At 39.8% G+C, this 144,179-nt stretch overlaps 1 protein-coding gene across 4 annotated transcripts; it reads right to left on the reverse strand.

Annotated features, from left to right (window-relative positions):
* Positions 1-7,752: 7,752 nt before the first annotated feature.
* RNF38 (ring finger protein 38) lies at positions 7,753-120,900 on the reverse strand (the record flags this gene model as incomplete). 4 transcript variants are annotated; one of them, XM_083883596.1, is made up of 12 exons in its annotated part: positions 7,753-11,190; positions 16,313-16,412; positions 16,732-16,853; positions 18,332-18,416; positions 19,960-20,066; positions 22,907-23,068; positions 29,294-29,464; positions 33,442-33,609; positions 36,422-36,635; positions 41,540-41,733; positions 63,866-63,936; positions 120,378-120,900. In XM_083883596.1, the coding sequence occupies 12 exons, from the start codon at positions 120,898-120,900 to the stop codon at positions 11,128-11,130; spliced, it is 1,980 nt and encodes a 659-aa protein (XP_083739722.1). In that variant the 3' UTR covers positions 7,753-11,127. The 4 variants fall into 4 exon arrangements, with proteins under 4 accessions (XP_083739722.1, XP_083739723.1, XP_083739724.1 ...); XM_083883597.1 differs by lacking the exon at positions 120,378-120,900 and adding an exon at positions 106,065-106,130; XM_083883598.1 differs by lacking the exons at positions 63,866-63,936; positions 120,378-120,900 and adding an exon at positions 58,513-58,563.
* Positions 120,901-144,179: the final 23,279 nt, after the last annotated feature.

Here is a 144,179-nt window from a genome sequence, read left to right on the forward strand (position 1 = left end):
TGTTTGCTACAGAGAATGCTCTAACTGGTAGTAAGGCAAAGATCTATTTTTCCCTGTATTATCTTTTCCCATCTACCTCTATTTATGACAACATTCTGATTTCATTTTCTATTTTTCTACTTTGCTTGTCCACCAGGTTTTTGATGAACTGTAACATCAAAAACATTCTCCTAGGACAGCCCAACAAAGATAGCACGGAAATCCATCTGCATTCATTGGGAACTGAAATATTCTTAAAATAGGTGCTCTCTGTGTCCTCTGCACTTTGTTTTACCCATATTACCCTGGTTATCTTTGTAATACTTGCTCAACACTGGTAATTGCAGAGCAGGTGGTTCTTGCCTGAGTAACAGATGGTTGTCTTTCAGGGGCCAAAGTACAGCAGCTGAAGTTCCCACCAAAAGGCACATAACACATCTCCCCAGGAAACTCCCAGGGAAATGGAAACTGCCCCATCTAGCTGTGGCAGATAATCAACCTGCAGATTTTTGGAACAAGAGTCCCAGAATATCAGCAGCTATGTGGCTTGTACCGTTTATGTACCATCTGATGTGTAAGAGGTGAATTACTATGAAATTACTATTACTATGTAATAATTATGTATAATAGCAATGTAATTATTACTGTGCAATAATGGTAGCCACAGCTGCATAAACATGCCTAAGTCAGCCCTGCCTTAAATTATGCCATTCATGAACAACTCACATGGAAACCACCCTTTCAAAATTAAATATTCTCCTACACACTACTTTCCTTTTCATGGAGTGTGGCTTTCATAGAAAATGTTGGTACCTACAGGGCAGAAAGGATGCCAAGCAGAGCACTCCCTGTTTGAGGACTCTGCCTTGCAGTCTGCTTGCTGACATCTTGCAGCCCATTTTTGCCACAGTGACCCTATCCCTCTGCATAGCCACTGAGGAGAAAAGCACTCTCAGTCTCATTCACCTAATAGCAATGCCAGCAATATCTCTGAGGTGGAAAGGTATTACCTAATGTCATGGCACTGCCACAGAGCTTCAGCAGGACTGTGACAGATTCAACACTTTCTGCAACATTCACAGCACCCTTGATAAGAAAGATCTTGGAGACCTGTTTCCCTCAGCAGCAGCATGTGGCAGGAAGGCTGAGCTGTCTGAAAAGCTCACAAGGAGCTTTGTCACGTTGGCAGCAATATTGTCCTTAGCTGTGTCTGTTCTGTGCTGTCTTTGTCACAATGGGCAGGAAATCAGTTCTGCTTGGTGATAAACCATGATCCCTCCCACTACTGAAGGGGAAACACACCGTGTGGGCATGTGGGGGAAGACAAAAGGGAGGAGAAGGACTGGGAGTATGTAGAACTCACACTGTGTTTGAATGCTTTGTGTTCTGAAACTGCAGCTCTGAGACATAGCCAGATGCACAGGCTATGTCACAGGAGGCCATTTTCCGTGCAGAAAGAATTAGTTGTGGAATTGCTGCCATCTGCAGTTCTTACGGAGACTGGAAGCCTTCTGCTGGTTAATGCATTCTGCCTCATGCAACGAGCAGAGTGCAGAAGGGGCTTGTTGTGCCTGGGCACAAGCTGTCTGAACTCTCTTTGGCTAATTTTTTTCCTCCAGGTCCCAAAACAAGAACGAAATGGAAGTGTGTCTTTCCATTTCCACCATCCTACAGAGCCACCTGCCTAACAGTCCATGAAAAGAGGGCAGAAATTCTAAGCATCAGACTCAGCAGTGTTTCTGAAGCTCAGGGATGCTGTGATCTGTAAGACACTTGATGCTGAGATTCCCCTAGCGTCAGATCTTGCAAAATCCATCATAAGCAAAATTATGGGCTCCCTAAGACAATCCCCAGAAAGACCAGAGCCTGGGGGTAGTTGATATAAGTGGATCCCCAAGGATTAGTCTTCTTAATCAGCAAATACTCTCCTTAATTCAGCAAACCCTGTCTGTTCTCTGAATTTCTCATACCCTGAGAAAGATTTACCAAAGCAGATAATAGTTTCTTTTCTTAATGGATTCAGACAGATTGTACCTTTCACTTCATGTATGGAGTTCTTTCAAAATAGCACTCCTACCTGCTACCTCAGGATGAATTTAGCAGCTAACCATTCCACACAATTTTTAGTTAACTTGAAGGTTTGTGCTTCTGGCTCTCATCCCTAGCTCATCCCCTGTGGTAGACTGAAGTCACACAGCAGTTCTTTATCTGCTTCACTCTTCTTCTATTTAGTAAATGAATGGAACTTGACTTGTTGATGACATAACACAAAAATGAGGGTACAGAGAATTGCATGACTATACAAGTTCTTTACTGTGATTGTGTTCCCTGTGAGTTCCTCAGCCTCTGGTATTGATCAGTCATCAGTAAATGTCAGACTCTACAGAAGTTGTATGGTTTCCTGTCTGTTCATGTACATTTAATGACTGTGCATTGTAGAAGCACATTCATTTTTTGAATGATACACCCCTATTATAACAGACAGATGGTCTTGGTAATAGAATTCATTTTAGTATATGAGTGAGCAATCATCTAAGACCAAAACTGACATCCTTATTTTTTGATGCTGTGTCATTTGTAATATTCAACTGCATTTACTCCTTTTGTGGCTAACTAATCATTCTTCATGCTGAAGTCTTAAAGATAAAGTGCAATCACTTATTTTCATGTTCTGCAATCTCCTTTCCCTGCTCTATTTCCTTAAATCTGTTCATGCTGGCCCAAGGTGCAATGGTATACAGAGGCAGTTAGCAGTAACTATTTTTTTTTTTTTAATTTGGCCTTGCTCTTCAGAAAGAAAAGTCATAGCAAAATGCCGGAAGGCCAAGCAAAATGAAATCATAGAGACCCAAAGTGCTCCTGGCTCTGCATGTTGGACTCAATTTCAGTGGAAAGGAAGTGTATGTTGCAAGAGAGTAGTAATAATCTCTGTATACAGAAGTAATATGGTCTATGATTAACAGCAGGTCAGTAAATTGCAGAGCAAGAGTAACCTGTAAGAGAACCAATATTTCAGATATTGCAAAAACATGTGTTTTAGCAGCATGAGTATGCATAATTACTTCTTTCAATTACTATGATTGTTTTATGATTTTTTTACAGAAATACTTTCTAATTACTGTGCAAAACTATCATAGCTACTTGCTAAGGATATTTTTTGAAGATGGTAGACCATATAAACATTATGGTCTATGTACCTAATTTCATTCCTAGTCTGTTGCATATGAAAAAAAAATATTTCCATTCCTTGTTAATCCTTGTTTTGAGTACAGTTCCTTCTCATTTCTCTTGTTGAACTCACAGATTTATCTTCAGTTTTTAAATAAGTCAGTAAGTCTATATGAATGGCCCAAGCTCCTAGTACTCAAATGAGGTGCTAATTGCTTCTCTCTCCATATTCTTCCCTTAACTGCCTCTCAAAAAAACCCGCAAACAAACCAACCAACCAACCAACCAACAAACAAACAAACAAACACTCTCCCCCCAAAAAACACCTTCCCCCACAAAAAAACCCCACCTTCCCCCACCAAAAAAAAAACTCAAAACAAACCACACAAAACCCACAAAAAAACCCCCCACAAAAACAAAACAAACCCTAACAAACATGGTTTGGTGAAAATTATTCTCTCACACACATGAATCTATGGGAAGAAACACTAAGACAGAGGAACTTGGTGGGGTGTCTCCCAGGACATTTATCAATCATGGAGGACTGTGCTGGCTTGGGCATCTGCATGACTGTTAACTTTAGACTCTTCTGGTGGTGCCAGGATGAGCCTCTCCAAGATATCCATTTGAAAATTAAGATTTGCTAAATTTTGTTCCAGGTACTAGAAGGCTGATGGTACCTGAGTTCTTTCACAACTGGAAACTGCACTTTGAGACACAGTGATGTGTTAAGTGGCACAGTGCAATCCACTGCAAAAGCCAGCATGTGAGACTGTGTTGGGTACAATACATATTTCAGAACTGATGGGTTATGTTCTATTTGCATGTTTAAAAAAGCACAGAGCTTTGTGAATGCAGTAATTCATAGACTCATAGAATATGCTGAGTTGGAAGGGACCCATCGGGATCATTGTGTCTAACTCCTGGTCCTGCACAGCAACATCCCCAAGAACCACAACATGTGCCCAGGACTATCAGGCTTCGTGCTGTGACCACTTCCCTGGGGAGCCTGTTCCAGTGCCCAAACACCTTCAGGGTGAAGAACCTTTTTTGATAAACCTCCACTACTCAGTTTCAAGTCCTGTCACTGCTCACAAGAGTCTCTCACAAGAGATCAGTGCCTGCCCCTTCACTTGTGAGGATGCTGAAAACTGAAATGAGGTCTCTCCTCAGTCTCCTGCAGGCTGAACAGAACAAGTGACATCCAGCTGCTCCTCATATGGCTTCACCTACAGATCCTTCACCAGTTTCATTGCCATCCTTTGAGCATTCTGCAAAAGCCTAATGTCTTTCTTACATTGTGACACCAAAAACTGCCCCCAGCACTTGAGGTGAGGCTGCCCCAGAGCAGAGCAGAGCAGGACAGTCCCCTCCCTTACCCGGCTGTGATGCTGTGCCTGATGCACCCCAGGACACAGGTGGCCCTCCCGGCTGCCAGGACACTGCTGACTTATGTTCAACTTGCCACAGATCAGGACCCCCAGGTCCCATTCCATGGAGCTGCTCTCCAGCCTCTCATTCCTGCCTATACACATACCCAGGGTTGCCATGGCCCAGGCACAGGATCTGGCACTTTCTCTCATTGAACTTAATACAACTGATGCCTGTCCAGCCCTTTCATTTGTCCAAGTTTCTCTGCAAGGCCTCTGAGGAAGTAGACAGCTTTTCCCAATTTAATGTTGTTGGCAAACTTAGTATCCCTTCCAGTCCTGTGTCCATGTCATTTATTAAAATGTTGAAGAGCACAGGGCTAAGGATGGAGCCCTGTGGAACTCCACCAGTGACAGATTTCCAGTCAGATGTCACCTCATTCACTGTAACCCTTTGTGCCCAACCCCTAAGACAGGTGCTCACCCATCACATGATGTGTTTAGCCAGGTGTGTGCTGGATTGTTTTATCCAGAAAGATACTAACAGAGACAGAATGGAAAGCTTTACTGAAACCCAAAACAATGACATCACCTGGCTTTCCTTGGTCAGCTAGGTGGGTTGTGTTGCTGTAGAAATCAGGTTGGACAAGCAGGACTTTCCCCTCACGAACCCAGGCTGGCTGTGACTGATACTGGGTTGTCGTCCAGGCATTTTTCAGTACTACCAGAATGTTTTCCACAATTTTACTGGGCAGTGAAGTGAGACTTCACTGTAATTTTCAGCATTTTCCTTCTTTTCCTTCCTGAAAATTGAGGTAACCATCACCAGCTTCTGGTCAGCTGGAACCTCCCCAGATGCCCAAGACTGCTCAAAAACCATGGAGAGAGGCTGTATGATGACATCAGCCAGCTCTTTAGGGATTCCTGGATGAATCCCATCAGGCCCTATGGATTTGCAGGGATCCAGCAGGAACAGAAGATCCTGCACAGGTCTATTAGGGTCAACAGGAAATTGTTCTTTCTCACAGTCATGGTTCTCCAGCTCAGGGCATTGAGACCCCCTTCACTCATTATTCATGCTCAAGACAGAGGCGAAGAATGCAATAAACATCTCTGCTTTGTCCCTGTTTGTGAGGTGACCATCCTCATCTTGTAATGGGCTGATATTATTTATACACTGCCTTTCACCATTAATATATTTGAAAGACTTGGGCTTTTGTTCCTGTTTCTGGCCAACTTCAATTGAGCCTTGGCTGCATATATTTTCTCACTGCAGTGGGAGCACCATCTCTGCATTCTGCCCATGTCACCTGACTGGGCACACACCTTACTTTTTGACTTATTTCAAAGAGAAGATTCCTGCTTAGCCAACCTGACCTCCTGCCTCAACTGCCTGACTTCCAACCTTTAGGAACAGCTTCTTACTGTGCTCCTAGGAGGTGATGTTTAAAAAGTGACTGGCACTGATGGAACCCAACATCTAGCCAAACATTTTCACAGAGGATTTTGCTAGTTCGCTGAGCAGTCTGCTCTCCTCATGTCCAGAGCTGAGGTTTTGCTGGGATTTTCCCTCCCATCAACACAGACTTTTAACTCAACCACTTTGTGGTCATTGTGGCAAAGATGGACACCAATCTCCACTTAACCAGATCCTCTCTGTTGACAGGCAGTAAGTCAAGGGGGGAATCTTTCCCAGCTGGCTCCTTTCACTTTTGTAAAGCTGTCACCAGGGTTTCCAAGAATGTTACGACCTGAGGTGTACCAGCTGCGTGATGGCTCCCAGTTGATTTCTGCAAGTTGAAGTCCCCTAAAAGGACAAGGGCAGTTGATTTGGAAGTGTCCTCTAGTTCCTCAAAGAGGGAAGATCCTCATGCTGTAAAATAAAGCCACCTACACCAAGGTTAGCAAAGGCCAGGACTGGACAAAAGCTACAGCAATGCCACTGCTCCTTGAAAAGTCTATCTATCTATCTATATGTAAGACCAAATAAGAAATGAGGAACTCCATCTGCTATAAGCATGCTATCATTCTTGAATCAGTTGATAAGCACTGTAGACAAATCATGAATCAGTTCCAAGGAAATACCACATCTGAAAATCAGATGGTCATGTGCACCACAGTGTGAGCTGTGGGAGAAGGAGGGTTACAGGAGACAAACAAGATAGACAAACAAGAATTCCAGGCAGTAGTTGAAAGCAAAACAGGAAAAGAGAATCACAAAAAAGTACACAGGACGCAGTATTTGGTGGCAGTGATATAATTTACTGGAAGTTAGAAACAGAAATTGTCAGCTAATTACTGAGAATGCCAGGAAATTCATTACCAGTGGTAACACAGGCTTGTGAGCAAAGACAGACACTGCACAGGCTGAGGAAGAGATGATGTGACACAAAAGCAGGGAGCAGAGAGGAGATCAGAAAAGAGGAGGAGGGAAATTCTGCCCTTCAGGCTAGGACTGGTCATAGCCAAACTACTGATGATGCTGGAAGCTGTTCTGCAATATACTCGTGTACAGAAAAATGTGGTTTTGCAAGTATCCAACCTCACAGATGGATACCGTTTCTCTTTTCCAACATCTCCCGAATCCAAAAGGTATGTGTGGGAACCTTCATAAGGATCCTCAAAAGCACGAATGAATCTTCAAAAATGTCTGAGTACCAAGAACACCTGCTATTGATGCAGCTATTAAATGTTCTACATAAATGAAAACCTCTTAAGTAACTACATCTGTCAACTTAGTTTACATTATCTTAAAACCAGAATCGCCCAACTCCTTTTTTTCTTTCTTTTTTGTTTTGCTTCACTACCAGTTTCTTGTGCAACCCTGGCTAATGAAATCATTATAATTCAGGATGCATCACTTACTACTGTTAGGGCACTTCAAAAGTGTAACACATCTTCAGCTGATACACAGTGCAAACAGTATGCTTAACAAGCACCTTCATCCCTGCAAATTTTCTTCTGGCTAGGTAAATAAGACCTTTAGAACACTGACCTTTTAGGCAAGGCTTTGAGTAGGTTGAATTATCACACTCTCAAAAATATGGTCCAGCATTTTATACCAGTTTCTTAGGCTCTCTCAGAATAAGAATAAAGAAAAAATTCTGTGCTGTGGTTAAGGTGGCAAAACGCTCCCCTACAACACCTGGTGTCAATAATATTTCAAATTGCATCATCATGCACCAACAATACACTCCTCAGAGAAAGAACAGGACAAAATTGTTTAAGTGTACATCATACATTTATTACTGAACAACTCTCTCAACTCCAAAATTGGGCACAGGGATTAAAAATAAAAATTCATTGCACTACCTAGTAAAGCATTACTAGTAACTCTCATAAAAAATGTACAAATTTTGTTAAAAATTTATCAAGCCTTCAAATGATTTGGTTACAGATATTTATAATACATTTAAAACTACATGTTAAATGATACAATAGTATATGATTTAAAGAAAACACTTGACAAAATATGATTCCAATGAAAACCATAAGCTTTCATAATAATTAGCAAGTCTGAAACACAAGTAGCAAAATGAGGTAACAATGTACCAATGGAAAAAACCACAGCTTTTACAAAGGCCCAAAGATAACTCAAGTTGAAACAGTTTTCTACGATTAAAGTTAAAACAATTCCTAAGTCTCATCCCAAGTATTATGCATTGTACTAACAGCTGTGAAGTCACATTCAAGAGCCTGTACAAAATGATGTACAACACACAGCATTACTTCTTTTGCTCAAGAAAGACAGAAAATGAGACACTGGAATTATCTGTAGGCCTTGATATCCACCAAAATGTCAAATAAAATTGACAGTTTATGCAAAAAAACCACAGCAGTGCCAATATGATAAAGCAAACATATTGGAGGTTGGATATTTTTTGTTTGTCTTTTTGGAGAAAAAAAAGTCACTGGATGGCAGAAAGGCGATGAACATAAAAGAAGTGTTGCTGAATTCAGGTGCTGTCAGGCATCACGGCAGCTGTGCATAATACATGGCAGTTAAGAGCTGAACATAAATCCCCTGCCCTTGACAGCCACCACAGAAGATGTGGTTGTAGTCTGTCTGAGCTGATTCAAAACATAAGCATATGTGTGCTCTTTGTACACACTAACCACGGGAAGCAAGTCCACATTCATCCATGCAAACCAAAGAACCATTCCAGAAGAGATGAGCCATAAGAGTGCAACAATTCACTGCAGGACTTCACTAACTTAGACCCTCCATCTCCTAGATCTCCCATTGTCTCACTGAATTTTAGTGGGGGAAAAACAGAACTACTTTCCCTTGGCGTTAGAAATATATGTCTTGTTCACTTGTATCAAGTTTAGAAAAAGTACCCTCTTTCTATGCTTTGAACTGAATACTAAACACAGAAATGTTAGTCCTGTTTAAATCTGTACATGAATTTTTTTTTCTTTTGCAGTTATATAAAAGAGGCTAAGTTTTGTAAGACATACGTGGTATATGCTTTTTAAACATGATTTTATTTGTTAAAAAAATAATTTTTATTACATGTAATTTAACCTGCTACGTGCAATTGTGAAAAGTCTATTCTTTAACTCCACTAGAAGAGAGGAAAAAGAAATTCTAATACTTTGAAGTGGAAGTAACAGCATTTTTTATTTATTTAGTGTTCTAAGTAAGGACAGGTATGGAAAGCTTCACTGTTTTTGAGAACTACCTGCAATAACTAAACAGAGGGAAAAACAGGTGAAACAGGGCAAAATTGTGCTTTTATTTAGCTGCACCAAGAGCTGTGACTGGTTTGTAAAATCTTCTTCAAAGAGGAAAACCAGCATGGAGAACATCTAACACTGTTTGACATTTTAACTGATAATAGCGCATAGCAGCATACAAAAGCATCAGAAATGATTAAGAATAAACTTAAAGCTGAGACTGGCAGCAAGTTGTAGCAATACTGGTAATTGTGCCACTTGAGCTGCTGCAACCAAAGTAATGACACTGAATTTATGAGAAGAGTTTAATTGCAAAAAGTGCATCCTTTTAATAACTGTGGTATATACAAACGTAAAGATTTTGCTAGCACACAGCAGAGATGTTAACAGTGTGAATGTTACAAAGAAAGCTCATTTTTTTCAATGGCCCAAATAAAATATTATTCAGAGTACTTGAATAGACATTATCCCCTCCAATTTCACAGCACTGTTCTGAAAAGTATTCCAGATTTCTCCTCTAGTGGAGCACTCTGGAAACTTGATTGCAAAAACTTAGGGAATTCCTTCTTCCTATTACACTCATCATGAAACAAGGAAGGGAAAGAAGCAGCATCAGGGCAACTGAATTTGGCAGGTAATGACCAAAACCTACCTCCTCTTGTGATAGGATGAAAGAAATACAAAATTCTACTTCTCTGAGAAAATGCTAAAAAATGTATTTTATTACTGAAGTTGCAGGAATAAAATTGTAACCTTTTACAAGTTATTTTAGTTACATACTAACTTCCTTGCAGATGACAAAGAATTTATGTGATTGAAGCCAATGTTTATAAGCTCAAAGATGATGTCCTTAGCAAAGACCATGGGCAAAACTTAAGAGCTGCTCCACAAGACCAGGACACCCTCAATGTACTTTCTGCTTTCTTTCATGGAAGAAACACGTAACTGGTAAACCCAGCTACAAAAATTTAGAAGGAAAACAGAAAAACATTGAAATTTGTATTAGCAATTAAAAACATTAATATTGCTAAATGTGATATTGCAACTCTACATTGATAAAATAACTTGTAAATCAACCATTAAAAAATCCAGACTTTGTAACATATGACAAAACCCCCAAGGTTACTTAGGTATGAACAATCAATGCATTCTTTAGTGGTACACACTTAAAGCCTCCAGTGAAGGGGAAGCCTAACAGCTGTTTCAATAGTAGTAGGAAGAAAGGTCTTTACACCTGTAAGTACGCTGGGGACAGAATACTAAACGTCTGTAATTGCTGCACCCATTGCATTCAGTGTGCAACTGCAAACACAAGGAAAGGAACCAGTGTACAGTACTAGTACTGTTTAAATAACACACAAGATTATACATTGCAGCATAATTATTACTACACACATACGTCCTCAGTACATGCTGGTATATAGGTTCTCAAAGACGCACACACACACCCAGACACAAGCACACTTCACTCACCCTCTCACAGGCAAACACACACTCACACCATTCATCCCCACTCACAGTATCTGAAGGCTCTATATAAGGTAGATTGCTATATTGTTTGGAGCTACCACTTTTTTCTTCTTTTTCTTTTATATAAAAGCACATGCTAAAAGATCACATCCACAGTAATCTCGTAGCAATACTCGGAATGATCACACAAAACCCAGGGAATGTTAGTGCACACACAAAAATTAAGCTAAAAAAAAAAATCTTTGGAGTTCCAATCACACCTGTTAGTATAACAATCCCGTAACTGTGAAGACTAGTTATAAGCTTTATAATTGATTAAGTCACACAGTGCAAAGTAAGGTCCATTGACCCTTTTGTGTAAAGGGTAGGCTGGAAGCCACATGGGTAGGTAAGTTCAATAGAGAGTTCATATATACATATGACCAGAAACATCCAAACCAGATTTGTGCTCTTAGATTGGTCATTCTGAATCACGATGCACTTCTGATGCATCAGCTCTACAAATTGGGCAGGTACGATTTGCCTGTAAAACCAGAAAAATAAGAAAGGGTTAACCAGACTGACAAATACATTGTTAAAGTAATGTGTAGGTGACACTGATATCTGTGACCACTGAAGAGCAATTCAAGAGAAGACAGAATGTGCTTATGCCTTTTCTTAATTTGTTTTCTTATGCTTGAATGGTGTGGCAAGTTTGCCAATTCAAAATTACATTTACAAAAACATAATTTTGCCTTTTATCTTTAAAGACAAAATGAGACAACAAATAAAGGCTCTAGCTAAGTGATGGTGGTTTCATTAATGCAGATTCACAATTATAGTACATTGCAGTCAGATGGATGCAACTAACAACCTGTACTGTATGCTGTAGAGAAACCCACCAAAACAAATTGAGACACCTTGGGCTGCAAATAGAGATTTTGTGTGAGGACATTGTACTGTCACAAACTGTACTGATCAGAAATGACATCATACTTTCTTTATTCAGTTATTGTCATAGAAGAATATCATACAGACTTGGTCAAAGCTGAAAGCAAACTGGGGAAAAAGGGAGGGACTTCTAGTAAAGGGGAAGGGGAATTAAAAAAAAAAAAAAAGAAAGAAAAGATGACCCACACAAACATGTATTCAAGTAACATACACCAGCAGACCTAGATTATTAGCTCTTTAGTAAAGCATACACTGAAAATATGTCCTGTGATTCATGTACTTTTCTAGCTTCCTTAAAAAGTAAAACAGATAAGAAGTAATGTTCATTAAGCTACTGGGAAAGTATTTCTGCCTTCTTTTTCTCATTTTCAAATGATGGCTGATTTAATTTTAGCAAATGATGAAAAAAGCCCCAGAAAAATATGTAACATCTATGAGTCAATACTTCCTTTGCAAAAGGAAGAGTGAAAAGAGCTCCTCCCTGTCCCAAATTCTCTATTTCATAGTTACCAAAACTGCAGGACCAACCACCGTACTCCAAGTCTTCTAAGGCAACCAGATTTTTCAATGAAAATACAAGTGAAGAGCATCAAGAAATATGACTCTGCAGGCCAGAATTCAGAATTCTTTGTCAAATATTTTAAATCCAAACAATAACTAATCCAATGAACTTAACACATTATTTATTACAGAAAAACATTATTCAGTAATGGAAGTTAAGGCGACAGTATATTTTTCCTGACAATTTTCCTGCTGTCAACTGTTAGCACTGTCCATAATTTTTATTGCTTTTAATTTTTGTAAATCATGAATTGGAGAATAACTTAAAATTTTATTTCTTTTTCACTAGTGGTTTCAAAATAAACTTCAAAATGTCCTTACCCAGTCATTTCACTTCATGTGCCTGATTCTAAATATAACCTGGCTAATATAATGTTTCAAATAAAAAGGCATGTTCTTAAACATTTGGTGGATTAACAAATCAAGTGCTATTAGCTTAGACTGGTATTGAAGTAACAATCACTTGTACCACAGAACAGCATTCCGTAGGAGTAATTTCCTGACAGGAATTGCAGAAATAGATCTACTGTGCCAGGATAAAATGAATACTCATGGACACCACACTACTGCTTTTAAAATAACTTTTCAAGATCCTACATGAACATCTGCTTTAAATTTAGTTGCATTCTTGTTTCTTTCATGAAATGAATTTCCCCCTCCTGGCATTTAATATGATTTTTTGATGCCAAAAGAGGAATGAGGGGGACAATTACAATAATATTGTAATACTGACCTTCTAACTTGCCACTCTTCCCAGCAGACCTAATTTTGTGCTGTAACTACAGAGTGCTGCACAATGAATTGATTTTTTAAAATATTTTATACAAATTTGTGGTTAAAGTGAACTGCATTTAGAACAATGAAACTACCAGGCTACTAGAATCCTCTAAAAACCATTGCACTACTTTGGTGTTAGTCCATCAGAAATAAGTTGAAGTATAGTTACAGTTTGTCATTTCTTATAATACAGCATTTCCTAGTACATTAAATATAAAGGCAGGTTGTCCTTTTAAGGTAGTTCTAAGCTCTCAGGGTGAAGAAAGGTTATGGTGTCCAAAGCTCTCCTTTAGAATGACGACATTTAGTTTATAGAAGAGCACATTTCTCATGTGTTCATGCTTGACTAGAGGATATAGGGCAAGAAGGAGCCAAATACTGTGAAACATGAGAATTGGGAATACTACAAAAAGTAAAAGGATAACCTCTCTCTTTTTAATTCTGTTGTTGCCTCCAACTGCATCACATCTTCTCTTATTAAGTCTAAGTCTGCTTAAATAGGGAAGTATTTTAGCTGAAGAGGGCAACCTAATGCGCTGTTACAGAACACTTCCTCTTACTTCCTCACTACCTAAAAAGACAGTACTGTCAAATATTCCATGCATATGAGCTTCAAAACGTTTTTAGGTAGTTCTTGTCTCCTCCATCATCACCAACAGGCAATAAAAGAAGAGTATTTTTTAAGTGCTCAGACTGAATCACTAACCTTTTACTTTTATCTTTCACTAAAGTGACATGATAGAACTTAAAAAAGAATTAATTTGACTCTATAGTTCTAGAAATAGTCCTAGATAACAAATACACTCTTCAAATAAATGAGATTAGATGAGTAAAAAATAGCGATGAACCAATAATTATTTTTCTTTGTGTACCATGTGGAATAACATTACAAGTACTGAAAACTACAATTTTAAATTTCCCTTGCAGAATTTATGAACGTGATGTTTGCTGGATGATGCAAATCAGGTGGATGTGGACATAATTATACAGTCAAGCTACATTAAAAAAGCTCTCAAATTAATAACGGAATGGACAGAAGCAAAACTAAAGCACAAAATATTTTCCAGTTATCATCACTTCCAGATGTTAGCTTCTTAACTGTAACCAAATTTAGACACAGGCTGTACCTAAAATAGATTGGTGTTACAGGTAATTTGTTACAGCTTCCAAAGCAAAACAGTCTTTATTTTTATATAGCATCTTTGTACCACCGTAACTGAACCTACATGGTATAAAGGTACTGTCTTAGTAATCCTACACCAGGATGGTTTAACCTTGTCCATCTTATTTTGCACTCAGCTCTGGAATAACAACGTCAATGCAAGTTTTACTAAGTTTAACTGCACCCCTCTAAATTTGGATTGCGTATCTTGCACCTCATTCTAACGACAACCTTTAGAAAATAGTATAGGAAGATCTGCTAAAAAATGCATTTTCTAAGATAAGACAGGAACATCAGCAAATCTATTTCACCACTAGAACAGCACACTACAATTACAAAAACAGACAAAAATAAATCTACTTTTTTCACTTCACAGTTCCAAATTCTATGGCCAGTTCATTAACAATTGGAAGGACTAACTCTTAACTTTAAAAGTAACACACTGAGTCCCAAAAAAGATTAACTCAACATGCTTGTCTGACTTCTGAGAGCCAGGTCAGGTAAGAAAAGAGCATTAAGAAAAAGACAAGCATGCACGACATGTTCCTCTAACTTCCAGAAATCTGCAGATCAGGGGTTCTATGAATCAAAGGTATATGGTTTGGTTTGGTTTTTTTTTTTTTTTTTTTTTTTTGCATTAATAGCCTGGAAAGAGCTACCTTTAAAAAAGCTCACATAATAAACCTAGAGCATCCACTATCTCAGAGGCTATGTCAAATGACTTTTTTATTTTTATTTTTTTTCCCATAAAGTGGAGAGGATACTATCTCTGGATACTATCAGTGTCCACACCACAACTGACTTAGAAGAGTTTCATTCTATGAAAGACTGACACGTGCACAGTGGATGCTGCACCAGAAGAGGAGGGAGACACTGAAGAACACTACTCTGATACATACAGATTCTACTCTCAATTTGTAGGAAGTGAATAAAATTGCATACATCTAGCAGAAAAAAACTGACAATATTATGTGGAGTGTGTGCATATGGCTTTTTAGTATACCAGTAAAACAACCAGGTGTTTAGATTCCTCTTTCTGATTCTTGAGCATGTATGTGAATTCAGACACTTCTGGACCATTTCTAGCAAAAATTATGAGCATTACAAATAGTTACACTGTTCCTAGATTTTGTAGAAGCTTTAGTCTTAGGCTACCATGAGTACTGTAGTGAAAGGGCAATTTCACATCCCATTTTTTCAAATCCTTCTCATTATTTTTGTTAACTTATTAGCAAAAAAAACCTGTCAATATCAATTTGATTTTCTTCTCTGTGCTGCATATTTTAGCACTTGCCTAAGTTATGATGCCATATTTATGGTGCCATAAAAGCCAGGAGGGCTTTATTTCTTTTTCCAAAACAAGGAACACCCTCTAGGTGTAATTTTCTAGGGACCATATCAACATAGGATCACTGCAGTTTCCAATGCTCCACACAGCAGACTAAATGGATTAAATCTTGATGGAATAAAATAGTAAAAAAACTGAGGCAAGATGGGAATCAATACCTTGCTGGCAGTAGATCTGGCTCAATGCAGCCTGTAGAGAGAGACGTCTGCCATAATCTACTTGTTTTGTTTGTTCTTCTCACCTTCTGCACAGCTATGTAATCAGTGCTGTTACTGGGAGGTCCTGATTCTTGAGCCTTTCTTTTCTTGGATGGGTAAATAATTTTGTAAAACTACCATTTCTATTTCTGTATATTACATTTCTGTGTATATGCATACACATAAACACACACATGTAACACACTTTATTTGCCCCAAAAACCAACATTAACAGCAAAGTGGGGAAGGAAATGTGTTGGCACTCATTCTTGCTAGGCAAGCTATGTAAAACAGTTGAAGCTACCATCATCATCAAACTGTGTATCATACCTCCAATATTATTTACTTTTTTTTGAGTCTTCTTTAATGTAGTGTATTACTCAAATGCACAGTTATTGTTTTAAGCAAATGGAAAACACAGTAAGAGCTGTCAATGAAAACAACTGTTTCATATCCATTTTCCCTTGTGCCAAATACTACGAAGAAACAATCTTAATCAATTATTAGAATAATATAATAAAATATCTAGGCAGTGCTTCCATTCTGTTGGCATTTCTAAGAATCAGAAACAAGAAACAAGATGAAATGAAGTGGAACAGCAAAATATCCCCACCCTCTCCTACAAAAATACATAATCAATTCCATCTAAGATAGGATTACTTTTTCTTACCTTCAGCCATTTGTCAACACACTTTGCGTGGAACTCATGGTTACAGGGTAAGACTCTAAGTAGCTGCCTTGACTCAAAATCACACATGCACACCACACATCTAAAAAAGACAATGAAGTTCAAATGTATCTGCTATGTAAGAACAACAAATACGCAACTCCATACAAAATCTTACAGGTACAACTGCAACGCAGCAGCTATTTTACTCCCTCAGTAGCTATAGCGATCTACATCTGACAATGGAAAATGAGGATTGACTCTGTGGGGTTTTATGGGTGTTTTGCTGGTTTTTTTATTTACTGTACTTTCACATCACAAAGCAAGTATTTTTTTTCTTCTCCTAGCTGTGACTGCCAGTTAAAGAAATGAAAATCAAGCCACCTAAATTATGGATCTTTGAAAGAGACCAGTATACTTACAATGTCTGCTCTGACTGGTGATTGTTTGGATTGAACCTGTAGGATGGAAGCTGCTCAATGTCTGCTTTTGTTAATCCCCGTGGTTTGGCTTCTCCCAGACGTTCTGCCAAATTCAGCAGTGCCTGCAAAACATGGAAACTAGACATTTAAAATTTCACTGATCAAACAGATTCTGGTTCCATTAGTGTTGGGGACTACCATCACATCTCACTACCCCAGCTGCTAGCATGAAACACCCCTTCTATTAAGAAATGTTTAGAACTTTGGTTCTCCTATACAATACAAGCTCCTTGGAAAGTCTTTCACAACTTAACCGTCTTTGTAATTATGTAAGGTATTATCTCTGGGATTTCAAAACCCACTTCCCAAGGACCCAATTTCCAATTAGTCCTGTGACTGCATGCACAGCTCAGTAAGTAGCTTCTGATGGACGGCCTCACTCTGCTATGAAATTAACAGTGCTGGTAACCAGAAAAAAAAGTCAACTAATTTCTTGTGTAAAAATATGTGAATTTGGTCTTGTGAGAGAAATCATAAATTTAATTGGACAGTTTATGATTCCCACTCCATGTCTTGGGCTGATTGAATTAGAATATGGAGATTTTATCCTCAATCTGGAAAACAAATAGATACCATCAAACTTTAGGCACTTTTTTGGCTGCTAATTTTTATGTTAATTTTCTGTTAGCCAGTAATTGCAACTAAAACCCTTTCATGTATATAATTTGCAATCTATCATGTATTTAACTCACATTCCTTCACAAGGGGCCTAGGAAAAAGCATCAGTGTGACAGAGAATCAGTGCACAGAAGAGATCCTATGAAAGCTGCAAATGGTATTGATTTCTTACTCATGAACCTAGGGTCCAAATTCTAAGAAGACATTGCTTCTTCTGAACCACCACAGAAGTTATTGCAGAAGTGCTTATTGTTAAACGGAAGACATGCAACTACACAGAGATCTTAACGGGAGCACAGGAATAGAGATGCAAAAGTCAGGGTTAATGATGACTAACTCAAGAGAAATCAAATGGAATCCATTAGCTTCAGAACCAGCAAAAGAACAACAGTTGGAAGAGCCCCATAATTATCTAGTATATTTAAGAGGGTTCTGCATCTTTAGATGTGAATTACCATCCCCTCCAGAGGACAGGAAGAAATGGCAGTAAGGCAATTTTATAAACATTACATTTAGATTAATTAATCCTATGGTATTAAAACTACTCTGAAAGTTACACTCATAAAACCAGTAACTTACCCTTCTCTTTCGAAAGTGCTTCATTTCTGTTTGGTATTTAAAATCAATTAAATTTTGAAAGGAAAGGAGTAGCATGGAGAACATAGAAGTTGAACAATTTAATGATTACTAGCCTGAAAAGGTGAATTCTGGGGAAGAGCAAGGGACAAGAAAGAAATCTAAATGCTTCTAATACCCAGTATTACAAAAAAAATCTGAAAAGACCCACTTTTGGATTCTGTCTTCACAGTCACTACATTTATTTGAAAGGCAAAACTAGGATTAAAAGCAAAATATAATAAAATTTTATCTATTGCTTGAGCTAATATCTGTTCTTTAAAGGTAGTTGTAGTTATACACCAACCTCATAGTTTTCTACCTCTCCATCTTCCACATCCAACTCAAAGCTGAAAGCTGGTCCAACTGCCGGTGGCACTGGGAGCATTGATCTACCACAAGAGCAAACAGGGATAAGGTTCAGCATTTTGCTGAAGGAAAGCACAGAAACACCTGGCAGAGGTAAAGTAACCTTTCTGATGCCTCTCAAATCAACATGTTCTCAGAACTGGTAAAACGTTATGTTTGAAGTCAAGGACAGACATTTGAAGTGAAAAAGTCACATGAAAAAGCTTTTTCTGCTACCTTCTGATATTGGGAGCGCTAACTTTTTAACTGCATGTGCGTTTCACTTGGTACTTTTAACCAAGCTCAGCTTTATTACAAAAACTAATCTAATTATCACAGACTATGGAGACCTAAAGCTGACAAAAACTGACATTCTGGTTTTAAATTTGTTTTGTTTCTTTAAATGGATAGAAGACAATCAAAGAGGAATGCTAAGTTAATTTAGATTGCCAACATAAAAGTCTTGCAACTTCTGCAAGCCTAAAACACACAGTGAAAATTAATAGGATTGCTACCAGATAAACTTCCATCCTGAAGGCAAGCACAAATTCACTTTCTCATGTACTGTGATGTTGGTTAAAGCAGAATCCTTCAGACTGAGAGATCAGAGAGATGTTTTTCTGGTTGTATATTCAGTAAGCCTTTTCACCCCCCAAGGTAGTACAATGGGTCAAAACTCCATCCACAGACATGGAAATCACAAATTCAAAGCACTAACATAGTAGAACCAGGAATTACTGTGCCACATCATGTCCTCAGTGAACAGGCAAGAAGCTGTGACATTACTCTCAGACTGCAAGATGAGAAGTTGAACAACTTTGCTGAATCAGATTTCTGGTGTCATTTTCATGCCATGTCTGACATTGCGCAGAGAAAATCTACAGATCTGGTGTCAGTGCTTGATTATTTCCTTGTCAATGTCACCTTTGCCACCAGAAACTTAATCTTTGTTTTCCAAATATTTAATTCTTACTTCCAATACAGAACAGAGAAGACTAATACATCTCGTATCACAGACTCACACTCTCTTCCAGAGAGGCTACCGTAACACACTACAGATAATTCCTATATGTTAATTTTCCCACATCTTTTCCAGAAACAGCTAATCAGAGGCAGATGATAAATGTGACAGCTGTGACAGAGTAGCACTTCAGCCAATAAAGAGTAACACATCACAGAAGTTCCCACTCTTGTGTTTTATAATTAAGAACCAAACCAAATTAATTTATTCTGTAATGAAGACTCCTACAACTTAATCCTACAGTCTAACTATGCCTCTGTAAGAGTATCACAGAACTCTGTTTTAAAATCCACTGAAGATTTTACTAAGAGTTCAGAAACAAGAGGCTACTGTAACTCAAAAATACCTACAAAACTACACAGGACAAAAACTGTTCACTTGTATTTTTCCTTGCTCAGTGGTGTAGGTTATTCAAAATACGCTGAAAAGTTTACACAGAAATGGAAGTTTTCCTCTAAGACAGGTGAAATATGCCTGGTTTCTGGTAGAGTCCAACCATAAAAAGTGCCAAGATGCTTGGTGACTTCTTAATAACCTACATGGAAGCAAATGTACTTTTCACTTACAGCACATAAGGTAATAGGCTGGGATGGTAAGGGTGTGGTGGTATTGGCTGCTGTGATCGGTATCTGCTGCGCCCTGTGAGTCTTCGAGGCATAAAAGGTGGGTAAGGCTGCAAGAAAGAAGAAAATAAGCTTCAACTGAAACTTGTGGAACTGGAACTTGTGTCTGGTTCTGGGCTCCCCAGCACAAGACAGACATGGACATACTAGAGAGAGTCCAACAAATGGTTACTAAGATGGGACTGGAGCATCTCCTGTGTGCAAAACGGCTGAGACAGCTGAGCCTGCTCAGCCTGGAGAAGAGAAGGCTCAGAGGGGATCCTATCAATGTATAAAAATACCTGAAGGGAGGGTGCAAAGAAGATGGAGCCAGGCTCTTTTCAGCAGTGCCCAGTGGCAGGACCAGAGACAGTGGGCATAGACCAAAACACAGGAGGCTCCGTCTGAACATCAGAAAACACTTCTGTAATCTGAGGGTAACTGAGCACTAGCACAGGCTGCCTATGGAGATGGTGGAGTCTCCCTTCCTGGAGATACTCAAAAGGCTGGACATAGTCCTGGACATCCAGTTTTAGGTGGACCTGCTTCACCAAATGATCTCCCTTATCCAGTCTGTGAGCCCATGATTCAACATTTTTCTATTCTTAATCTCTACCCTCAATAATGAAATCCATTTTCAATAAAGCATTATTTAAAGATCCAGCTTCTGCTAAAATCCAAAAGAATCTCAGCCTCAATATGAAATTATTATTCCTATCTATAATATACAATCATACCAATTCACGTGGAAAAGTGGTAATATACAACAGAAATCCTTACAAGTTCATATGTGTTTAGTCTACAGTCAGAATAGTCTGGGAAACAGGATGTGAATTGCTGACCCTCTTGTAAATATAAAAGACTCAGATGCTATTATGCAGGCCTGTGCATAAACAGTTGAGTAAACAAGCCTTTAGAAAACTCTTTTAAAATGAGAATTTTTTAGAAATCTCTTAAAAAACCCTTTAAGCTGTAATATATATTTACATTTAGGCTTAAAGGTTTGAAGCCTTTCAGGTGTATGTGGAAGATTTAATTAGTACAATTTCTGCAGCTGGACCACACAGAGACACTCAAGCCCAAAGTTTCAATGCATTCATTCCATGGATAAATCAAGGTGCTTTTTGTCACCTTTTACTAAAACGTATTTTCTACAACTGAAATTCATCTAGCCCTATTAAATTTGTATTGGAGGGCCTTAAGATCTTTTTTGAAAATAAAGAACAACATAAGCCTTTACTAACACATTTTCTTCTTACATGTTTGAAATGTGAAAGCACAAGAGCCCAACACTCCCAATGAATAACCTAAAATCCCTTAATTTTACAATAGAAACGTTATAATTAATGTATGGCCCAGTCATACATAAAATTAACACATGAATATAAGAACAATGCAAAAGAACCAGGTTCCTTTTCGTTGAGGTCTCAAACTAGACATATGAAATATTAATTTTACTGCTTTGTGAATTCTGCAATCCAAAGCCATAATTAGAAACTGTTGTGTTCACTGAATGAAAAACAATCAGAAATGCAGCTATTCCATTCTAATTTTAATGCAAATAAAGCTTTATAAAGATTTTGTATTACTTTATAAAGGGCCACATGGTTACTTCTGATAATGTCTCTATTATACTCCTTAGGAATAGATGCTACAGGGCTGAAGCATCAGAGCAGACAAATGCTACAATCTGCAGAAAATGGTATAATGTTCCCTATCTACTACAACAACCAAACTTTAAAATGAAGGAAATCTGATTCCAAGAAAAACCTGTATGATTAGACTAATTCATCTAAGAAGCATACTTAATAAAATACAAGCAGTTTATGGAACATTTCAAGTGTTCTGGACTCCAGAGTGTCTCATAGTGCCTGAAAAATTCATTGAAAATCTGTACACCTTTAGATTAGGAGTAAGTTGATCACTTTTTGAAATGGTGGACATTTACTTGAACCTTTATAAAAACTGCAGCAGGTATTTGACTAGGCTCTATGATTTCAAGGAGAATAATTAAAGAAAAGATATCTGAATATTCTACAGCTGCAGGGCCTAAAATTTAATTCTTATTTAAAATTTAAATAACAATATACCCCTAAAACCACCAACAACTTGATGCATATGTCAAACAATAAAAAATTTCAGCACCTATATTTGGGATCTAGCTATTTCTCCCAGCATTACACAAGCAGGAGATTGAGTATTTCATTTATTTAAAAAGTGACCCACACAAAACAATCACAACAACAACAAAACCCTGACCAATTTCAAAACTAGTATAATTGCAGACTGAGGTACGACAAAGATCCTAGAAGTAGCACCACTGGACACACCACAGAAGCACATGATTCAAGAAAATTCAACACAGACTTTATCTTGCACCATTTTAAACTTTATTTTGTGCTGCTGCAGTTAAACTGCCTGAAAAAAAACCCCTGAAAGCTGACTTAAATCAAGCTTTATAACAAGAATATATTTATAATATATGGTGTGGTCTAAATTATGGAAGCACTCTACAACTGCTGAAAGAGAAAAACTGTTTTTAAAGCATTCTGGCTTTCCAGAGCTGTGGAAACTCAGCATACGATGACAAATTAACTAAAAGTAACAACAGTTTTTTTAAACTGTACTAAGCAATTCCTGCAATAGAAGTTCCAGCCTATGTGACAACATGGAAACTTTTTCAAGTAAATGCTGCTGCACTCTGCAGATAATGTTAGTGGAAATAATTTGCTGGCGTCATTTAATTACCTTTAACTTAATTAACATAAGCTTAAAGAAAATACCACGGTGTGCAGCTATTTCAATAATGGAATATGATTGCAAAAACTTTCCAACAAAATGTACTACAGAATAAAGGTCAAGAATTTTAATGCAGTATGAAAGAGAATGTAGCATAGAAAACAATACTTACTACCCCAAATGACACCTCCTGGTGTAATGGATCATGAGCTAAGAATTGAAGAGGAGCAGAGGGAGGCAACGTTGGTGGGTGGGCTGAGGGAGGGTATGTAAAACCTCCTACAGGAAGATGTTCTCCAAGCAATTCTACGTCATTTTCTATCCTTTGAAGTGGCTACAAAAAAACCAGAGATAGCCATTGTTGCAATAATAGAGATGAAATATTTTCCCCAATAAAGAACTGCAGTCCCAGCTGTATATTCTGTACTGCCATGATTGATTTTATAGTAACTCTGTGAACAATTCCTAGATCATTAGCACTACCCAAAAAAGCAAAAAAAACCCCTACACATTCGATATAAATTCACCTTTTCCAGCTAGCCATGCTTACAGACCAGGAATTTATGCAATCTAGCAAATATAGGAGTGGCTGTAATTTCCTGTATCTTGCATTTTTCAGGATGAGTATTTTCTCTTCTTCTTGACAGGTTGCTCTCACTGTATGATATGTGAGACAATGTCCTGGGTTGTAGTGTAGGATGTACACAAAGTATTTATTCTATCACCATCTTCATGAGCTGTTGGAACCAGGTGGGGCAGTGTTCTTCCCAGGCCCCCTGCCTTTGGGCTGTCTTCTGCTAATGGCCCATCAACGCCTTGCCCATGACTCACAGGTAACTCCCTCTAGGAGTTATCTCTGTTTAATGGGCCATCAAGGACCCATTGCATGATTCATCATCCCGTTGTGAGATGCTTCACCTAGGGGGAGGAGCCAAGCATTCTCACCTGGACATAATCTGGGATTTGGGACAGTACAAGCAGCCCTTACCTACTGGATTCCCAGAGGACCAGAGCTACCAGACCTTTCTACAGGATCACTGCTTCAGGAAGAGCACCTCACCTGGACTGCTTCCACCATCCTGCTCAGGTTGTATTCTGACTGTCAGTGGTCCTTTGTGTTATTGCATTTATTTTATTTTATTTTACCTTTTTACCTTTCTTCTTATTAAATTGTATTTCTGACTTTAAGTCTCTCACTGGTTTTGCTTTCAAGCCAGCACATATTTTTGGTGCCCAACATGGGGTAGAGGCACTGAGAGAAGTCAGAATTACAATTTTGTATTGAAGAAGACATCTGTTCATTATGATGCTCAACATGCTTACATGTGTCTTGTACCTATCTATATTTTTCTGCACATAGGGCACTACCTGCCGGTCTTAATGCTCCTGCGTAAACCAGGGTATGGCACTAAAATTGCCTTATTGGTCTATTATGTCCATTGCTTGATAAACTCCAAGGCAATGAACAGCATTCAGAATATATACCCAGTTTTGGATTCTGGTCTAGGATGCTACATCTGGGGCCTCAACAATCTCACCCAGCCCCTGTGGGAAAGGGGTAAAGAATGATTTTTTCCAGCTTTTCAGGCATAACACAGCAGTTTTTGAAAATATTGAGTACTCTCGGGATGCCAAGGATAGTATGATGTTGTTGTTTTGTCTGCTTTGTCTTCTCTGCATGGCCCTTTGTTTTTTCTGCACCATGCTTAGAGTCAAAACACTACATGGTGTGATGCAGCGTGTTCTTAAGGCAGAGGAAGAAGGAAAGAGAAGCAAAGCAACAGCATCAGCGTCTACACAGACTGTCACAGAGGAAAAGGGAACCAAAGACAAGGCAACAGTGTCCTCATCTACACAGACCATCACAGAGGAAAAAGAAGCCGAAAGTGAATCAACAGTGTCCATGTCTACACAGACTGTCACAGAGGAGAAGAGAACCAAAAGTGAGGCAACAGTGTCCACATCTACGCAGACTGTCACAGAGGAGAAAGGAACCAAAGGTGCCATCAGCATCTCCACACAAACCGTCACTGAACTGGAACCACCTAAACCAGTAGCAGTTGCCACCACTCAGAAAAAGAAGCCAAGGAGCAAATCAGTCCGCATAGTGACTGACGAGGATGCAGCAGGACCTTCGCAGCCAGCAGAGGAGACAGAGATAGAGATCATCACTTGCTCTCTATCCCTGGCTGAGCTGCGTGACCTGCAAAGGGAATTCACCCGCCAGACCAACGAGTCCATCCTGACCTGGCTGCTCCGCATCTGGGACGCTGCAGCCAATGACACCATTCTGGATGGAATTGAGGCCAGGCAACTGGGATCGCTGTCCTGGGATGTGGTCATTGACAAGGGGATTGGGAAAACCCAAGAACCTCTCAGCCTCTGGCAGCGACTGCTAACAAGTGTGAAAGACAGATACCTTTGTAAAGAGAAACACCTACCACAAGAAGCCCATCTAGAATCAATGTTGCCCCAGTCTCTCAGAACTCTAGATGGTACAGGAATGATGATATGACTGATCCTCTTGAAGGGACCTCAGAAACATATGTACAGGAAGAGAACAATGTATGCCATGACCAGGAATAGGGGTGCCCTGCCTCTAGCCAGGAAGAGGAAAGGGACAATCAGATCTACTGGACTGTGTGGATCCGATGGCCTGGCACACCTGACCCACAAGAATATACGGCGTTGGTTGACACTGGGGCCCAATGTACCATGATGCCATCAAGGTATGTAGGAACAGAATCCATTTCTATTTCTGGGGTGACAGGAGGGTCCCAGGAACTGACTGTATTAGAGGCTGAAGTGAGTTTAACTGGGAACGAGCGGCAAAAACACCCCATCGTGACTGGCCCAGAGGCCCCATGCATTCTCGGCATAGACTATCACAAAAATAGATATTTCAAAGACCCGAAAAGATATCGTTGGGATTTTGGGATAGCCGCAGTGGAGAAAGAAAACATCAGACAGTTGAATACTTTGCCTGGTCTCTCAGATGACCCCTCTGCTGTGGGACTGCTGAGAGTCGAAGAACAACAGGTACCAACTGCCACAACAACAGTACACCGCCGCCAATACCACACTGACAGAGACTCTGTGATTCCCATACATGAGATGATCCGTAAACTGGAGAGCCAAGGGATGGTCAGTAAGGCTCATTCACCTTTCAACAGCCCAATATGGCCTGTGCGTAAGTCCAGTGGAGAATGGAGACTGACGGTGGATTACCGTGCTCTGAATGAAGTCACGCCACCACTGAGCGCTGCTGTGCCAGACATGTTAGAGCTTCAATATGAGCTGGAGTCCAAGGCAGCAAAGTGGTATGCGACCACTGACATTGCCAATGCCTTCTTCTCCACTCCTTTGGCAGCACAGTGCAGGCCCCAGTTTGCTTTCACCTGGAGGGGCGTGCAGTACACCTGGAACCGACTGCCCCAGGGGTGGAAACACAGCCCCACCATCTGCCACGGGCTGATCTAGGCTGCACTGGAGAAAGGTGAGGCTCCGGAACATCTGCAGTACATCGACGACATCATCGTATGGGGAAACACCCCAGGGGAGGTCTTGGAGAAAGGAGAGAAGATTATCCAAATTCTGCTGAAAGCTGGTTTTGCCATTAAACGAAGTAAGGTTAAGGGACCGGCTCAAAAAATCCAGTTCCTGGGAGTCAAGTGGCAAGATGGATGTCGCCAAATCTCCACAGAGATAATCAACAAGATCACTGCCATGTCCCCACCTACCAACAAGAAGGAAACACAAGCTTTCCTAGGTGCCATAGGCTTCTGGAGGATGCACATTCCTGAGTACAGTCAGATCGTGAGCCCTCTCTATCTGGTGACCCACAAGAAGAACAATTTCCACTGGGGCCCTGAACAGCAACAAGCCTTTGTTCAGATCAAGCAAGAGATGGCTCACGCAGTAGCCCTTGGCCCAGTCAGGATGGGACCAGATGTGAGGAATGTGCTTTACTCTGCAGCTGGGAACAACAGTCTGTCCTGGAGCCTGTGGCAGAAGGTGCCTGGGGAGACTCAAGGCCGACCATTGGGATTCTGGAGCCGAAGCTACAGAGGCTCCGAAGCCAACTACACTCCCACAGAGAAGGAGATCTTGGCCGCCAGTGAAGGAGTTCAAGCTGCCTCAGAAGTGATTGGCACTGAAACACAGCTGCTTCTGGCACCCCAATTACCAGTGCTGGGGTGGATGTTTAAGGGAAAGGTTCCTTCCACACATCACGCCACTGACACCACATGGAGCAAATGGATTGCTCTCATCACACAGCGTGCCTGTATTGGAAACCCAAATCGCCCTGGCATTCTGGAAGTTATAACAAACTGGCCAGAAGGTGAGAATTTTGGATTATCGTCTGACGAAGAAGAAAAGCAAGTAACGCGTGCCGAGGAAGCCCCACCATACAATGAACTACCGGAGACTGAAAGACGATATGCTCTCTTCACTGATGGCTCCTGCTGAATTGTAGGCGCTAACCGGAAATGGAAAGCTGCAGTTTGGAGCCCCACACGACAAGTTGCACAGGCTGCCGAGAGACAAGGTGAGTCGAGTCAGGTTGCAGAGCTTAAAGCTGTCCAGCTGGCTTTGGATATTGCTGAACGAGAGAAATGGCCGAGGCTCTATCTCTACACTGACTCATGGATGGTAGCTAATGCTCTGTGGGGATGGCTGAATTGCTGGAAAAAGGCCAACTGGCAGCGCAGAGGAAAACCCATCTGGGCCGCTGACATTCGGCAGGACATCGCTGCCCGAGTAGAGAGACTGACCGTGAAGGTTCGACACGTGGACGCACACGTACCCAAGAGCCGGGCTAATGAGGAGCATCGCAACAATGAGCAGGTGGACAAAGCTGCCAAGGTGAAAGTATCACAGGTGGATCTAGACTGGCAGCACAAGGGAGAACTGTTCCTAGCTCGTTGGGCCCATGATGCCTCTGGTCACCAAGGAAGAGATGCGACATACCGATGGGCCCGTGACCGAGGGGTGGACCTTGCTATGGACAGCATCTCCCAGGTCATCCACAACTGTGAGACCTGCGCTGCAATCAAACAGGCCAAGTGAGTGAAGCCTCTGTGGTATGGTGGACGATGGCTGAAGTACAGGTATGGGGAAGCCTGGCAAATTGACTACATCACCCTTCCCCAAACCCACCAAGGAAAGCGCTACGTGCTGACCATGGTGGAAGCCACCACTGGATGGCTGGAAACCTACCCTGTGCCTCATGCCACTGCCCGGAACACCATCCTGGGCCTGGAAAAACAAGTCCTGTGGAGACACGGCACCCCCGAGAGAATTGAGTCGGACAATGGGACCCATTTCAAAAACAGCCTTATAAACACCTGGGCCAGAGAACATGGTATTGAATGGATACATCACATTCCTTATCACGCACCAGCTGCCGGGAAAGTTGAACGGTGCAATGGACTACTAAAGACTGCCCTGAAGGCACTTGGTGGGGGGACCTTCAAGAATTGGGAAATGAACTTAGCCAAAGCCACCTGGATGGTCAACACCCAAGGGTCCATCAGTCGAGGTGGTCTGCCCAGTTTGAACCCTTGCACACAGTGGATGGAGAAAAAGTCCCTGCAGTACATATGAAAGGCCTTTTAGGGAAGACTGTTTGGATTAATCCCGCCTCAGGAAAAGGCAGACCCATCCGTGGGATTGTCTTTGCTCAAGGATCTGGTTACACTTGGTGGGTAATGTAGAAAGAGGGGGAAACCCGTTGTGTACCACAGGGAAACTTAATTTTAAGTGAGAACAGTGTGTAACATTTTATTCTGTATGTATATGTGTATCTTTGTATGTATATGTGTATCTTTGCAAGAATGTATTGATTTGGATATGATGTAGATGGTAATAGAATAAGGGGTGGATTATGTCCTGGGTTGTAGCGTAGGATGTACACAAAGTATTTATTCTATCACCGTCTTCATGAACTGTTGGAACCAGGTGGGGCAGTGTTCTTCCCAGGCCCCCCTCCTTTGGGCTACCTTCTGAGGAAAGAGTGGTAGGCCAGAACTGTAAACCTGATTTCCCCTAAATCCAAAACAGGGTCACATTTTCCTGTGTTTATATAGTCCATTTCACTAAGCCAAATCTGCTTAAGTGACCACATCAGTAACTTTCATTCATGTAAAGAAAATGTCCTAGGAAAAGAACTGGTCATTCAAAAATTAATCAAGAAGTAATACAAAAGAAACATATGATTAAAACAACAGTGTGCTTTTTTCTCTGCTAAGCTTTTTTCTGAGATGCCTACTATGCTTACACAATCTCCTCTGGATTCTATTCTACTTCCTAGGAAAGAAATAGCCAATGGTGAAGCAAATACCCATCCTTCTGAGAGAAGTAAAAGCCTATGGAGAAACAGCACAGACAGTGACAAAATCTGAAGGGGAACACGGAACTTCAGAAGTATTTTTTTTCATCTTTATATCAAGTGGTTACAGTTTGGAAGAAAATCCTTGTTTCCTCAATCAGGTATCAGTACTATGTGTCACTCCAGCCCATCAGTTCTACTGAGAGTGGGGTAAGAAGCATTACTTACCGATCGTGACTGCTGTGCTTGGAAAGGAACAAATTGTCCTGGAGGAGGTAAGTGAGGAGGGTGGTGTGTAGAGATATGAGGAGGATGCAAAAGGAATGGGTCACTAGAAATAAGGGGTGGAAATGCTGCATATGGTACAGGTAGGTGCTGGACTGAACACGCCTGAAGCATCTGAAATAAAATGAAAACAATACATTTTTGTAGCACAAACATTCCCTATACAATGTTCCATATTCTATGTATTTATAATGTGAAGATGTAATTGTAACCAAACAGTTCTTTAGCACTGTTGAAAAAGCCTCCGAAATAGACATAAATAATAACAACTCATTCAAATACCCAAGGAACAGTGATTACTAGAGAACAGGCTCTAGGAAGTAGCATAGTGACATCTGCCAGGTGCTCATGAGGCCATCAGGAGTCTGGATTTTCAATACTCCAGGATGAGACAGGCTTTTAAGTGATGAGCAGACAGTTATCCTAGTTAATTTTATTTTTCTCACATATTATCATTAAAACAGCATGCCAAAGCAATGGTCTTGCAACCACTTTAAGCTTTAGATGCAGGTGAGGGACTCAGCTGTCAGACTGTGCCTAAAGACCTCTGCTGTCTCATATACTATGAATAATTCGTACAGTCTGCTCCATTTTGCACTTTTGGGTGAGTCCTATGCTCCAAAAGCAGCTCCCTAGTGACAGATACTACAAGAAATAGCTCTTTTTCTCTTCTTTAAATTCCTAACACAAAAGCAACTTTGGGCACTAATGTTTGATCAATAAAATTATGAAGGCATTGCAGGGTAACAGGAATGTGCTTTGTGGCATTCCACCTTTATATATGGAAGAGCAAGGAACCTGCTTTTTTTTTTTTTTTTTTTTTTTTTGGTTCTGCTTTTGCTTTGATCCATTATGAGAATGTCAGGCATTTCTTTTATACTTTTAACCATTACAAGAGCATTTAATTAAGATATTCATTATCAAATTTTGAAAAGAAAGATTACCCAGTTCTGATCTCTTTTTTTTTTTCTTATTAGTAATGGCACAAATTGTACATTTACTTATTGACAATAATAGCATAAAATGGTAAAAAGAAGTAATTTAAAATCAGATTTCAGTAGTGGAGGTGAAAATATGATCTCAATTTGCTGTGATCATGACCAAACATAAACCTCCAAATGCACCAAAACACTTGTAGATTAATTTGATCCAACTACTATTTTTAATTTAAATGCTGACTTGATGACTGTTTTTTTCCCTCAGTTACTACCTCATTTTTCTAAAGAACATATACCATAAACAAGTGTTTCTATGGTTATAATACATCTTTATCGTATTTTACTAAATTGAAAACTGTCCTCTGAAATAGCTGAAGATAAATTTGCAGGTAGAACATCTCACGATCTTCATAAAAACATTCCCAAAGATTCTTTGGGAAACACTGAAATAGGATTCTACGCTGTAAAGATTACCATAGCTCCTCTATATATTTGGAAATGTTTGGAGGCCGCACTAACTTCCAAGCAGAAATAAATGAAAATTACCTGTTTATTCATTCAAGCTTTTTTAAAAGCTCTTCAGTTTGGACATATCATAGCATGACCTGGGTTGGAAGGCACCCTTAAGATCATTTTGTTCCAAACCCCATGGGCAGGGACACCTTTCACTAGACCAGGTTGCTCAGAGCTTCAGCCAACCCAGCCTTTCAGGGATGTGGCATCCGTAAGTTTTCCAGGCAACCTGTTCCAGTGCCTCACCACCCTCAAAGTAAAGAATTTTTTTAATAATATCTAATTTAAACCTACTCTTTTTTCAGTTAAAGCCATTTCCCATCTTGTTCTGTCATTATGTGCCTTGTAAAAAGTCTCTGTCCACTGTTCTTGTAGGCTCCCTTCAAGTCCTGGAATTAGGGCACCTCAAAGCCTCCTCTTCCAGGCTGAACAAACCCAATTCTCTCAGCCTTTCATCACAGTAGTGCTCCATCCCTCTGATCACCTTAGTGTCTCTCCTGTGAACCTACTCCAGCAGTTCCATGTCTTTCTGGTGCTGGGACCCCAGAGCTGGATGCAGGGCTCCAGGTGGGGCCTCACCAGAGCAGAGCAGAGGGGCAGAATCCCCTCCCTCCCCTGCTGCCCACACTGCTCTGGATGCAGCCCAGGACAGGTTTGACTTTCTGGGCTGGGAGTGCCCTGGGTCATGTCCAGCCTCTCACCCACCAGCACCTCCAAGTCCTTCTCACTGGGCTGCTCTCCATCTGTGCAGCCCCAGCCTGTATTGGTATGACCCAGGTGCAGCACGTTGTGTTTGGTCTTGTTAAACCACATGAGATTTCATGTGGGTCCATTTCTCAAGCTTGTCCATGTCCCTCTGGATGGCATCTTGTCCTTCAAAGAACTTTTAAAACTGATGAAAGTACTTAATAAATGGCATTTGTTTACTTCATAGTTACACATGCAGAGAGAGAGACAAATATTGTGAAAATAACAAAAGGAAACTGGGAAGTTCACAGGTGAAGCTGGTGAGCATGGTGGAGGGCATGGGCTACCTTGAGATGTATTTTCATAGGCTGGAGAAATTGGCTGACAGGAACTATGTGAAGTTCAAAGGCAAATGTGAAGTCTGGCACTGGAAAAGAGTAACTCCATGGATTGGGACACTCTGAGACTAATTGGTTGCAGTTAAGACTTGCAGGAAAAAAAAGTGGTGTTGTGGTGGACATGTACACAATACCCATAGTCTACTCAGTCAAAAAGGCCTGTGGCATGCCAGGCTGCATGGCTAAGAAAGCAACTGGTGAAATCAGTGAAGTTATTCTGTCCCTCCATTCAGAAACTGACATTAATCTCAAGCCTTGGGCCCAGTTTTGGGCGTTCTAGTGCCAAACAGAAACAATGACAACACGATAACCAGGTCTTGATGAAAAGTCATGATGATCAGTGACTTGAAAAAAACTGCATAAAAGAGGTGGCATGACTGGATTTGCTCTTCTTTAAAAAGAGAAAATGATACAAAAACCTTACCCCTGTCTCTAACTACTTCCTGAGAGTGGACAAGAGTCCAAGTCCTTCTCAAGAAGCAAAGTGAAACAGCAACAGGACCAATGGGACCAAGATACAACAAAGAAAATTCAAGCAGACATATGGAGGAAATTCTTCATCACAAGGACAGTCAAACACTGGAGCAGAAGCCTAGTGGTGTTATGAAACCTCCATACTTGGAAGTTGGTACTGCAGCAGGAGACCACCAGACAACTTCCACTGTCCCCTCTTAACTTAAACTCTTAACTTAAAACTATTCCTCAATTTTATGCTGTAACAGAAGAAAACAAAGTCTGCCTGCTGATGCTACAGAAACTTAACTGTTTATATTCACTTGTACTGGATCTATTCTCTCAACACACTTGATTAACTGTTGTACATTCAAAATAAAAACCAGAGCTTTACTCCTATACGTATTGCAAGGCCAACTGCATTGCTGAATTACAAAACATGTTATGAATTGCACAGATAATATACCTATTCAAAGCACAGGGTAAGATTATTAGTATCCATTGTGTGGATTTCCGTAAGCCCCAATACAGTTTCAGATTTTTCTCTGCTGTTTCTTAGGACATGTTGCTTCTTCCTTGCTTAATTTACTATGTAGGTATTGTTCCAGTCTCTGGGTACTTATTCTGAGATTGCTTTGTTCCACTAACATCACCACTAAACAGAAGAAACAAGCTGTCTCTCATGCTGCTTCAGGGATACACACCAGCTTAAGTAACAGATTTTCACAATTTGACAGGTAAGAAGAACTGATTCTCACAAATGCTCCAGAATAGCCATACTGCAGCATGCTGCAGATCTTACTGCCTCTCATGGTCATAAATGGTACCCAGGCACGATAAATGCAAATTACCCTTACTCTTCAATGAGCAGCCTAAAGAAATCAATGGCTCATATCAAGGGTTTTGTTTCAGTGCCACACAGGCTTATTCATGTCACAGAATGCACCACAGGAAAAGCACAGTTACACACTGCTGGCAGAGACCAACATTACACCAACATCAGAAATGTTCACTGGATGCTGTATATAGTACTGTGTAGGACATTATACATTTATACTAGAAAAACTGATTGAAGCTGGTGTAGTTAGAGGGACCCACTTACTGGGGGAGGCACACTGCAAACTGGAAGGTGCTGTCCACTGAAAACCACTGAGCACCCTGGAACCTGCTGCGCGCTGCAGGCTGGAATGTGCTGACCTGTGCAAAGTGGTATCCCATGTGGAGCCACAGTTGTCACTGTGTATGAAACAGGAACTGTGCCCTGATGGATCTGCAGCAAAAGGAAAAGAAAATTTGTTTATTAACTTACAGGAAAGATTTAACACTGTTGTGTTGTACAGCACAGTAAGGTAACAAGCTTTTAATTACAGACCATAAAAATAATATATTCACCAAGAAAGTATAAAAGGAGGCACATGGTTGTAATTTCTCTTCATAAAAACATTTTTATCAATGGAATGTTATTTATTGATCAGAATTTCTGGGCCAGACTGATCTCTCAGTTTAACATGTTAAAACTTCAGTGGCACCTTAGTCACTCAGAAGCATGTCAGACTATTAAGCCTGCCTACCCTCCCTTCTTTCCCTCAGGTTAATTCTTATGAAATAAGAATGTAGTAACTCCCACATAAAAGCTAATCTACAAGCAGCTCAAGAATTTTTTTTAGTTCTGAAGGGAGTGATTCGACATTAACTCAAGAGACTTGTATCAGTAAACACCAAAACAATTTTCCAGATTTTCTTTCTTCCGAAGAGACCATTCTCTTGATTCTCCTTCAGGCTAGCATTTAAGCTAAATTGCTAATGTAGGTAACAGAACAGCTAACTAGAAAGCTGAAAATGAAAAATTAACATTAAAAAAGGCAGCAAACCCTAACTATCCAGATTCATATTAGGAAACCATGTAACCCAATTTTCTAACTAGTGGTAATCCCTAAAATTTAATCATCAAACCAAAATCCAAAGGTATTCTGGACATAGAAACCACATGGGATGTTGATTTGTTTTTTCAAAATTTTGTTGTTGGTTTTGTTTTGTTAGCTTTTTTAACACTGAGCAATCTTTTAACACTTTTATGCTCTAATAAAAGTGAAAAGGCTTATGAATCAGGCAGCACAGATTAATAGAAAGTAATTATTTCGAAGCTCTCTCTCCCTTCATGATCAGCCAAAATAGAACCTTATTTAAAATGGAACAAGAACAGCTCCTCAAGAAAGTGAGAGTGAGTAAAGAGAGCTAAACTACCACACTGGTAGTGGACAGCCAGATAAAGAGACCAAAACAGAACACAGATCACTGAACACAGATTAAAATCTCAGCCTATGTATCAATAATGACAGAAACCAGTCTCAGGAAAGACACTGAACTTGAACTGCTTCTGGCTCTGCTACAAAAGCTGGGCATAATTGCAATGCTGTATGTAATAAAAAGATGACCTCTCCAAACGTTCATGTCCCTGAATTGAAAAGCAGCACCACTGAAGACCTCAGTTAGTCTGGAATACTGACATCTCACCAAAGGCAGTGTTTAGCATTGGGACTGAAAACTCCTCAGCCAGACTTGTCATGAGGTTATGACATAAAGCAAGAGCATTATCTGATCTCCAGCAGAATAACTGTCAAAAATTTAAGTTTGTGAGATTGCTGGAAGGGCGTTGGCTTCCATCCTTTCATTTGGTCCCAAATGCAAATAATTCCTTGCTGACAACTGCTCTGCACACACAGTATGACACACCAGTGCTATGCAGCTGCACTGAATGCAAACCAGCTTTTAAGCACAGATGTTACAGCTGCATTCGGTGCACATGCAGCTCCCAATGTGGACATCTTACATAGCCAGGTCTATTCATGGCTATGTAGCAACTAGTGTACTTGTGCTGTGGTCCGTTAATTTGGTAGACAACAACAATGGTTACCTCAACGGGATCACAGAATCATTTAGGCTGGAAAAGACCCATAAGTTCATCAAGTCCAACCATTAAACCAGCACTGCCATCTCTAAATCACGCCTGTAATTGCCACACCTATGTGTCTTTTAAATACCTCCAGGCATGGTGACTCCACCACTTCCCTGGGCAGCCAGTTCCAATACTTGACAATTCTTACAATATTTTTTCCTAATGTCCAACCTAAACTATACTTGTGCAATTTGGTGCAATTTCTTCTTGTACTGTTACTTGTAAAACCAGCTTACAACCTCCTTTCAGGCAGTTTTAGAGACTCCTCCTGGAGCCTCCTTTTTGCTCCAGGCTAAACACACCCAGCTCCCTTAGCTCTTCCTCATACGATCTGTGCTCCAGCCCCTCCACCAGTTCCACTGCCCTTCCAAGGACATGCTCCATTCAATGCAATTTCCTTCTTGTAGTGAAAGGCCCAAAACTTCTTTTACAGGTCCTCTGTTACAGAATTCTACACGAAGTGCTGTCAGAGAGGAATTAATTACTTTCTGGACCAACTACATATACTTTTTTCATATAATTTAAGGAGAAAGTGATTAGGCTTGTATATATTGTTATGTAACAAATAACAAATAATATAGTTATGGAACAAATGTATCATGAGTTCTGCTGATACATAGGCAACCAACTATAGGCACTGTGAATTCCATCTCTAAATAATACAGTTTAACTGTTTAATGACTCCAAAGCTAAGGTGAGGTATTTCATGTGAAAAAGAATGTATAATTAATAAGTATCGTATCACATATTTATCACAAGAAATTAATTACAAAGGCAAAATAACTGCATTTCGAAAGTTTGAGACAGAGACATAGAAAAATACGGCAATTCGTGCATGGACAAACTGTTAAACATAAATTGTTAAGCATCAGTTTTCTTTATTAAAAGTGTTAACTTTTTGTGGTTTTTTTTCACTGCCTACTGTAATGCTTCATACACATAATATTCAACAAAAACCACCACTCAGTAAGAAGTTAAATAGAATTTAGTGCTCTGTGACTTTCATTGTAAACTATGAGATGATGTGAACTATTTGGTGAGGAGAGAGATCTTGAAGATGGTGGGAAAACCCCCCCAAACCAAAACCCACTTGAACAGCTTTCTCTTTGTGCTCTAAAAACTTTACCTGATCATGAATGTCAACCATCACTGCATTCTGCTGTGGTGGGTGAGCAGCTGGGTGCAACATACGAGGAGATACATTCGGTGGGCGGAAGGCTCGAGGCTCTTCTATTGCTTGCTGCTGTCCATAGGAGAGATGGTGATAGTTTTCATCCTGGCTAATAGAATTATGTCTAGACAAACGATCTCTCCTTGTTCTCTGACGTCGAACAGGAGGACTGGAAATGCATTAAAAAAATCAGAGGTTATATTTAAAGGACATAAATCCTTAATAACTAAAACCTTAAGAGAATCAAATATCAAGCAATTTTAAAATGGGAAGATTTTACTAGAATGAGTTTATTAGTTTGGAATAGAACTTTTTACTGACAGAACTGCTAGAATCGCTACAAATGACACTTTTTTCAGTATGGAAATGCTTAACTGAGTATAGCTTAATGCTGTTAAGGAAACCAAGAGAAGAATGCCTATTCCCTTGTTAAAAAAATGACACTTGGATTGGCACAGAAGTGCTCAAAAGTCAAGATAGCAATCTTCATGACATTCCCATGCCTTTATCCTATCTAGGAAAAAAATCCTTCAATAAATGATCGCAGATTTCCCCAGGGTCTTTGTTTCAACCAAGTCACAGAATAATTACTCGCTTAGTGACAGCAGACAAAGCAGCAGACTTCTTTGAAGAAACAAATTAATTTTTCAACTCTCACATGCTCACTACATACTGAGCACATTCTAAAATTCTCTCCAGAAGACCCCAGGAAATTAAGATCGTGGTACTGTTTCTATTTCAGAATGGAGAATTTCTGTAGAAAAATTTAGACCAGAGCATACACCTCTTTTGAGCAACTGATCTACAGGTGTAGGGTTTGATTACGTATGCTTATATAGTTGTGTGTATGTTCTGAGCAGAGCTGTAACTACCTTGAGCCAAACTGCTAGAAACCATAGACTACTGGCTCAGGTTCAGCATTCAGAAAATGATGCACACAGATGTGATGAATTTATTATGAGAAGTCTTGAACAAGTCGCTTCTCATTTATTTGGAAGGGGAAAGCACTGAAAGCACAAAATGATCTTGCAGTACTTTCAGCACATGCACACCAATCTCCAAAAGACACACAAGTTACAGGTCCCAGAAGCAACAGCAAATTAAAGCTACATGGGGTGAAATGGTTCCCCATTTATGAAACAGGCCAAAGGACCCAAACTGCAGAGAAGAGACAAAAAAGATCTGTGATCATTTTTATAATATGTCCTCTCCAACACTACATGAAACACAACTTCTGCTATTACCAAATAAAAATCACATAAACCTGCAACCTGTTGGCAAATCCCAGATACTTCTCAGGATGAGTCCAATTTTCCTGCTGCATGAAACACATACTAGGGGTAAGTGAGACCACTTTACCAGCTACCCAGATGCTACTGTGAGCATATGATCCAACATCTCAAGCCAACCTTTTTCTACCCTACTTCGCAGAGATTTTATGACATTATTGCCTCTCTTTGAACTGAAACGAATGGTAATTCCCACAGGTCAGACAGAAGGCATAAGGCCAGGCTGTAACACAGCAAAAAAAACCCCAAACAAATTTAAAAATGTATAGCCACCATTATTTTTATAAACTACCATGGCAGAATATACAAGCTGTGTTTTCTTCAAACTACTGAGAACCTAAATTTAAGTTCTTACTGAAGTATTTAGTCTTAAATTCAGCTTTTTTTCCTGAAGTTTTTGCTGCACTCTGTATTACTAATATGATACAACTGCTATATTCTCCTTAGGTAAAATTGGCATATATGGTTTCTAATAATGGACCTAGTAATGCAGAAGATGTTCTACTGTTTGGAGACCTGTTTCAGATTGTTTTAAATTTGCTATTTCCTGCTATGAAACAGAGATGGTTTGAACACTTTAATATAAAAATGGCTGTGTGAGGATTTTTCTTCAGAAAAGCTCAAAAAATAGAGGAAAGATACAAAAGACAGCACCAGTGCTTCAGAAGAACAGAAATTCTCTTAACTGCCACCAGCACTTAGACAAAGAAGTTTTTAGACAAGTCTTGCCTCTGTCTTGGTTAAAATGCCTGGTTTTACTTTTCTATGAACCCAGAATTATGAAAAAGCCAACAAAGGCTAGCAAAACTTCTGGAGCGTCTTTTTAAATGAATGAAGAAGTATCATTCTCTGGTAAAAAGCAAAGCCAGATTTTTCCTGTGTAGAATTATAAATATACTATCTTTTCAGTCAGCAAAATTCAGAGCATCTGGATACACAGCTTTATCAGCTTTTGAATTATTCGAAATTACTTCAGAATAATTGTCAAGACATGGTTCTAAACTATTATTGAACTTCAGTAATGAACTTGTGCTTAAGGTCTTTGAAAATAGCCACAAAAAATCCTCTGTTACTACATGCACAATGTAAGTATGATAAATGCCAGGTTAAAACAAAAAGACAGGATGAAAGTGGTGAAAAAATTGCAGGAATTCCTATCCTGAGGTAGGAACAGCAATCAAAAGGTATCCATAATGGCACAGTTAGTATGTGCAGATCTCAGTATTTCTAACAAGGGTGATTTCTTCGCAGTAAGACATTCTTGAATCCCTTTAGTTCAGAATTACACTCAAGACAAGGCAGAAAGGAAGCACAGATGAAAGGTAAGGCACAGCAATGGCACAGATCCCCCCATTTCACAATGACTGATAAATTGGAATGGCCGTGTCTGTTTCTGACAGGCATGCATCATGCTTTTAACATTCATAACTTATCTGTACTATATATAAATATCTAGACAAAAATAATCTTTCTGCAAATTCACCAGACCAGAAGGCTATCTTTATTAATCCAACATTTATTTGCTTACAGGGAATCAGAATTTAAAAACCTACCAAATTAGGGCACACTTGTGTTAGGCACAGTACAAAAATCACTGATACCAAGCGGTAAAATTGAAACAGTAAGGCAGGTAATGAAAAAAAAAAAAATCCAGGTTATAAAAAAACCCAAGAGAGGCTGTCCTGACTAACAGGATTCAACTGGAAGGATGAAAGAGTTAATGCTGATGACACTGGGGCAGTGATGTCCCCACCAGACACTTCAAAAGTCTTCCCTGCACTTGCCCTAGCCTGTTTCCTTGAGCTCAATGACCATTTGAAGCTGCAGTGCACCTTTTCTCTTATGTTAAGCTGAAAACCTGGACTCTGAAACCATTCTGCAATGAGAAAATAAAGCAGAGAAAACAAAGGATTTGCTTCAAAAGCATAGGCATAACCTCACCTAAAGCATTAATAACGGACACACTCATAATGATCTTAAGGAATCAAGCTTTTGATCCATGAGAATGGCTATTAGTTCTGGTATGACTCCAGAGCAACTCTTAAGACTCAGTAAGACTCCTGCAAAACAAGAAACATGTATGTATGGTTCTCCTAAAAATCCTGGTTCTAGAAGAAGAAACGAGGGGCAATGCTACTCTGGAACTGACCTGGAGCTAGCTCAACTGCAACACTGCACTCAAGTTAAAAAATGCCCTGACTCAAGTGTAGAGAAACAAAGTACAGACACATTCAAATGTCTCTGTTAGAGCAAAAACCTGTGTTATTACCCAGGAGCAGGGTGAGCTGACCCCAGAAAGAGTAATGTTTGCATCCATAAAGCTGCAGCCACCCTAACAGCTTCTGTTAGACTCAAGAAGGCTTTGCAATGAGGTGTCTCCCTGTTTGCAAATGGCTTACTTGAAAAAGCCACAAACTACTACCCTGGTAGCACTCAACCGCATCTGAATGTCAAGACACTTGTCCCATGCACATTCACCCCTTACACATTTCCATTCTTATCCTCCATGCCACAGTATATGCAAACTGTCTAGATTCTGCTAACCTAGCATTTAGCTTGTTAAGCACACTGTTTAACTCTGCAGATGTTAATGACCACTGCAAAGTAATTTGTGTAAGCTGACTGGACACCAAACAAAAATTACCAAATGCACATATTCTAGGCATCTCAGTTCAAACCATTTGAGATCAAGATCACTTTGTGGGCCAAATACCCCTAACAGAGCATCCTTGTACCAAATTATATGAAAGGTCTGATCTTTTGTCTTCCTAAGTCTGACAAGCTGCACTGAGAGCTGCATACTTTACATGCCTCTCCGACCGAAAGATTTCAAATTCATGAAGTTGAAGCAAATACACAAAATTAGCATGCTCTAAACTCTTTGGCTTCAAAAACTACTGGCTGATTATAGTTGACAGATTTGATTTGTGGAATCTGAAAAAAACTAGCTAAATATATCTTAAGCCTAAAATTCATATTAAAGAAAAAGGATAGACACTTTTTTGTTTAGTACAAACCAAGCTAAAACATTTCTTAGCAGCAAACAGAAACAGTGTGTTTTAACTTGCATAAGATGACTCAGTATTTTTGGGGCAGAATGTGAGGCAATGAAAGCTTCTGTTTTGGATAATCTGTTTAACTACAATAGCAAAAAAATCCGTGGGTTTATGTTTTGCTAGACTATCATCCATCCAGGCCCCAGTTCCAGTCTCTCTCTTCCATAACCACTGGAACTTATTCCAAAATCTCTGCTTTGAGAAGTCACTGCACCACAAGGCAAAACCAATAGTAATGTAATTACCATTACATGTAAGTCACCCACCTCAGTCTGGCACTATGTTAACCTTCTCATTTCCTCAGCTGGTATCTCTCATCTTTATTTTGATTGGTTTTAAGTACAAAAATATTTGTGACTGTAATGAAAATGATGATATTACACAAGTAATTCATAATACTTTTAAAAGTACCCTGATGAGAAAGATTTTCCCTTGCACTTTACTACATACTTTTTGCCTCAATGCAGAATAACAGAGAATCAGATTCATAATAAAACATGTTTGGAGCACTTTTCCTCAAGCTGACTTTTCACATAAATTACAAGATGATGCACAAGCCTGAATTACTTCTAGTAACTTTTTAGTCACAGCTGCATTATCTTACAGCTCAAAAGAAATGTTAACATGTTTACCATGTGTAATGTAGTCAGTGCTGTCCAAAACACACCTTCCCTGAGCTAAAATTAGAAAGAGTAAAAACTCTTTTCCAAGCTGCACAGCTTGCTTACCTCCTCCTGTTTCGTGCCGGCGTGTTGCATCGTTCCCCTGAGAAGTGGTGTTGGCTGGGTCGAGCCAAGGAAGGCTGCCTGTTTGATGTCATCTCCCATGGTCGCATTGGCGGTGATGGGGCTGGTGATGCTGCTGAGTAGTCAAAGACGGAATGGGAAAGGCGTTGTCGCTTGGGACTAGGGCTGTCTTCGCTCTATGCCAGTGCAAAGAAAACCAAAACAAAACAAAAATAAAACCCACCTCCAGATGAGTGAATTACAATCCATACTTCAGTATTGCTTTGCACCTACCATTAGGAGTGACTCATTGAAGACTAAAGACTTAAACACCATGAAATTTAGCACCTGCAAGTATTCACCATTATAATGTGTTTATAAACACCGATTCCCTAACCTTGAAGAATTAGTACTCAAATTATACTTTAGCAGCACTAAAATATAAAAATTCCAACATCCATCCAAAATTAAAACTCTATCAGAAAAGAGTAATATAAAGAAAATACGGCATCACCTATTTTACATCCTCCTGCCTTAGCATTTACAGGCTACAGAAGCATGGGAAGATGTACAAACACAGTCTTCAAAGCAATGGAATCTGTACTAGGCAGTAAGCAGCTCTGCACAGAGCTTGCTCTCCTGCATTGCATCCCCTTCCTATCAGGTTTGTTACTTAGCTAATCAGACATTTGCTCTGTACTGCAGCCTATTTTAATTCTGCTAGCTCAGCACAGAGATGCTTTATCCTTCTAGTTATTCATGTAATGATAACTATTCACACACATAACCTGAAAAAGAAAAATCATCAATCTCTGGTTATGCCTGTCTACTTTATTAAAATTCCACAAGGCCTACACAGTGCCTGAAGTTTCCAGTACTAGTGATGTGAAGGTCATTCACCTTCAAGCAATGTTTTCCCAGTTAGTTATGAACACAACTACTTTTCACTGTGTGTCCATGCTACCAAACAATTTCATAGAGCTGTCGTTCTTCTCAGAAGTTCCCATCAATGCCTATGAAGCAAGCAGCAAATGCAATAAACATCCCTTCCTTCCACCCCACTATTCTGCCAAAATTAAAACACACCATGTGTTAATGGGCATGATAACAATTTTCTCTCTGAAAATAGAGAAAACTACACATCATACTTCAGAGATCACCAACTGAACAAATGAAAACTAAAAACACATGAACTACCACTGGAACCATCCTTGAGTCCAAGCATTATGAGAACTTCTCAGACAGAATTCCTAGTGCAAGCAAATTTGTAGTATTTAGTTGCCTGCCAGCTTGTCCAGTCACTCCACCACTTCCATTTCAGTCCACCACAGCACTACATAATTGGAAATTACATTTCCATTTAACTGCAGATAGCTGAAGCAGTGAAAATAACTTGTCTGCAACGACTCTGTGTTCCAGAACTGCTCCCTCCCCTTAGACTGTTAGAAGTCTCAATTCAGACTTAATTGTAGACGGGACTATGGACCTCTCTGGGCCCTTAGCTTCACAGGGGCATTTTATTTTCTGAACTCTATTAAGTTGCTCCTCGGTAGGTTTCCATCGACATACAGTTTGTACTCCAGTGTTCTTCTCAGTGCAAGGACACTCTTTTAAGAACCAGAAGTGCTGTCCAGGTGTTGAAGAAAAAAAAAAGGTATTTTTCCTCTGTTTGATTTGTGGCCATTTTTTACAAAATTTTAGAGTTTTTCAGTCTCTTGCTTTCACATACTTTAACACAGATTGTAGTTTTCCCCTACTGTATTTTGGCAGCTTCCTTAGGGAACCAGCCTGATAATGCATGCATCTCTGTTTGTTGCTCAATCTCTTCTGAACTCCTTAACCATCTGCACTTTAATTTTTTAGAGAAAAATAGGTCAAAAGGCAGGTATGCACCTGATGGTTCATGACAGTAGATGTCCAGGTAGAGGGTGATTCTTCCAGAAGGCTACTTGCCCTGAGAAGCTCAACACCAAAAAAACTGGAAGAGATAGCCAGTAAGTGCCTTGAGAGCACAGCTTCTATGAAAACACATATTTTATTAGATTTCAGACAACACTGCCAAAGAACAAACCTTAAAGGAACTGTGCTACAAGAGTCAGAGAAGGATGATTTGTGGCCCAATTTTTTACACCATGATGACTAAGCCTATTCAAAGACAAAGACAGGTAATGAAAATGCTGCTAAATTAGATATGCTGGAATTTTCTGAGTGCAAAAGAAAATGGAGGAAGGAAAAAGTGGATTTAGTGAAGTAGGCAGAAAAAAAAAAAAACAAACTCAAAAAAATACAATAACCACACCTGTCTAATACAATCTATATATGCCTTTGGCTGGAGATCTTCCACTGCTACTGTCTAATTTAAATGTGCCACCCTTCCTAAGCATTAACACTAATATATGCTGCCCCAGAAAAAGAAGTCTACTTAGGAAAAAGAATTCTTCTAATATTATTATTATTGTTTTCCTTTTGCATCAGGAGTGCACCATTTCAAAGACTGTAGAGATGCAAACTCCTAAGTAGTTTGCCTTCATCATCACTCCAGATTACTCTCATAGATATTTCAAATTCCGTAAGTGCTAACTGCCCTCTGCAGTCAGCAACAGTAATTTTACTCAGAACTGTTTCCCATTAGAAAGAAAATAAAGGTAAAATAATTTTTGGAACTACATGTACAGAGATTTGAAATGTAATTGGGTCTTCTTTTGTACTTAAAAAGAACGAACCTAAAGCTAAATTCAACTTATTTGCAAAGAGATGTTATTAAAAAAAACCCAATACAAACCTAATTAATTGGTGTCTTGTCTTAGTTTTCATTAAGAAACCAATTCTCATGTGGTAATTTTATCAAGATAATACTAGCACACAGGAAAGTACAAGGAGCTAATAAGAGACACATATCCTGTATAATCTTGTTTTCATGTTATTTTCAATCAGCATGTGGAATAACTATATGCTGACAGTATGTTTTTTCAGTCTACATTATTATTAGTCATTAAGTTCAGTAGTTTATTCATGGAACATGATACTTTCCACAATGACAGGAGCTCTCCAAATTTCAAATCACTCTTACTGTTTCTTGTTAGTACTCAAAATATTATCTGGGACTACTGCTACTTTTCCCAGCCATGTGCTATGTATTTTTCTCATGTCAACACACAAGAACAGACTGGATGGCAGCCATCAAAAACAGTCTACCTAGCTTTTAACCAACAAGATAAATCCACTGCCCTTCTTTAAAAAATACTGAACCAAAAGAGCAGGATGAACAGGAACAGAGATTGCTTCCTATTTAAAGGAAGCAGTATCAGAACAAAGTTACTAGTTACATCAGATTGTTACTAGTAAAAGAAGCAGCATATGTCAGGCCACTAAAACCTAGAATCTCGTCCCTAGAAGTCAGCACTCCACTGACATCCCCAAAAGTTATCATTTTGTTGGCACACCTAGTATAGTTTTGTCTCATTCTCATCTGTGTAACTCCATAAACTCTCCTAAGTATAATGGTAATAAAGGTGAACCAAGAGTATGTCTCTTTGTAAAACATGTTAGAAGTGTTTGTTCTATTTCTGTATATGTTTCTTGCAGTAATGGTTCATCTGAAAGCTCTTCCATTTTATTTGGGAAAAACTAGATATTTTCACCAAGACAACATCTTTTGAGGTGTGTCTTTTTCGCTGTCCTTTTCCAGTAAAATTATAAATACTGCAGCCACACACTGATTATTAACCATCACAGAAGAGTATTATTACCAAAGCAATTCCTGCAAATATCTGAAAATCACCTTCCTCTCCAACTCCCTGTATGTTTCCATGTAATGGTCCTGTGAAAAACAAGAAACTTTATTTCTTTCCTTTCCATACTCTACATCTCAAATCCAGAGAATAAACTACATCTATCATGTAGCCCACAAAAGACCTGTATTTTAGAAGTAATTAATACTTCAGGGGTATTCTCATGCCTATCCCATAGAAGGCTTTACACAAGGACAATCTGATGGGTATACCCTATAAAACCCGACCAGGCTGACCAGAAATCATCAGCTGCATGTTTTCTTTTCATGAATGCATATTGAAAAGGAGATTATATTTCCCCATGATAGAAGTAAACATCAACATTTATAATAATTTTCAAATTTAACTATAGGCTTCTAATGGGTTAATAAGCTGAGTACTCTGCATACCCTATCTGCTCCAACAATTCTAACAACTGTAATTTGAATTACATTTCAACATTTCTCTTAGTCTGATCTACCTACAATAACAGTAAACTCTTGGGCTGAACAGACAGTTACATCCAAATGCACTGGTTTATTCATAATCCAAGACCAACTTAAGCATAAGTACATTTTTTGGCCTAGGTCGAGTAAGCTCTGGAAGAGCTGTGCCCCACAACCCAAAAGCCAAGGGAAATCATCTATGTGATGAAGCCATTGCAGCCAAGATGGCTTTGTAAGCATTACTGTCTCCTTCCATCTCTCCCACAGAAAGCAGCAGTGGCAGAAGTTTAACTTAAGTGTAGCTTTACAAGGTAGAGTTTACAAGCTCACACAACTCCCCTGCAGCTGGCACTACAGTCCGTAGTCTGTAGGAAACCAACAAAATAATTCAGATAGCTACAGCCCCTCCAGCTCCTGCCACCAAAAGTCTCACTCATTTCCACTACTGGCACTGCAAAACTAGCTGGTGCCAACAACCCAGGTTGCTGCCCTCGTTTCTAGTCAAGCTGGTCTCACCTAGCCCCTGTAGCACTCACACACATGGTATAAAAAGTGGAATTACATAGAGAGGCAAGGCAGTTAAGAAAAGACCTAATAAAAAAGGACAGACTGCAGGGATCAGGCACAGGGCTCAGACAGACAAGTGTTAAGACTGGCCAGTTTACCTCTATCAGTCCTTTTTCTTTCTGGCCCAGTTTTGTCCCTTTCCCAACACTCTTCCCTTGCAAATCACCTTCTCAGATGGCATAGTTTCACTGACCTGCCCCAACATCCTGGAAACTCAGGTTTGCATCCTTATCAATCACAGAATCCTTGTCTGTGTGCACTTTTCTGATAGCTCATCTGTTGTGTGACAGATCAGGTTTTATTTCTTATCTTTGTCTCCATGAAGTTTGCTAGGCAGGTTTGCGTCTCTCTCCGTATCTTGTTTATGGCTTCCTCCTTTCCCTTATAATGCCACTTGATGAGGTCTAAAATCAAATAATCTCACTGAAATAAACATTCCTATATTCCACGTGCCCTCTTCAATTAGTGACTGATTAGGTTACGTCCTTTTATCTGCCTCCCTTATTTTTTGGTTAAACAGATTTGTGCCTTAAAATGTTCCTGTTTATTACTTCTTTTTTTTTTATCCCCTTATGACACTCAGACGTTCCTTGACCAGACACAACTTACATGAGCTGATGGTCTCTGCTTCCACTCACAGATCACAAAACTCTCCTAGAAACAATACAGAGCACAATTGTAACCACTCTGTCCATCCAGGAAGATTACTTCTGAAAACAGTAAAAACTAAGAAGAATATGGGAATAAACAACATATTTGTTGTTTATATGTCCACCTTGCTATAAACAAGAATATTTAATGAAAAGGCAAAGGGTTGGTGTAGAGGGTGAGAAGAATTTGTTATGGTAAATCAGGAAGGTTTGTCTCTTCCATCCGGGTATGTAAAGTCCAAAGGACATTTTATCTTCTTGCCACGATAAACCAGGATAGTTCACACACCCCCATCTGTATGCGCTTTAGCAGCAGTGCACATGACAGAGGCCAGCTGCAGATCCTGGAATCCAGGCAGCAGCATCTGCACTGCATCAGTCAGTTCCCTAATGAGCAAAACAGGACACTGCATATATATTGCATGTTAACAACCACAGGTTTTATCATCCTTCCCTGTTGTGCTTTCCCTTGAGCTTCACTGCTGATCAGGGTCCCATTTGATTAACATTGGTGTCCCAGAGCTCCCACATTGATAACTCTCAGTTCTCATGAAATCCAAAGCTTTCACATGCTCATTGCCCTGCCTTATTCCTGGGGGAACCACATCTACATTTTGTGTAGCAGTGAGGGAAAAAAATGGAACTAAAAAACCCACCAGGACGAAAAAAGTGGCATCATATTAACTTGTAAGCTGAGAGATGAAAAGATCTTGAGGACCATGAAGTTTGACACTTCCTTTAAATATATTCTTAAAATTCTAGCTTTAAATAAAACCAGAAAGGAGCTACCATAAGAGGCAACTATCAGACAGTAAATTAAAAGCCCTGTGCCACAAGTGACAAAAAGTAACAGATTTTATGAACAAGTGGACTACTTCCAGGCCTAACTGATGTGCTTTTTTCAAGACAAAATAAACAAGGATTATCCAGTTGGACTCAAAGCTGCATGACAAAGGACCTGTCCATGTCTAAAGATTTGCCAGCAGAATCATACTCTAATGACACATATCTTTCACTGGCAAAAGCTCTTTAGAGGAACTTAAGCTGACACCAGAATAAGAATCTTTTGCTACTATAATTGGATTTGCCCAAAGAATTTTGCTGGCTTAGCTGCCTGCACTGGCCAACATAGTGATATTTTTCATCCTACCAACTGTGCGCCAGTCCAACTAGAGCATGTAACACTGCTTGTTCAACTTCTGCAAGCTAAGCAGGATTCAGAACCTTTGTTTCAACTCACTACCATTTACATAATTGTTATACCTCTTTTCATGAATAAGGGAACATCTTAGAAGAGATGAAGAGAACAGATACAGTGACTTTGCTAGTTAAAAACTGCAAACTGTTAACAGCTGTTGATGATGAGCATTATCTTGGTATAACACAGTCATAAAGTCAAGGTAAATGGATACATGGTGAGAAAATAAAAATCCTAATATTGATGTCCACACCCAGCATCCTCCAGGCACTGGATATAAATCCTAGAATGTAAATAATGCTTCATGGGTTTAAAAAAAAAAATATCAAATTTTAAAACTACTCTATCAATAATATTCAGAGACTTTTTTTTCTAGCCAAGCTTTGATTTCAGAGTTGTAACCAGGACACAACTTGGAAACGTGGCTGTCTGGGCACATCGCAGACAATTTCCTTATGAAGGAACAGTTAGGGAAATATGAATTTGGTCTAATAAAAAATTGGCAAAGAAACATAGACCTTCCCCAATCTGCAAACTGTTTCAATAAACAGTTTGGAGATAATATAAGAGTTCAATTAGCAGGTGACTGAACAGAAGCCCCAAATGAGCCAGTTCTTTCAAAAGTCCTAGGAGATAGCATCTGGAGTACTGTGTGCAGTTATGGGCTCCCCACCACAAGAGAAACACTGACATGCTGGAGAGTCCAATAAAGGGTCGCAGAGAGGATGAAGCACCTCCTGTGTAAAAAAAGACTGAGACAGCCTTGGACTGACTGATCAGCCTAGGGAAGAGAAGCCTCAGAGCTATCTCATCAGTGAGACACTGAAGGCTCCATCTGAACACGACTAACACTTCTTTACTCTGGAGAGTGATTGTGCACTGGCACAAGTTTCATGGAGGCTGAGGAGCCTCTCTCCTTGGATTACCTCAAAAGCCATGGTCCTTGGCACTTAGCTCTACCTAGTCCTGTTTCAGTAGGAGAGCTGGGCCAGATGACTTCAGAAGTCCCTTCCAACTTCAGCCACTGTGATTCTGCAGCTGAATTTTCATGTAACGCTAAACACAAAATCTTTTGAAGCTTTTTTCCTGTGAAAGAACAAAGTGCAACTCAAATAGGACTTCCGGGTACTTCAAGAAGTACCCTTGAGACACAAAGTATCCCTGTGAGTATCTACAGCTCCCCACTGAACATCCAATACATCTGAGTATTCAAAAAAGATAATTTCTGTCTGCACTTCAGAACTTTTTTCTTGATTTTTTTTTCTTAATTCTTACACTGTCAAGAATTAAGAAAATCAACCTGTAATTAATACTTGGGATGAAAATTCCACAGAGAACAAAAACCAGTAAGTATGACACTAACAGTTTCTTATAGCCACAGGAAAAAAAAGGCAGTTAAAAAAAACCTCACCTTCCTGGCGACATCTCTGTTATGAAGAAAGTATTTAAATTCACACAGAATAGTGCTTAGCAAGGCACATAATTCTGAAAACAAACCTACAATATTTTCTTTAACTTGCTTTTGAAATACAATCACATGGCAAGAAGAAAACTAGCCACTACATCTTAAGATGGAAACCACTGTTTAATAGCCATGTCAGGTTGCTGGTACAAAATTCTGTAGCAGCTATATATACATACATCAGGTTTCCTAGTAATTTATGTGAATTAAAGAGTCCTTCTGACAGCGGAATAGCAGAACTTTCCACAATTTAGTAAAAGAAACATAATTTGTAAAATAAGAGCAACATTACCAGACATGGTAAAAAGAAGATGCAAGTTCATCTCATTTTTTTGTCTTTCAACACTATGATGGTATATCTCAATTACGTGGCTTATATCAATTATAGCTGTAACTGCAGCTAACAACTGTACCAAGAACATGCCCCAGTAATCTTTCTGGCCATCCGTAATTCACTCTTGGCAACAGGATTAATTTATTATTTACTGACAGTGGGCAAAAAAGCCAGCTTGTCCTTCAGCAATCAGAACTGACAATGAATCCTCTATGCAACGCTTATCTGTAAAAACCTGAGGCATGCAATAGCAAATCACACAGCAATAGTACAGAACTGTTTCAAAAAAACCAGGTGATTGCAAGAAAGGCCAAAATAAGAGAATTCTTGCCAAAGCCCTAGGAGAAAGCATCTAGTGTGCAGTTTTGGGCTCCTATTACAAAAGAAACACTGACATACTGGACAGTCCAATAAAGACTTGCTTTACTTATGCCCAAAAGACCATTAATAAGCTGAATATTTAATTTGTTGCTTATTCTACATCAGATTGACATTTCTGTTTTTCCAATGTTTTCTCTGCATCAGTTTCTTCTCTGAAATGCATTTCTCACTTAACTGGATGTTTAGGATACACAAAAAATAACATTAGGAGACAGCTACATCTGAAACTGCTGAAGTTTCACACAGTAATTACTTTAAACAGTCCTAAGAATTTGATTATTAGATATCAATTTCTCATTCCAAACACTGGAATACTACTTTGCTGTGCATGAATTTAAATTGCACAAAAACACTAGAAAAACGTAAAAATATTAGCATCATATTTAGCACTGCAGGACTCAACAGCATTAAAAAAAAAAGAAGATAATTGTTTTAATAAGACTACATGTTTCTTATTTTCAAGCTCTACTGTTCATACAAGATGGACAGTAAAATCCATTTCTTGCAACTCCTTTTCTAATACTGAAGCAGGTTTAAGAACCAAGGCAGCACACAACCATCTCAAAGTTCTTCAAATGGAATTTTATTAGTATTTGCTGCTGCTTACAGTACTTGCTGCATGCAAACAAACCTTTGAAATATGAACAGGTCTTGCAACCATTTTTTGCAGGAATGAATCAAAGCACTTTAAATACTCCAAACACAAAGATGTTAGCAAGTCTTTATTTTTGTATCACATCATTGTATTTTTTGTGAAAGGAAATCTTTAACTCAATCCAAAACCACCAATCAAATGTCATGATCTTTCTATCAAAAAAAAATCCAGTTTCTGGAAAAATATTAATTTCACCTTAAAATTCCAATTTATGGTCTCAGTTTTCAATTCAACTTTGTCAGTGGTATGTGTGATAGAAAATGGAAAAAACCTGAGCTATTTCTGCAGATGTTCCCTGTAATTACTATGTAGTGTGATAGCAAACATTTCAAGCTTTCTCAAAACTGAAAATTGAAAGAGTTATGCAACAATCAGTAGTGGTATCCAAAAAGATTTAAAAAAATATTTTCCATTGATAATTTTCTATCAGTCAATCTCCAAAATGTCTACCAAGATCTGAGGTAAAATGTCCACGTTTTGCCATCTGTACCACCTTACACATTATAGAAAGTGTCATTTTAGGTGATGGTGTTAAAAGCTATCTCTGGGCCTTCACAGAGTCCTGATTCTCTCTTTCCTATGTAAACAGAAGACAATTTTTTAATTAAAATCACATAATGATAGAAAGAGAACTCATTTTCCTATATACAAAGCTGAAACACACTAAATTTTGCACGTGTACCATTAGAATGTATTCATTATTGTAAAAAAATTTCTTTAAGTATCATAAAATGTGCTGAAATTGACATACTTAAAATGATGCCAGGGCAAGAGTGAAGTGGGGAAACCAAGACAAGGGGTTCAGGCATAGGCACATCTGAAAAAGATCATGTTTTCAATTTTAAAAACAATTCTGCTCTTTCTGCTTTGATGGGGTAAGGGCTCTGAAGAGAATCTGGGTCAAAATTGCTTCACAGCAAGGTCTATTCTACACATGGTTTGCATATTCAGTGTGTATTCACTAATAATTTTGCCATTTAGGCACGTGAAACCAACAACACAGGTACCCCGTGAAGACAGCGTAATTAGGATATTCGTTATGAGTAAAAATCAAAATTACAATCTTTCCACTTTAATATTTTTCCCCTCTATTAAACTACACATATATAGATGCACACAGGTATGCAAACACATATATGAAACACACCATATGTAAATGGACAAGCTATCACTTGAGCACTGAAGACCGAAATCTTTTAGTTGTGTCAACTGACGTTATGTTGACAGTATTTGCTGACAAATCATCAAAAGAACATCCAAACATTTACATCAATAAAAATGTGACTCACACTAATATAATTGATGTCCCCAATAGGCACAAGGACAAGTCAGCATTTGAAATCTGTTCCTAGTGAGAGGACTACTGGCATAATAACTAGACCTCTATTACAGTAACACATATTCATACTCGGGTGCCTTCACAGTTGTTGCCTGTCATCACAATACTTCCATCACAAAAGATGGAAGTATCTGGTCAGCACACCATACTGTTAAAAATTTCTGTGTGTAATGTAGTTTTACGTCTTCGCAGTTGATACCACGATTTTCTCTCTACATTGCTTCAGCCTCTCTGTATTGCTAGAAATTCGAAGCCCCAACAAATACCCTTCATCCATTTCAGGAACTACACAATGAATCCATAAAAACCTACATACCTACTCACCCGGTCAGTACAACCAAACTGTCATGTTAACAACAGAATGCTCTTCAATATACTCGCACTGGTATTAATGAAAAAAAACCCCAAAAAAACCCAACAAAAACAAAACAAAACAAAAAAACCAAGAGAAGCAAGTCTTAAAAGATACAGCTTAAAAGAGTTTTATTTAAACACAGGCTTGAAAATTCAAACATCAAGATACTTAATTCTAAGAATAAGGCACTCTAAGGTCTACCTTTTTCAATTTCCTTCTTCTCTGGGGAGATACCACTGAATGAGGGAGAAAACACATCCCAAATGACCACAGTAAAACTGCAATCCTTGTCCTTAACTCTCACAGCAGCCTCCAACACCAAGCAGGGCTTCTCTCACCCTGTGCACCAGTTCTGTTCTTCTATTTATGATACTTCATTTATTCTTTCCTTATTCTACAGAATTTTCCACATAAAAGCAAATTTTCACAGGTGAAGTAAACACCAAGGCTTTACTCTGCCTTTCACACAGTTCAGGACAAGTAAACTCTTCATCACCTATGGCTGGACACAGTGGGTCACCAAGCATGATGTTATGATTGGCATTTTGTTGAACTATTTTTTTAAAAAATGAATTTATTTACACTACAGAACTATCCTTAAAAACAGCACAATCTAGGACTCCAGGTCATGGCTGTTCATGAGAAATGCCCTCTTTCCTTGGTAAAGAACTGGCTGAATGGCCAGCAGGAGCAGGGCAGGGATTGTCCCTCCATACTCAGCAGTGGCGAGGCCACACCTTGAGTCCTGCATCCATTTCCAGGCCCCTCACAAGAAGAAGGACACTATGGCGCTGGAACAAACATGGTGGGTTTGGAGCATGAGCCTTGTGGGAAGCTGAAGGAGCTGGGATTGTTTAACCTGGAGGAAAAGAGACTCAGGAGACCTTGTCTCTCTCAACAGCTACCTGAAAAAAAGGCAAGGTGGGAGTTGATCTGTATTCAAGTGATAGGACAAGAAGAAATGACCTCAGTTTGGACCACAGATGGTTTAAATCAGGTATTAGGAAAATTTTCTTCACCGAAAGGATCATGAAGCATTGTAACAGGCTTCCAACTGCTTAGATGAGTCACCATCTCTGGAGGTAACAAGAGATGTACAGACACAGGTTAGTCATTTAGTGCCAGACTTGACAGTAGGAGGTCAGTGGCTGGAACTGATGATCTTATGGGTCTCTTTCAACCTAAATGATTCTACTCTTTTCAAAGCTCATCCTATTTAGACTATGTGCTACATATTAAAGACTACTTGATTTAAATATACACACATCATTTAGTTTTTATTAACAGCTTGGATAAATTAGAAAGAGTTGCTTTAAAAAGCTTAGTGAAAAAAATGTTCTTCTCTACAGCTGGGATTTGAGAACACCTTTACCATTAGCAGCTTGCAGAACTTTCTTCTTTACATGTGTCAGATTCAATACAGACACTGTAAATACATTAACTACTGCAGCAGTGGGTGGTTCCTTTGCCCCTACAAAACACAGATTAGGAGGCTGTCATCAAACAGGTCATGTAATGGGTAAAGAACTCACTCCTCAATGTGAGTGACAAATTTGAGATGACAAAACCAAGAAAGATTGACATTTTCTGCTAAATTAACTAAAATAAGGAATATATGACACAACACTGCAGGTCCTCAGCTTCAAAAAATAGCCTCTACTTTTCTAGATCTTTTCATTTACTTTAGAAAATAAGGTTAGTCTCACATAAAGTCAAAGGAAGGTCAATAGAAAACAAACCACATGATACACATTAGATGATATGCAAAGGAACACATGCCTCGCTCCCCCAAACACACTCAAATAAGCACAATTTGCTGACTCATTTCTTAAACCTTATCTCACACCTTTTATCAGGAGAAAAAAAGAGACACTAAGAACTTAAATCATGTAAGAAATCTGGTGAGATGTGTCCTTCTTTAAAACATTCTCAAGCCCTGCCTAATGTGGAACAAAACAACAGATGCACAAAAACATTCACCTATAGAAAGCAGAGCCAAAGAATACAAATACTATACTAGTACTTGAATTTGAGAAAAAGTGTTCTGGCTGTTCTCTGATACAGTAAGGAAATTAAATAAAGAGGAAAAAAGCATCACATATGATCTCTAATCTATGCTCAGGAGAGCTTCACATACAAAATGGCTAAATGCCTATTGGTCTTACCAGGTCCTTCGTGCCCATATCTCAGTGTTTTTCCCAATTCCATACTCATCCACTTGGAACTTATAAGTCTTTACAAGTTCCTTCCAGAATACAAATTGAAATTAATTTTCTAGTCTTTTATGTATCCCATCTCTCGATTTCCCATCTTGCTTTATATTCACTTCTGGTATTTTCCCAAGACACAAACACAGAAGACTGATCAAAACTGTCTCCCTTCCATACTTGCTAACAAAATAGTCTTACATCTTTTTGCAAGAGAATAATTTCCAAGAATCAGATTTTGAAAATACAGCTCATCAAAAATATTCATCACATCACAAATGTGGTTTAAAGAATAGTCCCCACACAGGCCGTCTAAAGAACCTGAATAAGGAAGAAAAGTCCTATTTTTTTGTCTAGAAAGCAATCTCTTAAAGCTTTCAGTAGACTGCTAGACAGAGCATCTGTTCAGCAGCATCATAAATTGTGCCATGAATGTTCACATCCCTTCTCACACAATTTACTGTTACTGCAGTGTGACCAAAAACGAAAAACAAAAACAACAAAACACCACTTCCATCAGAAATTAACAAAGCTAGCAAAGACAGACCATAAGGCTAAGGTAAGAGGTTCTGTAGAGAGAATGGAACTGACTTAATGAAATTTCTGAGTTTTTCTAGGACAGAAGTCTTCACAGATTTTGCAACAGGAACAAAAGACTGCAAGACTGATAAGATGAAAGAGCTACCTCCAGAAAGTCAGCCAAGTACAGCCTATGTAGTGGTACTCACATGAAGCACTAGGCATTTTTGTAGTACCTGAGGGAGTAGTGGGAAATACAAACAAAGCAAAGTTATTGAAAATAAACAAGAAAATAAAAAATTCTGAGACAGCAAACCTGGAATGTATTTACTGAGAACCAGGAACTGCAGACACTAAAGAAAGATTATCCCTATTTTCCTGAAAGGAGAAAAGCAAAGCAATCCGTCTTTCTACTGCTACAATGCCAACAGAAGACACTATGCAAGTCAGATCTATGCTGTTTACCTACTTTTCTACTTTCTAGGTGAGGTACAGTTCGAGTGCAATCCAGACAAACTGGCTGGAAGGAAAACAGCAAAACACTCAAGGTGTAAAAGGGCTTCCTTTCTCTCTTTACCCTTCCCACTGCTCTTAAAAGAGCTGATGTTAGTAGCCACTGCTATTAAAGGCCAAACCCAGCACCAGTTTTCAATGTTCTGACAAACACGCATCAGTAGAGGGCACCAAAAAGCAAAATAAGTTTCCTTATCTTTAAAGAGATTAGTGAAAGAGGAACCTACTTGCTTCCAGGAGAAGATGAAGAGTAAAAAAAATTAAAACCATCCAGTTAAATCACTGACCTCATCAAGTTCTGCCCACAGCAGAATTTAAATATTCCGTATTAGATTATTTAACTTGATATAAACTCTTGTATAGAGAAGGAAACCACAAATTCTATTTCCATATGAACTGATTAAGTCAAATCTGTATCTTCCACAAGTTTTAAGAATCATTCCTCGATAGTCAAAGTAACTTTCTGACTAAAAACGGGAAAGAAGAAGTTCTATATCTTTCCTCTACCTTTATTTTCACCTTTCAAATCCTTCTGAGGCAAGGGGAGCTGAGGCTCATAAAGCTACACAGAAAGACTTTGTGAGAACATAGTAACTCAAACACCTGCTCTGTACAAATTCTCATTAGATCCCCAGCAATTCAGCCCATGCAGTCTCTACAAACAAACATGTATGACAGCTTTGACTTACAACAAGACTACAGTTTCACAGTACAAGACTACAACTCACTAGCAGGTAGGTCTGAAGAAGTAATTCCCTCCCTAACCCCACAATTTTTATATTTTAGCAAGACCTTGCATAAAAACCATTACAACCCTTCAAGGTTTTCTTAGCAATGAGTTGAAAAAGTAACTTGACTTCATCAACAGTACACTTTAAGTCATAAAAGTTATCTCTTATTGTCAATAAACCATACTAAAAAAACATATTTAGATAAGCTGACACATAAACCTGACAAATCACAACAGTAACTGATTCAACTAATATCAGCTTCTAAGCCACATCCTCCTATTTCAGAAAAAGAAAAGAATTATATACTGTGACTTCTGCACCATGGCAGGTACAAAGAAAGGACTGATCAACGTGCAACTTCAATTCAATATTTATTACACTTTTATTAATTAAAAAAACCCACAAAGTGAACCAGAGGGGAATCAAATGAAGTTTAACCTACTCTTAAGTCCATGAGTTAAGAAATTACTTTTTGAGGCCCTTTTACTTACATACAACTTTTCACAATTAACACTTTTCACAAGTGGTATAACTCCCAGTAACAATTCCCTGAAAACTTTCTTCACCTGTTATTCTGTGATGCACACGTTTCATTTGTTGTCGGAGATGCGCTGATTAAGGAAATCATTATGAACTATCGCTAGCCATGAAAGCTGCCACAGAACCTGTTTGCTCTTTCATATTGTACTTCATCATCTAATGACTGCACCCTCCTTTCTCTCACTGCTCTTACATTAGTATCCAAATGGAGCTTTCCCCTCTCTCAGAACAGTGAGTCTCTAATAGCACAGTTGCAATATCCCCTTGAATGTAAGAAAGGTAATGTAATATAATGTTGCAAAGCCGTAAAGGAGTTTGTTGGGTCAGCAGATAGGGAAATCCCTGGGATGTGGATAAATACCATAAATTTGGCAAATGAAACCAAAACAGTTGCTTCACTGAATGACATTTAGGAAGAAGCACATCATCAGCAATACCAAATCAAATTGAATGACATTGTATTCAATATTTGAATAAGGCACACTTCTGGTAATCCTATTCATCTTAATATTCCAGTTGTCCCACTCTACATCTGAAGAGCTTATCAGAAAACACACATCTGCTTCAAATACTACCTTCAAAAATCTCTTTCAAGATGTAAATGCTATACATTCATAAACATTGTCACGATTTCCAGTTCAATGAACTTCTGTGTAAGTAGTAACTAAGCTACTTGCTCTAAACTGTTACAATTTGAAAGGAATTTCTTCAGTTAACATCTCAATGCATAGTCAGTTTAAAAACAAAATTTTTAATGAAACGAGATGCAATTCGACGGTTCAAGCATAAAAAAGAAATCCCCTCTGTATTTTTTAGGAATAGGAATTAAGTCACGTGTACTGAAAAACACCGGATGCCCTCACACGTATGCTTGCTAATTCAGTGTTTCCTTAGACAGCTGCTCTTTTAACTCATTTAAGGGGATTACAGATACCTAGAGACTTCATTTTACTGCACGGATGGGAGGACGTTCCGTGCTTCAGAAACAGTGGCTACCACCTTGCACATTTATTTCCTGTTCTGAGGACAGAACACAGCAATTCAGCTCTGCAAAGTCCGGTAAGTTTTAGCTTCCAGTTCTACCTTTTGCCAAAGCAGATAAAGCAACTTTAACAGGCTCAGACAATGACATCCCTTCCCCTCGCCCACTCCGCGGGCGGCCCGCCTGGAAGAAGCTCAGGCTCCCCGTCGGCCCAGGCCACACGGCCTCCACCTGCACGGAGATCGCCCCTTCCCCGCCCCGGCGGACGAGCCGCGGCCACCGGGCGGCGCCGCCGAGGCCCGGCCCGGCCCCGCCCCGCGCTCGTACCTGCGGCCCGGCCGCCTCCGCCGCGGCTCCGGGGGCGCTGCCCCGCCTCCAGCTGGGGCCGCCGCGGCCGCCCCGGGCCGGGCCCGACCCTTCCGCCCAGGAACGCGCTTCCGGGAACGCGGCCAGTGACGTCACATCACGGCCCCGGCGGGGCGTCCTTTGTCTGCGTCTGGCGGCGGCCGCGCGCCCAATGCGCCTGCGCGCTGCTGTGAGGGCGCCCCTCCCCGCCCCCGGCCCGGCCCCTTTTAGTTTCGGTTTCACAGAAGCGCGGGCCGCTGCCCGGGACAGACCGCTCGGGTACTGAGGGCGCGCCCGGGACCCATCTCCATCTTGTCACCTCACAGTGCACCTGCTGTCACGGCCAGTCTTTCCTTAAAGACCCTCCGCGCCAGCGACCCCAGCGCCTCTCTGGCAGCCCGTCCCGGTGTCCGACCACCCGCTGAAGCCTTCCTCATATCCCGCCTGGACGCTCCCTGGGGCGGCCTGAGGTCACCTCCTCTGGCTTTGTCGATTGAGGAGACCGACCCCCACCCGGCTCTAACCTTATTTCGGGAGTCAGTGGAGGAACAGGATCCAGCCTTCTGCTGACGGTGCCACAGGGTTCGGCTCGGGATGCGGCCGTGATCAGCAAAGGGAGCAAATGGAGCCTCAGAGAACTCATTTTCTCGAGCTGTTCCCCTCAAACAATACATCGCCACATGATTTTTTACCTTTCAAACCTCCCTGCACTCTATACCTCAGCCTAATTAAAGTTTTTCCCAACTCTGATCCAGGAAAACAAACCATCTGCTGTAGGTATAAAGAATTAACGTTATAAAGGAGATGACTCACTAGGCATGAAAGTGGTTGAAAATTGGTAAATTACATCGTTGCAGCTGCCAGAGGTGAAATGAAAAAGGCATAAAGCTGCTCAGTAAACACCGACAGAACGATCTGGGACTTAAGAGTGTGTGGGTGTGGGGATGTGACATCAACAGGAATGAATCTGACCTGTCCTAATTGGACAAGAAAATTTTCCAGTTTTGAAATTGGAAGGGGTAAAAGAAATTCCCCCTAATATTCCCATTTTTTTTAAATATAACTGCCCCTAACCCATTCACCACAAGAGGTGCATGTAGCCCTATATAATACATCATATATAAATAAATGTGATGGGTCCTTCAACTACCTGAATTAGTGAATCATTTTTTGTTCAGCTGTGTGTGAATTTTACTGGCTTTTGCTACCAGACACTACACCATCCAAAGCGGAACACAAAGCTGATCATTTTTACTTTAGGATTAGAACTTAAAAATACTTCTTGTGAAGAAGTATCTTTTTAATGAGTTGACAGACCTCTGTGTTACAGACTGGGTTATTTGATATCCATGGCAATGTCATTGAGATAGGCAAATGAGAGTAAGTTCACAGGAGCACAGAATTGTTAGGGTTGGAAGAGACCTCTAGAGACATCCCATCCAATTCTCTTGTCAAGGCAGGGTCACCTCGAACTGGTGAAACACAACATATCTGGAAGATGTACTAACTATAGCTGGGAAATTTAAAGGTTAGAAATAGTAAAATAAATTATGTAGTTATGTATTTCAGTCATAAGTACGAAAAAGAAATTCTTTACATACTGTGAAAGTAAAATAAATGAAAATAAGCTAAAAAGGAGAAAAGTAAAATATAACTACCAACCCCTTAGTAGCAGTAAAAAAAAAATTCTACTAGATTGCCCCACAGTGCCTTTTGTTTGTTTGTTTTTTAACTGCATGGAATAGATAACTTGACATCTGTGAAAAGAGATGTTGCAAGAGTAGTTAAGGGTTGCATCTTTGGACTTTCTTTTCAAGATGAGTTAACATTCTGTAATAGAAGCACACCACTGGTGAACAGCCACCCAATGGACAAAAAAAGTATTTTTAATGGTAAATAAACTTGGTATGATTGAAAGGCTCTGCAGGATGATATACCTGCATTTATATCTAACACTAGTAGGAATCCACTGCTTGAGCATTGAAGTAATATACCACAGAATAATAGTTCTTTCTTACAAGAACCTTTCCCTAAATGCTGTCCTGAATAAAGAAATTTATTCCGTTCTTTTATTTAATGTTTGTACTTTAAAACAAATCAAAGAAATTACAAACATGCAAAAACAGTGCCCTGACTCATGCACTGAGGTTTAAAAGCTCCCACTACCAAAACAACAATTATTTTTAAATAAATCTCAATTCTAATTGCTTTGCTACACCAAATAAAATGGGAAATATATTTCATACCTATGCTATATTGGATTTCTCTGTAAGACAAGAAGCACTACTTTGGGTGCTACAAAATTGGATGAGTTCTTAGTACTACCAATAATGCTCTCAACAATGAACATCCCTCTTAATGCAATGAGTCCACACATGAAAAATCTTGGACTTTGGTTTCCTGCTGATGTCACTGAACATGAATTCAAGATTCTCATGTGCCAAGTCAACAAAATCAAGTAATTGGAGTGGAAGCCTGGGAATTGTTTTCATTAAGATTGCAACATTTCTTTAGCATGTGTGGTGTGGAACTTTTCTCATGCTGTTACCCAGAAAATGACAACTGGGCTTGTGGAGAAACTACTGTAAAATATATGTAGATTGCCAGTCAAATATGAGCCTTTACTTTTCTTCTAAAATGCAAAAACCGGTTATGCGCAATCAGTCAAAAAGTAGTAAATTATTTTGCTGAAATATGCCTATTGACTAATCAGGTATGTCAAACTATTTTAAATGCATGCTTTTTATAAAGTTTCTAGAATGAGTACAAAAAGACCCAGCAATTAATAAATTTGTAGATAAATCAATTAAATCCTGCATTTAATATAATTTAAATTATATTAATACGAAAATGAACAGGTGGTATCTCTCAGCAATGGCAAAATAAATCAGAACCTGATTTTCAAAGTAATTCAGAGTGGAAGCTGACCAAAACTGACACAAGAATGTAGGCGTATGTGACGACAAGCAAGGAGTGATAGGGGATTGCAACTGTACTCTAGTACAGGCTACTTTTAGGAAGCATCACTTATGATTTTTGAAAAGCATATCCATATAGACAAAACCTCTGAAAAAAACCAAAACCAAACAAACCCCAATCTGTGGGCATCCAGAGGGTGATGGCCAAAAGCTCAGAGTCCCAATGGACATCAGTGACAAGTTGTGTCCCAGAGATATCTGTATCAGGACCAGTGTTATTCAATACCTTCATTAGTGACACAGAAGAAGTGCACCCTCATCAAAATTGCAGGTGACACCAAGCTGAGTGATGTGGTTGACACTCCTGAAGGACAGGATGCCATCCAGAGGGACCTGGACAAGAGAACTGTTCACTGTTTTTCTAAACAAGTGGTTATTTTAATCAAGGAATCAACTAGAATTTCCTACAAAATCCAAGTCAGACAGCTTCACATATTCTTACAGAAAAACCAAAACCCTTATCAAATAAACCTGACACCTGAGGGAAAAACATGTCTTTTAAACAAACCCCAAACCACGTTCTTTCTGCTTTTTATACTAGCTCTACTTCAGCAGAATTTACAGTTGTAAATTCTTTCTCAACTGGTGCAGAATCAACCCCAAGGAGAAAGAGTGTTTTTTTCCACTATCTCTAACTACGCAAAAAAAACCCCATCTGGCCCAATTCCTCTATTAATATGGAGGCAGATGGTGTATCAAACAACCACTCTTCTGAAATTTATACCAGGTAAGCTGCCACACCCCTTCCTGTGCCCCTGCCCCCAAACCAGTGAAGCACCTAACAAATGGATTTTCCAAAAATATTAAAACCACTTATAATTGCCTTGATATGAAATAAAACTAAGAGAAGACAATCAGTGTAAGACAAGAAATGGTCTTCCATGTAATGACTCACAAAAGGAAAATGGTTAGGTTGCTGCACTAGGATGGCACTGAAATGCAATTTCCCCCACCCATTTCTCACCCAGGAGTCTACCACTGCAGAGTACACAAGCCCTAAAAAACAAAGCAGTGAATACTGTTGAATATAGCTAATCAGATAGTCAAGTGGAAACTTAAAATAATGTTGGCCTATGTTCTGGATAGCACGTTTGATCCCTGTCTGTAGGATGAACTAGTAACCAAATTTAGGGTGGTACCTAAAAACAAACAAACAAACAAACAAACAAAACTCCCCAAAAAGAGACCCCAACAAAAAAAACAAATACACACACACACGCACACAAAAAAACCAAAACAACAAACAATCAAACAAATAAGAACCCCAAAAAGCTATAAACCCCCCAAAACAAAACAAAGAAATAAACAAAAACATCTCCACAAAACTGGAGGAAGGAGAGTGAGAGAAGAAAAAAAGATACTAAGGCAGTAGATCAGTAAAAGAAACTTTTTGTGAAAACAATTCTGGTTCTAGGATAAGCTTGAACAACTTAAAATTAACTTACTCCAGAATTTCAAAGCATGATTAGTGCACTTATTAAGGCAGCGCCATGCAGGTTGCATTTCACCTCCCAAGAAAAAATATTTAGAATTTGACCAATATCTGGCCCTTTCTAGGCATATCAAGCCAAAAAGTTAGTTTACTATGATGTATTTGCATACAATGTAAGACACATTACATGATGAACTAAAGTTAATCAATTTGCAGTATTTACAGACAATGAAGCTTAAGGTAAAATCATCAACAGCCAGTCTCACAAGCAGTTCAATGTCAAAACTACTCCTTTCTGTATGCCACAATTGCAATAGTGATCCAAGTATCCCTGACCATTTAATAACCAGTACTCTACTAAACCCAAGCAAACTAATCTGCAAATGTGCCAAAAAAGGGTTAGGGAAATGCATGCACATGACTAGACAGGTTGCTATTTTGAGGTTGCATCACTGAACAAGAAGTTCCAATCTGTAAAAGCTTCAATTCCCAATTCCAAAACAGGAAAATATAGCTACTGTGAAGAAAGGAAAAAAAAAAAAAAAAAAGCTTTGAGCACTTAGCTAGGCTCTAATCTCTAAAGTCAGAAGAAACAAGACACCCTACCTTATCTAGAAATTAGCAAAAGCATTGCTGTTATTTATTAACTGAGAGTGTCAATACAGCAAATCACAAACACTTAGAACAGCAAAGGAATACAAGCAAAATTAAAAATACAATAATAAAGACAAATTTCTCATTAACTGTCTGAAAGATTGTCCAGAGAAAAATATTTATCTAATTATGCTAGAGACAGTTCAAAAAGTAACTCTGAAAGCCGACTGCTTTATTTGCAGAACAATACATCTTTGTGTAGTAAAAGCTATATATAAAAACCCTGCAATGCATTTGCATCTTGTGAATGAAACATTCACATAAATCTCACCTTGTCACTGTCATCAGTACAAATGTGATCTTGATGGATTGAGTGGCATTGAAACGATGTACCAATACTACCTGGAAAACAAGGAGGGAAGGGAGAAGAAAAATAACTAAAATGATGACCCAATTTCTGTGAACACTAAAAATAAAGATAAATTTAGGAAACTTTATTTTCTCTGATATTTAGTTGCGAAATAGCTAGGTTTGATAGCAGAATAAGCATCAGAGACACATTTTACAAGTGTGCCAATGTCTTCACATATATTTTTTAAGACTTTTAAACAGAACAAAAATTATAGCTAGTTCATCAATCTAAAACAAACAAATGCAGTAAAGTACATATGCACATATACAAATAAGGAGAAGCTACACACTTCAAGTTTGTATACTGTACTACAGAACATCTGCAGCGCCCTGGGTAACCACAAACCAGCAGTCTCATTCCAGCAAAACATTAAGAATAAAAGAGGAAAATTCCAAGGTCAAAGTTTTAATTGTGTCCACTTTTCTTATAACGGAATTTCTGCCTGCTTAATGGTTCTATACAAGTTTCTTTATGCCTACAATACACCTTTACAAAGGCTTACCCCATTCCTGAGACTTCTGTCCAAGGAATATATGAAAATACTTTATATGAAGCTTCTTTCTGATTTATCACTTCAGAAAAATTATGTTGCTATAGGAGTCATTGTACTGGCTTGAACATCAGTAGAGCATGATCGTACTGTGTATTTTTTGTAGGAAGAGAAGGCAAAGAAGAAATCACTATACAGTTGAAATACAGCAAGATGAAAAGAGAAAAAAAGAACCAGTTTTAAACAGTTTGAAATATGCAGTGCTCCCCTCTTACTTTATTTAGACTTATGCAAACCACAAATGTGCCACTACTAACACTCCACAAGTTTTCTTGAAACTGGAATCAGTTCAAGCTCAAAAGCAAGCTACAAAACCCAGGAGAACACAGTGTTAAAGGTAAGGCTTGATATCTTTCTGCCTATTATCCCAGAGGCAGACCTGATGTAAAATACAACATCTTGAATTGGTCTAAAATGAGAACATAGGCAACAAGGAATAGTTAAGTTCAGCCAAATTACAACAAATACATATAAATTTGTTTCAGGCATCTACACATGTGGATAATGAAAGGAATTTCCTAATTCCATTCCTTCCTCCTAAGAGGTGAAATTCCTAATACTTACTCCCTAACAAGTTGAAACTCATAAATGTGGACCTTGCATTACAGGCTACATTATATGCTTTACAGATAAGGCTTTTCATGAACAGTGATTGCATGCACCATCACAATGATAAGATCATTTTTTTCTAGCTAAAACAGATACCAGCAGTAGCAACATGGCTCTAATAGCAGAGCTTCCAGATAGTAAATGCCACATAAGACACCTGGGCAGCTCATCAGTTTTCATTATGCCATACTTTCAATTGTAACGATATCCATATTACCAAGAAAAAAATCTAGCTTGAGTTTTATCTGTACATTTCAGTCAAACTCAACTGTTCCACAGATAACCTAGTGCAGTTAGCAGAGAATATGGCAATGTTTTCCTTTAAATTGTTTTTTTTTCCTCTCTCTTAACAGGATTATTCATGGCTTTTATGGCATATTTGTTTCATTTGCAGTCAACTAATACACTAGCAAGATACAAGACAAAATCCCTAACTGCAAGAAGTGAAGGCATTACACACATCCTGCCTGCTTTGCACCAGTGAGCTGGCTGACCTCACCAACAGCCTCACCAAAAGCTGCCTTCGGAAAAGGCTTTACATCAAAGACAGCATTGATAATGCAGTCCCTTGAATGAGGCCAGCAGAGGTAACAGATCTGAAGACACTGACACAGCAGACTACCAGCTAACGGCTGTGCTTCATGACAGTGCAATTTATAATGTTGAGTTACACGGTCAGGAAATCCTGTAGGACTTTTCTGATCTTAAAAATATTTTTTTTATATATACACTTAAAATAAAAAGCAGTTTTTAATAGCTGAGTTATTATGTTTCTAAAGTGTTTTCTTTCTGACACAATGCACTGAGAGGCAGGTTAATCACCTTTCACCCACCTGCAAGGAAGAACAGAGTCAGAATCTGAAAAGTCAGAATCTGAAAAGTCAGAATCTGACTTCAGCAGCTCTCTAGTCTGTGTCAAGGACTTTCAATTGTTGTTAAACCGTTAAAGATGCCAGAGGACTGAAAGGAACAAAAGCCAATTTGCATTGTACTGACTGCAGGGAGTAGATACAAACTCAGTTAAACTACCTTTATGTCCCCAAATTTACAGGGAATTTCGGACCAACTCAAGACTAACTGCACTCCAGGGCCAGCATATCCTAGGGCTGCTACAGTCAAAGCTTTAATTCTGACTGAAGAATTAACTCTGCAAAGCTGACTGAGAGGGGAGAATGCCATGAGACTCCTACATAAGGGGAGAATGTGGCAAACAGGCCACTGCCCACATCACCTTCCAAAATGCACTTCCTTGCTACTGTGTTCAAGAGATGCAACTAATGCCCAGCATTTTCTCAAGCCTAATCCTAGCTTGAACTTTCTCTTCCACAATCCAAAGTAATTTCCATGCTGTGCTTTTTGCTTCAAGCCTGAAGTAACAGGGCACTTTGCAACTGACAACAGTTGGTTTTCTCAGACTCATAGCTTCTAATATCTAGGTGACAAAATAGTAGCCTCAATTTATGCTGAGACACCACCAAAATACAGCAGGCATAAATGAAACATCAGATCAGGTATCCTTTCACCATTACCGGTATCAGACAGGGTAGAGAGTAATGCCCTTCAATTGATGCACTATATGTGTATATATATAACCTCTTTAAATACACTTAAATTCTTTTGCACATCCTTCTTCAAATAAAGTGAGATACCCAGCTTAGTATTATGACTTGCACTCCAGGAAAAACATTAGTTCTTTTGGAACAGGCAAGAAAGAAAGTGCTGCACTCCCCAGCTGCCACAGGAAAGGGATTGTTTTTCTTTAAAACCCAGACATTAAACTGAACAGCAAAATGGAATCTTCAGAATTTCATGGGTATAACTTCTACATTGTAATAAAAAGAGAATCAGTATCAGGTTTGAAAGGCGTGCTTCACGCTTGCCAATTTAAAGCATCCAAATACACACAATGCTTGTCCAAGCAAAAAAGTGGTGTGAATTCAAACCTTTTAATTCAGTAACTTCAGAGCTACTGGAAGTATCTCATTGCTTAAATGAATAACACTGATTAATACATTCACTGACTCTCCAGCAGCACCAGTGTCATTAGGAAATCATTTGTGTATGACACCTGTACTATTAAACCTACTTTACCTAGAGTTAAGTTGTTGAGTCTTACTAACTTGCATGAATCAGACAAGTTCTGGGCTAAGTGTCTGATTTGCAGACTAGAGTCTGTAAAGTAGGAAATGCATGGAAACAAAGTCTGAATTGGATCAAGTTTAGACTCTTAATAACTGCTCCCTTAGGAAAACCTGTGAGCTGAATGGAGTAAATAGATGTATCTGGTGAGAGACAGCCATGGATGGCTAGTATACTTGAAAAGATAAAAGGAAAGGAGGTTAAATTATCTGTGATCTAGGAGCCTCAACATCCAACAAAATAATGCAAAGCACTCCTGCGGAGTTCCTCTACCTGTGGCACATTATTTAGATTTTATATGTTCCTTCTAATTCAAGAGCCTTTCAAACTGCAGTGAAGAAGTTACTTAATGGATAAACAGAATACTTTGCTGTTACAACAGGAAAGTTAGAAGTGAGTGCAATAAAAGATACAGCTACTCAGGTTGGTCAAGTAAGAGATAGGCTGCAAATTAGGTATATTATGATACTTTTAAACTTTTTTCTCTATGCGTGCAAATCTGACCACAAAGAAGAAACATGATACCTTGTATGCCAGCTGCATACAATGCACACTAGGATTGCTAGCCTTCCCTTCTTTCTTCCACTCCTTTTTTAATAAACTCCAACAAATTGACATTCCTATGGATTTGCATCCACTTTAATTTAGGTTGTTTAAAGAATTTATTACACTCTAGGAAGAGCTAATATTTTTCAGTTGCGTGGTATGGGGCACAACACTGATAATTTAAAGCAACTCTTCAGCATGCAGTATACCTATCTAAGACGCTGTGATAAAACTTTGGAATGCATTCTAGCCAGGAAGCAGCCTAAAGTCACTAGAGAAGAAAAAAAAAAAGAACGGTAAAATGCCTCCTGAACTTCTCTCCTTCCTTTCCTCCTGCTGCCCCTACTTGTCAAGAAATCCATGCTCTTGTCAAAACTGCAACCAGCATAGGTTTGCTGGTGTTTCCCGAGTTCCAGTGTCCCCTCCCACACCCTCACCCAGTCAACCTTACTGGTAAACCTGCCAGCCCCTTTTCCCCACCACAGTGCTCAGCCAAGGAATGCTGTCCTCAATTCCACACACCCAGTGAGAACTTAGAACTAGTAAGCATCAGGAAGCATAGCAACACTGTAAGAAAAGCTCCCGCAGCTTTTCCTTTTTCTGCAGCTACCAGAGAAATACACAGCATGCTTACTAACCAGCAAGAAATGGGATGAAAATGACACAACTGAGAGTTCAAAATGAAATCTGGGCCTACATTAATTGCAGTAAGTTAAATGCATCTTCCAGTCAAACTTCTGACTGAGTGACACCTCTCAGACATTTTCGGAGAAAAGGAGAAGAACCTAAAAGAAAGACTTTGTATTTTAACACCATGAAGTCTGACATATTTTAACAGTACCAGAGCTTTAAAAAAGAACAGGCAAACTTACTTTAGTACGGCAAAATGCCTGAATATGAGGCAGGCCTCAGCTTCATAAACAAAAGTCATCTATAAATCAGAATTGAAGATTGTTTTACCTTAGGTTTCTGCTGTGTCTGTACAAGGCTGCATAAACACTTTTATTTCAAGGAACATCTAATTTAAATTTACAGGAACAAACTGGACAGCTTACTTCAGGAAATGTCCACTAAATGGCCCTCACAGCAGCCATCTGAATATAACCCCATCTAGATACCATCTGCCTTAGTGTTGAAAATTTTGTATTATTTGAAAGTAGGTATCAGTAACTTGAATTGTTAGGATGCAAGCTGAACTTTATCTGAACTATAAGGCTATATTGTGTAAGTCAAAGAGGTATTATAGTGAAACATGGAGCTAAAAATCTGAACATTAATAATAATTAGTACAGACAAACCTAGCAACTTAAATATTATTTTAAAATATTATTTTAAAATTATTTAAAATACTTAAATATTATTTTAAAGACAGCCCATAGATTGTGGTTTATGAACTGTAACAACCATATTTCAACATGGGCTATAAAACTAACAGAAGCTCCCACCAAAACCAAGCTAAGACGGTGTGATGACCATATGGCAACCACTTGGTAACAAACGAACTGATGAAGAGCAAGAAGACTCCAGACCCTAACATTGCTATTTTTCCAGACTGTCCCATGAGAGATGGCAAATAAACGTACTGAATGGAGATGAGAACATAGTGACGAAAATTTCTTTAACACTGTGCTTGCAAACACGCTTATAATAATGGCTCCCTCACCTCATACAAGGAAGTACTGTGTCCCAGCTGTTGCCTTCTTCCTTCTCCACTAGCTTTAGGAGCTACATGTTTTTAATTGAAGAATGAGAACTACACTTCAGAGGGACTGGTAACTCACAGAGTCAATCACATGGTTTCATCCCCTCCACAGCAGTCTGAGACAAGGAAAGAGGCCACTGCTTTGGCGGCCACCCAACTTCACCTTGCAAGGTCCAAATTCTGAGAAGATTTGCAAATTTTTAAGCTAAGCACATACCTGCAAAAAAAGTGTGAGTCATTTTCACACTATAAAGTGTCTGAAGGATTCAACACATCAGCAACATGCTTCCTACATACCCTACAATTCTGCAGCTCAAGTAAGGTATCAAGTACAACATCAAAAGGTTTTTTCCTCAACTAACAATGCAGCATTACTGAAATATTCTAAAATTTGTGTTTTCATATCTTTATAGTGCACATACAAAAGCAAGGAATTTTTTCCATAGGTTTATTGACAGCTATTTGCTTTTCTCTGGGGATCATTTTTTCCTGCTTATTCAAGAAGCTGTTCAGCAAGAAATCATCCAGTGAAAAAATTTAAAGCTTCAATAAACCTTCAGGAAATCAGCTTAATGCAGAAATACTACTACTATACCCATAAGCACAGTACCAGTATTTTACTGGTGTTCTTAACACTCAAAATGTCAAGACATGAACTCTATCTGAAAAGACTACACAGCCAAGCATGAAGAAAATGATAGCAGAGTGTTAAGCTTGGTTCCTAGTAGTAAGTCACAATCAGAGAAAAAGAACTATATAAAAAAGTTAGGTAAGAGCACTGTTTGTGTCAAACAACCTATTTAGCCTATTTCCTCTCTGTTAGTTTTGTATTTTCCTGTTTTTCATGCAAGTGTCAAACATGGAAGATTGCAAATAAATGAGGATGAGGAAATCATTTAACCAAACTAAAAAACCTGCATCGGATGACAGTTCAAGTCCCTTGGGAAAATCCGCTGCTCATTCAATAGGGTACAAGATAATTTCAATGAATCATAGGACCATTTGGATTTTTAGGAACCTTTACATACCATCTAGTCTCTCTATCATTAGACCACATTGCTCAAAACACTGTTCAAGCTCATCTTTAATAGTTTCTGTGACTGAACTTTTACAACTTCTCCTCGACATCCACAAGGGCAACTTGCTCCAGTGTTTCTCTATCCTCATTGTTAAAACTTATTTCCTTCTTTCCTCCTGCAGTACTATAGACGGGGGTCTCAACTGAGTGCAGTAGAAGGAGCAGAATCACCTCTCTTGACCTGTTGGCCATGCTTCTCCTGAGACAGCTGAGGGCATGGTTTTGGGTTGTAAATACACACTACTGGCTCATGTGAATGTCCATCCACCAGTACAGGGAAGTCTTTCTTTGCAGGGCTGCATTCAATCAATTCATCCACCAGCCTCCATGGAAATGGGGGATTGCAGTGATCCAGGGGCAGGACCTTGCACTTTTCCTATTAAACCCCATGGGGTTCACATGGGTTCATTCAATGTCATCTAGTGATGGATGGCATCACTTTCACCAAGCCTATCAACTGCACCACTCAGCATGGTGTCATCTACAAACTTGCGGAGGTTCTGCTCAATTATTTTCTGCCATTGATTAAGGTATCAAAATGTATTTGTCCCAGTAGAGACCCCTAAAAGACATCAGTCATGACTGGTTTTCACATGGATACTGACCTCTTGACTGTAACTCTTTGAACATGGCCAGCCAGCCAATGTCTTATCCATCTTATCCAAACAATACATTCATCAGATCCTTCTTCCTTCAGTTCAGCAACATGAACATTGTGTGGGACCATGTCAAAAGCTTTGCAGAAGCCCAGGGAGACACCTGCAGCTCTTCCCTTGTCCACTGACGCAGTCAGGACTCCGTCATAGTCAGGCATGAATTGCCCTTGGTGAAGCCCTGTGGGCTATCTCTAGGCACCTCCATATCTTCCTTATGATTTGACACGGCTACTAGTAGGATCTGTTCTGTGATCTTGCTGAGCACCAAGATGAGGCTGATTGGTCAGTAATTTTCAAGGCTCTTCTTTTTACCCTTTTAAAAAGGGTATGTCCAAAAGAAAGCCAAAAGTGCCTGTGGGATTACTGATTTTAGATACGCGATCTGGAACCATCTCAACTGCTCTAAGGACATACAGAAGTAACACCTAATATGTAAGCCAACCTTTGTGTGGGGAAGGGAACAATTTTCCAAAAACTGACTTAGTCCCACAACTAGTACATGTTTCTTAAGGGATTATCTACCTCTACACTCTGCAGATAATTCCATGCTGCTGCAGACAAGATGTATAGATGCAGAAGAGATTACTCCCATGGACATGGCACTCGGGTACTTGAACCAAATGAAGAACACAATCACCAGTTCCTCTCCCTCCTTAGATCTCCTCTCACGACAAAATCATTCTAAGGTGATTTTCTGAAGAACTGACATAAACTTTAATTGCAGCTTGAAACATATGACCTCTGCAGCTAAAGCACCATAACATACTTCCTCTTAACTGCTGTACTACATGACTCTTACAATACCCACCTAATGAAGAATACTTAAGACACAAAGCTTGATGCTTTAAGACACAGGGACTAGAGCAATGTTTTATTTTCCACTCTGTTCTCCCCTGTGTACAGAAAGATTCACAGCTCCTACACCAGAGTTATCTCTGATACATAACAAAAGTAATTAATAGTTTATTAACAAGCTAAAAGAAAACTCCATTTTTGCATTAAAATTCTGCAAGAGAAGGACACTGTTGTTAAGAAACTCTGAACAGCATCTCCAGTTTGTGGGGTCTGGTCTCTGTGGCTGCTTTGCTTAGTAGTTAATCATGGTTTACTTGCTATTCCCTGAAGGCTGTTTCATCGGGATTGCTTCTGTGAAAGTGTAGTCTAGTGAAGGATGCTCGCACTCTTCAAATGCACATTTAATGTCAGTCCAGAGACAATTATAACACAGACAAAGAACGAGGTGAAACTCACCACAGAATATAGTACTGAAGGGCCAATATATAGCAGTGGCTTTTCATAAGGAGCCTCTCCTCCAGGAAGTTCAGTATCTGCTTAGAAAGAAGGAAACATTTTGCCTGTTCTTGTCATCTTTCAAAAGGAGGCTAACAGCAGTACCATAAGCCCAAAAGGCATCCAAACAGTTACTATAAAGCATATGCAAACAGCTAGAAAAGGAAAGAAAACAGGTATTTCAATAACTCAGGGATGACTTTTGCTGAAAGTAAATCAACTGTAGAACAAAGAATAAAACTGGCAAGCCACAAAGCATCTTAAAAAAGATAAAATCTTTTAATCTTGTCCTGGAATTCAGTTTTCATCAACCACTGTGTGGGAGCTGAAGCAAGAGATGCAAATACCAAGCACAACTACATTAAAGGCCTGGTCTGAGCATAAAAGATCACACAGATATCCTCTACATGTTCTATTTCCATCTTTATAGGAATTTGAATTACTGGTTTTGAAGAATCGGTGGTCTTGAATTTCTGAGCCTCCTGAATATAACTTATTTTTCAAAAGCTACCTGAAATTTCAAGCCATTTGTTCTTCTCTATTTGTAACTACATTATTAAACTGATTTTCTTGAAATTAATCTTCTCTTGAGAATCTCATTTAGTCTCTAAAAAATCAAAGACTGCTTGTACAGACTTTCTGGATGCAATGAATAAAGGGCTTTCTATGGCTTACATTTATTGTTACCAACATAAACTAGCCATCATTGCCACAAAAAAAAACCCCTCCGAACAGGCATAGAAGCACAATTTTGACTCTTAACCTTAGAATGTTGCCCCTGCTTGTTTCTTTATGGTATCATTTATCAAATTTAGCATTAATTTACACAAAGGCTGTGGTAATTGTTTCATTGGGGTTTTCAGCTTTAATGTGGTTTTTCTAATAATACAGCTCCCATCCAACCTAGCTTGGAGAAGAGAATTCTTGAGTGGTAAAAATATTGTTGGTGCCAATTCCTGTAGTCTTTTACACAGACAGGAAAGAGCAATGATGTCCAATGTCAGTGAAATCTGAGAAACAAAGTTTTAAATGCACCTCAATCATATTTATTCTTTTGCCTTTTATTTTCACTGCATTTTCAATCTAACCATAAAGCAAAAGGTAATAAAGAGATATTTCCTACTTAGGAACTGACCTTGCAAACATCTGTTTGAAACAGAATCAATTCTGAAAGCATGGCTAAAGGTGCATGATCCAGCCACCTCTCAGTAATTGTTTCAAACGAGAGAGAGCCCAAGCTCTCTCTAAAGGCAGCTTATTTAATTAAATGTGAAAACCTGAACACAACAAAAACCGGTCTAAGGAGGAATCCAGAGAAGCGAGATCTAAGTAGCGCTCTGTTACTGTGTACGAGCTCTCCACATCCCTCACCTCCCTGAAGCCCACCATTAAGTGCTTACAACTGCAACTCACATTAATAATCAGTAAGGAGTGACTTGCCCCAACAAAATGAAAAAGTTAATTTATATTTGACAGGCCATAAAATAACTTCCTCTCTTCCTGTCTTCTTGGTTTTGCTCCAATTAGTAGGCATTTGTCTCAGTCTTGTTTCAAAGAAAACCATGTTAACAATCAACATTTTATGTCTTTTCTCATACATGCAGAGTATAACACCATCAGCAGCCAAAGACACCACACCAACTTCACAAAAAAATCATAAAAAATGTTTAGTAATACTTCTGTCCCCTGAACAAACCAAGCTATGATGATAACATAGAAGTTACTTTGGAAGAAAAGAACAAAAGGTCAACAGAACACCTCTTTTAACCCAGTGCTGCTTGTAGTAAATTATAATAGAGATTTTGATTCCGCAATATTACAGTTTTCCTCCCTTTCTAGATATATCCTGTCTCAAGCTGACAAAGCTTATACAAAGAGAAGAACTTTCTGAGGAGCCTCAGCTTGGTTTATCACAAGCAGCACTATCATTGTCATCAATAAGACAAAGCTTCTGAGAAAATAAGAAGAAAATTTGACATCTGTATATAATCAAATGCTGAATATTTCTCTGAAAAAGCAGGTTCTAAGTTTTTCAAGTAACAGTCAGTAATAGATTACATTAAGCTTTACAGAATAACATTTCCATGCTAATTCTGTCATGGGAACTCTTTACAACTCCTTTTTTTGTACTCTGGCTTTTAAAACCAAGACGCACTACTGTATACTTTGTCTGATCTTAATATTCCTTTTCAAAGATGCCTAGGCACCTCCACAGCTCCCAGTCCCTGTCATCACCTATATTCCACTTGCCCTTGTCTACATCCTATGCTCATTTTCAAAACCTTTTTCTTCTACACTGCCTATCCTGAGGAAGGATATCAACTGGTATATAATCTCCAGTTTTAGTTCTGGTGCAAATGTGAGAGACAGTTATCCCAGACATAACCCACAGGTAAAACTACAAGTTATTCAGCCAGCAATCAGGCATGCAGAAAGCATCAGATTTCTTGCTTTCAGTTTCCAGCCTTTCAGAAATCTGGTATCTTTTTTGATGATTTTGAGTTTTAAAGATTCTTTAATTTAAAAGGGCATCCATAAGGAGAGTAAATCAGAACACTGACAACAGGAGACCAAGCCAAATTTCAAATCTGAGGAGCGTATTAGTTAACCAGAAAATTATTAAAGAAGTACTCTGAGAAACTTACATTTAAAACCTTTGCTCCCTGTCCTGTCACTACAAGCCTTGGCAGTAAATCTCTGTTCATCTTTTAAACCTCCTTTTGAAAGGTCACAGTAAGGTCTTCCCAGAGATTTCTCTCCTCCGGACTGAACAACCCCAACCCTCAGGCTCTCCTCGAAGGAGAGACCTTCTGACCATTTTTGTGACCCTCCTCTAGACCTGTTTGAACAGGTCTATGCCTTTTGTGTACTGAGGTCTCCAGAACTGGGTGCTGTATTCCCACTGGGATCTCAGAAGAGCAGAGGAGAGAGGCAAAATCACTTCCAAGATGCAGTTAACTTTCTGAGCCAAAATGCATTTCTCTCTGTCCTGGACCCTGGGGATTGCAGAATGTATCTTCTAAACTCCTCCCAAATTTAATACAGGAAAAATCCTTTAGCTTCTCCAGTAATACTAGCAGACAGAAAAACTCTTCTGAAAACAGCCATATGCCCTATGAAAAACTCTTCTGAAAACAGCCAACAGCCATAGGTTAGAGGCAAAAACCTTCCAGGGTTAAATATGCTCCCTTTTCAGTGTAAAAACACCCACACTGTCCTATGGAGTACTGGAAATAGGGCAACTTTTCAGTATGGTTGGATCAGTCATTAGTTTTGCACAATGTTGTCTTTCCTCTTTTAAGAACAGAGAAATTGGTCTATCCATATTCCATAGGCTACCAGGTGCCAGCAAGACCATTAAATGTTAACAGAAGCACTCTTCTGGTACATATTCAACACTCAAATTAGAAACCTGTCAGCCATGGAATGAGTTAAGTTTGTAAACAGGAACAAATGTTTACATTTATTTTAGCTTTGTGAGACATTATTAACTCTAGTAAAGAAACTCTGGAAGCGTTGATACTTCAGAACAAATAGATAATCTTGTTGCAGTACTGGTCAATAGCAATTCTGTCTGGAGAGAGCACAGAAGACAGCACTTCGTTTCTCCTCCTTTTGGCAGACTCTTTCAGCCCACAACAAACAATAGTTCTGGGACCCTGGACCTGCAGGTTGCATGTGGATGGTGTTGAAAAGTGAAGAGTGACAGATCCATCCCCCATAAATTTGCAATAAATAAACTATTCTCAGCCCTCTACTTTTCATAACTAATTTAAACTCCATTCAATTTTTCACTTCTGATAATCCTTGCGTTTTCCAAAACTCATCTAAAGGTACTCAACAGAAAAGAACCTTTTTTCCTTGAAAAGAGTGCATTAACAAAATTAGCTCCAACTAACATGCTAATCTGAAATCATTGCAGGTAATATCCCTCAGAAAGGTAATTAAACTTTCTGTCAAGTAACTATTCAAGCAACACAAGCTGAATTTTACCCATCTGTATATGTTACATATTTGGAATGAAATGCCCTAAAGTGACCAACATCAAAACTAACAGGACAGGTAATACCAAGAGTAAAGGTTAGCTGCCTTTGGCTCTATAAAATATGCAGCACACAGGCAATTTCTCATTAATTCACAGCATACAGAATACACATACAGAAAGATTCTTCCATCTGGAGGTACACTGAGACTCAAACAGTCACACAGTCCCGTTTTTTGGATGGTACATTTTACTTGTCAGTATTTTAAAATATAAGATTACTGAGAAGTTCTCAGAAGAGCATTCCTATTCCAAGCCCTTTCAAAACAAAGGACAAAAAAATGCAGAACAATGAAATACCATAGTAATACATTGTCCAAGAAAAACCATGATGGACCAATATAAAAATTGTATGCACAGCTTTGATTACAATCCCTGATGCAAGGACGAGTCTTTGAACATCAGAAACCGGCAAGTAAAAATACGTAACTTTAAATTAAGATGCTGCATTTAAACTTAATGAAAGCTATTTTCAAATGTACTTGAAATTGAAACCTATGTTTTCTAGACCAAAAACCAAAAAGTAATAGAATACTTCAGATAGTGAACATTAGTCCTGATGTTTTTGCATCAGTCAAGCCTCTGAAGAAAGTTCTTGGCCAATGAAATGAAGTCAGAGATGTCAGAGTGTTCTTTTAAAAGCTGATGCCTTTTGTTCCTCTTCCCACTGAAAAGAGCTTAATAGCTTGCTTATTCAAGGTTAGGAAATTTATTACAAATTGTAGGAGAAAACAGTCTAATTTTTACATATTGGAAAAAGAAGGCAAAGTGCAAGTGAATACTAAATCACTAGTTCTACAAATACTAAAAATCAAGAAAAAAATCTCCCTCAAATAATTTTCTTTCCATATTCCTGATTTCTCCAAGCCAGTTTATTTTCAGCATACTGACAAAACATCTGCCTTTCAAGACTCTTTTAACAGCTTGTTGTCTAAACTTATTTTATGTTTCTATGAAATAGAAGCCCATCATCAATTAAGAAATAAAAATTAATCTTATCAAGGAAAACAAAGTAAACTATACAATTTTTCAAAAGCCTAAAACACAGAACCTAAGATGCCAGTAAATTGTGCAGCTATATAAATTCCTTATATGTGCCTGAAAGTTACCTCCTTTCCTCACAAAATTTAGCAAATAGGACTTCAAATGTTATGTTCAACAAGAAATACCCTTATTGACTAGCAAGATTCAAGTTTTTTCTAGATGAATGCCCCAGAAGTTAAACTAAAAACCATAAATCAAAGAAGTATCCTAATTGGCAATTCAAATTAATTAAAACCAACCTAACTCAGTTTCCCTGTGAAGGCATTTTTGTGGTGGCCTGTGGGTTTTGCTTCAGGCTTTTTTTCTCCCATGTTAAAGGTGAACAGAAAATAGGCACAACTTTTATGAATTGAAAAGAAGCAAGATGTAAGGCACACTAGCTTAAACATATGCTAAGTAAAACCAACAACAAAGTAAGGGACGTCAAATCTTGACTTAAAACAGTTTTTGTTTTCAAGGTATGAAGTTGCAAAACCTAAGTAGAATGTTTCTCTGAAATGTAAAGCAATTTGCTAATTTGTTATGGGGATTGGGTGATTACTGGAAGCACGACTACAGATAAACAAAAGACCTTTGAATGAAACAATTATGAAGCCACAATATAAATGATTTTTAAATAACTACAGGGTGATTATTTAAAATAGTCCTGTAAAAATGTTTGAACTCTTAACTGTATCAAATATTTAACCCATTGATGCCTGACATTTGAGATACCTTCCAATTACCAGCCTCCTCTCATACAGCTTGTCTATCCAACAGTACACACATTCATGGCCAGGCATCACAGATGTGCTGAGCCTTTCTTTTCTGCTTCATAACTCCTACAGCCATCAGCAGAAGCAGCCTGGGTTGTATACAATGATGAAAGATCTACGACCAGGAATGCGCACACAAAGTCGAGGATCTTGCAGTTAGCTTCCCTGATCAGTCTCCAACAGACCTGCTTAGTGACCCGACACAACAGTAGAAATATTCCTCTCTATGCAACCACAGTGCTCTCAGACATTGTTTAACTCCATGCTCAGAAGTTACCAACTGACCAAGAGGAACATCACCTGAAAAGCTGGCACAACACTACCAAGCTCAATTGTAAATGGGATTGTCTCATCTGGAGTGACTTTGATCAAAGCCGGCACAGTGCAACTCTTTGCTATGAAGAGAAGTACATCTCCTTGCCCCCTCCACTATAAACAGAGGAGTAACATGGAAAGAATAACTTAAACTACTGCTCATTTTTAAGCATCAGAAGCATGATGGATATAAAGAAATTTTTTCTCTCTATCCTAAGATACTTTAAGTCTATAACCTAGAGAAACTGACTAACAAAAGTTTCCCAAGTAACAAAAGTTACTGTCCTCTGATGTAATTAAAACAGTCTTTTCACTTCACTATATTTATGAAAAAATAAAGGAACAGAAAATGAAGAAGCCACAAATGCTTCATTCACAAAAACATGCAATGCACGGTTTGCTTGTGAATCCTTCCCAGTGCTGTTACACCTGGCATTACAAGGTAACTAAAACCCAGTAGAACTACAAGTATGGTTTGTACAAGACAGGCTTATAAGACATTAAAAGACAGCAAAGTGCCTTCAGCTACCAAACAAGTGAACAAAAATCCTGAATGAACCAGAGGAGCTCACGTTTTTCATTTAATGTTTGTGTAACTATACCTGCCTGCTAGATAGTTTGTAAAATCTGTGTGTTGCCTCAACAGTGCATAGTGGGACACAAATTTTAGTTTTATTACTTTACCATCAGCTTTAAAAAGCCAAAGAAACATACATAAACATGAACATAATTTTTAAAAAATCATATAAACTACTTTGTTTCAAAAGCAAACCTAGGTTAAAGATAATTTTTCTATATGAGACTGAGGCAGTTTTTCCCAGCATAATATGCTTTTGCCAATATAAACTGCCTCAGAGGTGTAAACCTTGGTTTCCTAATCATACCAGTAAACTCATTCCAGCTGAACTCTGTCATACAACACCCCCACAACTCACTACAAAACAAAGTATTGTTTATAGTCCTACTCCAGCTTTCTTTCCGCAACCTACACTCTGAAGGCCACTTAGGAGTACAAAAGGTTCACCTGCACTTCTCCAAAACGGTAGAAGCTAGCAAACAAAACTAGAACTTGATGCAGAACTACCTACCATTATACAGTAAACATCTGCTGAATAGGCTTCTCTCGAAAACAGCCTCTTGCAAAGTAACTCACAGAGACTTCCTTTGAATTACCTGCTCAAATCACTAGGTCACTGCACAACGTCTGCAGCAAGAAGAACTGAAAAGAATGAAGAACAATCAGAAATGTGCACACACTCAGTTGGCAGAAGATGCAGCCCAGGAGGACTAAGCTATCCTACCAGTCTCACTGGAATCAGCTGAGAGCATTCACAAGCAAACTGAAGTTGCCAAAGTCACAGCTCTGTTTTTCCAGCTACAACAAACTGTGTGTGTGCATGGTCTGTTTCTGTGTTTGTGTGTTTACAGGGAAGCATTAAAATGTATTCAAATGGGTATTAATAAGAACCCCTATTACATTCTCGACACAAGCTTTACTGTTAGTTAACAGTAAACATTCAAGTGCAATTTTAACACTGTGTATATATAATGGAAACAAACAGGATCATATTATCAATTACCCAGCCCTTTGTATATAAACAGAATATAGCTGCAGGAACTATAAACACCAGCCAAATCCACAAAACCTCTACTACTCAGGGTCTTTCAAATCAAAATGAAGTTATGTTTTTAAATTAAAAAAAGAACAAAGAAACCAAACAGTAGCATTTACTTGGGCTGTGGCCAGGAATGCCAAATTCTATTGCCTGTAGTATGTTTTCACTGCAAAGTGATAAATTCTGCCACAAAAGAGGTTATAGTATGAGCAGCAATCTCTTGTACAACTCTAATAATAGGAACAGCCTTTAACACATTCTATGAAATAGTTAATTCTATTTTAAGATTTGAAGTTGGTCACCAAATTATCTTCCTTTTACTCTCTTCCTTTTCTTGAACAATCTTAAAAAACAAAAACAAAAAGCAAAACTATTGAACAAGCCAAAACCCCACAAACCGACACACAAGATTTTGACAAGGGAAGTACCAGCATTTGCAATAGGCAGCAAATAGCCTGGATATTAGCCTGTGTGATGGATATTATGCTTTCCACTTACTTCCTTGCACAATAGCATCAGTCAAGGCAATACATCAAATTTTGCCAGCTAAGTTACTTTCAAACTCACATCATCTCCAGCTAGAAAGGGAGACTCACAGATAAGAACTGGGGAGTAGCAGTGGAAAGAATAAAGGACCCTGAGTGACAAGAACAAGAGGCACTTAAGACGCAACATTACAGGCTGAAGGGGCCCCTGTCTGAAGTGTACATGCAATACACGCAGTCTGAAAACACACAGGAGGAGGAAGAGCTCTGCATCCAGTCACCACACAACGTGACTGGAATAACTGAGATCTGGCAGGAATGACCGAGCTGTGATGGACAAACAGATGCTCTCCAGAAAATGCAGACAAGTAAGATGAAGGGTGCCTTAATGCGAAAGACCAGTTTGGATATATGGAGCTCTATTAGGAGACAACAGGTGGCTGAGGGTTTGTGGATCCACATCAGAAAGGATGTCAGGAAATGTGGCATCATGACAAAAGATTTTTCTACAGACCTCCCACGTAGACAGAGCTTCCTAAACAACTTGAGGATTGCTTTTGATCACAAACTTGGTTCTTGTGGAAGATTTTAATCTCCTTGACAAAACAACAGGGCAGGTGGGAACACACACTAAAAAGAATAGAAATAACAGAAATTTGAGGAGTAGAGGGGGAGAGGAGGAGAGGAGGGGATAGAATTTCTATAAATAGTATCTCCTTAATACAGGTACTGGACAGGCTAACCTGGGCTGGTGTACAGCTAAGTACATCTGCAATTCACTAGCTGGGAAGTACCAATGAAGGACACAAAAATCACTGGCAGTCTCAGTCGTAATGACCATGACACAGGGGAATTCTAAACCCTGTAGGCAGAGGAAGGTGAGCAGTAGAATACAGACCCTGGACTTTTGGAAAGCAAATTACGGAATCAGTAGGCATACTGAAAGCTGCAATGATGGGTAAAGGATCACAAGAAAGCAAGTAGATCAAAGAACATTCTCTGGGCACAGGAACAGTCTAGCCCAATACTCAGGAAATCAAGTACACGTATCAGAAGAGCAGCCCAGGCAAAGAACTCATAGTGGAACTCCATTGCTAAAAGGCAGTATACAGGAGGTAAAAGCAAGGTCAGGCTACAAAGGAAGAATTTAGATACGTTGCCTGGGCATGCAGGAATGGCATTAGGAAAGGCAAAGCTCAGGTGCAAGTAAGACTTGCAAGCATCAGAAGGATAACATGAAGACTTTCTACTGCTCCATGAACAGTAAAAGGCTGACCTCTGAAAACATAGTATAGTTACTGACTGGAGTAGGTGATTTACTATACCAAGGAACAGATCAGGAGAGATACACAAATTTCTTCTTTGACTTTGTTTTTTACCTGCAAAGTGCTCCTGTTCTTATAGACAGGGTTCAGCGATGTTCAAAGAAAGGCCTTCAGTTGATGATTTAGTCAGAAATTGTGTAACAGAACTTGAACCATACAAATCCACAGGATGAGACCTGCTGAACCCAATGGTACTGAGAGATGGATAATGTCATGACACGGCCCTCTCTCTCTCACATCTAAAGTCATGTAAAAAGCATGGAGATTGGGGAGGCCTCTAATGACTGGGAAAAAGCAAATGTTACACCAGTCTGGGGGAGAAGGCCAAAAGGTCATTTTTGAGTTGCAGAATGGTCAGATTCACCTTGATCCCTGAGGAAATCATGAAACAAGGGTGTTCTCTGAGTATTTTCTTGAACAGTCAGCATTTGCTCTTGTAGTACTCACTCTATCACTAGCCAACAGGCTGAAGTTAATATGGAGTCTCATGCATATCAGTACCTGCAGCTGAAAGCAATTAAATTACCAACATATGCGGGGATGAGAGAGGAGGACAAACAGGAGTCAAAAGCACACACTTCTACTGAAAATACCAACTTAAGAGCTGGCTATGGAAGTATTAATCCAGATCCTAAAGCTTACATTCACTTTGAACACCTTTTTTAAGCAAACAGATAAAACAACGACATAAATGAGACAAATCTCCAGAAAAACTAGTTTTGGAGAAACAAGTTTATCACAATTTTTACAGTGAAAAACTTCCATTGGAAACTCACCGAAGTTTTTAGGAAAGAAACTGTGCTTTTAATTGCCAAACTGTCAGTATTATTGCAAGCCAATCTTTGCCACTGAAATCCACCAATATACAAACCCCAACATACACCATCTTAAACAGAATGTGTTTCTTTTTCAGAAAGAGTAATATTTGCAGGTATTACTAAACTTACTATCACTGGCAGCTGTAGGTTGCTCTGAAGAGCTCAGCTCTCTCAGGGAACTGAGATCCCCTCAGCACCAGCATCCTCCCAAGTTTCAAAGCATGACATTACAGCACTCCTTGTGTTCTGACACCGACCACCCTCAAACAGAAGAGGCTTGCATCCTACAAATGCCAGCTGCTCCCTCATTACAATATTATTGTCCAGAAATATTCACTAAAAGCTTTTGAGCAATTTGCAGCTTCACACAGATCCTCTCTCATTCTACCTCTACGTTGTTCTGGCTTAAAATCACTTACTGAAAACCCATGCTCATGTAACAGAATCTGTGGTACAATATCCTTTCTAAATTCTTTTCCCTCCTCCTACCAAGGCCTCTTTGAGGCTTGACTTTGAGAAGGAAAATACTGAGAATGGATGAAAACAACCATCTCTTCTCAAAACTATTGTGAGCACATGGTTGCTTATTTTTCATTTGTCTGTTGGGGTTTTTTTTGTCCCCACTGTTCAAAGGCTGAATGTAAATGTGAGAGGGGAAGAAACAAAAAAGACCAGAAAAAGTGCAGAGGCTACGCAGTAAAGTTTGGTATTTTTTCTCTCTCACACAGACTTCATGGGATAATGAAGCACACAATGATTTTTCTAGTAACTGACATGAAAAGATGTCTCCTGATATAATCAAGAGCTAACAAGAAAACACTGTAACTCTATGCAGGGCATGAGAAGACTACGCTGCGGTAATCCAGGGTAGCTCACCTCCCCTGATCAAGTACGAAGAGTCAGAAGCAGGTCTTACTTTGTTGTGACAGTAGGCTGGGACAATTTGCTTCCCAGCATCCCCACACTGAGTATACAGAGCCTCAAGCATGTTTTATTTCCTCACAGTGAGCCAGTACAGTTCACCCACTCCATCTGCACAAACCCTTACACCACTTCAGACGATGGAGGCCTGCTGCAGATCTCAAAATCCAGGCAAATGCACATGCACATCTTGTATCAAGCCCCTCAAGATCTGAAGCCAACTTTACAAATTGTTTTTGTTGTTGTCAATCGGTAGATGTAGCTGGACATTTACAACTAAGCAATTGCATTGTGAACACTATATGCTTGGCTAGTGTTTATTTTAAGGAAAAGGGAAGACAATCCCAAGACAAATGGGCTGTCTGGACGAGAGCCACCAGGAGTAAGGCCAGGACTGAGCAGTAACTGTGGGAGAGGCAATTCCAGCCGTGGACCACCAGCTCAGTGACCACCTACTCCAAACAGACCCCAGAGTCAGACAGAGGGAAGAACTGCATCTGCAGAGTAATTAGCATGGCAAATAGGGGGTTGAGTACTAATTAATGAAAGCCATGTAATCTCAAAGCAATGAATGCTGATGCTTTGCTAAAATGTACAAACGGTGTAAAGTTTTGATGACTGGGGAGCCAGCCTTCTGTGGGCTACCACACTGCTCCTTCCTTCGCACAGACCAGAATTAGAGGTAGAAATACCTCACCTGCCTGTGTGAGTTGGTGCTGCACAACAGGGAGGGAGCCTGTGGTTGGCACAAGTTTTGGCAACCCAAGTGGAACAGACAAGGGTGCCTTGCCCAGATTGACTGGCCACTACAAGCAAATGGGCTCAGTCAGACAAATTCCAGTGCACACCGATCTTCTGACTGGGGACTTCAGAAAACCAGCTCCAAAGTCAGGACACCCAGCACAATGCTTTAGAGAAGTATTTAATCAGTAAAGGGCGGTGATTGGGAACTGGTAAAGAAGCAGAAGGATTCTGAGTTAGGGCTCTGCACAAGCTGCAGGAGCAAATACTTTGTTTCTGCACTTCGGTGACATGTGTCTTGAATTTTTGGTATTTTGCACATACATTTTCATACTTGTTGACAGTGTGAAAACTTCTTTTAAGGTGTGTGCATTTGGACAGTTTATGAAACATTAGGAATTTCAGTACTGAAATGGGTTCCTCTGCTTCTACAAAAAAATTGCACTAATTTGCTCTGCCCCAGATGCATCCTAAAGAATAGAAGAAAATTTCAGGGTGAGCCAACATCTCAAGAGAAATTGAAAAGATACTGTAATCAATGGTGCATTTAATGTGAAGTAGATAATGGTGAAAATGGCCAAAAAATTAGTCTCTGAAATATAATATGATTTCATAGCTGATGTTATTTTGTAAAAGCCAAACCAAATGAGATTAGTCTATTATGTAGTTTTGGTTTTTGCTTTAAGAAATAATTTGGATATAAGAAAATCACATCTACACCTGCTTTTCATGAGCAAAATTCAAAACTAAGTATCTTCATTAGGCTGATAAATTTTCTTAGTTCTTATGCCTTATCCTTTTAAACCAAGTGTAAATAATCCTTTCAATCATTATAAAGGAAAGAAAGGAGGTCTAAGATGAAGGCCCTCATGTTATCATACATAGTACTAAAGAAAGAAACTAGAAGTACAATAGATCCAACATAGATGTATTAATAGAAGCAATAAACTGGATGTCGAGACACAAAACTAAACCTTGGGGTATTGCAGCTTCAGTAAACTAGGTACAATGAACCATTCTTACTCTTCTCAGAAAAGCTGAATGAAACTGAGTTAACATTCAAACCTTAAAATGACAACACTCCCACACACCTCACACGTTAAACCAAATAGAAAAAGAATGACAGAATTATATACCAGTAAAAATAGAAAGGCCTTTCCCAGCAACATATGCAGCTTCTGTTAGGCCTTCACTACTACAGTGTATAAATCACATTTTTCAGTGATTAACTGTATGTCAGGAAATCTCACATACACACACAAACACAAATATTGTTGCATGCAGGAGGTGCTGACCCTAAATATGATTTCTAATTCTAATGTTTGATGCACTACTAAAAAATCACAAACTGAACAGAACATTTTACTGGACTTTATAAAGACATGAAACCTAACAGTTAAACCAACTTTTAGCTAGTAAAAGCACTTGAGAAGGAAGCTAAACTATATTTTGAAATTATTCCAAATTACTTGGAGAGGGAGAGAATCAGTTACAAAAATCAACTAATATGGTGACTGAAACCAGTATCTACAACATTCAAGGACAACACTGTGGATGGTGCTTGGCTGTTTTCAGATGAGGTATTTGTTTTAGCCAGGAATTTCACAATCCGAACACATTCAGAATTGTTTTTAAAGGTTTTCACTTCTTCCCTTGGTCAAAGACAATCCAAAGACATTTTCAGTGTATAGCTTACCAGTATTTTACTCAGCAGGAACTGAGTATTTTACTCAGCAAGACTGAAAGCTACACACACATACAGACTACAGCACAGCTCCCAAGTAAGTGAGGAATCATGAGGACATAGCTAAAAAAAAGGAGGACAGAAGCACAACTGAATGCTGTATACAGACAAACAAAGGGCAGTCGGATTATGTCCAGATGTAGAAATCCACTGAAAAAAGCTATACCACCTTGCAGTAGTTTTGTCTCCTAGTGGTAGTCTGAAAGACCATCTAGCAAGTGACAAGAGCCTGAAGAAACATCTGTAACAATAATTTTGTTACCAGGTTTTATTTCTAAGATTCTCTCTGGAGGATTCAGTTCTGGAAATTCCTTCCCATGTTAATAGATGAAACAGATAAAACAAACTAAGTGAATGCAGCACCATTACTAAATCGCACCCTAACTCCTTCTACCTTCTACAACCAGAACAAAACAGTCACACTTCTTTCTGAAAGGCTGAGAGAATTGGGATTGTTCATCCAGAAAAAGAGAAGGCTTAGGGGTGACTTGTTTGCAGTCTTCCAGCATCAGAAAGGGGTTTTTCAGACAGATAGAAAGAGATTATTTACAAAGACATGTAATGATAGAACACGGGGTGCCACCTTGACATCGAAAGGCAGGTTTAGATGAGGTATTAGGAAGAAATTCTTTACTCTGAGGGTGATGAGGCAGTTTGCCCAGAAAAGCTTTGAATACCCCATCCCTGTTCAAGGCCAAGCTGAATGGAGCTCTGAGCAACTTGATCTAGGGGAAGTTGTCTCTGCTCATAGTAGGGTTGGATGATCTTGAGATCCCTTCCACTCAAGCCATTCTACAACTCTCTCATGCTACATTGGCAATAACCTAATTCAAACTCTCTTTTCTCACCCCAACAACCTTCAAGTAAGTATGTACAGAGCCTCCATTTAGAATCTTATGCCACGTTTATTTAGTCTCCTTGGGTGAAAAATGTCCTCCTTCAATAGCCATTGAAGGGTCTAAGGGTTCACAGCCCGCACAATGCTCTCTGCCGTGTACACAAGCAGCAGCCTCTCTGCTGGCAGGCACCTGTTGGTAGGCTGGTAACATCAGTAAATGGGCCTGCAGTGACACCCACACTTGACACACAACTCAGACAGCACTCAAGCACACTGTAGTTCTTTATAATTCCTTTCTCAAACCTAGAAAATGTCAATGAGATCTGTACACTAGGGTCAGGGTTCCTTTCATCTGAGTTAAGCACAAAGCCACACATGTCACTAACTCTGTAGGTAGAAAAACAGCAAGGAAGTCTGATTCCTTGTCTTTCCAACAGTTAAATGCATTTCAGCTATTAACTCAGTGATCATATCTCAAGACAGAACATTCAAGCAATTTTAAAAAGCTAGGCAAATTTGCTATGGAATTAGAGAAAAATTAGTGAAAAACACTATTAGGTTTTATTTGGGTATCTACACCAGCTGCTGAGTGGGTTTGTAACTGTACATATAAGTAGAAAACCTTCCTTCTCCTTGCTCAAATGATACATGAAAGAAACACACAAAGAGATCACCTCAGAAAATATCTGAGGAAGTAGATGAAAGTATTGAAAAATAAAGATTCCATACATCAATTGTCATCACATACTTAGAGTTAACGAATTAGGAAAAACACTCCAAACTCTCCCAATTGCTTCCTAAACTTGCCCATTTTAAATTTACACATAACAGCTCATGATTGCAGTTCACAGAAGTAGTGAAAATAAATACAACTTGTAAAGGTTATAGAAGCAACATCTGCATTCTGTCTGTATGTCACAACCAAGGATACACATGCTTAGAAACAAATTGGAACGAGTAAAATAATAAAGTCTTAACAGTAGTGTAATTTGGGAAAAAAAGCCACCCTTTCTCAGTCTCTTTTCAAGAAGAAGTGACATATGTATTCAGGAAGGGGTGTTACTTGGGGGGTTTGGTTCTGGAGTATTTTTGTTTGTTTGCATTGGGGGGCATTGGTTTTTTTTTTTTTTTTTTTTTTGTTTTGTTTTGTTTTGTTTTGTTTTTGTTTTTGTTTTTTGGTGTAGGGTTTTGTTGGGTTTTTTTAATAATACTGACTGAACTTATCTGGACTACTTGACTCCTAAGTAGTTTTTTCCACGTGAGTTTTGCTGTCACAGAGATGCCCTGTCTCCACATTGAAATTCACAGTAGCACCTATCCTAAAAGCAGTTTCAGGATCTGGAGATACTAAAAAAAATCCAAGGGGACACTGTCCTGGCCAGCCTGTTCTAAAAAACCTGTTTCAGCAGAGAAGCTGGATTAGATGATCTCAAAACATGCCTTCCAACATCAGTGTTTTTCTGATCTGTGTACAATGACACAGCTTACTTTTGGCTAACTAAGGAAGCCATCTACTCCAAAAAAGCTACACTATCCCAAGCAAATCTGGTATTTCAAAGCTTGCCACACTCCTTTAAGGACAACATTCTATGAAATGCCTTTATTAAAAATATTAATGAAGTTTTCAAAAAGAACATAAAAAGTTGTTATTGAAAATAGTTTATGGTATTCAACATACTATCTGATTCAAATCACGATCACTCATCCTTCTGCTGTGTATCCAAGAACAGGGTCTGTATCTGTATTTTAGGCAACTTCTTTATAGATGTAGGCACACTATTACCACATATCCCTGCTCTACAGTTGTCTTTTCTCCATGCCAAACAGTCCCTCAGCCTCTCGTAGGAGTGCATGCACTCCAGATTCTGTGGTGCTTCATAGTTCTCTGCTGAGCTCAGTCCAGTTCTCCATTTTATTTTTTTTTCTCATACTGGGGCATTAAAAGTGGATGCAGTATTCCAGACGCAATTATACAAGTGACAAGAGGAATCACTTGGTCTGATTTCCTCGTTATGCTGTTAATACAGCCCAGGATGTTGCTGGCTTTCATCAGTTGCCGAGCACTCTTCGTTTATGTGTGGCCACTGTCACCCAGACTCTCTAAGAGCTTTTTAGCAGAGCAATATCCCAGCCACTCAGCTCCTGTCTGAAGGAAACAGCATGTCCTGCTGCCTATGTCTTTGCTCAATTATACAACATGCTTGTTGGTCCACTCTTCTAGCCTGTCTAGACTGCTCTGGATGGCAGCCCCTTACTTCAAGCGTATAAACTGCAAACCCAGACTGGAGTCATCCATAGCTTTTAACGATATGCATGATCAACAGCTGAACAAGAAGATGTGAAGATATCAAACAGATTTCAGAACAGACACCCGTAATATTACTATCTGGAGGCCAGTAGTATTACCCACTAACTACAACCTTCCCAGCTCAAACACATAACCAGTTTTTCACACACACAGAATCACAGAACAAAGAACCACAGAATATGCTGATTTGGGAAGAATCAAATCAGGATCATTGAGTCCAACTCCTGGCCCTGCAGGGGACATCCTCAAGAGCCACTCCACGCACCCAAGAGTGTTGTCCAAATGCTTCTTGAATTCTCCCAGGCTCGGTGCTGTGACCACTTCCCTGGGCACCAGTGCCCAACCACCCTCTGGGTGAAGAAATTTCTCCTAATATCCAACCTAAACCTCTCCTGACACAACTTCAAGCCATTCCCTTGGGTTCTGTCACGGGTCACTATAGAGAGATTATCAGTGTCTGCCCTTCCTCTTCCTCTCATGAAGAAGTTGTAACTACAATGAGGTCTCCCCCTCAGTCTTCTTCAGTCTGAACAGACCAAGTGACCTCAGCCATTCTTCACACAGCTTCCTTCAAGGACCTTCACCATCCTTGTTACCCTCATCTAGTACTTTTTCATTCATCCAGACTTTACCATCCCAACTTGGATGCAAGGATGCCATGATGCCACACCAAAAGCCTTGCTAAGAATCAAGGCAGATGACAGCTTCTACTCTCCCATCATTTACAGATCTTGTCATTTCATCACAGAAGACAATCAGGTTGGTGAAATCTCCTACCTAATGCAGCCAGAAATGGCTTCCAAGAGACTTTATCCTGCTTAGAACAATGTAATCTACTTCTTCCAAAATGGTGACTACTCTGCAGTTCTGTTTCTTTTCTTAACTAAAGATCCATATCACAGGGAGAAAATGTACTTATTCTCCAGCCAAGGTGGAAGGAAGGCTGTAAATGTTTTATGAGACTTATCTGATCATTTAAGTAAACTTGTAATACAAAAATAATACTAAAAAAAAATTTGCTAAGGAGACTCCCCAACACTGCCTTATAACTTCTAAGTCAGTTCCTCTGACAATTTCACAGAATCCATGTTTGTTGGTATTGCAGGGTTTGTATCTTCTCTTAGTGTGTCATGCAGATCTCTAATATGATCTTGCTCTGCTTTAGTTTTACCATCTGCATTTAGAAGAGTGAATGCTTGTTTTTGGCCAGCAGACATTGCAATGAAGGAATTCACGGCACTGGACAGCAGGTTCAGCCATTTAATCCCCTCCCACACTGCACACATCTAGAATGTAGGCTTAAAGCAACGCAAGTTGCTTTATGGAGCACTTTGGGAATATTTAAGACTATCTAATGAAGTACCAGAGCTTACCAACAGGTCTACAATCCCAGTAAGTTCCTTATTTAACTGCTCTGTAATGAGCGAGAACTCCCTGTACAAGCCAAGACTGGTATAATAAACATGCACTTGACTTCTTCTAGTTTTTGGGTTGCATGGTCTCCAAAGAAAAATCGACAGTTTTGATTTACACAGCTACTGTCAAGTATACTTAACTTTTAAGCAATTTTGGAAAAGACATGTGATTGAGCTCAGCTTCTTCAAACTTCCATGGATCTTTCTTTTTAATGTGTTTTTTCCTTATAGGGCAAACTGATAATAAAAACTAAGACTTCTAATCAATAAGAACAATATACAAACTTACACCATTCCAGTACTCAAAATTACGTCTAAACCCACAGGATAGTTACCAGCTTCAGGAGAGTTCACTTAGTCAAGATTTGAATGACAACTAAAAACATTTCTCCCGTTTTCTGCCAAGTAGAAAACAGTAATCTGAAGAGGGGAAGGGCAGAGGGGGGAAGCAGGGAGGGGATGGGGAGAGAGAGAGAGAGACAGAGAAACAGAGAGAAGGACTTCAACAAAAAATCCAAAGGCTTTAAGAGTTGCAAAATAATGCACCTGACATAGAAAGAAAGCCCCACGTGTTATTTGAGGGACAATAGAAGTCAGTTACTGAAGTCAGCTGTTTGGGCTGATGGCAAGCAGGAAGGCATTAACAAGAAAACATAAACATAGGAAAACTCAATATTATTTAAATTGGAATCTGCTAATTAGTCAAAATCATTTGGATCATTTGTTTTTGACAATGCTTCAGTGAGTTCTGTTTTACCTCTGTGGAAACACCAAGAATTCTGTGCTTGGGTCTTAATAATAAACTGGCAACCCCTAGGTTGTTTGGAGAGTCTCTCTCACTTTGACAAAAATTTAGAGCATCAGAAAAGGCTTTTCCCTGACTAGTATCAGAAGCACCTCTACAGTAATGCAACCCATACTGGGGTTTTTCATACTCAATGCTTCATGTTTCAGGTATTAGACTAACATGTTCTAATAAAATGCACTGAAAGAAGTGAAGTTAATGTAGGTAAAGAGCCATTCAATGTTGTACAAATAACTGATCTAACTTTAAATCCTTTTAAATATGAAAGGACACACATGGCACTAAAAGCTGCTATTCCATGGCAGTAGTCAATCATTGCACAACAGCTGTGGTGTACAAACCTACAGGGCTGATGGCAATTCCACAGCTGGATAAATCTGTCAGTGAATCTACCATGCAAAGGAGGACACTGCCCATTAGAAACATAAACTGCTACTGGCAAATCAAAGAACCATGTATGTAACATGCCTATGGTCAGGAAAAATGCAGGGAGCAATCTAAAGTGAGGTCAGCCAAGCCTTTGTCACTGCACTCAGCTGGAGCTTCAGCTTATCCAAAAGCCAACTAATATTCCTTAACTGTTGATGCAGAATTTTGGTGGCATCTTGTAAAAGAGCTCAAGGAAAATACCAGTACAATAGAATTATGAATCATTTCAGTCTGCTCACTTTCTGCTGTAGAATGTGAGCCGTTTGATACAAACCTTCAAAAAGATGTTACAAAACACAAACATTTGGTTTCTAAAAACAATAAAATGCTTTAGGTTACTTCTAACATAAATCCTACCCTCACCAACGTTTGATTACATAGGTTAGACAATATCAGAAAGCTTTAGCAAAGAAGCAGAAGTCCAACAAACATACAAACAAAAAAAAATCCTCTGTTTTCTCCTCATGTTTTCTGAACAACTTTGAGAGTCAGAGTAACTGAAATGGCCAGTTACCAAACACAGGACATCCAGCTGATATTTTTTTTACAACAATCCACAAAACAGCCAGGTCAGAAGCAACCACTGGATTTCCACAGGACACAAAAAGTGTTCCCCTTATTCAGTAACACCATCTTTGCCAGCCCAGGATGAATTTGTTATGATCTCCATGGCTGGAAACCATGTAGCTGTTACAAGGTGTGATGTAGGTAATTTTTCTAAAAAGCTTCACTTTTGTCTAGCTGTTCTTTTGCCAATATACTCTGAAAAAATGTCCAGAGTTCATTCCTGTATGAAAGCCCTGCTGAACAGACTGCTCATACCACTTCCAGATGGCAAACTGCTTCACAGACTGCCAGCCTGCCCCCCCTACCCCCAATCATTTTTGCTGCTAAAACCTAAAATTCATATACATGGTACTTAACAAAAGCTATGTGGAGACGTGGCAGTTGGTAAAAGTCACACAACAGATCTTTTTGCCTTGTACATTACTTTGGAATGACATGAGCTTTTTGTCTGGCAGCTCTTCTTTCATATTGAAGGGTAAAAGTTCTTGCAAGGTAAAGTACTACCTCAGCACTTAGCCAAAGAATGCATAAACAGATTTTCAATTATCAGCGATTTTTACTGCTGACACATCTGAATGTGTGCCTTGGTTGGACCATCTCATCTATTTGGCACTCCAGAGGCAGAATATGGATTTTCACTTCCTAGATTCATCAGAAATACCTCATTTTTCAAAAAACTTTTTTTTTCTTCTTTCCTAAAATCTGCTTTTGTTCACACATAAAACTGAAGAGCTTTAAGACCTTATCCTCTCAATGGGAAAAGAAGTGTAGGACCTTGCCTTCAAAAAGGCTGTCAAAACAAAACAAGATGTTTCTGCAATAAAGCCAGCTCATTTGGTTTGGGTTGTTGGGGTTTTTTTGGTGGATTGTTTTTTTGATTTTGGGTTTTTTGGTTGGTTTGGTTGGTTGTGGGGTTGTATGTTTGTTTGTTTGTTTGTTTTGGGGGGGAGGGTTTGTCTGTTTTATTTGGGGTTTTTTTTGAGCCAGCTAAATCTTGGAGGATTGCTGTTGTCCCAGAGAAGCAGTTCTCACTCTCACTGTAGGAAACCTTGTGTCACGTCTTTTCTCGTAATGAAGTGGGAATTTTTCCAGTGGGTTACAAGTTAAGACTACACCTGCTTACTGACAAAGCTTTCAAGGGCTTCTGCTTCTCAGCAACATGAAAAATTAACAGGATGACAAATTCAAATCAAAGCCATTCAGTCAAATACCCCTCGCCTTCCTTCAAAAAATTCATCTGATACATTACAAAAGACAGTCAGAAAACAGTATTTCTGGTCTCTGAAAAGCTGTCAATTCTTATTTAATTTCAAAATCAGAGCAACAGTTGACATTCTGAAAAAACAATAAAGTTTAAATTTGCCAAATATATTACTAAGGTGGAAGTGCTTTAGCACACATACGTACTTGCTTTGGGTGTCCCTCTCCTCCGAAGAGCTAACTATGGGAAGATGCCTTCTCCAAAACATAAGTTGGGATACTCTACTCAAACTGACTTTCATCTACAGCTTACAACTGAAACTTAAAAAATATTTGATTTTGACCTTCCAAGTTAGTATAAATCAATTTCTGGTAACATGTTTTTATTTGAAATGCCTCAAAAGTGACTTTAAGTATTAGAAAACAAAGCACTTCCGGAAGAAAGATAACATTTTTTGGAGGTAGGAACTTCCCATTTCATACTTCAGAAAAAAATGTTGACAGCTCTTTTAATGTGGAAGAAATAATCTGCCCTCATTGCTGATTAATATGGAAACAAATCTGCTGTGAAAAAGACAAAGAATCACAGAACAGCTGAGGTTGGAAATGGAAGGGACTACTGGAGGACGTCACCCTGTCCAACCTCCTTGCTCAAGCTGGACTACTCAGAGCAGGTTGCTCAGCACAATGTCCAGATGAGTATCACACATGTAGGAGCCTCCAAAATCTCCCTGAGGAACTTGTGCCAAAGTCAGTCCCTCTCTCTGTTCCTGATGTTCAGAAGGAAGCTCCTCTGTTTCCGTTTGTGCTCACTGCCTCTAATCCTCAATCCCACAAACAGAGTTGTCATAACAGAAGGGAATACAACTACTACTTTTTCCTTTAAATTTCAGCTGTCTTAGCCACTGCTCCAGATAGCATGCAACCCACAAATGACGATGCAAGAACATAATATACTGTCCACTTGATTTAGGGTGAGAATATATTAAGGCCAAAGAAAATGAAATTATAAAATCATACTATTGTCTGCCTATTTGGAGAACAAGGAAGAAATTCCATCAATTCTTTTTTTCTTTTTTTTTTTTTTCAGTGTGCATTTGCAACCTTCTCAGCTGCAACATCAAAATACAAAAAGGCATTTTTATCCTCAATAGGAGGTAGTATACCAGAGGAAAAGAAATGTACAGTAAAAGAACAGTTAGTTCCCCAACTACACACGTTCAGACAAGCAAAAGCCGTGAATTTAGAAAACACACTCAATTTAAAAGCTAACTTAACTTAGGAAAGCTCAGTGCAAGAACTAGAAATGACTATGCCCTCTTTTTCTCCTCCTAAAAAAGGAGGAGAAACTTGGGAGTAATAAGTATAATTTGGGAGAAACTTGCTGAGTAAAAGTTCTAAATCCACAATTTTAACAATGCACAATCAATTAATTCTAGTATATATGTGACAAGAAACAGGAAGGGCTACAAGTCTTGAACAACAACTGTTCCAGAACCTGGAAATCTTCTAAAAGCCTTCCACAAAATGCTCTATTTTTTCAGCTTGCTGCTTTCTGTGAAGTTTAAGAGCAGCACAGTTACCAAGTAGAGGACCCTACATAACTGACTATGAAACAAACTGAATGTAATGCCAAAGATGTAATCATTGTAAACACAGAATTTACATACTTATCCAAATGCTCTTCCAGCAGAGTAATAAAGCCCATAGCACAATTTATTCACATTCAGGAAATTCATTACAGCAGTGTTCACTATCTGCACTCTCGTCTGAAAAAGCTATAATACAATACAGGGATCAAAACTAAGGACTAACTACTGGAAAAAAGCAAATTAAGTTTTTTGAATAAAAATGCTTCTCTTCCAAAAAAACAACTATATATATCAGTGGACTCTTGAATCAAAGATTCTATTTCTTGTGAACTTGGAAGTCTAATTAACTTCAAAGAGAAAACCTGAAGATACCATGTGCTGAGAGCAGACCAAAGATTAAGTTTCAGCAGTGCTCAAAGAAGGGAGTCGAATGCTATTTATTGCACATACTGACTGCTAGTTCAGACTGTCAAAACTTTGTTGTGGGGTCACACATAAGTGACAGAGATCTGGCCTTCATTGTTTATTACTAGGCAAAATGAGGAAATAATTCAAAGATGTTCTAAGTACAACGTGAATTTTGTTTACAGTCAGGACAGTCTTTTAATACCCTCCAAATGACGGTATTTGATACAAAAATGAAGAAACACAGAGAACCCAACTGTACCATCTTTCCAGAATTAATATGCTTTCTGAATTACTCCCTACATGAAAAAACTGTACACTTAATGAGGCTAATTATCAAGGTATTGGGATGAGCACTTGTTTTTGTAACAGGTTATTTGCTTAGAATTCAGTGCACCAAACCAGTACTAGACAAAGTCTGCTACCTGAAGCTAGGCTAGCTGATGGTAACAGCTTACCACATGCACTAGGATGCTACAAAGGAGATGCCAGAGCAAGGCTTAAAAGGTTAAGAGAGAGTAAGCTTGTAGCAGCAACATACTTATATTTCAGTTCCACATTAATGTATGTCCTAGGGTGACTATGATGCCTGTGTCCCCAGTCGTCCGTTCTGTGTGTGCTGTGTGTTCTGTACCTTTAAGACTGGTTCTGAGAGTGAGCGAGCAGGGAAAGAAGAAACGCAGAGTTTGTTTTGAAAAACAGTGTTCACTCTTCTGCATCTTCCCTCCTCTCTTGAGACTGTGTGTTCATCGGATGCACAGACAGCAGCCAGAGAGAGGGTTTTTTTTCCTTTTAGTTAGTCTAGCTAGCTGAGGCAAAGAAGCTTCCTGGACTGGTTTTTTTTTCCTTTTTCTTGGGACTGTTTAAATCTGCTCTGGACTGAAAAGCCCAGAGGAACACCAGGTGCTGCACCTGTGGCCCACCAGGCCTGGACCTCGGCATTTTCCAGCACCGAAGGGACTGGCACTGGTAAGAGACTGAGGGGAGCTGAGCTGACTCACAGCAAGGACTTCTCTCAGTTTTGTCATCTCTCTTTTACCAGCGAGAGGTTTTATTGTTTCATATTATTCATTCCTTATGCTTGTGGGCAGTTTGTTTGTTAAATAAATAGTTCTTTCCACTTTTCTCTGAGGAAGTTCTTTTCCTGGACCAGCTGAGAGGGGAGGAGCTGTTTGGGTTTGCTCTCCAGAGGAACTCCATTTGGAGGTTTCCTCCCAAATTTGCCCTAAACCAGGACAGTGTATTTCTCTCTTTCACCAGCTTTCAGTGACTGAGGTGTGAAGATTACAAAAGAGCTGAATCTGTCAAGGAGACAGATGCAGAGCAGCAAGAATCAAAGGCATGCTCATCAGATTATACTCAAACCTGGCAGACAGCATAGTGGCATGGAGCAAGAATGATCAGGACATGAAGAGATCATAAAAAGGCCAGTACATTTTAACTTAGAGGCAACTAAAGGACACTACCATTAAGCCTAAAAACATGAAGTCATAAGTTTACATAACAGTATGAAAATCAACAATCAGACAGGGAAGAATATCTCTGAAGACTACAGGAAAGACACACTGAGAAAGCAGAAAGTCAAGGGGCATAATATAATAATTTCATTTTAATTAAATTAATAAAGATCATATAACTATATGGTTCAATAATATTACATAACAAATACCATAATATTTTTTTTGTATAATCACACATCAGAATACTTAACCTGCCATTTCCTGACCTACAGAAGGTATTTTGAAACTTACGATTTAACAGGGACAAGAAGGTGCACATGCTGCTCGCAGGAGAAAAACGTGGAAAAACAGTAGTGGAAAAACTTCAGGTAACTGCTTGAATACTGAGGAGCTGAACTGTGATCATTAAACAGTCTTTTCTAACTCAGAATGGAGAAAGGGGAAGTTATTCTATGTTTTCATGGCCGCAGCAGAAATTAAACCACAGGACACAAGTTTATGAGTACTCTTGGAAGGTCAGCCTTTAAGCACATATGGACCATTATCACACATAACTGCTTTTACTGTTCATTTTTCTTTCTCTCTTAACCCCAAATGCACAACAATTCTTTGCTATGACCAGATCTGCTATACCATTGTACAGAAATATCAAAACATTCATTTCTCTCACTGCAGCAGTTTTAAAAATTTATTTCACTCATCCTCCTTTGTACCTGAGGCATACTGCCAAATAATACAAGACTGACAACATGAATTTTAACATCTAGCCAATAATCTAGACCAAGTAGCATGCTAATGATAAGGTGCATTTCACCAAAGACTTCTTTTAATTGGAAGTGTTAATGCTATCCAACAAGAATACTTCAGCTTCCTCATCCATCAGAAGACTCAAATATTCGCTCGTTTCTTAAGTTGGACAGCAAGCAGATGTTATGTATCAGAAAGCTTAGCACTCCAGTCAAAGTTTATTTGGAAAACATGAAGGATGTGGCTGTCACATTAAGTACAACTCCCCAGAGTGACTCCTTCTGCCTTTTCTCTTCCCACCGGCTCACCTGCAGATGCAAGATATGCATACTGCCGCCAGCACTTCCACTACTGCAAAAGCCCCTACGAGACCTTAGTACATCCTTTTGTACTCAATTTCTCAATGAAAAATCAATATATTTATAAGCACATTGTCAAAACATAGTTCACTTTGCTTTTGAAAAACAAAGTTCTAAGAACAGGGAGACTGTCCTAGGTGTGCTACTACCAGTTAGAAGTATTAATAACTACTAGTAGTACTACTAGTAACTAATAGCAGTAGTAATACTACTACTGGTCAGTTACATTCAGGAGATTTTTCCTCAACTGCATTGCTCAAATTTTACTTAAGTTATTTACAGTTATTTACCCTGCAGTGTAATTACCACCTGCTTTTTGTTCCCTAATTAGAACACAAACAAAGCAGACATGAGACATACTTTTTGGTGTTGCTCATTTCAAGGAAGCAAATTGATTTAGCTAGTGGACAGAACCCAGAATTCTCACGCAGGTGCAAAAACATAATCTCAAATTGGAATACAGCAAACAGCTGGAAAGACTCCTCAGAGAAAACCACTGGATTTGTGGGGGTTTGCAGGAACTTCCAAACTCTATCCCACTCCAGTGCAATTACAGCTTTGTACACTCTAGCTTAACAGCAAGATTTCCTATTAAGATATCTCTTTGGAATGGCATGGAAAAAAAGGCAATCCCAGTAGTGGAATGTGGAGTGAACACATTCCCAGAAAGCAGGGAAAGGAGAGATCAGGAGATTTGCTAAGTCATACTGAAGAAGCAGTGATGGGTTACTATAAAAGCTTCCTAATTATTCACAGCAATTAAAAATCAAGGCTGTTGACCCAGTTACCTATCATTTTAAAGACAAAAAATCATTTAAGTACCTTCTTAAGTTAAAGCAGGGTGAGGGCCAAAAAATACCTTCAAGGAGATGAAAGGAAGAGCAAGAAGACAAAATCATGATTGAAATCAGAGGGAGTTACTCTGTGCAACCTTTGTTCCCATTGCCAGGGCACAGCCTCCACATTTCCAGAATATCCTCAGGACATGCGCTATTCAGAAGCAAGCAGAGCAGCACATTGCCAGTAAAGTAAATATGACAGCCAGTTCCACAGACAGACAAATGTGCTTGATTAAGTATGGGTAGAATTGTTCAAATAAGGAGAGTTTATCCTCATCTGTCTAACACGGTTCTGCAATTAACGGACAAGGTCTTCAAAGTTTCAAAGCAATCCTCATTTGCTAGTCTATTGAAATCAGCAACAGGCACAACCTGGGGTCAAATGGAAGAAAAATATACAACAGAATTATGACAGCATTTAATAGCAAGTGAGGAGCAAATAGACTGATGAAATTCAGTGCCAGTAACTACAAAAGAGTCAATGCAAGGAGACAGATCATCCCAGCTACACTTGTGGACCAAAAATTTCCTTTTACCTTCTCCTCTTAAATGGAAACATTCTATTTGTTCATCTGTTAATTTTATCAGAAGTTCTGCATTACGAATAATCAGAAAAATACTACAGAAAAGGATTGGAAAATACCTCATGGTTTTCCTATACCTTGATAACTGCATTCTTGAGAACCTGTAATTAGTCAGAGAACCCTGATTAAACAGATGAGTGTGGTGAAAAGCAGGAAGACAGCATATAGACTTGGACTCTTCAGCTTTTAAATTGCTTGAGGGAGTATAATACTACCAAAAAGAATGTTGATGAAGAGCACTCACTGTGCCTCAGAAAAAGCCCAGCCTACTGAACACAACATGCCTGATAGAACTTCTCCTTCTGGAAGTCCCTGAGCAGAACTTCCTGAAGCTTGGTAAGATGATGGGACAGGTACAATTGGGCTGTATTTGTCAGATACCAGCTTAGGACTAGCCAGTATCTGACAAAACAAGAACAACTAGCCCCAAAACCCATTATTCACCTTCTAAAAACATTCCTCCAGACTTCTAAGTCCAGCTGTAGACAAGTTCCAGGTTTTGGAAAACTCTTCAGTACTTTTGTTTGGTATTAGTAAAGCTGCAAGACAGAACAGGGCACCATCAACAGAACTGACAGCAGTCTTTTTCAGAAGAAACTTGTTAATAGACATTGTGTGGTTACTGGGGACAAGCAGTTTTTCACAGCCCTGGTAGTTCCTGTCAGATTGGTAAGTGCCTGAACAGGCCAAAAGAACATTCTTGACCCCAGGTCAGATAAATTCTATATGACACTTTTCTCCTCATCCTGTAAGTAGTCTGCTTGATTAGTTTTTCTTTTTTGCACCATCTATTTGCAGCACTTTGCAAAATACAGCCTCCCCAAGCACAACAGCAATGTAAGTAAAAGGATTCTGCACCATGAAGAAAAATGCATGGCATATTGTTTCCTGGTTCAGAAGCCCAATACTAAGCCTATGATTTTCCTGGAACATGACCAGGCATCAGCTGTCAATTTCTAGCAGTATGCAAGCACTGAGGGAAGGCTGAATTTCTTTAGATTGCTCAACACTCAGCACATGACAGACCCTTCTGGGCTCAGGTACCTGGAAACTGAAATCAGAGGGAAGAATAACAGATAACATTACAGCTACAGAAGTGAAAAGAGAAGAAAGATAATGGTTTTGTTTCTCTTCTTCCTCAAGATGTCCAGAGGCAATGGACGGTAAGACAAGCTGGAACACAGGGAAATATTAGGAATGAGGATCTGAATATCAAGGAAATAAACAAGAATATGTGTGGCCAGGACTAAACAGTGGGAAAAATGGAACTGGGGAGAAGTCCTGCCAGACACAAGCTCAACCTGTCTAATACTAGAAGATTTCCACTTCTTCTAATCATGAGATGTTATTACATCTTCAAAATATCCTTTTAAGAAAGCCCAACACAGAGCAGCAACTAAGGTAAGTGCTCTCAATACAATCTCTCAGAAAGATTGAAAGCCTTGCTTAATGCTCCTAATAGACCTAGGTCCAGATCTTCTTTCGAGAGCCACTATGAGAGAGAAGAGCACAATTCAGATTATATAATTCAAGTATCAGCAGTTTGCCGTAATAAACCTTTTAATTTAATGTTATTTCTCCTAGAATCAAATGATTAAGCCATACTCTGGATTTCTAGACACAGATTTTCACTTGTCTTACTGCCAATGTTTCTGCATTATTTTCATAACAGAAGCAACATCTTATGATGGGAGACTTGCTAAGTTTTTACAAGAAATTTTCTCTCCAAAAATGTCAAAGATACTAAAAAGCTTATGAGAATGAGTAAGTTGAAAATAACTGTGATGCTCAAATATTTTTAATGAACGGTTCATCTGGAGGAGGAAGTGCAGTCAAATGCTTAGTTCTGTATGACAGGGTTAATACATTCTGTGAAATGCTAACGTGCTTCTGGGTGATAACGGCAACTCAGGTTTTCTGCTTTTCACTCGATATGAAAGAAAAGCTGTCTAGTATTCATTATATGCTTTGTACATGGTTTTCATCGTATTTGCTTCTGCGTATCAAGTACTAGACAAAAAGTACCAACCCCTGTACTAGTACTGTACAGGAGGAAAGCACTGGGGCTACATGAGCAGATCATATAGCAGAGTAAGGTAAAAATTATGTTCAGCAGCTGAGGTTAGCATTTACCAGCCTGAAAGCTTATGCTTTGGTATTATTTGGGGTCAGGCAGGAAGGATCAGTACCTTAAAGTGAGAAGTCTCTAGCTTCAGTCCCAATTTGAGGTATTACTCAAAAGTGCAGTTACAGAGTGCATAAGCTGTTCTTTTTGATTCACAAAAAATTTGATCAGTACCTTAAAGTGAGAAGTCTCTAGCTTCAGTCCCAATTTGAGGTATTACTCAAAACTGCAGTTACAGAGTGCATAAGCGGTTCTTTTTGATTCACAAAAAATTTGAATCAGTGAAGATAAAGTTCAAAGAAATATCTGCACATTGAGGCCATTGTGAGTGTGATTTTTTTCATTCACTTTACACTATTGTAGAACTGTATTCAATGGAAAAAAATACTTTTCTTCCTGAAAAAACAAGTTTAGTCTCTTTTTCTCTTCCTCCTAAGTTCTCGGGTACATCACAGACACATGCCTTCATCACTGATGCTATCTCTATCACTATTTCTATATGGAAATTTTTTTAAGGAGACAAAAATACAAAAAAAAATGCCATCACTATTTACTTATTTTACAAAGCACTTATTTGTGTTTACTGTGTATATCCTAGCAGCCCTCTAAAAACTATCAAAATGGATTGCAATAGGTAAAATGGACAACAAAAGGAGGAAACAAGTACCACCTGGAAGTGGCTACACAGGCAGAAAAGAAGTGGTTGCCATCTCTTCTCTTTCTTTTCTTCATCTCACATTAGAGCAGCACGCCCAATGAGGGAGACACTTCTAGATTTCCTACATACTGTAGGTATGTATCTGTAAGAACACCCAGTGAACCTGGAAAAGTGGTTTACCTCAGTTAACACCTACTGCTAATGTTAAATTGCAACAGTACGTTAATCCATTTTAGGAGTAGGTTGTCAGAAGCCAGGTGATAATGTGCAGCTTCTCCTGCTATTCCCAGCTGCAGCTAAAAAATACATGAGGTTATTACCCTAGAAGCACAGTTTTTTGGATATCTCTTATATTGTTTCTACATAGCTAATAAAAAGGTAGATGCCTCATTCAGAGCTTCATGTCATCGAATTAGAGAAAACACACACGCACAAGCCAAATGCTTTATGAACGCTGGAAAGACCAAAGCTGTCCTCATCTCCCTTAAGCTACCAATGCCACCCTAACATTCAAAAAACTACCCCAAACCAAACCTGCTCTTGCAGCATGTCTTGATTTCACCTTATTCCTCTGTTTTGTCCCAAAGGCGCACAGTATCACATTCAATAAAAAGAAACACTAAAACACTTCTAGCAATGGATTCAGATGGTGCTCTTTAAAGAGACTGTGCGCCATCACAGTGAAAGCTTCTCAGAGGGACAGTCTACCTAAGAGTTCATGAAAAGGTTCCACACTCACTCATTCCAGTGAAAATCTGATCCCTTCAAACACAAATCAGAAAATTTTCTTCAAACAATACAGATGTCTTTGATCACTTTGGAAAGCTAAAAACGGACACATTTTCACCACAGTACAAAATACAAGATGAGTCACCTACAGCAAAACCAACTAATGCTTACAAATACCAGTTTTTCCTTGGTATGCAAACCAAGTGCTACTCAAAAAGGAGCACTTCCTTACAAGCAGGAGGAGAGAAGTCATTTCCCTTTTCTTCTTACTGGTAAACCCATGCACTCTTCCAGAAACATAGTTTCACTGCCGAATAAAGTTTATTACTCTATCTTCCTGTCAACAACCTTGCTGGCCTCTGTCTTTACATGAAAATACGTTATCAAAGCTCCCTCTATCTTTGTGATGGATGTGACTGCTTTCTGAAGTTTACTCTAAACATCACAGCCACTGACATTTTAGCAGAAGATGGGTATTAGATAGACATAATCCACCTAAAATATTGTTGCAAAAACACGCTCAAAAATCTAGGTACCAGATTCACAAAGACAATGGAAAAAATGCAGAAATTTCAATAAAATAGCAAAGCAGCAGGTCAGTCATAAGTAGATTTTACTGAAAATCACAGATTAGTCTGAACACTACTGTTTCTATTCCATTTATATAGCTGGATTATTTTTGCATCTTTGCTAGTTCCGCAGTTGCTTTCTCTCTGATGTGGGGGGGCGAGGAAGCTAACACAAAAAACAAACAAACAAAAAGACTACAAACCTCCACAATTTCACAACTGTCTGAAAGCTTCCAAGTTAAAGTTGAAAATCTGAAATCCCCAAGAAGCTAAGCAAAAGACATGATACACAAATCTCTATCTACCTCAAAAAGTTGTGGCTTAGCATTTCCATTGGAATTTCATTATTTTATTTTTTTAATAATTCCAGACCTCTCCCCAGTGGCAAATTCACAAGTATAAACAGCATCTTTATTTCTGACAAGTGAGTAATCTAGTAGGATTCACAGCTTTTATCTAGACCCTTCTGTACACTGATACTTCTTTTTTTCAATATAATAGCTGCAATGCAATCCATTTTCAATTTTAAATGCAAGCTACAGGATGTGAAACCCAGAGAAATCTTCTTTTAGGGTCAACTACATTATCCTTTTCAGCCCTAGAACTTTTCTAGGCAGCAAACTGTTTAAGACATAAGCAATCACAAACCAAAAAACAGACCATGCTGAATTCACTCTACTTCCTTGCATGAGCTTTTCCACCCAGCTTGTCATACAACCCATCTTGCCCCAGGACACCCTATGGAAATAAGTTGTGTTTCCTTCTTCAAGCAATTGTCTTGGAGCTATGACAAAATCATGACATCAAAATCTTTGTGTAGCCAAAGGTCAAGTAACACATACGTAACCAGCAATATTTGTCTGCACTCATTATTTATGTCGATAATTAGAGATTTTTTTCAGACCATCTTGTGTGGCAAGGTTTTGGTGGCTAGCTACAGGGATAACCTTTGTCAGATGATGTCAGAAGCTTCTTCTCTGTACAAGAGCCAGTGCAGCCAGCTCCAAAACAGAACCACCACTGGCCAAGGCCAAGCCCATCAGTGACAGTGGATCTGCCATAGCACGTGACACTTCATGTCACAGCACAGTGGACAGCATCTCTAAGAGAACATATTTAAGAAGGGGAAAAACTGCTGCATAACAGCAGTGAAGCAGACCTCAAGGTCAGAGAAAAAGGTGGGAGAGGAGATGCTCCAGGCACTGAAGCAGAAATTCTTCTGCAGCTTGTGCTGAAGACTGTGATGAGGCAGGCTATCCCTCTGCAGCCCACTGAGGTCCATGGTGCAGCAGAGATCACCTGCAGCCCACGGAGGACTCCACATCTGAGCACGTGCCTGAAGGAGGCTGTAGCCATGCTGGAAGACCTCCCACAGCAGCTCATGAAGAACTGCAGCCAATGGGAAGGACTCATGCTGGAAAAGCTGGGAGGGACTTCACACTGCAGCAGGGAAAGAACAGGAGGACAGAGGAGCAGCAGAGACAAGTGTGATAAACAGACCATAGCCCACATCCTCCATTTTCTGAGCCACTCAGACAGAAGAAGAAGAGAATTCCAGAGCTGAAGTTGAACATGGGAAGAAGGGAGGGGTAGGGGAAAGATGTTTTAAGGTTTGTTTTTATTTCTCATTATCCTTCTCTGACTTTTCATTAGTAATTAATTAAATTTATTTCTCCAAACCAAGTTTGGTTTGCCTGTGACCATACTTGCTGAACCTTCTGTCATACATTTTCTTCACCATCCAGATGAGGAAGGTGAGTGATTAGAGTGGCTTTGGTGGGCACCTTGTATTCAGCCAAAGTTATCTCATCACAACATAACCTCCTTTCTCTGCTGAATTTTACTTTAGTTTCCACACTGTCTCATTTTATATATTCTGCACAAATGAACTATACTCTGGAATTTGCTTCATGTCTCCTAATTCAGTAACATGCCATGGAGGCAATAGTGGACCTAGTATTTCCTTCTCTGCAGTTGCCAACTCTCAGCTTGTGACATCCTCTTTGACTTAGTGAGGTAAAGTATCTCATTGCTGGCTGATTTTTCCTGGTGAGTTATCACCCATTCTCACTCTGTTGCATCAGGAATTCCCATAACCCCATCACACTCTTACCTTTCTCAAGTAAACAAGACCCAGCTCTCCCAAACACTCCTACTACCATAGCTCCTTGTGCTCCAACTGATACTCATGGTAACATCTGAAAGCAAAAGCAGCAACACAGATGCACGTCAGCCAATACCTGTGACATATCCACATAGCTCAGCAGTTTTCAGTTGTTTGTCTATCAGCTTAGCAGCCAAAATACCCCTTGAAAACTTTGAGAAAGAGGACGAGTTACTGCAGTTATATCCAGACTATATGGTCATTTTAAGAGACTAAATTATTTTGATGGGGATTGTTAACACCAGTATTTTTATACAACTGAACAAACTACTACTGTTGCTGTTGATGAAGGCATACCTCTCTCCACTCCAGAACACAGGGCTAACACACTTACACAAAAGTATATACGCAGATTTAAAGACACATATAGTCCAGTTTTCTTTTAAGCACATTTCAGCTGAAGACAAGATCTCAGTAAGTAGCGCATAGAACTGGAAGAGAAGTTTCAAAGTAGCTGGGTCACCCAGTCCCAACAGGAAATCATTAGCTATACCACTGCATACTGTAGACAAGCTTCACAAAAAAAACCCTTGTAAGTTTACAATGCATTCGACACACCTAATTCTAGGAAATCATAGAGCCAGTTTCAGCAAACCTTTTTTTATATACCTTACACAATGCACTGAGGCAATTAGAAGCAGAGGACTGTGGCCACTGCCAAATAGCAGATCTTTTTAAGAGATACAGACATGACTGTTTATATATATATATGAAGTATCTAAATTTGTGTGTTTGTGAGCATTTCCCACATGCATGTGCTGTTGGTCTCTAGAAGCAAACAAACTCCAAGTATGCATGTCAAAAGAAAAAAGGTTAGGACTTAAGACACTGAATTTAACATGAGTCATCTCATCACCAGTTTTGAACTCTCAAGCCTTCTTTAAGATCACCAGTATGTTAATAAGAGAAAGAGCCAGTGTAAAAACAGAGAATAGTCAACAGAAATGTATATGTAAAGGATACTTTAAATGAATAACAAACAACCTTGTGACTTGAGATATATCAATTTTTTCTTTCAACACGTTACCCTTTTCAATTTCAATAGCTTCTGTGTTGTCTTTAAAGCAAAACAAAGATTTCTAATAGCCTCTCTACAGTAATGAAGATCAGCCATTGGAATTCTGAAAGAACGTCTCTTGCCCTTCCCTTTACAAATACAGATTTCGGAGTACAATCGCACATGACTTGTTAAACATAGGCAGAAAGAGTGAAATCAACACAGATCAGTAGATCAGACATTAATTCTGTCTTCATGATATTTGATTTGCAAAGCTGAGGTATGATTGTTTGTGCTTGATGGTGAGAATTATGTCTACACTTCTGAAGGCAAGAGCAAATCTGCTCCTCAAAACCTGCCTCCATCTGCTCTGTTTCACAATGCTTTCTGGAAAGTAACAATTGCAGTGCTCAGGTGAGTAAATTTAGAACTTAAGCTCCCACTGCCCAAGCTTTCCTAAAACAAAATATGCTATAGCCAGAGCAAAACTCCACAAGTTCAGACTGCCACATTTCTTCTTACTATATAAAACAACCAAAGTCCACTTCCCCTTCTTTCCTAAGTAATACATTTGTAACAACAGCAGCTTGCTGCATGTGCAAAAGTCTTCCCTGGCAACACCATAAAAAGAAAGTTCTGAGCCCAGCTTTGCACTTCATATAAAACCCTCACAAGGAATCCAAGCAGTTGAACCAAGACAGCATTTTGTTAACCAGTGCTGAGAATCATTTTCATGTCCAGGAAATGTGTCTCCCAGGACCTGATATTTCACCCTCGGCCTGCTAGTTGTATTTTCTATTGAGGACTCTGGGCAGCCCTGGAGAACAGGTAAACCACATGTCCTGGTTTCTCCTCTCATAAGATTTTGTGATAGCTCTCCCCTTTTGATGCCCCTGCTCCAATGATAACATAAAAAGCTTCAGCGGCCACAAGAATGCTGAACATAATAATCTGCAAGAGATGCAATCCAGCCCGCCAAAGGTTTTTTACTGCACTTTGAAATTTGTTGCTCCAGCAATTGCCTTGGAAAGGACAAGCTTAATTGGCCTGGGAGGTAGCAAAAGCAACGAAAATGCCTGCACAGCCATAAGAAGCACAGCTAGGAGGTTCCAGCATGACCCCTCAAATGAGCTGAAAGGAGCACAAAATTTTTAAACACAAGGAGTGGTAAACTCAAGACAGCAAGAGTTAGGCAAAGCAAGTTAAAGGCTTTAAACACAAATGTTTTATAGGAAATCACATCTTAAATTCATCACATCGACTGACTGCAAGGAAAAGGCAGCTGACACCCATAGTCCAAAAAGGCACCACATGGACCCCAACATAGCTGAAAATTTCTTTTCAGTGACACATATAGCTGTCAGGAACTTGAAATTTCAAGCATCTATAAGCTCATGGGCTACATAAGAGAATACACAAGTGTATTGGTAAGCCACAGTTCTCTAGATGTACTGAGTCTACAATTCAAGAACTATGGGGTTATCAGACCAAAACGGTCGTCGTATTGATGAGTTACCCTGTTTCTCAAAATGGGACAAACTCTCCCAGAATGAGCATTTCAAAGTCACTTTTATGTCTGAGAAGACCATCCTTGCCCCTTTGGATATACTGATTGAGTTAGCATAGCATAACTTTCTAGCACAGGCAATCCCTAAGCAGTAACTCCAAAAATACTGCATAATAAATATCAAAGCATGTCAGTATACAACAGTCATACCAACTGTAATAAGCAGTATTAAAGTATTCCCACCTACTGCTCTCTAAAGAGATCATAAGATTTTTCATAGTTACGCTAGACCTTCAGAGGAAGGTCTAGCATAACCATGAGAAAGAGATGCAGTAAACCTTACAGAACATTTCTCCTTCAAATTGTGTAAATTTAAGATCTTTAGAAGATCAAAATTAAAACCACTTCGGGTGGAAACCATTCAGGTATCTCTTTCCTGGACAATGAACTATTTTGAAAATCCATAAAGACATAGAAGACCCTAACTAGATATGGTGCCTTGAAAACGAAGCTCTCTTACAAGCATTGTACAGTGGCAGAACGATCTCCTATGTCTTGCTTTCCAATTCAAATTATTAAGACTACTTTTTTTACCTCTCTTGCTACTTGAGACCAAAAAAATCCAAGGGGCTAAACCAGCAGAAAATGGTGCAGAAGAACTAAGTTACTAGAAACAGTTTGCTCTCTATGACATCAGTCTAAAACAAAAAATTCAGCATCCAAAAAATACCTGATAGGAAACAAAATCTGGAGCGAATGCAGCAATGTTACAGAAACACTACAGAATAATAAATGAAACACTCTTTAATTTAAAATACTTTAAAACCATGTCCTGGGTTGCAGTGTAGGATGTACACAAAGTACATCTATTCTATCACCATCTTCATGAACTGTTAAAACCAAGTGAGGCAGAGCTCTTGTGTAGGGCTGTCTTCTGCTAATGGCCCATTAACGCTTGGCCCATGACTCACAGGTAACTCCCTCCAGGGGTTATCTCTGTTTAATGGGCCATCAAGGACCCACTTCACAACTCATCCTCCCATTGTGAGATGCTCTGCCCAGGGGGAGGAGCCAAGCATTCTCACCTGGATATCATCTGGGATTTGGGACAGCACAAGCAGCCCTTACCCACTGGATTCCCAGAGGACCAGAGCTACCACACCTTTCTACAGGATCACTGCTTCAGGAAGAGCACCTCACCTGGACTGCTTCCACCATCCTGCTCAGGTTGTATTCTGACTCTGTCAGTGGTCCTTTGTGTTATTGCATTTATTTTATTTTATTTTTACCTTTATACCTTTCTTCTTATTAAATTATATCTCTGACTTGGAGCCTCTCACTCGTTTTGCTTTCAAACCAGAACAAACCACTTTTGCCCCAACCTACCTAAAGATTCAGTAATTCCAGAACACTCTGGCATCCTCATTTGGCTTCACTACCCCACCCTGTCACACAGTCTCCACACAGCCCACCAACAAGAGACACAGACAATGTTTCAGTTAATTCACAGTAAACAAGTCCATAACAATATGGGCAATTCACTTGCTTTGAAAATTCTTTTATGGCACAGATGTTTTAAGAGTGATCCTCAAAATAAATCAGTTGTTACATGAACATCGTAAATAACGAAAATCTGCGTTCATGGAATTTTGTTACGTATTTTTATGTTTTCTCCCGCAATAACACAGTTCACCTCCAAATCCTTACAATTCCCAATTCCTTTGGTTTCCCTAGCCCTCAAGATCCTCCTTAATTTCCTGTGCCCCTGTCAGAGAGATGGTACACTGCAGCCGTTGGGAAGCCAAATATTGTCCAACTGCCCAGCCTCTACCTGTGTCCTTGGATCAATAGCAAGATAAAACAGCATCAGATTTCTTCAAGCTGTTTGCTTGAGAGAACAGACTAATTCATCTGATACTTACCAGTAATTTACTAGAAGTCTTTTTAAAATACTAAAAAGCCTTCCTCAAGTTTGAAGCTATTTACAGAGAAACAGGACCAAGCGAACAAGTATGACAGCTTTACTTAATGATGCCAATTTCACTTTTCCATGGGAAAGCGGCCTGAGGAGGTCATATACCACAGTTTTTCACTTTTTTCCTACCTCCTGCTGTGTTCATATTTTATATTATTGACTGAATACTTGTTTGTACCATTCTCTCTTAAAAATACTATAGAAAATATACACACTAGTAGAGTCATCATATTAGAAACACTGGTTTGGTAAAGACTAACAAAAAGGGATACAAATACGTCAGTGAATATATTTTTATCTTTTTTACATACTGTCCAAGCTTGGGGAAAAAAATCCCTTTCACTGCTGAACACATCTCTCGTTTAATTTATCTGGCACTTTCTGACAGTATACCAAGTATGACATGAAAAACAGGACCAAACATCCCCTATGCTTCTAGGACTGAAAGGTAAAAATTGAAGTGAATACTTTTGTCTGTCAGATGAAAACAGACTGTTTGTACATAAACCAGCAAGTAAGTTAGGAAGAAGGGCTGAGAGGCAGAAGTGCAGCTCTGTTTTAAATACAAAGAGCTATTGATGCTTTACCCAGAAGCATTTATACATTAAATACCCATCACAAAAGGTACTTTTGGGTGTGTGGGGAGGAAGCATGTGAAAAAATCAAGGCTGAAAAAAAAGATGTCTCACAGGACTTAGGTGACACTCGTATACCAAAGCAAACTGAGTTCTCACTGTCACTTCTGACCTTGCACAACTAAACCAGTACCAAATTGCTATTCCTTCTATATTTGCAATGCCTGAAGCAGGCATCCTCAGGTTAACAGTAACATGCTCACTACACAGTAATAGAGTTTTTCACTCTGCAAGAGACTGCTGGATATCTGAAAATTCAATCCCCCTGCTCCAACTAGGCCAATTCAGAGCAGTGCCTTGTCTAGCAAAGTTCTGAAGCTCTGAATCTCTCCAAAGTCTTAAGGTCCATAATGTCCACAGTTCTCTGCTTCAGAGTGAAGAAAGATTCTTCCTAAAAATATCTGCCACATATTTAGGTTTTTCAGCCTGAGTCCTACTCCCAGTGACGAGCCTTACCAGCATGCAAAAGTCTGGCACTATCTTTTCTTCATCTGCTCTAAGAGGAGAGTACTGAGATGTCACAGCTGGGATCTCCCCTGGGCCATCTCTTCAACTATGCTGTGCAATTCTGGTGTCCTCTACCTCTCCTCACAGGTCCCATGCTTCAGCTTGCTGCCCTTGAGTGAGCGATCTCCACTAGGTCAGGAGCTGCTGCCCACCCATCCAACCCCCACGTGGCACACTACTCTTCTGTCCCAGTGCAAGCCTCAGCCTTTGCAGAATGCCAAAAGGTATCCAGTTCTCCAGCCTCTCAACGTCCCTCAGAATAGCACATACATACTGCACCCCAGCATACTGACTGGTCCTCACCATATAATGTAATCTGTGAGACAGCTGAGGATCGCTATTGCACCAGAGAGATATGCTGTTCCATAATTGGGTTTTTTCCCCGTTTGTAAGGTGAAACAATCCTAGTCACTACTAAATAATTTTTACCATATTTATCAGTTTCATGGTCCTTCCCTAATCCTTCATGTTCAGAATGCCTCATCAAACAAAAAGCTGACAAAATACAACTCTTTTAAGTTATTTTTCCTCACTGTCCAAATTCTTCGTTAGTAATATTTTTTTGTATCTCATTGCATGAAAGCACAATCAATAGTCTGTGGGAACAAGAGACTGACAGTGTTTTAAAAATTAAATTATGTTTTAATAAAGAAAATGATATTTTTCTATCTCGTTCACATTGTCAGTCCAACTCAACAGGCCCTTATGATGAACAACATCAAATACATCTTGACTCTCATTTTCCTGAAATATGTCTCAGCAGTATATACCTCAGTTTGCTGATCTTGACAAGCATAATCACATATTTCTTAAGTTTGAGGACACTTGTCACACCGGTGACTAAAAGCTTTCACTTCCAAGCCTCCAAAAATCAAAATGCTTTCCTGAAACAGCTCAGAAGTCTAACCTGTACTCAACCTCCAAAATAAGCTGTAAAAGCAACTTTCAGACCATATCATAAACACTTCATGTAAAGTTGCTCAAAAACACACACAAACCACAACAATTACAGACCCAAAGGGTTTCTGTGCCAAAAGGCTCAATATCCTACTACTAAATCTGCATGATAATTCTTTCCAAAAACTACTGCTTACTCTGCTTGGCTTTGGGCCATTTCGACTTACAAACAGGAAAGAAGTGATGCCATGGAAAAGATATATACAGAAAGCCTGCACACACCAAAAAAAGCAGATAAACACATTTTTAATGAAAATTCAAAAAATCACTTTAATGTAGGGAGAGAGGCAAAAAACCCCACCACAATCCAGATCCCACAAACATTTGCACAGGCTCCTAATGAAAGCAGAAGTATCCGTGTGCCTAAAAGCCAAAACTTCACAGAGCAAGAACCCAAGCAGAGAGTAAACACAAGTCTAATATTTTCACTCTGCAACCTGAACATACTTTGGGTGCCAGGCAGTAAAAGATGAAGAGGAGATAACTTTCAGCTGTGCTGAAAAAACAGGCAGCAAATGTTTTCAAACTGTATGTCGCTGTTCCGTGGTGCAGGTTCAATCATACAGTAGAGGAGCTGTTCCAAGTATTCCCCGACACACCCAACTGTTCTACACACATAGCTAATGTTTCTAGCCATACTTCATGGTCTAATAGCCATTCCTCGGGCTGTTACACAACTAGAAATCATGCAAAAAAATATAGTGCATGGCTTTTAGCAATGTTTAGACTATTTAGGGTCGTCTTCCTAACAGGGAATTTTCCAGGCACATAGATTATGAAGTATTTTAATAAGATTCTGAGAATTCATACTTGACTCCTCCACAGGCTGGCAGAAAATTTATAACATTACTACCTTCCTTGTACCCTCCTTCCAGAAAAATGTGAACAAACACAAACAACATTTTTTTGGAAGTAGAAATTGGTAGTATTAAAGGAAGAAATGCAATTCCACTATTCACAAAGGGTATGAGAAACAATCATAAACACCTAACTGTTTAAGCAATATTCTTTACTGATACTGGCTGCACACCCTTGTGGTACAGTTGTGTACCTTGCACAGAACACAAATTCAGTTAAAGACTTAAGCAAGTTTTTCAGGGGGTTATTTTGGTGGAAATTTTTCTTGTTGTTGGGGGGGGGGCAGGGTTTGATTTGGCTTCTGTAATTGAAATAGAGTACGTTTCCTGTAATATTTTAATTTTCCATTTGGGATTGTCCTAGAAATTGGTGACCAAGCCTAAATGCTTAGAGATGTGAGCTTTGAAGTACTACAATGAAGGCTGGTTATTATGACAGCCCATGTTCAAGAAAACCACATCAGCTGCCAGACAACGCAGCAAGCAGCACAGATTATTTGTCTGGATGTAGAATCCCAGTCATCACAAAAGACATTAGTGAAACATCTTGACACACTTTCCCACCAAAAGACTGATAAAATATGTTACTTTTCCATACATCATGGTGGCAAAGGGCTTGCATAAGAGGGATGATGCAGACACTCAACCTAAATGCAATGCCAGGGATAATGGGAACAGCAACTCAGGAGCTTAGAGCTGGGATGCCAGGCTCTCTACTGAGAACATCTAAGGAAGAGTGTTTCAAGAATGACCATTTGGACCATGTGTGTGCATTTCAGAAGCTCAGAAAACACCATGTATCATGCTTGCTTAAAATAGTTGTGAAAATATCTATGACTTACTATTTAAAAAAACTTCCTGCATCTTTCCTTAAGTGAAGTATGCATTCTTTGCCCTACATTACACATCAAGCAACTTCTGGAAGGAAGCTTTATTTTAAGTCATCAAGGCACAAGAACAGGAGTATTTTTCCTATCGAGAATGGAGATCTTTGCTTTATGTGAGAAATTCTAACAACCAAGCATTTACTGTACTTTACATATACAAACATGAAAAAAATGGTTTAGAACAAGAATGCAACCCAAAGGTGTTAAGAAAAGAAAAGGCATTAAAAGAAGGTATAACAAAACAAATGAAACCCAGTAAAACAAAGGTGGGGAAAAACAGCACTATGTTATTAAAATATTCATGTAAAGGAAGCTTTCAGTGTGCCATGATTTATCCCTGACTAAGTACCAGCAGCAGGTCTCCATTACTCTCCCCCTTTGACAGTGGGATGGGAGTGAGAATCAGGAAAGGTAAAACTTGTCTACTGAGGTAACAACAGTTCAGGAATTAAAATAATGTAAAATACTAAAACAACATTAACGATATAGTATTATAACTATAACCAATAGGGAGATGAGGGGGTGGGCGGAAAAGAGTGACCCAGGAATAAAACAACCCAAGAGAAACAAGTGATGCACAATACCATCAGTCACCACACACTGACTGATGCACAGAGTGCCTGCAGGAAGAAAATTAACTCTATTCTAGCCAAAACCAAGAGACTGAAAAATTTGTTACATTCTCTCTTATTCTGGTACTCTCCTTCCGGTTAACCCATCCACATCTTGCATCACATTAACAGTTGCAACTCCTTTGTTTAGATGATATATCTCCACTGGAACTTCTAACACGAAACAGATGCCATACGAGATCATTTAAAATACCTGAGGTGCAAGAACCAACAAAAAACCTGCAAAGCTATTGGCTGAAAAAGATTTAAAGCCTATCTTTCTCAGAAAGAAAAAAAAAAATTGGTCAAAAATATTCTGTCTGCATGTGGATTTCATTTTGCCAAGATAATTTGTGGCCGAAAAAAGGCTGTATAAGCAGCAAAACTAAACATAAAAAGGCAAAGAAAAAAAAAAAAAAAAAAAACAACCAAAAAAACCACCTCTGAACCCCACCATTATTTTTTAATTGAACACAGCTTTTCCAAGAATTTACAGTGTTCTCAATCATGCTTATTAATAGTCTTTAATGCATTTTTTCATTTTAACCTTTCTGTGACAAGGCAAATATATTTTTCAGGCTTCGTATTTTGAAGACTTAGACCAAAAGGATAATTTAGATTATTTCATAAGCAGATGTTGCAAAGCAGAGCATGCATTTCCAAATTAAAGACATATCTCTGGTCTTCTTGCTATTATGAAAATGAAATTTGTACTTTAGAGAATAGTCTGAATTTTTAATTTCCATGCTTTTGCACATTTTACACCTAAAATATGCCAGATTAGACAAGGATCAGGTTGTTCATACTCTATGAACTACAATCAAAAGAACTCTATATTAATTTTGTATTATATATTTTCTTTAAAATACATTTGTATCAGTCTCACACTACTCTTAAATACTTATGCTGGAGGCAGTGGGTGGTAGTATATTAACACTTGCCAGCATCCACTTGAGCTGCCTTGATCCTGGCACCTAAAGGCACACCTCCAAAGAACCATTTCAGGCCAGAAAATCATAATTTCCAGTTCCTGTAAATACTACAAGGTAAAAGTGAAATAAAAATATAAAAGTCATAGTCGCAAAGCGTGGCTTAAAATGAATGCAGCTTATCTGAAAATAATTGTTAAGGAAGTACATTTGCATTTATTTCCCAAATAAATCCAATAAATATGCAATTCATATCTCTTATAACCAACTTCTTGAAACAAACATTTATTATATGCCTGTTAACATTAAACCTGTAATTACTACAAACTATTCAAAGTGCAATTATTTTATGTAAAAAACAAAGCCTATCTTCCTTTATAATTCAAAAGCAGCAAAACTAGCATACCAGCATTTTAATAAATAATTCTGATATGCTAAAGGTAATTGCAATCTCAAGCTGTCCAAAACAGATTATGTTCAAACATGCAAAGTAACAGATTTACAAGATTGTGGTAATTCTAACTAAGAAGTACCGTCAAACCATTTCTTTATATCGCACTTCGACCAAATCTAAAATGGAGATTTCCAAAGATAGTTTCTGGTTTCGGTGGGGGTTTTGTTGTTATCTTTGTTTACTTTTTCTTTAATCTATCAAAATCAATTGTAACTCTTGAAAAGTCTCCACATACTGAACATGCTTCACTTGTTCCTACCACGAAGCTATCCTTCCATCTCACTTTATTTTATATGGTTATAAAGCTGTGAAGGCATCATTATGTCATAAATAAAAAAACTTGCGTCTATCATCAGGCACGCCAGAATTAGATACGACTCTCACTGTAAAGCCACATTAACTGCTCTCCAGTTGGAGAACAAAACCACAAATACCACACAGAGATGGTATAACTATGAACAATTGCTAAAAACACTAAAGTTTGTATGTGTCAATATGAACATACAATTCTATTACAACTGCTCAGCACATACAGAATTAAGCAGAATCACTAACAATTCAGCTTCCTAATGTACTTCACTGATCTTGATCACCTCATATGATCTTCACAAGAAGTCCAACTCCTCACATTCTACAATCAACTAGGGTGAAAACTGGCATTAATCCTTTCAGCAGAAGTTTCAGCTCCTCCAGACTGAGACTTAGCAAATGCACAGTTATATGCCAAAATAAGCACCTTCCATTTCCCTTCTTAATATAGGACTTAACCTTGTGTGCACCTTAAAAAACTACTAAACTAACTAAAGACTTAGCAACAGGAGAAAAAGCAACATTAAGCAGACTTAGCAAAGTTCATCAGATGACATCTAAAGAGCTGATATGAGTAACAAAGATGTTTAAGAGAAAAGCTGTTTTTACCAGTTATGGATGTAACATCATGTCTTAAATACAACACAACTTTCAAAAGCCATCTTTCCTTTCCACATGTTGCAAAACCTGAGAATGTCAATACAGGGGGAAAAAATCAAAAAAACCAAAACAAACAAACAAAAACAAAACAAAACAAAAAAACCACCCCCACACAAACAAAATACCACACACACAAAAAAAATCCCAACCAGTTTTCCCTAAGAATTTCCACTACAGACATGCTTTCCCTAGCTGACAACCTTTTCTCTAGCTGAGTTACTCTTTTTCACCAAGGAGATGCAGGTAGCCCAGTTGAGGCAAAATACTTTACGAACAGTGAAATGCCTTTTAAGATCAGGATCAATTTTCTAAATTACATAAAGAATCAGCAGCATTTCTAGTCCAATATCCTTTCGTATTTGACAGCCACGAATGGAGACTTTCCATTCTGTTGACACACACTGGAAAAAAACACGAAAGAAACACCAAAAGTGACCCAGCTATCACTGAACATTTTTCTGCTGGGAGAAAAGACATAGTAAACATTTTCTTAACCCTGCATGTATAGTACAGGAATTTCACTGCCCCTCAATGCTTGAAGATTAGATCACAATACAAGTTTTTACCAAAAGTTAATATATAAGGATCAAGAGTACAACTAAGAGGATGCTCAGCAAAACAATCCAAGTTTGGCCCTGATGCCTGAGTTTCACTCATCATTCTTCCCTCTGGTGACAAATATTTGACTGAAAAAGACTCTTCACTGAGAGTCTTTTCCTTTGAAGAACAGCAAGCAAAGAAACAAATACTCCCCATACACAATCTAGAAATCTCCCAGATTTGTCTGTAAATTATGACACTATTTAAAAATCATAAGATGAATCACATATCATACTATCTGAAAATGCTTTACATATTTTTTTAGGCAATGACTAGCAACAAGCATTCACCTGCTACTGTGACTTAAAAGTATACTGTAAAACTTAACCTTTCAATCTGGGTGTCTGCAAAATCATTCTGGCTATTGCAATTACCATTTTTGAGCAAAATCATTCTGGCTATTGCAATTACCATTAAACACAGGAACTTTTAAGGGCTTTTAAACACAGGATCTGTACTAGTGAATACCAAAACTTCAGAACAAAGTCCAAAAAGGCCACTTTCTAGGGAATAAAAAATCTAGTATTCCCTAATCCAACACTAGGGTCGTCTTTCCACATTAGGCCTGTGATGAATTTATCATATGGTAAAGGTTATAGTTCTTTTCTCCGTCATGACTTTCCAAATAATGGAAAATACAAAAGCTTTTATTTCCCAACAGTAGCATACTAGGTCAATTTGTATATAGGATTGCTAAGAGCTTAAGAAGATTAGGAGAGGTTTTGAGATCAGGCTTTAAGGTAAGTTTATCATCCACACCAGGAATGTCCGTGCAATTGTAAAACAAAAAATTTGAAATGGAGCTTCATCAGATAAAATCTCCATTTCCAAATAACATATACTGGAAAAATATTTTTCTCCTATATATATTTTATTTGGAAGGCCTGGGAGAGTCTCATCTGTCTCACGTATTGTGTGGTCTCAGGACACAGCAAAATCTGCTTTTGAACTACATAATGCAATGGTAAAAATTCAAGTTCTCCCTCAACTTTCCACATTGTAATCCTTACTGTTGTCAATCACGAATTTCAAGAGAAGCTTGTCTATAAAACCTACTTCATTTCAGAGCAAGATTTCTATCAGTATAAACACCCATACCACAGACTCCAGCAAATCACCCAACTAAGTGCCCAGCACCACTAAAAATATATGCTAAGAAAAGACTTAATTAGACACCTCACTTCTTCACCCTGCAGGCTCAAAGAACGATCTCTTGTTTTCTGACCTTCTCCCATACCACTTCCTAATTCGTAACTTTGCATATGCATAAACAACTTCATTCTGTCTGCCATCCACAAAGAACAGCTTAGGAAAACATCTCCGGCCCTGATCCCAAAACCACACAGACACGCGTTTCAGTGTAAGCATGTGGGAAACTCCAGCACAGCCTTGGAAGCGGCTCTTGTGTTTGACTATAAACAAGCACATCAACCCATCTGTTGGGACCACACTCCTGAAAACATCGAATCTTCAGGATGAACGAACCACATGTCCAAAACCAGCTCCTCAGAGGGACCCTGCTGGGGAGTGGTTTCTAAGAGGAAATCCAAAAACACGACTGTGGAAGTGACGAATGAGAGCCCCGAAGACACTCGGCGGGGTCTCGCAAGGCAGAGCCTGACCTGAGATCAGTATTTCGGGGCGGCACTGGACAGGAGCGGCGGCCGGGCACCCGCAGTTACCGCCGCCCGCCGCCAGGGGCGGGGCCTGGCCACGGGCACGGGCACACCGCCCCCCCCCCCTCTCTCCCTCACACACACACACACACACACACACACGCACACACACAGAGACAAAAATCCTTCCCGGAGCGGGGCTACAGAAGGCCGGCGGCCGCTGCGCAGGGAAGGCAGGGCGGCCGAACCGGGGAGGCCGCGGCGCTGCCCGGGGCACATCCGAGTGCGATGAGAGGCGGGCCGGAGGGCGAGCGCACCCGGTGCCCGCACAGCGCGCCCTGCGGCCGCACCGCCGGGCAGGGGAGCGGGGCAGGGAGCGCCGGCGGCAGCAAAGCGGGGACGAGCAGCACCGCGGGCCGCCCGCGCTCCGCACCGCCGCATCCCCACCGACCGTCGGGGAAAGAGCCATCGCCGCGCCGGGCACCGGCTCAAAGGCGGCCCCGAGCACTTCGCCGCCGGCCGGGCACACACGGCCTGCCCCGACCGCCGCCACGACCCGCCTGGCCGCGCTCACACAGCGGGAGTTTGCCCTCCCTCCCTCCCGTCCCTCCCCGTCCCGTCCCGCCCGCGGCCCCCGCCCGGGGACGGACCCCGGGCACTGCGGAGGGCAACTCGGCGGCCCTGCGGGCCGGCTGCACCGCCAGCGGGGGCGGGACGCCCGGCCCCGCTCCCGGTTCCCCCGGGGCCCCTCTCCCGCTCACCTGGTGGCGGGGCTCTGGCGCCCGGGGCGCCGCGGGGAGCGCCGTGCCCGGCGGGGCTGCCCCGGCCCTGGCTCCGCGCTCCCGCCTCCGGCAGGCTCGGCCCGAGGAGGGGCGGCGGCGGGCAGAGGGCGGCGGGCGGCGGTAAGCGGCCGGAACCGCCGCTCATGGCGAGTCCCGGGAGGACGGAGCGGGAGCGGACACGGGCGCGGGTCTGGGGGAGTGCCGGGAGAAGAGAGGCGGCCGGGGGGGAGGTGGAGGCGGCGCCGGCGGCCCCGGCAGCGGGGGAGGAGGCAGCGGAGGAGGCGGGGGGCGGCGGAGGGGAGGAGAAGGCAGGCAGGAAGGGGGCGGCGGAAGAAGCCACCCATCTGCCGCGCCGGCCCGCCTCGCCGGCCTGGCGGAGGGGCCGCTCGCCGCCGCTCTCCTCGGGGCCCGCAGCGGCGCCGCGGTCCCGCTGGCGGGCAGGGGCACGGAACCGGGCATCGGGCCGCGCCCCGGGGACCGCCGAGCGGGCGGCCACCGGCATCGCCGCCCCGGGAGCAGCCCCGGCGCGGGGCCGGCGGAGCGGTCAGCGCCAGCGGGACGCGCGGAGAGCCCCGGCCGGGAGGGCGGGCCGTGCCCAGCCGTGCCGGCCGCTCCGGAGGCGCAGCTGCTCTACTGCTGCCGCCGAGGAGGAGGAGGAGGAAGTCTCCCCGCCTGCTTCCTCTCTTCCTGCCTCCCTCCTTCCCTCCCTGCCTCCAGCCCCGCCGGCGGTCCGGTCCGGCGCCGCCCCGAGGCCTCTGGCCGCCGGCGGCAGCGCTGCCTCAGGCCGTGACGGGCCCGCACTGCGGCCGTGCCCCCTCGGGACAGCGGGGCCGTGCCGGGACCCCCGACGGGCCCAGCCCTCCCCGAGCAGCCCCTGCGCGCAGGGCCGGAGCCATCCTCGCCCGCTCTGCCCCGCGTTCCGGCCCCGGCCGCGGGCCCCTCGCCTCCGCTGTCCCGCTCGGCGCTCCGGGGACGGGCCACGGCCGGGGCAGGGCGCGATGGACGCCGAGCAGCCCGGGAGACACGTGTAGGGAGCGGGGACCGCCCTCCAGGCGTCAGCGGGGGGCGGCGGTACCGATGGCTCACGGGGACACACCGCGCCGGCCGGTGCACGCGAAAAGCCAAGGATGTCGGTGAAGGAATAGGTTAAGGACAGGGATGTCCGTAAGCTGTCACGGCGGTGCCCGTTTCGTTGCGGGATGAACAGCATTCTAGCAGATCCTTTGGCGTGAGAAGACACCGGGGAGGCGTTTCTCTGAAGGTGAGGGACATGCCTCTGTGCGATGTGAGGAACAGCTGCCTGTGCAGAGCCAGCCCGGCGGGTCTGGCTCTCGGGAATAGGGCAACAGTGGGGAAAAGGACACATGGCATTAACAAAGAAAACTCACAGCAAAGTTTACTACCTAGAGGGGTTCACCTGCTGTCCTCAGTGGAACGACAGTAATTCTCTGGGATCTAATTGTGCAGACAGAGAATTTGTTTCGTTTTGCACATCGCAGCAGTGCTGCCTTCACCTGTGCAAGGCTGTGAGTGGGAAATGTTTCCACAAATCCTGCATGTGCCAGCACTGCCCCGCTGTGCTGGTCTGTTCTCTCACTCCATGTCATTTGGTTGAGGTTTTCATCCAACCTGGGAGCAGGTGATCATGACTCCCCAGAGGATTAGCAACTCTGGGGCTTGTAGCAGACTATTGATGTGATTCTTGTGTCCCAACAATTTTTTAAGGTCGTTCAAAACTTTTCTTTATTTGTTTGCTTAAGCTTCATGGAGTGTTTCAGGTCTCCAGCCCTGAAATTGGAAACAATTTCAACAGCTCCTGTCTTCTATTTCTGTGAAACATGAGGGTCTGAAGTACTTTCCTGTCACGTTTTCCACTTCACCTTTCTGAGGTGTCTGCACTTGTTTCAGATTGCTGCTCTCTGGCATGCACATGCAGTCTGCATAAAGCTCTTGGCAGTTCACAGCTGGCAGAAAGTGGTGAACAGAGCCACTGTTGCTTTTGTGGTGATTCGTTTTCACTCGTTTCCTGGGGGGAAGTTGCTTTAAAACTACTCCTATGTTGAAGGTAGTACTTAAAAGTGCATTGTGGCACAGACTTCCTTTTTCACTTCCAAAAATGGCAAATTTGAATACTAATTATACACCACAGGAAAAGGTGTGAAAATAGCACCAATCCTTCAGCTAAGACAGTCTTTCTAATCTTTTTATATGTAGATTGTCTTCCAGAAATAAGCAAAGAAAATATATTTCTGCAATATGAAGTTAATTCAACTCTTAGTCTAACACGCACTCCAAAAGGCTGTCTGGAAGTGCAGGAAGGCTGTTTCTGTGCAATTTGGAGCAGGAGTCTTGCAGACATAACCTGACAGTTGCAGTGCACTGCACTTCATTTTTTTTCTGGAGCTTTGGTGTTCCATTTTCCTGTTAGTTCTAAATTTAAATAAAGCCTTTTCAAGATAATATCATTGCAAAACCTAGATCCAGGTTGGTTTTTTTTTTGTTTTTTTTTTCTCAGAGTCATTTTACTCAAGTATGATAAGAGATACCACTTTTAGTCCAATACCCTATTAGGGTAATGGCCACATTTGAAAAACAGGAAAGCTTTTAGCAGTGTACAAAAAGCCTTCTGATCTGCTTAAGGTCTTCAGGTTCTTAAAGACAAGGTTTTGTCTAAGATTTAATAAAACAACTATTAACTCATTTCTCTAAACAGAAAACATACTGATGGCTATTCATTACGCTCCTTGGTAATTTATATCAAACAGATCCAGGGAAAAGTTATAAAAAGCTTTTTTTTTTTTTCTTCATTTGTTGTGATTTTTTTGTTTTAAAGTTTACAAACTTGCAATGCTGCCTAAAAAACAGCACTACATTGGAGTCTAGGTTTCCATACCTGTGCCAATGGTCAGAAAGAATCAGATGCATGTATGATTTTCAGGGTTCTTTCTGTGATACAGTGATACATTTTTCTGTTGAAAACTATGGGATTAGATATATTGTTTCGCTAAAAATTGAGGAAGTTAAACATCCACTCTGCCCGGAGCATCTCTTAAAAGCTGATAGTCTCTGAAGTGATGTTTAAGACTTCACATAAACCAGACTTTGCAATGGGATGATTTCTGCCGTGAATACTTCATTACGTCCGTTTTGTTTCTGTTGGTGCTGCTGAAGTCCTTGATGATTAGAAGAAGAAAATTACTGCAAGTAAGGCTGGCATGATTGAAAAAACTGGAAAAAATTATGGACTTTCAAAACTGATATGATATCTGACCCATGGAATGCCTCAAAGGCATTGGGGAGTTTTCATCTAAAGAGGTGAGACAGTCTGTAACCCAGGTGAGGTGCCCATGCAGTGATGCCCACAGCATGGATGACTGCAAACCACTGTTCAGCTGGAACACTGTGGTCTAACCACTGTCACTGAGATGTGGAGGGACAAAATGTGTGGCTGGACAACTGCATCAGAGGCTATAAGCTGTTCAGTGGGGTTGATGTTACCCTCTCTGTGAAACATGGATGAACTACAGAGGGATGCCATGGAAAACCAGCAGTGGACAGGTAAAATGGGTAAAGTTTATAGGTAAATATTGTGGTCAAACCAGCATGTTTACTACAGGCCACTAGATCTAAGGGAGGATGTTAATGAAGTGTTTTTAAGTCAGCTACAGGAATATTCACATTCCAGGCTCTGATCCTTCACATTACAGGGGGGGTTCAACCACTCTGACATCTGGCTGGGAAGCAGCACAGCAAGATGTAAGGAGGCCAGGAGACTCTTGGAATGCATTGAGATTTTAATGCAGGTGATAGATAGCCCAACCAGAGGAGAAACTTTACCCCAATAATAATAATAATAAGGACTTCTACGGCTGTTTTGTCAGAAAAGGAGACCAAAGAAAAATGTAAGCCCCCAAGAAATAAGATGGGATAACTGGTCTAATACAGAAAAGGCTGAGGCACTCAACTTCTTTTTTTTTTGCCTCAGTTTTCAGTGGTAAACTCTCCTCCCACATTTCTCAATTCCCTTGTACCTAATCTAAATTAATCCTTCTTTGATTTAGAGTATCTCTTCTCCAATAAGTTTTCATTTGTACAGAAAAAATATGCAGCTTAAAGGAGTATGAGAAATACAATGTGGAAGGGACAGTGCAGGCAAAAGGATAGGTGGTTTCATCATGCATTATCAGTGGCAGGATGTTTCTTATCCTTTCAGTAGCTGCTCTAGATTAAGCCTGATAGTCGGGCTCTTTGTAGGTGACAAGATTTTTGCTCTGTGGTAGCACAGTTTTTCTACAAGAAATGCAGGTAAAACAGCTTCAGTCATTCTAAATTTCTTATACTCTGGTCTTCAGATATATTGAAATGCCCATCAAAACGGGATGTTTTGAAGCTCTTTCATGTTACAGTGGAGAATTTGACATTGTTTGTAGTAGATGATGTAGCTTTATCCCACACTGTAAAACACCATGCATGCATCCCTCTGTTTCTGAACAAAGAATAGCAGAAATATGGACCAGCTTTTTCAAATCACTCTTAGACATGGTGGCTAATAATTAAACGCAATATGAAGTTGCATGATTGTCATAACTACCAAGTAACAGTAGAAGAGTGTAGCCAGACTGAACGGAACATCAAACTGAGGAAAAGTAGACTTGCTATTGCAGATTCAAAAGCTAACCTTTAGGCAGTTAGAACTCCTGGACTATGTTACCTCCTGCTCACATTTTAGCTAGCATGTATTCAAAGGACAGTCATAGGTCATCTCATGGGGAAAGTGGGAAAAGGTGTACCAAATCCTTTGACTCACAGTTTGCCTCATGCTAATACATCTCTGGCTGTCAATCTGTTGCAAACAGCTGCTCCTTTATCCCATAGTAATCTAGTTGACATTTCACATTACAAGTTACCTTCTAATGCTATCCATCCTGTGGATTGATGAAAGAATTAGATAATTGAATTGATATGATTTTGAATTGCTACTGATAGAAGAACTGATATATTAATGTTATCATAATTGATAAAAGAATTAGAGAACTGGGGAATTGTTATCAAGTCTCATTCTCCCTGTGTAGCTGCCAGTAAAAAAATCCCATGGCATGTTGTGACTGCCAGTGGATTACAGAGCCTTGAATGGTGTCCCTGAACCACTCACTGCACCTGTTCCCAGGAAAAGTGATACAGTTAATATTCTTAATGAATAAGATGTATAAACTGAACAACACCAGCAGTATACTTAAAATATCTTCCTGTGGTATTCAGGAAATCATGAGAGGATTCAACACCTATCACACAAAAAGCAGAGTCACTTTGCTGGACTTTCAAGGGAAAGGAATAAGAGAAACTGTGAGAATGAAACTAGTCATTACTGAGACTTGAATACAATCCAAAACTTAAGTCTTCTCCGCTAGGAACTGATAAATGAATAAGTGAAAGTTGTAATTCAACCTGCGTACTACAGAAAGTAACTATTTAGAAAATATACTAAGTATTCCCTGAACTTTGTTAATACACTGATGATGAGGTGTTATAACTGGAGATAATGTTGACAACATCTGAAAAGATAGAAATCTTCATATATCAGACATTGCTAACCCTTGCATTCAGAAATCTGGTATTCTGGTATTGTAAACCCACAAAAACTGGTGAACTGCAGTAACTTGGACAGTGAGGTCCAAATATCGAAAATCTCACATCAGTGCTGACAAAATTCTGGACTTCAGCTTAGCCTGTACCCTTAGGAGCAATATGGAGGACAACATACTCTAAAATTGAAGAGCTGGAAATCTGAAAAACCAGATATGAAAAGGCTATTATGTAAGAAAAACAAATGACTATTGCTATCAACCATGATACCTGCTGGAATTATTTGAATCACACCAGAAATTGAACAAACTACTGGACATCATTGTTGTGATATTTTTATAGGATTCACACCATCTGCATCTGGCATATTGCATCTTATATCCTATGATCATTTTATTATTGTATTCTGCTTTATTAGCTTGTTTGTTCTTAAGCTGGTATATTTTGCATATTGCTTTTCTCTCCATTTAAAAAATGTATCACATTTAAAACATCAATTGTTAAATGAGTACCTGCCAGTGAGAATACTGTCTCCTTCCAGATGTTGCATCATAGTGTATGAGAAATGTATGTATAATCCACAGAAGACCTGCAAGGACAACTCTGAAAGCTGGGTTTGTATTTGCTTATTCACTGACAGAGCTTCAGATGTTGGTTAAAAAAATAATTGGTATGCACTCTTGAACTGCGGCCAAATTTCTTTTTGTTCCACAAAATGCCTTTAAATATCATTGTACCTTCCCTAAAGAATTAAAAGGTACAGAAAAGGAGGGAGGAACAAACAGCCATTTGATTCGGAATAGAGGTGTTATCAATCATAGTGACTGGAGTTTAGTTACAGAGTGAGAAGAGGACCGGCTAGAGGTAATACACCTTGAGCTACAGCATTAACAGAACATCAACACTGGTGTTTTTGTTTAGGTAACAATTTATTGTCTGCCTTGTTTGATGTTTCAAAGGCTTTGTGTGTACTTTCCCACCAGATGCACACTGAAGTAATTTCTCCTATCCCAGGCTGAAGTTTCCTGGAGAAATAAAACCAGAAATTTAAACAATAGGTTTGAGTGACAGATACCATCATTAGTTACTGTGTGAGTCTGAGGCACCAAGAGAATTTACAAAATGTCTACATTCAGAATTGACAGGCTCTGGCTGTCATTGCCTCTGGAGGCTGCATTTCACTCTTAGGCATATTTAGCAAGTGGTAGAGAAATTACATCCATCCACCAAAACCAGAAAACACACCTATAGAGGCACTGATTATACTGTGATATTTATCTCCTCACTTGACAGAGCTAAATATTTAATTGATGCACATTCTTTTTTTTTTCTTTGCTTTGACATGCTGCATCACTTTGGTGAAAAGAAAGGATTCTGCCAACAGACTAGGAGAACATCTGTCTCTGTTAATGGAGAACTGTACTGAGTTTCCTTCTTTTCTCCAGTTACACCCCAACAAGTGAATTAGCATTTCCATATGAATGTCCATGTGTACAGAGAAGCAAATCTAGGATGACGTGGCAAAGATTGGCATTTCTTGTTTTGCCTACTAGACTTGGAAGGCTTTGTTATTTACAAACTGCTGGAACTCATGTGGAGTTCTCAAAGCCAATTCATTTTAGTGGATTAATTTAGGTTCAGACTAAGGCTCCTTTTGGTGTTTGGTGAATGTCTATAGTGGGGAGAAGAGGTGTTGGTGTGTGTGCATAAGCACATGTGACTGTCAACGTGTACAGTCTGGATAATCATTTTCCATCCAGAATGAGTATATGAAAAAACAAACCTTGTGGATGCAGAAGGAAGAAACTCCAGGTAATTCCTGGAGAATCTATTTTTCAAAGAATACAGAGGAAAGAACTAAGAAAAGACTCTGTGGTAAAGTATTGGCTGACATGTGAGCAAAGAAGGTGCAAGGCAAGTAGGACTTTATATTACATAAGAATACACAGGTAATGACTATTTTATTGTACTCCTTGGGGTGAATTAAACATATTTTATTTAAGTACGAAGAGGTCTAATAGAAGGTGCCTTGGACACAGTCCTCCTGTCACTGATGGTTCTCCAAGGAGTCTACAAAGATGCAGCATGAGCTGAATCTGTATCTACACTTGCACTTGTACCCACCAGATGATTGTTGGCATGGAGCTCCTCAGCCCAGCATTGGTTTAATTCCCCAGCACCAGCTCTGTCTACCAAAGTGGCACCTGACCACTTGGATTATGTGATCCTGCAAGATAACGCGGGGGGGGGGGTGTGTTTGAGCATTTCTTTCCTCATCAGCAAGGGAATCTTCACTCCTTTGTATGGTGATTGATCTATTTTTGGCATTCTACTTTCAGTCAGTTTAACCACTTTGGCAATTAAGTTTTCTTGTGAACTACACCAGGTAATTCCTCTGTCACAAATTGCCATTGCTCAGCCATTTCCATTTGAATTTCTCCTTCATGATAAAAAGCCCCTATGGTTTGATGAGGGGAAATCCTCCACATGACCACAGACTGGGTGTTTAAGACTAAGATTATGTAGGTGTTGTACAGATGCAACCATGAGATATGTACATAGTTCTCTGGGGTGGTAGGATGTATTATCTGCCATGACTTTCAGATGGATGAGACAGAAGGACCCCTCAGGTGCATTCAGTTAATGTGGGGAGACAGTTGAGCAGTGTAGTGTACAATAGGTTAAGTGTGCTGTGTCTTACCCAACTTCTTAATGGTTCTCTCTGTGAACAGCCCTTTTTCTTCTGTAAAATCATCTCCAGAACAAGATGCTGCTTATAGCTTGATTAAAGCAGGCTCTAAACAAGGCTCTAAAAGGAGAATCCGTCAATGGATGACATGCTTGAGATATAATGAATACTTTAATTTCTCTTTGCCTAAGATGCCTTTACCTCCTGATCAGTACAATAGTAGATCTTCTGGATGAGTTTGGCCAAACAAATGCCTTTTTGCCTGAGGCAGCTGGGATTACTGTCAGCATGTTACTGTCTGCTATTTCACTGAGCACTTTCAAAGCCACTCTGCTAACCAGACGAAAGAGACACACTGGAGGACCACAACTCCTCGATTAGTACCTAAAACAAAATGTCATTTGTGACTTTATCAGTATGGCTTATGAGTAACATAATATGATAGTGGCTGGTGCTGAAACAGATTGAAGTGCTCACACTCCTCCAATGTTTGTTAGAAGATGTTTGTTGGCTGGTGTTTGATTTACAGCAGCCTGGAGTGACTGGTAGTGTAGGGCAAGATACTGCTATAACAGATAGCAGATAACAGATAGGTCATGAATCTGCATGCAGCAGAATTGGGAGCATGGAAGTTTGAGACGGTTTTGTGACAGAACACACTATGTATCCAGATGGTGAGGAACAAATACTCCCAAGCAAGAGCTTTCACTCATGTGTCAATAAAAATACAAATTTTCAAAAGTCTCCAAAGGTCAATTTCCTGTTTCAATGGTCAATAAGATATCAAAAGAGATTCCAGAATCACTGCATCAGGAATATTTTTCACAAAGATGAAAGGACCTTGCTGAAATCAAAGACATTGAGAGGTGGCTGTGAGGACTGACGGGGGGAGGAGAGCTCAGTTGGTGTTCCACCTTTGTTGGGCCAAGAAAGGCGTCAGAGTCACTCAGTGTTTGCTATAGTATCTGCCTCTCACATCATTGTGTGCAGGAGACAGAAAAGAAAATGCAATTGTTGTGGTCCTGCATTAACTGTGTTGGGAAAGTGTTGGTGCTTGAATCAATTAAAATTCCTGCAGAAAAGTGCTCATCCCATAAACATCTGCCTGGCCAAGTCGTCACAATGCATTAGTGCAAATCACCTCACTTCAGGCTCCAAGTAGGTCTGACAGCAGCTGTCTACAGTGAGAAGGGCCATGGGGATATGTAAAGCAATAGACAGGACAGAGAGAGAGATCATCCCAGTGTGCAGTGGGAGAAGGTGGAAGAAGGGATGAAGTTGGCCACAGGTATGATTTTGGCCATTTGATTTGTTTGTGATATATAGCCAAAAGATTCCTGAAGATAGGCCTGTCTTTGAAATCATTCTTTACTGAACTGGGACCAGAAAACCTTTGTAATTTGTACTGGGCACTTCATAGAGAGCACCACAGAACCCATGAGGTGCAGAAACCCTCATGAGGGTTTTCCACTGAACTGAGGCATGCGCTTTGCAAGAAGGCAGAGCAAGGACTGATGTGTGCCTGAGCCACAATCTTGCCAGACTCAGGATCACCACTATGATTCCCGTGTTTGAAACTTGGGTGAAAATCTAGCATCAGCTTAAATGGGACCAGCAGCACCAGCATTTCATTCCCTGTGTCTGATGTATGGCTGAAAGACCTTGAGTCTGAGTCTAGGGAAGAACAAGGTCCTAAAACTCCCTCTGACCATAGATATGTGTGAAGATTCTAGCTGGAAGGTCAGGATGATGGTCCCCAAGATGGCATAACAACTATGCCCAGCTAGGAGGTAGAGAGAGCTAAGCCCCCAAAATCCAACATAGCATATACTTGATAACATTTTCCATTCTACAAGCCTCACTGTACCTCACTGCCTGTAGAGAAGATGCAAATGTCAGGAGCTTGATACTGGAACAAGTACAGAATCAGTTCTGACAGTGCTGCAGGAAGAGAAATTTTAGGAAATCCTCCTCAGTTGGATTGAATTAGCCATACTCTGGAACTGCTGCTGTGTTGGCTATGTCTTCTGCAGATCAAGAAACTATGATACTTCATGTTGTGTTCCAGCTGTTTCCACTCTGTACCCCACTTTCCACCCCAGTTCTTCCCTCCAACAATTCAGGAAGACTTATAACATGAAGGACTATGAAGCCCTGAGGTATTGTGGTATGTTATTGCATTAAACAAATCTCTCTCCTATTTGACCCCAGCAAGTCAACTGGATTCCACTAGTGTGTATTTTTCATCTCTGCTCTCACCTCATTTCTGATGCTATGTGAAGACCTTGTTCTTAGTGAGAAACTTGAGGACCTGTGCAGCTTTACCAAATGGAGCTCTCTGAAGCAACTTACAAATGTACAGGGACTTCCTCTGGGTTGCAGGGAGCACTGAAGAATTATTTGCTTTGCAGCAGAAAAACTGAAGAAGAGGCGGGAGATGTCAAGGCTAGATGGCACGAAGAATGGACTACCACATTTTTAACAGGTGATGTTCAGTTTTTGAACTAGTTTCCAAAAGATCTAGTGCTTTCTTTTGAAGACTCCAAAATTGTATGAGATTGTTTTCCTGAGAAAATTGTAAGACAAGCACTAGTCTAAAGGTCCAGTATTGATGCCACTTGAAGCCAAAGATGGAGACAGAACAGAGGTCTACAGTGACCACCTCTGGTTTGTAAATCTGCAATGTGTTCAGTAACTAACAATGGTTAATTGATTGTGTTGACAAGCAGTAGCTGGGGGACAGTCATAGGTGTTTGTTCTTCCATATTTGCTTCTCTGATTAAACCTGCAGAGCTTTCTAACATTATGCATATGACCACAGGAAGTCCTGACCTTTTTCTTGGCAGAACTGCACAGCAATCCTAGCAATAATGGGATATACTCCTGTTGTGTGTACATGGATATGGAAATATATATATATGCACTTACATGTACATATGTACAAATACACCCAGAGGCGTAAAAGGATGAAACAAAGGATATGTAGAAACTTCATCATCTCTGAAAGCTCCTCCGTAAATAAGATGTCAATCCTTTCTTTGTTAAAAAATAAAAAAAAATCCGAAAACGCTTTAGCCGATAAGTAGTCATGATCACTGCTAACTGGGACATAAATCCCACTCTGCTTATTGCTGCTTCTTATCTCATCACTAAAAATGGCCTAAGCAGATGGGTGCTGCTCTCCGTAAAATGCAAATTCCAAATCTACACTGCTGGCTATAGCTTAATGCTAGGAACTCTAATGTTTTTCGTCCTTTTAGCGCATAGAACAACATCAACCATGTGAGTGACTACACTCAGTTACCCTGTTACAATCTTCATTTTGAAGATGTGGGCTGATTAATGCACTGAAAGCTGCTTTCTCCCCCTTCTTCTCCTGTCCTCCATTCAGGCCAAGCAAGATCAAATTCTGATTTACTGATGACAAACTGGAAGTCATTGGACAGCCCTCCTCACATGACAAGTTTATTAATGTTCCAAACATCAGAAACAGGACTGCATTTTAGTTGATTAAACATTAGAGGAGTAAAAAAGTCCAGAGAGCTGGAAAAGATTTATGAAATAAATTATAATTTATGTTTTGTACATTGGTGATGATTACAGGTAAAAGACGCGTTGTGGAGCCCTGTTATCCTGGAGCCTGCTAAGGGGAAGTGGTGAATGAATACTTTGGTTTTCCTTGTTTGCCTGTGCAGACTTTGCTTTACCAATTAAACTGTTTTTATCACACCACCTGATTTTTCTGCCTTTAAGCCTTCTGATTGTCTTTCTTGTCCCACTGGATAGGAGTGGTTATGTGGGGTTTAGGTGCCTGCTGGGGTTAGTCCATCACGATCTGCCAGCAGTAAGCTCCTGCCATGGTTTCTGAGGTGGAGAGCTTTCAAACAAAGAGCCGCAAGACATGGATATATGCATTTTTTCCCCTGATGTTGCTGATTTTAACTTTTAATGCAGCCCTGTAATTTCTGAGCAGAAACTGTGGCTGTTGTCTGCACACACTTGTGAAACTATTGTGACATTCTGGCAAACCACTGTTTCCAGATTATTCAAGTGACTTCAAAGCTGTTTTCCTGGGTAAAAGCACAGGTCCAGACTACAAAGTAGAATCTTCTCTCATTTCTCCTGGTGAACAATGGCACACACTCTCACATCTTCATTGGCATTATTAATTCAATACCTTCACATGTGCAGGGGACCCTGAAACTAGCACTAGTGGCACAATAATCTGTTGAGCCTTGGGGCTCAGTTAAAGAAGTAATCCACAAGTAGCATCATACACCTAGTGGGACTACTTACTCAGGATTGACCAAGAGGGAGCTTTATAGGCCTCCCTACCTTCATCAAAAGTAAAGATTTAGCTGGAAATGCTTAAATGCCTGCATGATTCAGGCATCAAAGTCCTGTTCAGAGATGTTAAGGTCCAGATCTTTAATGGCTGCTGTGTGCCAAGCTAAGATTTGAGCACTGATTGTGCCAAGCAGGAGTTCATCACACTGGTAGATGAATGCACAGCATTGAAATTATGCCCTTCAGGAATTTCACAAGACTTTGTGAAACTGGCGTTTTCAAAGAAAAAAAAAAAAAAAAAAAAAAAAGAAAAAAAAAAAGTAACTTTCTACTACTTCTTTTCATGGTTATCTATTAGTTATCAGTATTTTAAAAATCTATATAGAACATCCGTTCAGCAAAACATGGTTTTACCATCTCCAGAAATCATGCTTTAAGGAGCTGTAACAAATGGAATTAATAATGTTAATTAAATATTTAATGCCTTTAAACAGATTGAAAGTTCAAAGCATGATTAAACTATCAATGACAAAATCCTGCAAAAATGAGCAGTGCTAAAATTTGGGAATTGGTCTTTGCTAACCTCAGCATTATCATAGAATCGTAGAGTGGCATGGGTTGGAAGGCACTTCAAAAATCATCTAGTTCCAACCCTGTCCACCACAGGCAGCAATGCCACCCACTAGATTAGGGTGCTCAGGGCCACATCCAGCCTGGCCTTAGGATGGGGCATCCACAACTTTTCTGGGAATTCTGTTCCAGTACCACACTACCCTCTGAATAAAGAATTCCTTCCTACCATCTAATCTAAATTTACCCACACACACTTTTTTTTTAAATTATTATTTTTAAAGTTTGAAACCATTTCCTTTTGTCCTATCACTATCTGCCCATGTAAGTTGCCATTAGAAGTTGGTCTGCCCAGCATTGACCTTTCATTTGGCCCTTACAGAAGTATATTGCAGCCCTGCCTGTCACTATGTCACACTTCTCACAGACCATCAACCTTCTTCATCTTATATGGTGGACCTGCTCTGGATGTGAATAGTAGATTCCCCACCTCCTTACCCTTTAAAAAAAAAAAAAGCTTATAACAGCATGTTTGTCCGTTTTTACCATTGTTATACAAAGCCTCAATTCTCTTGTTAAAATTACAAACTATACAATGCAAAACCATCTGCATTGTCTTAATCGGCAGAGATACTTTTACACTTTCAATGAACAGAGAATATCTTTGAGGCAAAAAAATATAGTGACATTTATATGTAGCTGCTCAGCTGGCACTGGAAGCTGTGCAAAACATTTTACATTTCCTCTCCATTACCTACACACTCCTTACTGTGTGTTGATTATGCTGGTATGTTTTCCCTTGGTACTAGGTACTGCCTTTCCCTGTTTCTTTCTGTTTCTGGATTCTGGTGTTGGTTTTTTGGGGTTTTTTTTGGTTTTTGGTTTTTTTGGTGGTTTTTTGTTGTTTTTGTTGTTTTTTTTTTGTTTGTTTTTTTTGTTTTTTTTTTTTGGTGGGTTTTTTTTTGGGTTTTTTTTGGGGGGGGTTTTTTTTGCTGTTGTTGTTGTTTTTGGTTTGGTTTGGTTTGGTTTGTTTTTAACACCTGGTGTTGATTACAGAACAGCATCGTGTGGGCCTTCAGCATGTGAAAAGCTCCTGAGGGTGCCTTTGGTGGAGCTGTACTTTTCCTTACATGAGAGTGCAGAGATAATACATGAAACGATACTAAATGTGAGGCCAATTTAGAAATATTACTGAGCGTAAACACACCTACCATAATGAAGTATGTAAAGTTACTATATACTTTCCTCTACAGTGGTCAGAATTTACCTAAACCCATTAAACCTTTATGGCTACATTTTGTTCAGCAATAGAGTAGAAATGCCTTAGACTTAGATTACACCTCAAAAGAGGCTTTTGAAGCCACCCTCTTATTTGGATGCTGCAGTAATAGAAATGAAGATCCTCAGTGCATGCCAGTTCACAACCCCTTGCAGTTTATGATAAACACAACCAATCTGCAAATCAAAGTCTGGAATAAACCACAAAACTTTCTACAAGCTGTGCTTCATAAGCTGAAAACTTGCTTCAAGCAACAAATAGTTGTGAGCTGCCACTGTTAAACAAGAGATCAGTTCTTAGAAGAATGTTTCCAAAATTGGTCTGTGTGGTGGATGTAGTGCCACAGAATGCAATAGTAAGTGGCAAAGAGACAAGAGAAGCTTACTGGTGGAGCAGTATTTAGCTGAGCCTAACACTGACTGCAAGACAGATTCTTCACTCTAGTAAGAGCTAATTTATTCTACTAACAGCATTCAGGGAGGAAATGGGGTATTTGGCTCAAATTTTAAACAGCTGGTAATTTCATTAGTATATTAGAGTATTTCTCTTATCAATAGCTATGCAGCAGTATTTTCACAGAAATGTCTCAGCATAAGAGAACTGCAACAAATTCTTGCACAAACTAGGCATACAGCAACACTCCTAGGTCATTGAAAATGCAGGTTGAGCACAATATGATTCATCTTGAGATTCTTAAAGCAAAAGAAGTGAAAATGCTTAGTTATTGATGTGAACTAATTGCCACTGTTCTTATGTTCCCACTGTCAATATGCTGTTTAACATTAGATGTGAACATAACAGTCAGCCAGATGTCACTGAAAGTCTGGTTCCTTATTAAAAAGATACAAGAACTATGGTATCCACACTGATGTTATAGGCCTGGGTAAACCATCTGCCAACTGTAGCAACTTCCAAGCAGTTTTTACTCCCATGGCTTGTGCTTGCCTTGACTGAATAATGGTTTGATATTTTTTGCTCCCAACCTGGGGGCTTAGCACCTTGCTAGACTACATTCCTATCTTGCCACACAGAGGAAGAGATGCAAAACATCTTCTTCTGGCAGCAACTGCATTGTGCTCCATAAATGGGAGACAACTGAAGCTTGGAAACCATGCATTTAAAACCAGGCATAGACACAATATGTGTCACAAACGCCTCTGTGCAGGTCCAGTGTCACAGTCAGGACTGGTATCCATTCACAACGCTGGGGCAGATTCTGTCGCATACCAGCAGTGGAGGCTTTGCAGAAAATCACACAGACTGCCCCAAGCCCTAGATTGATAACTAATTCTGCATGGTGCAGAGGCTTCCTGCTTCTCTATAAGTCCTTGGACCCCATGGGATCTGAATGTTGTGTTTCTTAAAAATGTGCCTGCTTTTTTGGAGTGGACCTGAATTTTTTTCATCAAGCCCTGGAATCTCAGGATTTTATAAAATCATAGAATGGTTTTGGTTGGAAATGCCTTAAAGATTGAGAACATGCTGGCATGGGCAGGGACACCTCCCAGGTGTCTCAAAGCTTCATATAATTTTGCCTTGAAATGGGGAATCCACAGCCTCTCCAGACAATGTTTTCAGTGCCTCACCATCTTCAGGGTAAAAAATTTCTTCCTCATATATAATCTAAACTTACTATCTCTAAATTTGAAGCCATTCTCCTTTGTCCTGTCGCTGCATCCTGTTGCAAAAAGTCACAGCTTTCCTATAGTGCCCTTTTAGCTACTGGAAAATTCTGTAAGATCTCCCTGGAGACTTCTCTTTTCCAGGCCTAAGAAATGCAATCCTCTCAGCTTGTTTTCATAGAGAAGGTGCCCTGTCCCTGTGGTAATCTTTGTGTCTCCACTGTTCTCATTCCAACAGACCTGATTCTTTCTTGTGTTGGGGGTCTTGTGTTGCGTGAGTCTAATGGTTGCCTGGCAGTTTGCTGCTAGCTAAACTGGCTGTGTTCTTCTGCCCAAAGCTCAGAACCATAAATTTGAATATACAGTCAGATGTTGTAAGAAGTCAGCTGGGAAACAACTCCAGGGCATATCTTTCAATCAGGGATTCATGATTCACTCCACCTTCTCTCTGGTGGAGTGGCCACATCACTGAGAGGGTTATTCTTTCAGCAAGAAAAGTTAAGGAGATCAGGTATATTTTAGACTTTGGACGTAACAAGCTCTTAGACAACACATAGTTTCAGACCAAGGATTTATTTGCTAGAGAAGTGAGTTTTTAGGAAACTGAGTAGTTTGCAGATGTTTTCACTCATTACTTATATAAAGCCTATGCTTTCTAGAAGAGAAGAAATGGTACTCTTTGCAAGCTGTTTCATTATCTGCCTCTTAAAAACACAGATGTCATCACCTATTTGAATGCTTGTCTTTCAGAGGAAGAAGGCCTGAAAAAAAAATAAAAGATAATCTTTTTTAGGACTCTAGTGCTGGTTTGAACTTTTTCTCATACATTACAGTTTTTGGAAGAATATGGTTTAGATGTTCAAGAGATGCTACGTTAGACTGAATTTTAAGAAACTGGAGAATTTTAGATGTTGGCATTCTTGTGAGAATTTTTGGCATGCAGGAACAGGTTGTCTTCAGAGACTGATGATCAACAGTCACCTTGGTATTTGTTTTTAAATTTGGTCATTCCAGAGTTATTGTCCATTATCTGGACTTCTATTGACAATACAGAGTCCATTTTTATAGAGGCTTCAGGCTGGACTGACTCCAGGATGTGTCTTTCAGCTGGCCATAATTTCCAGCCAAAAGAAATTGAATGGACTTTTTTTTTTTTTTTTTTTTTTTTTTTTTTTTTTTTTTTTTTTTTTTTTTTTTGTGTCATTCTGTTTACCCATACAGACTGTTTTTACATCTGGGCTTTTTCTCATTGAGTACAAGTCAGCCAGAGACCCTCCTGTCATATCATAGTAGCTAAAGACGAAACTGAAAAATGTAATGAAACATACAATACACATAAGAAGTACACATACTCGTTTGGTCTTGAAGAAACCCTTGTACCAGATCTACATGTGTGAAGAGCAACACAGAAACGTTCCCCAAAATTCAGAGTTTGGCCATAACAGCTCCTTCTCATAGCACCGTTAGTCAACTTGCCTACGCTAGGAGTTGGTGTTTTCTCTTGCTCTGAATAAATCTGATAGGTCTGCTCATCACTTGCAAAGGAAGTGGCTTTATAGCCTGAGTGAGAGCTATCAGTACTTTTGTCCAAAAAACAAAAGAAGAAGGTACCCTGGCAGTTATTCATGAATCTTGTTCTGCATGTTACACTTGCATAGTAATGAGTGTGGTATTAGAGACTGTAAATTACAGGTAGCAAATGAGACTGACTGAGGCTAATTAGAAACATCTAATTGCATACACATATACACAGATACCACTTTCTGGCAATGAGCAACAAAAGAAGTAATAAGTTGAGTGAGCTTTGATAGCTGTTCGCCTGCTTGTGGTACTGGATCTCCTTTTGTGCTCAGGTGCTCATGTTCCAACTTCGAATAAATACTAGATTTTCTCTAGTTACAAGAAAAAAAGCCAGATAGAAAATGGCACAATATCCATGATTTTCCATATTGCTGCTTAGGATAGACCTGCAAGCTGCACAGTTTTTTAGAGCAAACAGGAAATAGTATGAGTCACTTAGGAATGAGAAATACATGTTGTTTAAGCCACCCGTAGTCTGGCACAAAACCTGCAGTACAGTTCTTTTTTTAATGTGAGTACTAGTGAAAATTATAAGCCAAGTCAATTTTGCAATATTTCTCTGTTTTAATACAGCCATGCAAAGTGTGAAACAAAACTTTCGATCACACAAGAGTACTCCAGCCTTCTTCAGATGATTGTCACTTTACATAGAACTTCTTAAACATTTCTCCTAGAAAAACAGAATATTCTCATAAGAATATTTAATTTTTGTTTCTCCTTCTAGAGCCTTGGCTATTAAATGCTACATGCATTCTAGGTGGGATTTCTTTTTCTCTATCTAAATGAACAATACTTTTTTTTCCTAGTACTTTTGCAAAAGCAGTTTGTTATAGTCAATATGATCAGTCAAATACTGCTGCTGTAGATAACTCGTAAGTTAGAACTTTTGTATTTCATCTTCTGAATGAGGATACCACTGCTTTCATGCATCAAATCCCTCACTTTCACATTTGAAAAGTCCTCAGAAAGGTAACATCCTAGTCTAAGATGAGTGGTGAAAGTTCCCTATTTCAATTTTCCCCCTATCTTTTCCCTAGAAAAGGAAAACTGGAATTTCACTTTTTTTTCTCTCGTAATTATAATCTGCTAGTTCAGTCTTGCTAGTTCAATCTATTCAAACAGAATAATCAGTCTTACAATTGAGAAGTGATATTGCTATGGTCTATTTGTGAGAGTGTGATTTCTGATCTAGTCAAGAGGATATTTACCAATTACTGCCATGGAAATCAGCATAGATGTGAAAGGAGCACCTAAGGACTATGGCTGTTATGTGATTTTATAAATTGTTTAATTTTTTCCATCATTCCAGACGGTGGGAGAAACTGTGTTACTTCAGGGCTGCCAAAAAATTAAAGGGGAAAAAAGTGAGCAATTCCTTGGTGTCAGCCTTTGCCCTGCACATCCTAGTTCCATTATGGCTTGGGGTGGAAATGTCTGGTAGTTGTCTCTTTGGTCTGGCAAGCTGGAGATTTTGTTCCTGAGTGTGAGATTAATTAAAAAACTTCTTGCATAGAAGTCTACCTTCATCTGTCCTGCTAGCCTGGTTCTCACTGAGGTTCATGCAAACCCTTTAATGAGTATGAGGAAGGAGGTTTCCTTGTGAGTCTTCTTAGCCAGTTTCTTAGTATACATTACAGGTCTGTTAGGAAGAGCAAGTTAAGGAGAGCTAGTTTGTGAGCAGAAAATTAACATTTCCCCTTCTGTCTTTTGAGATGAGAAAATAATTATGATTACTCAGCCAGGGCTGGCAGAAAGGGCACAATGCCTGAGGAAGTGAAAAGTGTTGAGGTCACAAGCAGTCAGACTGAGAGAAAGCATCTTGGAGCTCCTCCAAGCATTTTCTAAACTGCTGTTTCTCCAAGACCAGACCTTCAGCTGGCACAGCCTGTAGACCCAGGATCTGGTGGGTTACCTCCCTGAGGTAAGACCAGTTCCTGAGTGGGGCCACCTGGTGTTCTAAGGACACAGTTTTCCTCTCGGATTCATACAGCCATCCTGAGGACCTGCAGTTCTCACACATCTGTGAGAAGTGAGACCTGTGAGAAAAGATTTTTAAAGGCAAAGTTTTTTGTGGAAAGCTCTCTTTTAGAATGTGATAAGAAACCTGCACCATGAAAAGGAGTGTGAAATGAGCTGTACCCTGTTGTGCTCACATTGCTGCAGAGAAGAGAGGCAGACTTTGGCTACACACTGATCAGTGTCACTTTCTTTTTTAATACCCAAAATATTGAATTATGCCATGCCCACAGGGGCATAACAAACGCTTCTCCACTCACAATGTTGAAAGAAATGTAGTCCTTTTACCCAAGGAGGTTTTAAAGCTTACATCAGGGAAATCCTGTCAGACTGCTTCTGCTTGTTTTCCTTTACAGATTGGTAGTGTGAATTCTGTAGCTACTCTGACAGAAGATTTGCAAAATAACAGTGAAGACATAAGGATAAGCAGATCTCTGTGACAGAAAATATATTCACTACTTGACCTTTAGTGATGTCAGCTGCCATCATTGCCTCGTGGCTGATCACAGTAGCTGGACAGACTACAGGCAGTAAAACTGGTCAGAGGTCTGTATTTCAGGCTGCTATTAGCAATACAACCTAGGACAAGCCATGTGTGAGGACAAGCCATGTGTGAAAATCTCTTGTATGTGTCATTTGCAGTTAATAATTCCTGGAAAATAAACATGTTATTTCAAGTGTTTAAATTATGACAAGAAAGTAGTGTCTCACCTCCACCTTAAGTATTTATATTTAATAGATTCTTAATATAGAAATTGCCATATATTGGAGTGCCAAGCAAGTGATTTGTAGTCAAGAGATGCCTTTGCTGATAAGCTTTGAGGTAAAAAACCCAGACTGGCACTGGTTCCTGGAGGCCTTATTCCTTCTGTCTCCTCATCAAATTGCCCTCTGAAAAATTCAAATATGCTTCTCTCAAAGGCCAGATTGGCAGCCTCTCTCTATCAGTCCTGGGGGCAGGCACTGATGGAACCTCCCTGCTCCAGTGACCTTCCCAACTGTCTGTTCTAAACTTATAGATAGCAAGTCTGTACTCATTTGTTCTTAGGCCAACATCAGGTTTTTAGCTCAAAAACTTCCTCACCCAACACAGCATTTTGTAATCTGCTATTTTTACAGAAAGGAGTCAAGTGCCTTCAAGTTTTCTCTTAACTGGGAGAAACAACCATGCTCTTTTTGTCTTCTTTCAGAAGATCTGTGAGTCTGCCCAGAGCTCTGGCTGTAGCACTGGGCAGTGCAGGAGGTACTAGGAATTTTTTGAGACCAGGTTTGCTTCAGCCACCAAGTTGAGGTTTCTGAGCATCATGCTGTGTCTTTCAATTTTCTAACTGCCTTTTCCTCTATTGAATTTTTCTATCTAATCTCATCTTTCAGTACCCAGGATACTCTGGGGCCTGTGAATGGCATGAAGAAACAGTTATATCTCCATTTTGAACAATCCGGTTTCTTTCAATGATGTCACAAATGAGTCATTTAGGTAATTTAAAGAATCACCATTGAGGGTATTGGCAACCCGTTCAATATAAATTTGTCGAAGTGTGACTTAACAAAGTTTGGTGGCAAGGTTCACTCTATGATCTAATATATAGATGAAACATACATAGAAAAATTGCATTATGAAGCATACTTAAAACAATTGGGTTAGAATCAGTTTAGAATTATTCACACATGATCTGAGGATGCAAAATGATAAGGATGCAAAAGGGTAAGGGACACCCCCCCGTTGAGCTATGAAGTTCAATGAGGACCTGTTGGAGTCCAGGGCATCCCTCTGAGCACCCTGGAAAGTCACAGACCTCAGTAGAGAGGCTGGGACCTGAAAAAGAGGGTCTGGGGTCTGTGCAGGGGGGTTTGCCTGGCACAGAGCCCAGGAGGACACAGTCTTTCATTTTGGTTCATGTGAAAAACATCTAACAGAGAGAAGAATTGCAAGTCACAAAGGTGTTACTGAGAGTAGTGTAGTTATCACTGTGCAGAAGATTTTGTAGTTTTGGGATTTTTAGAATGTAGATGCAAAGGGACAAGATGGAGATTTTAGGGCGCTGCCCTGGGTTCTTCTTCTTCTCCCTTGGCATCCATCTTCTGCAGTGATGTGGGCACAAAGTAGTTTCAGTGGATTGGATCAGAGTAGACATGACCGTGTTAGTATAGGTGATAGACATTGGCACAGAATTGTAAACAATGGGTACGTAGTTATCTGCATAAGAGGTAGCGACCTCCCATCACAGGCGGAGTCGCCTCGTGTCCAGGCTGCTGTGAACATCTTGGCTGGACACTGAGAATTGTAAGATAAGAACTAATAAACAACACGAGAAACCAAGAAAACCAAGACCTTGAGACTCCTCATCATTCTCGCGCCGAACACCGAGAACCGAGCTCAGCACAGAACACAGAGACACAGAGTCAGACAGGAGACCCTAAATCCTTCAGAGGTCGAGAGGGAAAATCACTCCCTCGAGCCCACACGAACCACCAGCCTTGGAATCTCAGGTGAGAGAAAACCATAAAAAACCTGAGAAGGACACCCTTGCTTTCTAAACTTCTAATGGAGCTTAGGTGCAGCTGAGCACAATCTTAGTCCCAGCCCCTTAGTCAATGGTTTATGGCTAAAAGATTTGGCAATGCATGATCACTGACAAATTTAACATTTAGGAAGAGAAGCAACAGGATTTACTACAATTACAACAGTGACTTGATAATTGATTCCAGATGGCAGACTCATACTATATTTGATAGAAGGTATTTGAATGAATTCAGACACGCACAAACACAGATGTGTGTATGGATATATACTGAAAAGGTAGCTGTTAAGATTGACACCAAATATGTTTGCATCTCTGTGGGTGAAGGACTGAGGCTCAAGGAGCTGGGTACCACCACAGGCCCAGTTTTCAGTTTTCTGTCGCTGTTCCAAATTCCAAAACCTGTGAATTGGTGACCTCCGAGAGACCCTGCACAAAACACTGGTGCAGCCACTGCACCCAGAGGAGCTCAAAGGGCCTCACTTGGGACTGTTGTTCAAAGAGTTGCAAGTTGCTTTGCTGTAGTCATCAGTCAGTTTCCATCTTGGCCTCAATCCAGATCAGTAATTTTCCTCAAAATTTCAGTAACAATAATATTATTCCATTTGGGCTATGATTCAGGCAAGTTAAATTCCAAGGCTTTCAAGGTTATCTCTTGTCCCCTTCCTTGGTCAGGCAACAGAATTTCCTGCTATGGATCAGGATAAGATCTTTTTGATAAGTTCAAGGGGAGATTCATCACCCAAGAGCAATTTATCAAGGACAAAGCATAACAAGAATTTCTGACATCTCAGAGCAGTCTAGGAGACAGCAGGAATACACCACCACATGTGCTAGAATTCGCTTTTAAAAGTATGAATTTAAATGAGCTACAGATTTGCTGATCTGAAAGTAGACTGAAAAACTAAATTACACTGCTTCACATCTGCATATGTATTTCATACTAGTAATCTGGTATATTGGCTAATAACCTTATTCATATGAATAATCTCAAAGGTTTTATCCTTTGTACCATGTGGACATGGGGTGAACAGAATGAAAATAAAGAAAAAAAAAAACAAATAAAATAATTTATCACTATAGTATAAATTCCCTGGTATTACAGATCTTCCATTTCTCACTAAGTCTTGTTTTGGAAAACAGTGTCTTCTCTCTTAAGCAATTGCAATAAAAACAGTAACTCAGAAATACAGTTACATCCAGATTTTAAAAATCCTGTCCATTACAGCATCCCAGTTTCTTCTCCTGAGAATGGGGGAGGAAGGAAGAATCTCCATTGTTTTGAGTGGGAGGTGCTAGGTTCTGAATTAAATACTGTGATGTGAGTTCTGTAAAACTGAGAACTCTTTTTTATGAGTGGGAATGCCTGGGAGCTGATTCCCTGGCCCTGCAAATATATCCACTAAATTATTCCCAAACTTTTGTGATCTAGGAAACGCTATAGTGCATGTCTCTGGTGGAAAGTTTGCCCACTGAGCTGGTCATTCAGACTGCTAAAACACAGGGGCCAAGAGGTGTTAAGAAAATTTCACCACAAAGGGGGTATACCAGGTAGGAAAGCTGCTCTTTTGATACTGTCCTGGATACCTCCACACTGAAGTGGAGTTTCACTTGAACTCTTCTGTAACATAG

Source organism: Zosterops lateralis, assembly GCF_965231275.1.
Source record: "Zosterops lateralis genome assembly, chromosome: Z".
In the NCBI taxonomy this organism is placed as follows: Eukaryota; Metazoa; Chordata; class Aves; order Passeriformes; family Zosteropidae; genus Zosterops; species Zosterops lateralis.